Source organism: Amblyraja radiata, chromosome 11 (assembly GCF_010909765.2).
Source record: "Amblyraja radiata isolate CabotCenter1 chromosome 11, sAmbRad1.1.pri, whole genome shotgun sequence".
NCBI lineage: Eukaryota > Metazoa > Chordata > Chondrichthyes > Rajiformes > Rajidae > Amblyraja > Amblyraja radiata.
The window spans coordinates 49,727,690-49,869,588 of NC_045966.1; the positions used below are offsets into that span (position 1 = coordinate 49,727,690).

Here is a 141,899-nt window from a genome sequence, read left to right on the forward strand (position 1 = left end):
TGTTGGCTGTGGCCCAGATGGCAGCACTCAAAACTCTTGACTGCTGTACCATTCCAGCAGCAAAGGAGCACTACATTTGGATGAGAGGATAAACTGAAAAACAGTTCTCTGCTATGGATAGTCCTAAACAATCCAATGTCATTACTTCGAAGAAGTGCGGTAGAATTATCGAGACAAAAGTAACTGCAGATGCAGGAATCTTGAGCAAAGCACAAAGTGCTGGAGGAACTGAGCTGGCCGGGAATAGGAGCGGGCTCTGAATAGGCGATGGGTCAGGTTGGAACACTTCTTTAGACTGAAAGTAGTGGAGGGGGAAAGGCGGAAAAGAGAGGTGGGGCGCGGTGCAGGACAAAGGCAAGCTAACGATGAGTGGATGCAGGTGAGAGGAGCTTGAATGGGTGGAATAAGTTCAACGGGTGCAGATGGAAAGGAAACGAGGAAAAGGTGTCAGATAAGGACAGAAGTAAAATGTAAAGCCAGGGGGGATGATAAAAGGGAATTGAGGGACGCGGGGATGGGGATGGGACGACGGCACTGTGGCGCAGCATAGGGTAGCACAGTGGCGCAGCAATAGAGTTGCTGCCTTACAGCACCAGAGACCTGGGTTCAATCCTGACTACAGTTGTTGCATGTATGGAATTTGTACTGTACATTCTCCCTGTAAATCCATGGCTTTTCTCCGGGTGCTCCGTTTTCCTCCCACACTTCAAACACGTACAGGTTTGTCGGCTAATTGGCTTTGGTAAAACATTGTAAATTGTCCCCCTCTTTATCTCTAAAGTAAAGTAAGTGTACAAAGGTGGTGATAGGAGCAGAGTGGCTGGGGGGGGTAGGAGATAGTGGGAGAAATAAGTGACACAAGAAAGAGAAGGGAGCAGGAGGGTATTACTTGAACCTGGAGACCAATGTTCATCAGGTTGGGTTGTAAGCTACCCAGCAGACTATGTCATGTAGAATAGTCAACCATTTCGATGAACATTTGTGATCGGTTCGCCAAGGCCTGCTGGATATCCCGGTTGCTCACCATTTCAACTTCCCTTTCCATTCCAACCTTTCTATCCTGAGCCTCTTCCGCTGCCAGTGTGAGATCACATGCAAGCTGGAGGAACAGTACCTCATATTTTCCTTGAGTAGCTTACAATCCAACGGAATGAACCTTGAATTGTCCAATTTCATGTAATGTCCCCCAACCCTCTCTTTCTTTTCTGTGCTTAGCAGTAGAATTACCCTTGGTGTTGATTATTATCACCTTGGAAGTTGTTGTGCTCATATTGGCTGTCATCTTACCTACATTCCAGAGGTAACTACACTTCAAAAGCATCTCACTGACAAGCAATCCCTTTTCAGCTTTTTATTTTCATGGTTCTATGACAGATAAAGGCTTTTGAGAAACAGTGATGTTGATACTAACACTTGCATCATGGTGTACTGGGGTACAGCTGCTCCTCGACCTATGATGGGGTTGCGTTTCGATAAACACATCGTAAATCAAAAACATCGCAAGACGAAAATGCATTTAATACAATGCGATCACGTGACCAGACGTGAACTGCAGCTCGCTGCTGTTGCCGAGCGTAAAGTCGAAATATCGTAAGTCGAAACATCGTAAATCGGGGGGCATCTGTATATTCTTTAGACCTGAATGTAAGTGGAAGAGTTATGTAATGTAGGAAAACCTCCCACAGAGTCATAGAGTCATACAGCATGGAATTAGACCCTTCAACCCAACTTGCCTACATTGCCTAACATGCCCCATCTACACTAGTCCCACCTGCCCACGTTTGGTTCAAATCCCTCTAAACCTTTCCTACTCATGTAACTGGGCAAATGTCCTTTACGTGTTGTTATAGTACCTGTCTTAACTACTTCCTCTGGCAGCTAGTTTCAGAAAACCATCACTCTCTGTGTGAAAAGGTTGCCCTTCAGGTTGTTTTAAATCTTTCTCCTCTCATCTTAAACCTATGTCCTCTGCTTATTGATTCCCTGAACTCTGGGTACTCTACTCTGGGTAAAAGAATCTGCGCATTCACTCTATGTATTCCCGTCTTCATCTTATACACCTCTACACCGTCTTCATCTTATACACCTCCGTGGGCGGTGCGACTCTCGTCAGCAGCGGCCTCTGCAGTCCGTCTGTGTTTTATTATTTTTTGTCTCGTTTTTATGTAGTTTTTGTTTTTTGTTTTTGTTGGGGTATGTGTGTGGGGGGGGGGGGGGGGGGGGGGCGGGGGGGGGGGGGGGGGTAACTTTAAAATCTTTCCCCTGCACGGGAGACCCGACCTTTTCTTTGTCGGGTCTCCGTTGTCGTTGGGGCTGCAACGTGGAGCGGCCTCCGACAGGAACGACCTGGGGTTCCAGCTGCGGAGCGCACGCCGGGGGCTCTAACTACAAGACCCGGTGCGCAACCTTGCATCACCCAGCGTGGCTTTAATGGCCGCGGGACAATCGCCATCGCCAGCCGGGGGCTTTGACTTTGACTCTGACTCTGACATCGGGGGGGAGGGTGCAGTGGAGAGATAATTTTTTTTTGCCTTCCATCACAGCGATGTGATGGATGTTTGTGTAAAGTGTTTTGTGTCTCGGTTCTTTTTGTTTTGTAATGTATGGCTGCAGAAACGACATTTCGTTTGGACCTCAAGGGGTCCAAATGACAATAAATTGAATTGAATTGTATTGTATTGTATTGTACATGATCACCCCCTCATCCTCGTGCGCTCCAAGGAATAAAGACCTAGCCTGTCCAGCCTCTCCCTTGAGCTCAGGCCCTCAAGTCACGGCAACATTCTTGTAAATCTTCTCTGCACTCTTACCAGCTTCACAATGCCATTCCTAGAACATGGTGGCCACAACTGAACACAATACTTCGACTGCGGCCTCACCAATGTCTTGTAAAATTGTAACATAACATCCCAACTTCTATACTTTGTACCCTGACTGATGAAGGCCAATGTGCTGAAAACCTTCTTGACCACCCTATCTGCCTGTGATGTCGTTTTCAAAGAACAATGTACCTGCACTCGTAGATCCCTTTGGCTTCACAAAATAATACACCTTGCATTTATCTGCATTAAACTTAATTAAACATTCCACAGCCCACTGGCCCAACTTGTCAAGATACTGCTGTAATTTTTGATAACTATCTTTGCTATCTCCGATACCACCCACTTCAGTGTCAACTGCAAACTTACAAATCACGCCTTCAAAAACTACCTACGTGGGGTAGCTTTCACGATCACAAACTGCCATGTACCAAACATGAAAAACAATGTAAGTGATTACAAATAGCAGTGCCCATTTTGAATAGAGGTTAGAGCTAACATTGCATAATGATCAGAGATCTCACCACAACTGGAGCATTTTTTTTGTTTAGTCAGGCAGCATCTCTGGAGAACACAAATTTCAGGCATTGACCCAATAAAGGCACCTATCCCTGTTCTCCAGAGATGCTGTCTGACCAGTTGAGTTACTCCAGCTCTTTGTGTCCTTTTGCGTGTTAACCAGCATCTGCAGTTCCTCGTTTCTACTGATTTTTTATTTGTTAATAGGTCATCGGAAAATGACTATTTTGTGACTGATTTTAAGCGGCAAAAGACTTGCGTAAGGAGAAAGAAGATGCACGGAGGCGGGATGGTTTATAAAAAGAAACCATCGATCATCATGGGATGTGTAACAAGTTCGTTATGAGAACTTTATTTTCCATCAGCAGGTTCCCTTGCAACTTCTGATTAGAACAACACGATTTTATTAAAACATACATTTTCAAGAATTTTTTTTTCTTGGTTAAAAAAAATTAAATTACCTGATTTTTTCTTTTTGTAGAGATGGGTGGGGGTCAGATTATTATATTGTGGTGCAGACCCAGCAGCATGCCAGTTTTAATCTAAGTAAATGGCACTTCATTTGTTTGAGGGTGAGTGCAGGAGAAAGCATTGCAATTTTAGCCATAATTGAAAGACAACATTTCAGATTGTTCCCTCATTGTGGGAGAGTCTTGGACCAGAGGCCAGAGCCTCGGAGTAAAAGGACGTACTTTTAGAATGACTCTGTACTCAGAGGTTGGTAAATCTATGGAATTCATTGCCACAGATGGCGGTGGAGGCCATCATTGGGTATTTTTAAAGCAGACATTGATAAATTCTTGACTAGTAAGGGCACCAAAGGTTCTGGTGAGAAGGCAGGAGAATGGGGTTGAGAGGGAAAAATAGATTGGCTATGATAGAATGGTGGAGCAGACTTGATGGGCCGAATGACCTAATTCTGCTGCTATGTCATATGAACCTATATCGCACTGAAGTGTCAGTTTGGAGTTTACATTCCACTCCCAAGGATTGGGCATCAAGCAACCATTTTTTGACTCTGACAAAGAGACAGAAAGTAAAAGAATAATAATGGGAATAGAAAGAGAAACAGAGAAAAACAAAATGTTTCGAGTTTGAAGAAAGGTCCTGACCCAAAACGTCCCCTATTCATGTTCTTCCGAGATATTGCCTGACTTGCTGAGTTCCTCCAGCAATTTGTGAATTTTTGTAAAACCAGCATCTGCAGTTCCTTGTTTCTACCCTTTGCCCCAAGCTACGCTCCGGTTCATTCTCAGTTTTCCCAGTTTGGACACTGGAATCACATGTGCTGTGGGAGAAGTAAATGTTGCGCAGTAAACCACAGAGCATGGTGGAAGCAGGTCACTGGTTATAACTCAAGTAAAATAAAAACAAAAAGGTCTGGAAATACCCAGGAGAGCAGTCAGCATCTGTGGAGAGATAAACACACCTAACATTACAGGTCAATAATCTTGCTTAATAATTTGAAAATTAGTTTCCACGTGATGCAGGATTATTAACCTAAATGGTTAAATTATTAAATTCACCTAACTCTTTAAGGTGACAGAGGCAAAGTTTCAAAGAGATGTATGCGGCAAATTTTCTTTACACAATTAGGGGAAGGTGTCTGTGATGTGCTGCAAGGAGTGGTGGTGGAGGCATATACCATAGTGGTTTTTAAGAAGTTTTTAGATAGGCACGTTGCTATGATGGGGTTGGAGGGATATGGATCTTGTTCAGGCAAATGAGATTAGGTCACCTTGCATCACGTTCAGCACAGACATTGTGGGCAAAGGCCTACTTCTGTGTTGTATCTTTCCATGTTTTATGCTCTTTCTCCACAGATGCTACTTTGAATAATATAAATTGATTTCCGCATTGCTAATAAACAGAAAATACAGGACTGTTACATAATCTCTCATGACACTGTCTTCACAGTAAAGTGACACTGTTATCATAAATCATTTTATAATATGGTACATGAATATATAAAGGAAACCACTACATTTGGATTTACACTGTTTCTTTAATGACTTCATCCAAATATTAATGAATAAATGCATGTTTACAAGATACAGAGAATATAGTGTGCAGAATTTGTGGCATTAATCTGTCATTTTTCAGATTGGCTGTTTAAAGTACATGATTTCTGAAATAAAATGACTGATGAGCAATATTTTAAAATTCATATACGAGGTGAGTTTTTTAAATCTGAATCCTTAAAGTAAGCTCACATGAGTGTAATGATTGAAGATCTAGGAACAGTACAGTACTTATTTAACATACAGATAACGGTGTTTAAAGTCAGCCTGTGTTCTTCCAATCCATAATACAACATCCCAGGGATTGTTCTGAAGTTACCTGGATTTACAAATTAATTGTGTAGGAAGGAACAGATGCTGATTTAAACCGAAGATAGACACAAAAAGCTGGAGTAACACAGCAGCATCTCTTGAGAGAAGGAATTGGTGACGTTTCGGGTTGAGACCCTTTATCAAACTCAAAGTCTTCTCTCCAGAAATGTTGCTTGGCCCGCTGAGTTACTCCAGTTTTTTGTGTCTCTCTTTACAAATTAATTACTGTGAGTGTAAGCGATCTTATAGCGAGGTCAGTTACTTCACTACAGCTGAAAACTCAGAGAATTTGTCCTTAAATGTCAGTTATGGAATGTCTTTGTTACTGCCCAGTCCCTCAACATCAGTCTCTAGTGGCAACGTCCCCCATTCCACATCATTCCGTAGTTGAGAAGATATGCACTTGATTTGTTAATAAGCTGCATAATGTTGGAGGTGCCTGGTTTCTGCTCTGGTCTGCCAGGCTTAGTTGGGAAAGATTCAAATAATCCTTCTATGGTATGGTCGTGAGTGTAAAAAAGTAGTGATCCCAAACTTGCATCCACGATTCCAGTCTCCATGGAGCTGCTGTTAAATGCCTGTGTTAAGCATTACCCAGTTGGCCCAAGATTGGTTTGAGGCTGGAGCCTTTGAATGCTGATCACTACCAAGGCTCACACTCTGGGGTGGACAAGTCAGAAGGTGCATGCTGACCCTACAACCTCCATGGTTCTAGGGAAAGTCAGTGTTATCAGGAATAAAACATGGGCAGAAATTAGGGGGTAAATATTCTTCAGATCCCATTTTATTGCCAGTGGTGATCACTCTGAAGACGTTGACCAATGATTACCTAATCCAATCAGGCTCCTACTCCAGTCCTTTCAGAAACGCCTCTGTGTCGTGTTTTACTTTTAACCACTTATCACTTGCATGGGAAGAAACAGGATTGCTTTCTGTCTAGGCCCCGTTTTAGGTCCAGGCTTGGCATTCCCATTCTTCCGAAAGGCAACGTACCAGTTCCTTTCCACGTACTCCTTGGACTTGTAGGTATTATAATTGTTCTCCTCCAGGGTTTCCAGGAAGAAACATTCTTCAGTTGGAGATGGCTGTGTATAAAATAGAAGGAATAAAAACAATTGAAATGAAACACACTCCCCCTGGTGGCTTATAGGCAAAGTCTTGGAGAAGGAGGTTCCCAGCTTGAGACACAAGAGACTGCAGATGCTGGAATCTGGAGCAAAAGGAAAACTCTGCACTCAATCTTCAGATTTAAGGCTCCCAACCCAAAACGTTACCTATCCCTTTTCTCCAGAGATGCTGCCATTTCTCTTTGTATCCTACTGTAATAAAACTCATTTAATTTTGGGTTTGAATTCTCTATTGATGTGGGCAGTGAATTCAGATCTTCACCACCCTTTCAGTGAAGGAGAACATGCTTGTGGCCTGGGCCTAATTTTATGGCTCTTGTACTGCACCCCCCTGCACTAAAGTTAAAAGATTCCCTCTATCTACATCAACAATTCCTTCAATCATCCCTAACACCTCAATTAAATTGCTCCTTAATCTTCTATGTCTAAGGTAACATGAGCCCAGTCAAAGCAACGTGCCGTGTCTTAACCTTTCATGTTAATCGCCATCCTCAATGATTCCTTTATTCTTCTGCGGATGTGGGTGTTGCTGGCAAGTCCAGTAGTACCAGCCCATCCCTAATTGACCTTGTGAAAGGGCCTGATGCGCTTGCCTTCTTGAACCGCTGCAGTGTTGCAGTTCTGGTTCATCCGGGGTCAGCCGGTCTGGAGTCCACCCTCCCTCCCTCTCCAGCAGACTGTCAGGACTGGGGTTGGAGGTGCTGTTTGCCTGCTGGCTAAGGAAGGGTGAGGGAACCACCCAGGGGTTCGGCAGCTGAATGTCATCTGTTTGAGTCTGAGCCTGCGTGAATATTAGCTGAGGCCACTGACAGTCAGGTTGCATTGTCCCCACCCACCATAAAAGACCCAGCCAACAATCACTGCAAAGAGATAATAAGTAGGCTACGTGCAGCTGCAGAATGTGTGAATCAGCACCCTCAAGGCAAGGAAAGGAGAACATCAAATGTCAGCCAGGAATTGCTATGCCCTGGAATAAGTGAAGGACTTAGTGCAGGAAGTGGATTACTAGATTGATGTAGGAGTGATTGCTCTTGGGACCTTGGGTTTTAGCAATAACATCTCGTCTCCTCATGATCACAAGACCTTCCAATGCGTTTCATAGCAAGTGATTTACTTCTTCTGAAGCGCATCCCCAATGGACCATTTTGGCAGGCAATTCGCACAATGCAAGGCCCAATAAACAGGGAGTGTGGCATACAACTAGTTAATGCAAGGGGAGGAAGAATATTGGCCGTGGCTTCAGAGAAAAGTCCTTCGACTGGTCCCAAGAGGTCTTTTTCATCTTTATGAATAGGCAAACAAATCCTTGGTTTAAGGTTTCATCTGATGGCCGAGACCACTGATAATATAACTTCCTCAGGAAATGCCATTTTGGAGTCCACAACCTTATGATATAGAGACAAGAATATTATTCACTGATTAAAGCTGATCTTCATAATGTACTAATTCCACTGTGTGATATGAGTAAGAGAAAACTGCCCAGTGCCTTATATAATTAATGCAAGAGCTAGCTCATCTATTTTGGCTACTGATTATGGAATTTCATGTGTTGATTAATGCAATCATTAAGAATATATGAACACAGGATTAATTACATTGCTGGGGCAGAATAGTGCGTCTTCAAACTGCACTGCTCTATTCGCAACTAGTATACTCCATTCAGTCCCTTTCGTCTGTTCCTCTTTACACAGAAATCAGGGTCAAATTGCACTTTAATTCCAACTACCTGTCCCGTCTCTGTAACATGTCAATATGTCATCTTTATCCAGCAAAAATAATCTCTGGCAATGCTTATGGTCACACAGGGAAACAATCTATTTCACCAGCCCCGACATGCCTCAGTGCTGTGTATAGAGTATAAACAAAGAGAAACTTCCCAGATGTAAATCGCTCAGCATTTAAACAATGCGCAGAAGAACATTTGGAAGAGCAGTACCTCATCTTTTGCTTCGCCAGACTACATAGCCTCAACGGCAGGAACTTTGAATTCTCCAATTTCAGGTCATCACTCCCTCCCCCCCCACCCCCTTTTCGCATCCATTTTCTCCCCACCCCTCCCCATGCACAAAACTTACTCCCACTATCCCGTCACGGGGGAAAACGGGAACGGGGTTTGGATGATCAGCCATGATCATATTGAATAGCGGTTCTGGCTCGAGGGGGCAAATGGCCTACTCCTGCACCCGTTTTCTATGTTTCTATGTTCTATGTTTCTACTCTGTTCCATTCCCCGCCTCCTTCTGCTGACGTCTCACCCCGCCCTATTCCACATCCCCTATCTTTCTTTTAATCCCCTCTCTCCTTCCACTTTGTCCCCTTATCTACTTCCACCCAGTGTCCCTCTCTCCGGCATTACATTTCAGTCATCCTTCATCGAGCACCCTTTTGTCTCCATTTCGCCTGTTACAGTCTCCACCCATTGCCCAGTCACTTCTCAACTGCACACTCCCATCAACTCCCTCTTCCCTTCATCTCTCTTTACCAGCTTTCTCCCCTCTACGCCATCAGTCTGAATAAGGGTCCCGACCTGAAATGTCATCAGTCCATATCCCTCCTCAGATGTTGCCTGACCTGCTGTTCCTTCAGCAGAAGATAGACATTAAAAAGCTGGAGTCATTCAGTGGGTCAGACAGCACCTCTGGAGAAAAGGAATAGGTGATGTTTAAGGTTGGGTCAGGTCTGAAGAAGGGTCGGAATGTCACCTATTCCTTTTCTCCAGAGATGGTATCTGACCCGCTGAGTTACTCCAGCTTTTTGTGCCTGTCTTCGGTTTAAACCAGCATCTTCAGTTCCTTCCGACACATACAAGTCCCTTCAGCACTTTGTTGATTAAAACAGTGCTATTTAAAAGAAGTTTTAAAAATTGGAAACATTTGCTTAAAATGCTTTGGGAGGCTTTTCATTTTATAGTTTGGAAACTGGGCATTTCCGAAAAATGTTAATTCAATTTCTCAGCATAGCCACTCCACTTCATCCTCATCAGTCCGTTCCTTATTTCCCACTCCTAAATCAAGGCATTTGCTTTTTGCATTATTCAAAAATAATATCTTACTATTGTTTAATCATGTGATTAAAACTGCAATAAATTTACTATTTAATCACGAATCACATGATTATTTGTAGTCTGTAAATCACTTCATGTCCAAATTATGATAATACAATGATCAACTTCTTTAACATTGTATTTTACATTATATTCCAATGTAATGAAGGTATTTTTACAATTCCAACTTAAAAAAGTCTGCTGGTAATTGTAATTTTTTAATGAGGTGTTAAACTTGGATGAGAAAATATGGCTACCTCATCCTAAACTCTGCTCTCTCTGTCTCCCGCCCTTTTCCTCCTCCTCTCCTTGTACCACCCACACTCCTTCTTTGAGGTTTCTTTGCTTGTTTCCAGATTTTGGAAAATTGTCAAGCATAAGTTCCAAAGCTTGAAAGCACCTACCACCAGATTCAGCAACAGCTTTTACGCTGTTCTTATCAGACTGCTGAATGGCTGAATAAGCTAAGAATGTATTCCCGATCTCTCAACCAACCTCAATTGAGCCCTATTTGTCAATTATTGACATTGTTACCACAAGTCAGTAGATGCCCAATTTTCTGGGAACAGGTTCAGACTGGTCTCTGGAAAAATTGACTGAAGATAGCCTGCCACAAACGGTAGTGGAGGCCGAGTCATTGAGTGTTTTTTTAGCAGAGATAGATAGATTCTTGATTAGTAAGGGTGTCAAAGGTTATGGGAAGAAAGCAGGAGAATGATGTTGAGAGGGAAAGATAGATCAGCCATGATTGAATGATAGGCAATAGACAATAGACAATAGGTGCAGGAGTAGGCCATTCGGCCCTTCGAGCCATCACCACCATTCAATGTGATCATGGCTGATCAACCCCAATCAGTACCCCGTTGCTGCCTTCTCCCCATATCCCCTGACTCCGCTATCTTTAAGAACCCTATCTAGCTCTCTCTTGAAAGTATCCAGAGAACCGGTCTCCACCGCCCTCTGAGGCAGAGAATTCCACAGACTCACAACTCTTTGTGTGAAAAAGTGTTTCTTCATCTCCGTTCTAAATGGCTTACCCCTTATTCTTAAACTGTGGCCTCTAGTTCTGGACTCCCCCAACGTCGGGAACATGTAGTAGTAGTAGTAGTAGTAGTAGTAGTAGTAGTAGTAGTGTATCTTTATTGTCATTTTCCTGAGTACTCACATACCCAGAGGAAACAAAAAAACGTTGCTCAACCAGTGTCCATTCAGTGTGCAGTAAAAAATAAATAGAAATAAAAATACATACATCATGAACAAATTAAACACTCTACTCTCTACTAAACATCAACAGGCGTTCCGATCGGCAGCGGCACGACAGTGGCTCTGCTGCAGTGTGTCCAGGTTGGTGGTTGGTGCGCGATACTTTGGCAGGGGGGCAAAGTCCATTTATCAGTCTTATAGCCTGCGGGAAGAAGCTGAGGAGCATCCTGCTGGTTTTGCAGCTAATGCTCCTGTACCTCATCATGTTTCCTGCCTCTAGCGTGTCCAAACCCTTAATATGTTTCAATAAGATACCCTCTCATCCTTCTAAATTCCAGAGTATACAAGCCCAGCCGCTCCATTCTCTCAGCATATGACAGACCCGCCATCCCGGGAATTAACCTCGTGAACCTATGCTGCACTCCCTCAATAGCAAGAATGTCCTTCCTCAAACTAGGGGACCAAAACTGCACACAATACTCCAGGTGTGGTCTCACTAGGGCCCTGTACAACTGCAGAATGACCTCTTTGCTGCTATACTCAACTCCTCTTGTTATGAAGGCCAACATGCCATTCGCTTTCTTCACTGCCTGTTATACCTGTACTTTCATTGAATGATGAACAAGGATCCCCAGATCCCGTTGTACTTCCCCTTTTCCCAACTTGACACCATTTAGATAATAACCTGCCTTCCTGTTTTTGCTTCCAAAGTGGATAACCTCACATTTATCCACATTAAACTGCATCTGCCATGCATCTTCCCACTGACCTTACCTGTCCAAGTCACCCTGCATTCTCATAGCATCCTCCTCACAGTTCACACTGCCACCCAGCTTTGTGTCATCTGCAAATTTCCTGATGTTACTTTGAATCCCTTCATCTAAATCATTGATGTATATTGTAAATAGCTGCGGTCCCAGCATTGAGCCTTGCGATACCCCATGGAGTAGACTCGATGGGCCGAATGGCCTAATTCTGCTCCTCTTCCTTGTGAACTTATGAGCTTATGAAGTGAGTGCCAACCAAAAATGGCATGAGATTCTATGATCTCCTGTGGCAACTGGGCTCATTTGTATCTTCAATGGAATATCAAGGGTGGTGAGTTAAAGAATCAAAGAGTGATACAGCACGTAAACAGGCCCTTCCGGCCAATATGCCCACACTAACCAACATGTCCCATCTACAGTAGTCTCACCTGCCTGCATTTGGCCCATACCCCTTTAAACCTGTCTTATCCATGTATCTGTCTAATCGTTTCTTAAACGTTGCAATAGTACCTGCCTCAACTACCTCCTTCGGCAGCTTGTTCCATATACCCACCAGCCTTTGTGTGAAAACGTTACCCCTCAGGTTTGTATTAAATCTTTTCCCCCTCATCTTAAATGTATGTCCTCTGGTTCTCGATTCTCCTACTCTGGGCAAGAAATTCTGTGCGTCTACCTCAAATAATTTTGTAAGCCTCTAATAGATCAGCCCTCATCCTTCTGTGCCCCAAGGAATAGAGTCCTAGCCTGCTCAACCTCTCCCTATGGCACAGGCCCTCGGGTTCTGGCAACATCCTCGTAAATCCTCTCTGCACCCTTTCCAGTTCTTCAGGAACTTTAATAGTTCATACTCTCAAGAAGGACATTTTGGTGAATGGATTAGTGTCAAAGCCTTTATTTTAACATAAAAAATGAAGAAGCACACTCCAACTGAGAACAAACTTTGATATCAATTTAAAAATATATATTGTTAAAGTCAGCTTGTTTGCTGCCAAGCAGAATAATGACCTGATATTGCATGGCATTAACTTGAAGAATACCTTTTCTCGCAGTTGCTTTTCCAGTTTATTTTGCTTCGGGGAAGAGAAGCTGTCCTGAGCTCAGTGTGTGCAGGTGAGTGTTGTTTCCTTTGTCTTATAACAGTAATTTACTAAGATGTTACTTCCCCTATACTTATCTCTTCAAGCTGTGGGATGTGATTTATGGTTCGACAGGAAAGAGCATGAGAAAGAGTAGCAAGGAAGGAAGGCAGGAGAGGAGGGGGAGTGGGAAGGAAGTTGTTATGGATACACGAGTTATTATACAGAGCTCTTTGTGATCAAAGAATCCTTTTAGAGCACAGGACATGGCTCTATTTCTACTCTGCTAAAATAGAAAATACAAAGGAAGAATTACATTTCAAAATCTCAGGTAGTCAAGGTGCTTAATAGTTCTTTTTTAAATCTAGTCACTGCTTTAATGCAAAAGGCATGGTGGGCTGTTTGCTAAGTGCACAGTCTCAGAAACAACAGTGAAGTAAATAGACAAATGGCTCTTTGGTGCAGTAGGCCGAGCCAGTGATATGGGCCAGGGTAACTGAGTAAGCTCCCCAACTTCTTGTTAAAAAAGCGGCAGGAGATCATATATGTCAGCAGATGAAACTTTAATTCTTCCTCTGACGATCAGTACCTCTGATAGGGCAGTGCTCTGTCTGCATTAGAAGCACAAGCAGATGTAAAAACAAGTCGGAGCAGTCAGGAATGGGTACAGCTTAGAAAGCAGCCAATACAATCTGTACCAGGAGGTTAACCCGGCAATAATACGACTTTGAGTAAGAAATTTAATTTACTCTTAAACTGAACTTAGATTTTTAGTTCAAGGTCGCAGAGTGAGGCATGAAATCCTGAGCTCCTGATTAGCTTAATTTAGTTTAAAGATACGGCACCAAAACAGGTGCTTTGGCCCACCAAGTCCGCACCGACCAGCGATTCCTGCACACTAGCACTATCCTACACACTAGGGACAATTTACAATTTTTACCAAAACTAATTAACCTACCAACCTGTACGTCATTGGAGTGTGGAAGGAATCTGGAGCACCCGGGGAAAACCCATAAGGTCACGGTGTGAACGTACATAATCTGTACAGACAGCACCCGTAGTCAGTGTCGAACCCGGGTCGCTAGTGCTATAAGGCTGCAACTCTACCGCTGCACTACCGTGACGCACGATCCTGGTGCAGAGAATATTAGCCACTGGGCTAGGGGGTTTTAGGGGGTCTTTTCTTACAACCCTTCCCTTTCAAATTGATGACTCTTAGGAATCATCAGATGTGATCTGGAATAAAATCCAGGAAGTATTTGTGATGAAAATTATGTATCACTCGGCTTGCTTTCTTTGGAATAGAGGACGCTGAGGGGAGATTTATTTCTGGTTTATTAGATTATAAATAGAGGGCATAGATACAGTTAATAAAAAGGACCCACTTTCCCCCCTTAGCTGGGAAGGCAATAATGAGGGGCTAGGGTTCGAAGAATAGAGTTTTGTCTGTACTTCCGTTGTTAATATTGGAGCTGAATGTGTTGGGAAGAGGTTTCAGAATTGAATGTTTTGTACATGTCTCCTGCTGGCCTTTGGTGGTTAAATCTCTCTTATTGTTTATTTTAAAGAAAAGTCCATGCACAAAGCATTAACCTGCTGAACATTTTATCAATCTACCACAGATAATTATGATACTGCAAGAATGGCACGATCTCACAGAACAGAAAATGGTTATTTAACCCATTATCTCTACGTCAGCTCTCAAACCATTTCATGCTCCAGCAATTTCCCCTTAAAGAGTCAGAGAATCACACAGCACAGCACAGCATGTGGAGATAGGGTGGTCAAGAAAGCTTTTGGGAAATTGGCCTTCATCAGTCAGGGTATTGAGTATAGAAGTTGGGAAACTTAGAACATAAAATCATTTTCCCAGGGTGGAAATGTCCAACACTAGAGGGAGAAGGTGAGAGGGGGAAAGTTAAATGGAGATGTGTGGGCAAGTTTTTACAGAGAGTAGTGGTGGTGAAGGCAGATACGATAATGGCGTTTTAGAGGCTTTTAGATAGGCACGTGGAAGTACCGGGAATGGAGGGATATGGACCATGTACAGGCAGGTGAGATCAGTTTAACTAGGCACCAGGTATGGCATAAACATTGTGGGCTGAAGGGCCTCTTCCAGTGCTGTATTATTTTAAGTTCTAACAGGCCCTTCAGCCCACCAAGTCCACACTGTCTATGGAGCACCATCATATACAAATCCCATTTTTAACTCTCTTCACATTCCCCTCAGCTCCCCCAGATTCTACCACCTACCTACACATTAGTTCCAATCATCAAAGAGAAGTTTATCCAGAGTGACCCACAGCGAGATCCTGCAAACTCCACACATTCAGTCCTAGAGATCAGATCACTGGAGCTATGAGATAGAGACTCAACTGGAGAAGCCACTGTAAACCTGTAAATTAATCCCCTTTAAAAGTATCTTCAATTGTCTTTTGAAAGCTGCTGGAGAATCTGATTAAAAGCGCTGTCCCACTGTACCAGTTCATTCAAGAGCTCTCCAGAGTTTAAAAAAAATCAAACTCGTGGAAGCACGTAGAATGTACGTAGCGGGTACGTCGGAGCTCGGGGACGTCTCTTAGTGGCTCGTGACGCTAACGGCAGGTACTCGGGAAACGCGGTAAGCTCGGGAAGACTCGTGAAGATTTTTCAACATGTTGAAAAATGTCCAAGAGAGTCTACAAGCGGCCATTACCGTAAAATCTCCGAGTTCGAATCAGGGCAAACTCGGGAGAACTCTTGAATTAGCTCGTACAGTGGTACAGGGCTTTAAACCAGGGATGGTGGACCAGACACAATAGCGGTGTTTAAGATGCTTGTAGGTAGACACATGAAGATGCCAGAAATGGAGGGATATGGATCACATCCAGACAGAGCGGATTAGTTGAATTTGATATTCGACTCAGCACAGACATTCTGAGCTGAAGGGTCTGTTCCTGAGCTGTTCTGTGTTCCATGTTCTAATCTAAACCACCCGTTAATCAAGTGTTTTGCAAGTGAACATCACTAGACTGGTGAGGCATGCAGAGGCTTACGCTATTCATCTAGAGATGTGAGTTTGAATCCCATCATGACACAGCTGAGTCATTTAATACACTCAGTGAAATATTTTGTGCAGCTGATGGGGATAGTGATTCCAACTTAAATAAAATCTGACTTACGTAAGGGTTCACTGAACATATCCCTGATGGAAGTCGGGGAGTGCCTGTATCCCTGGATATAGATACAGTGTGCAATGTAAATACAACAATGATGTTTCGGTGAAATGCTCAGGTCTTTACTTACCGAACCATAAAGCTGTCCCTTTTCACTCATTGCTAGGTAGTGCCTGGCCTCAATCCCTTGAATAGTCACCACTCCTCGACTCACGGCTTGTAGCTGAAGCTGAACTGAAAAAGAAGGGAAGGATGAATTATATTTGCCACAACATGGCACAATGGCGTTGATATGGCCGAAAAGCTTCTGAAACGTGTTAATGGATTATTTGAGTACATTTTTGAGGCAGTGGTTCACTTGCACCTCCTCCAACCTCATCTACTGTATCCGCTGTCCCAAGTGTGGACTCCTATATATCGGCGAGTGCAAGCACAGGCTCGGCGATTGTTTTGCTAAACACCTCAGCACACTCTGCCTAAGCCTACCTGATCTCCTGGTTGCTAAACACTTTAACTCCCCCTCCCATTCTCATACTGACCTTCTCAACAGAGATTGGAGGAACAGCACCTCTATATTTCACGGACAACTTAAAACCCAGAATTATTGATTTCAAGTGCTTTACCTCTCTCTCCATCCCTCCCCCATCCTAGTTCCCCGTCAAATCTCACTGTCCACCTGATTAAATTTTACTGATTGTATGCCTCGTGGTCACCTTCCCCTCGACTAAAAATTAACTATTCTACATTTTCCTTGCTCATCCATCCCCTTTGATCTGTCATTTTCACACCTTACCCTTCCATATCTCTATGTCTCCCTCTCCCCTGACAGTCTAAAAAAGGATTTCGACCCAAAATGTCACCCATTCCTTTTCTCCAGAGATGCTGCTGGTCCCACTGAGTTAGTCCAGCATTATTTGAGTACATTAGTTTAGAGATATAGCATAGAAACAGTCCCTTCGGCCCACTGAATCCACGCTGACCATGGATCACTCATTCTCACTGGTTCGATGTTATCCCATTTTCTCATCCACTCTGTGCACATTAAGGGTTTTATTTTTGTTTACAGAGACCAACTACCCTACAAACGCGCATGTCTTTGGGACCGCACATCTGATGAAAGAAATGATGGAGGATCTCATGTAGAAAAGGTTCCCACAGCCGCCGATAGTTTGTTGTTCTCCGAAGCTCTGTTCGGGTAAAGGTAAAGCACCAAGTCACACAGCAAACATTTCTCAGCTAGTAGTCTTAGAGTTCAAGGCTGAAATACTTATCCGGATTAAATGATGAGGATTTGTCCTACAGCTTTAGGAGATCAGAGCACTTGATGTGGCTGCTTTGATCTTTTTTAGCTGCTTCCCGTCGTTGTTTCAGACGGATGGTGCCTTGACTGCACTGTCTCCATCAATTCTGTTTTCTTTCCTTCTCGTTTACCAGAAATTGAGAAAAGGATGCGAGAAAAGTACTGTGCAACGGAGTAAGAAAACAGAAGATATGACTTTGGGAAGATTACGCTCAAAATTATGTGACTTAGCAAAAGAAAAACACAGTGGGACTTGTGTGAAAAGCAAATTTCAGGGAGAGCGTGAGATCAGTGGTGAAGGTATGGGGATTTAATCGAAAATGTCAGGACTGGAGGATTTTAGTTATGAAGAAAGTTTAGCCAGCTGATTTGTTTATTTTGCAACAGAGGAAGCAGAGGGGTGAGTGAGTATGTGAAGTTATGAGAGGCCTGGTTAAGGTGGATAGAAATAAACTGTTTTCCTTAGCAGAGAGGTCAACAGCTCGGTTTAAAGTAATGGACTGAGGATTGCAGGGGACTTTGGGAAGTTTCCCTTCCTTCCAAGGGGCAGTGGGGATCTCAATTTGTCTCACAAAAATGATGCAGGTGGGAGCAATCCTCACCACATTGAAAAGGTACTTGGATTGAGGTCATTGTCTGTTGATAGCTACTGGGATTTGGAAAATGCATTTCGAGATGGGTTTAAATTGGACTTGATGGGCCAAAGGGCCTTCTTCATGCCATAGATTTTCTCTGCTTTTATGATTGCAGGGAAAGGGGGAAACTGCCTTTCAGGGTCCCTACCTGGTCGGAGAGGCAGCTTTTCTCCGGGCTGCAGCTTCGACCCGTCCTCGCGGCCTACCAGCGGGCCTGGAGCGGCGTTTCCTGTCGCGGACCGCCAGAACCTCGGCTTCGGCGGCGGCACAGCGCTGGAGCGCTATCGTGGAGCGGGCGATGCTTTGCCTGGGTCGCCGCGCTGGAGCTCCGGTGAGCTGAGACCGCCGGGAACAACATCGCGGAGCTGCGGGACTGTGGAGCAGTCAGTTGCGGGTGGCGGCGCCGAACTTTACACCGGGAGCCTGGGATCTCGCGACGAGATCGCCAGTTGTGGAGCTCCATCCGGCACGGCCTTGTCGGCTTCAGAAGCCACGGCCTCCAGTACGGAGGCGGCCGTTCCAGGTGTCCCAAGCCGCTGTGAGGACTCTCCCGACGCCGGAGCACCACCACCCGGCGAGAACGGCCAGGAACATCGGGCCTCCGTAGAGGCAACTGTGGAGGCCTCAATAGGCCCGACTATGGGTGAACTGGGGTTGGGGACTGGACTTTGTGCCTTCCCTCATGGTGGGAGCCATTGTGGGGGGATGTTCTTTGTGTTTAAGACTCTCATTGGTCTCTGTATTCTTTTGTGTACTGCAAAATGGCAAAAAGCATATCACTTCATTACACCTCGGTGTATGTGAATGTGACTAATAAAAACCTTTGAATACTTTGAAACAAAGAGGTTAATCTGAGCAGTGAAGGGCCAACAGCATGCCACGCCCACACCAGTTAGTCTAAATGTTAAAGGAGAGAAATAGAAGAAGAGGGAAGTTGGTGGCACAGTGGTGCAGCGATAGAGTTGCTGCCATACAGCTCCAGAGACCCAGGATCGATCCTCACTACAGGTGATGTCTGTACGGAGTTTATACATTCTCCGCGTGACCTGCGTGGGTTTTCGCTGGGTGCTCCAGTTTCCTCCCACGCTCCAAAGACATACAGGTTTATAGGTTAATAGGCTTTGGTAAAAATTGTAAATGGTAGGATAGTGCTCGTGCATGGGGTAATCGCTGGTCGGCGCGGACAAAGGACCTGTTTCCGCATTGTTTCTTTTAAGTGCTAAACTAAAAAGAATTGAGTAAAATACAGCAAACAATCAGGTAATCCACAGGCTGATTGTTCATAAACCCTAATGACAGGGCACCCTCTTTTTTATCGCACTTAGGCTCTATTCCCACACTCACTTTAAATTCACCTGGGTCTATTTCCTTTGCTCCCATGATATTTATCTGTTCATTCGAAAATTGTATGAACTTAATACAAATTAACTGGAATTAATCAGTATTAATTGGAAATAACATCCAATAGTCCAGACAGTCTGATACCATCAAATTCTTAAACTTGCTGGATTAATGGAGCTTTATTGGTTTTATTAATTTTCTTGGCTTGTGTTGCCAATATAGCAGGTTATGGCATACTGTAATTCTTAAGCATTCACAAACAAAATATTATTCAGTCTTTCAAGAGCACCTTTTCATGAATGTATCCAGTTTCCTTTATCCTCAATACAATACAATTCAATTTATTGTCATTTGGACCCCTTGAGGTCCAAACAAAATGCCGTTTCTGCAGCCATACATTACAAACAAATAGACCCAAGACACAACATAATTTACATAAACATCCATCACATTGCTGTGATGGAAGGCCAAAAAACTTCTCTCTCCACTGCACTCTCCCCCCCGATGTCAGAGTCAAAGTCAAAGCCCCCGGCGGGCGATGGCGATTGTCCCGTGGCCATTAATGCCACGCCGGGTGATGCAAGGTCGCACACTAGTTTAGGAACATAATGCAAAATAAAATGGTGGCACAGTGGCTCGGCAGTCGACTTGCTGCCTTACAACACCAGAGACCCGGGTTTGATCCTGACTAAGGGTGCTATCTGTACGGAATTTGCACATTCTTCCTGTAACTGCGTGGGTTATGTCTTTACAGAGTTTGTAAATGGTAGGATAGTGCTCGTGTTTGTACATTCTCCCCATGACCTGTGTGGGTTTTCTCCGAGATCTCCGGTTTTCTCCCCCACACTCCAATGATCTACAGATTTGTAGGTTAATTGCTTTAGTATGAATGTAAGTTATCCCTAGTGTGTGTCGGATAGCGTTAGTTCGAGAATCGCTGGTCGGTGGGCTAAAGGGCTTTTTTCCGTGTTGTATCACTGAACTAAATTAGACGCAACTAAAACTAAAAGAATGGTTACAGCATGGAAGAAGGCAATTCACCCTGCCAATTCTGTACTAGTCCAGTGTAAGAACAATTCAACTCACTCTACTCTCCTGTCATTTTCCCATCCCCTTTCACATTCTATCCATCCACTTCCCTTTTGAAACTACAATTCAATCCATTTCCATCACCAATCCTGCCAGTGAACACCAAACTCTAAACACTTGCAGGGCCAATAAATGTTTTCTTATTGCATCCTCTTGTATAAGACCTTGCCCCCCTTTCTCTCCTGATGGAAGTAGGCACTGTGATATCAACCCTTTAGATTGACTGATCTCAGTTTCCTGAAGAGATGAATTCCATGCTCAGTAGAAGAACACTAAAATCAGCCTCAGAACTATAAGACTGGGAAGAAGAGTTTCAACTGCACACTGGCCTTGTTATTGACTCAAAAATATCAGCACCACAATGTAAATGCAACAGTAACTTGAGTCAGGAGGTTCTGCGACGTTCCACTCAAGCCCCTGAAAGAAGCCCATGAACTTCAGCCCCTCCTTTTCCTCCACTGGGCTGACAGCATTTTGACCCCAATGCCTCCCCTATGCATCTTCCCACATCTCCCCAATAAATAGCAGGCCCATTACTACATACCAGACAGAGATGAACACGACTATGTAATAACTATGTGTAGGAAGGAACTGTAGATGCTGGTTTACACCAAAGATAGACACAAAATGCTGGAATGACTGCGGGACAGGCAGCATCTCTGGAGAGAAGGAATGGGTGACGTTTCGGGTTGAGACCCAATCTTAAGACTGCAGAAGGGTCTCGACTCGAAACGTTACCTATTTCTTCTATTCAGAGATGCTGCCTGTCCCACTGAGTCACTCCAGCATTCTGCGTCTATCTACTAGGTCATAAAACCTAATCTATACACAAATAGTTCACCTTTGAAGAGAGATAATCTGGGGACGGTGAGAGAGTGTGGTGAGTGAGAAAAAGAGTGAAAAAAACAGGGTTGATGAAAGTGGAAGCTTTAAAGGGCTTTCTCACTGTGCGACTTGAAGCAAGACTTAACAAGATTTAACATCGTGGGAACCTTCTGCGATAGCAGTACGGCATTCGTGGACCACCGAGGACCTCCGTGGCGCTAACGGCAGGTAGTCGTGTGACTTGGTAAGGTCGGGAGAAAATTCAAACATTTTTTAATTTCTCCAAGAGTGACTTGAGCAGCGTTGCAACATTGTATGAACGCAGATGCCAGTGCGATATCCGTGCGATATCCGTAATGACACTTGCGGGTACCGTGGGAACTCCTGCGAACGGTAAACCCGGAAGCTTGACAGAGGGGACATAAGGTGAGTAAAAAAGGTGGTCTCAATATCGCCAATGGACCATGTGTCCATCGAGGACGTCCCACCTAATTGTCATTGTTTGATCATCTTTTTCACAGTAAAAAGACTTGCAGAGATGCCTCTCAGAAAAGCACAAAGAAAGGGGTCAAAGAAAGTCAGAAAGTTTTTAGCCATGCAGGTAAATGAGGAGGAAACTCAGCAAGAGAGACAGGTGGAGAGGCAAGAGGAGATGCCAGAGATACCACTGCCTGTGGGCTCCTTGGAGCAGGGAGAGGGTGATCAAGGTGGATTTGAGATTGCCTCCCCAGTAGCTGTTGCCTCCCCAATAACCTCAGCAGACGATAACATAAAGGTTAGATGGCAGAAGGTAAAGGCCATATAACTTCAACAGGTAACAAGAGGGGGAACTGGTGGAGTGGTACCAATGCAATGAGATTCTCTATGACAAATCCAGAGAGGATTATAGAAATAGGGAGAGAAAGCGCAACCTGCTGGAGGCGAAGGCTGCTGAGTATCCCCGGTGCTCATGTGAGTAACTATAACAATATATTAGTTTATGTACAGGAGAACAATTTAATGTTATCCATGATTTAAAAACATACAATGCTACAGATGTAAAAGTGCTGTTTTTGCAGTCACCTTTAATTTATCTTATAAGTCTGTCTGTTCCCTGCAGCTGCAATGTAAAAGTAGTGGCGGACAGCTTTTACACCCTCTTCGTTTGAAGTAGACAGCCTGTAATTGAAGATCCTCTGTTACCTAGTTAGATTCCTCTGTGGATATGGCTTCATAATCCAGGGCCGTAGTGCAAAGGCTTCATCAGCAACCATCGCATATGGGATGTCCGGGCTGTCTTCTCCTGACAGAGGTTCTGGATCAGGCATGCCTGCTGTTCCACCTTCCATTTTATTTCCAAGCCAGGTTTCTTTCCAAATACGGCCATCACCAACACTTCCAGGTGTGCCCACATCCACATACAGGAAGTTGTAGTTATAATCAACCACCGCCATGAGTACAATTGAGTGGAATTTCTTGTAATTGAAATAATTTGAGCCACCTCCGGGTGGTTTACGGATTGCCACATGCTTGCCATCCAAAGCCCCACATGTGTGAGCAAAGTTCCACCTTTTTTCAAACCCCAGTGCAACTCTCTTCCACGCATCTGGTGTACTGGGGCATTCCATCACTTCAGCTGAATAAAATTGGATGATCGCCTCACAGGTTTCTCTGACAATACCACAGATGCTGTTGGTGGCGACAAGAAAGTTGTAAGATAGATAAGAATCGCCTGAGGACAAGTAGCGGAGGGTGATTGCTATGCGCAACCCTGGTTCCAGTGCCTTTCTCATTACAGTGTCAGTCTTCTTCAGCAGAGGTCCCAAATTATTCTTTAACTCATTAAAGAGCTCGGGTGAAATTCTGACAACGTTTTTGAATGCACTTTTATCCTCTTCGCACAGCACATTAAGCAGTTGCTCATATTGTCCTAATTGAGGTCTCCGTTGAAACATGGGCTTAACCCAGTGAGACTTCCTCTTAATTATCTTTTTAATTAATCTCACCCTTCTGCCTTCACGCAAGCGTTTTCGATGCACATGTTGCGCTAATGCATACAGCGCGTCAATGAAAATAACAACCAGCCTGTACTCGAACCAACTTTGTATAGGCATGTCTGCAAATGAGCCAATTCTACGAACGGAGGGTATTTGTATAGTGTGTGAAAAAAAGTAACATCATTTGTGCCACGTGATTAACTACACTACAGTCCACGATGTTCATTCACGATTAACGGGAAAGATCGGGAGACGGACAAGTCACTCGCACAAATGACAGAATTGCCGAGTACCGTGGGAACTCTTTATCTACCCCCCGTTATATCGTGCGGAACTCGTGCTGGACCGCGACCACTTTACTCGGGTGACATCTTGCTTCAGGTCGCACCGTGAGAACTGGCCATTAGTTCTTCAAGGCTTGTTTAACTCTCAAGGGGCCTGTCCCACTGTACGAGGTAATTCAAGAGCTCTCCCGAGTTTAAAAAGAGAAACAAACTCGTGGTAAGCACGTAGAATGTACGTAGCGGGTACCTTGGAGCTCGGGACGTCTCTTAGCGGCTCGTAACACTAACGGCAGGTAGAAAACGCGGTAAGCTCGTGAAGATTTTTCAACATGTTGAAAAATGTCCACGAGAGCCCCGAGTACCTACGAGCGGGTATTACCGTAATTCTCCGAGTTCGAATCAGGGGAAACTCGGGAGAACTCTTGAATTAGCTCGTACAGTGGGACAGCCCCTTCACTTTTGAACGACGAGGTGCGATTATACACAGTGACCCTCACTGCTCTGGAAGAACTTAAGTTTCAATTTGCAGCAAAGTTCACATCAAATTTGTTCTATGAAATAATGTTGCTTTAATTTAAACGTAAGATTTCTTTATCCCCTGCAGCTTTGCCTAAATCCTTGTTTTTCTAGCTGCTAAGGAGTTCTCAGTGAATTGAACTTAGGAACTTGCTAAGTTTCAAAGCAGTTGCCAAGCAACACAAGTCTAAACACACACACATATTTAAACAGTACAGAGCACACGCTGACTGAAAAGGATTCTCACTGTATAAGTCGTCGCGGTTGATTATCCCCTCCACTGTTCCATCAGGGAGAATGCGCATAAAGTACCCTCCATTTTCACAGTACAGGAGTTTTGGGTCTTTGTAACTCGCCGGGAAGTGAGTGAAGGAATCAGTCAAGTTTGATAAACTTGTCACTGTTCCAACATCCATTCTGCCTCCAGTTCGGTGCTCATACGGGTCTTCTCTCCTGGAATAAATCAACGGGCACATAACAAGCCATGCACTTCAATGAGTACCAGTTAAGGAACTAAAAATACCAGAGAAGTAATAACTCAAGTGATTAACAGTCTGTGTCATTGCTATATTTATATACATTTCAGGTTTTTTTTTTACATGCCAGGTTTTGTTTCCTCCTTTCCCTCATTCTGGTTTATTTTCTATTTGAGCCTCAAGTAACTAATGACAAACTATCCAGCGCAAAAAGGCGAGTACAGTCATGCATAGCAGAGCATGAAGCATGCACAAGGGCATGCGCATGCAGGAACATGGTGAGGGCATCAAAGATTACAGGGAGGATGGGGTTGAGAGGGAATAATAGGTGCAGACATCCATTTGCATGCACGCATACACAGACCTGTGGTCAAACATGCACGTATACGCATCTGCAGACATGTGCGTGGACACACATGTGCACACCCAGATGTGTGCACCGGCCCATTGACAAATACACGCATGTACACACCAGCGGACATGCACATGCGCACACAGGTGGACACACACACATGCACACACAGGTTGACGGACACACACACACTCTTTCTTGTGGAAATCAATGAAAGGAAATGCTGTCGATTTTCCACTGGCTAAAGTGTTCACTCCAGAGTACAGTAACTACAGTGTGTACCATCCACAGGGTGCACAGCATCAAATCCACTGCCGAGAGAATCAAGGAGAATAAGCACACAGGAAGATAATTATTTTCATGTTCACCAGGTTACAACTTATCATCTTGACTTTGAACCTTTCCTGCATCGTTGCTGGATTCATATTTGGTCCGATAAGTCCCCTGATGCCAAGGCCCAACAATGGTTCAAGTGATGGGCAGCTGGTGATGGGCAATAAAACTGGCGTTACCACCAATGCACATATCCCTGCAGATAGAGGATTTGAGTTTAAGTGCAAGGAGGTCCTACTGCAGTTGTACAGGGCCCTGGTGAGACCGCACCTGGAGCATTGTGTGCAATTTTGGTCTCCTAATTTGCGGAAGTACATTTTTGCTATTGAGGGAGTGCAGCATAGGTTCACCAGGTTAATTCCCGGGATGGCGGGACTGACATATGATGAAAGAATGGGTCAACTCGGCTTGTATTCACTGGAATTGAGAAGGATGAGAGGGGATCTTATAGAAACATATACAATTCTTTAAAGGATAGATGCAGGAAAAAATTTCCCGATGTTGGGGGATTCGAGAACCAGGGGTCACAGTTTAAGAATAAGGGGTAGCCCATTTAGGACAGAGACGAGGAAAAACATTTTCACCCAGAGAGATGTGAATCTGTGGATTTTTCTGCTACAGAATGTAGTGTAGGTCAATTCACTGGATGTTTTCAAGAGAGAGTTAGATTTAGCTCTTAGGGCTAAAGGAACTATATGGGAAAAAAGCAGGAACGGGATACTGATTTTAGATGATCAGCCGTGATCATATTGAATGGTGGTGTTGGCTTGAAGGCCAAATGGCCTACCCCTGCACCTATTTTACTATGTTTTCCATGTTTTCTATGTAAGTACCCATAAAAGTGTTCATTCAAGATCTTGTTTTGAGGAAGAATTGGCATTGTTTGTACATTTAGGTTGTGTGTTGCAAAGAGTTAAGAGTTTCAATCTTTTCCCATCCACCAGTATTCCTTTAACGTCCTAACCATACAATTAAGAAAATATGATTCTCTGATCAGATAAACCATTTGCAGTGAAAACCAAAGACGATAATTGATAACTGTCCCGACCCGAAACGTCACCTATTCCTTTTCTCCAGAGATGCTGCCTGACCTTCTGAGTTACTCCAGCATTTTGTGTCTACCTCCATCATAAGTACTTTGAATGATCTTGACTCCACAACCTCTGGAGTAGACAATTCCAGAGATTCAACACCTTATGAAAAAAATGCACCTACGTTTTAAGTTACCAGCCTATTTACTAGTAACTATATCCCCTTTTTGCAGACTCCCCCACTTATGAAATCTCATCACCTTAACATCTACCCTGTCTTCTCCCCTCAGGATCTTATGTCTAAACGACATCATTTCTTATTCTCTAAACTCCAAAGAATACAGACCCCAACCTGTTTATCCACTCGTGAAAGGACAATCCTCTAATCCTAGGATTTAGCACAGTGAATTTCCTTTCAAATGCCCCCAGTGCTATTATATGCTTTCTTTTCAGGTAGGAGAACCAAAACTGTGCATTGTACTCCACGTGTGGCCTCACCAACACACTGAGAAAAGGTAACAAAAACTGCAACAAAACAATTTAGATAATATGGTTATTTTCTTTTTTATAATATCTGATGTTATCATAGAGTTGTAGAATCATACAGTGCGGAAACAGGGACATTGGTCCAACTCGCCCATGCTAGCCAAGAATCCACATCTAAGCTCATTCCATTTGTAATATGATTTGCCTAGAGAGCATGCAAGAGTTGTTCACTATATATTGATACACATAGCAATAATAAACAAATACCAATATCTGCCTTGCCCTATTCACGACTCCTTAGATCTATTATCTTTCATTCCTAAATGTCTATACCACGATCTCTGAACGAGCCTTATCAATTGTTTGCAATTTATTCACTCCAGATCTTCATCCAATTACTCTCAATTCCTTGCATTTTCTGCAACCAAACCCCGTGTCCCCACCCTCCTGTACAACTCCACTCTCCCTACCTTAAAAATGCTTTATTTTTAATTCTTCCCAGCTCTGATGAAAAAGCCATAAACCTAAGATGCTAACTCTGTTTTTTTTACCCTCCAAAGGTGCTACCTGCCACGCTGAGTACTCCAGTGCTTTCAGTTCGGATTATGGCATCAAGCTGAAACTGGAGGATTGGGGAAGCCAATAGTCTGACCTATATCGCTAATCACCGAAACAGCAGTGCCGAAACGACCGTTGCATTTCTGACATTTGCTTGGTGCGGTGAGCAAGGTCAGTCAGTTTCGAAGAGTTTTGAGGGAAGCCTGCAGTTTGGTAAAAGTTGTCGGTCTCTGCTGTTTTCCCAGTGCTGGAGCAGGAAGGCTTGTTTGGTAGAATGGGAGTGAGAGCTTCCTATCGCTTTTATACACACACGCTGTGTATAAAAGCGTTACCTCTTTACCTTGCTTCATGTTTCGAGCAAGATACTGTTCTTTTTGGAGGTAACATATCAAAATGGCAAAAGATCGGCGCCTCCAAAACAGAGGCGCCGAAACAGTGGTGCCGAAACGGCGGCACCGAAACAGTGGCGCCAAATGGTACCATTCCGATCGTTAATTGCCAACATCTCCATTGTTACAAATTCCTGATCTCTTTTGAATTATTAGGCTGAGGAAGGAACCTTATCTCCACCATGACAAGTCATTTTATGATGCTGCCTTTTAATGGCTGAGAAAGATCTGGCTTTTGACTGGTACATTAATCACAACCTTCACTGAAATGGTGGGCTTGGAGGATCAGACTGCAATGCTTTCTTCCTGTGAAATGCATAATAAACTACTTTGTTTCCAATACAGCAATGGGAAGTAGCTGTGAACACACTGATAAACAATCAAAGCAAGTGCCTCAACATGGTGCTTCTAAAATGCTTCAGATGATGTGAAGGTAACATCCATATTTGGTCCGTATCTGGAACATGTCACTAACAATAGGCTGCTCTTGGACTTGGTGGCACCTGGAAGGAACACACAGTGCTCGAATGGGTTTTATTTCATTGAGTACAAGTACATACAGTCTCAGCAGTTATTGGTGTTTGGAGGAGCTCCTAAATCGTTCAAACAATTCCAACTTTTTTAAAAATATCTATTCATTTGGGGGATTTGCTACTTGCTGGCAAGACCAGCAATTATTGCCCATCGCTAATTGCCTTTGAGGTGATTTTGGTGAGCAAAATTCTTGAACCATTGATGATTTTCTGATAAAGGTAAAACCCAATGTCAACGTGTAGAGATTGAAACCTAGTGCCAATGAAGGGAGAGTGTGATATTTCCAAATCAAGTTGTTGTGTTACATGTTGATGGTGATGTTCCCACATGCCTGCTGCACATGCCCCTTTTGCTAGTAGTGATCACAAGTTTACATAGTTTGCTAGACCAACCAAAATCATTAACTGCACTATATTCTGTAGATGGCAGGTATTGCAAAGACAGAGGATCAGTCTGAAGAAGGGTCTCTACCCGAAACATCACCTGTCAATGTTTTCCAGAGATGCTGCCTGAACTGCTGAGTTACTCCAGCACTATGTACCCTTGAGCCAGGCACGTGCCGTGAGTAATTACTCAGGGTAGGCAGTCAGTCGGCTTTAAAAAAAATTTAAACCGCGCATGCGCAGATTGTTCTCTCCGTAAAAATAAAAAATAAAAACAAAAACAGTACCAATTCAATTTGCCGAAGGCTTCCTAGTCTCCTTTATTCTGAATTACTGAATGGGGGGGGGATGTGTGGGGGGGGGGGGGGGGGATGTGTGGGGGGGGGGGGGGTGAAGGGTGATGGCAGGTGGAGAGATGGTGGGAAAATCGGGAGCACAGGGAAAAGTTGAATCAGTTGTCATCTAATTGAATGACACCACTTGTTCAAGGGACCAATTGGGGGGAGTGTTCCTTTCACAGCGTGTGGGGAGTCTGTGCCAGGGGTAAAGTTGCGGGAAGGGCAGGAGTGTTGAGAAGGAGGGGGTCGGGGATAATGCCAGTAACTCACTTACTCACCACTGCTGCAGCTCTCCGGGCGCGAAGCCGCCGCATTGTAGCCGGGGATAGAAGCAGCTCGGGGAGCTGCAAGCGGCCGCTGGGACCCGACAGCAGAACTGGCTGCCACTTCAGCGCCTTCTACCGGCCCGCTCACCTCTGGCAGTGCTCTCCATCTGAACACATCTCACCTGCTGCTCGCTCATGTCAGCCGCTTCCTGCAAATCCTTAAATTCCCACAGCCGAGTAACCTCAATCGCGCTGTCGGAATTTAAGGATTTGCGGCAGGAGAGAGGTTTTTAGATGGAGAGCTATCAGAGGTGAGCGGAGGCCGGCAGTAGGCGCTGAGGTGGCGGCCGGCTCTGTTGTCCGGCCCAGCGGCCGCTCACAGCCACCCGAGCTACTTCTCACCCCCCCCCCCCCCGCCTCAATCGATGGCTCCGTGCAAGGAGCGTCGCAAGTGGGTTACTGGTATGATCCAGATCCCCTCCTTCACAACGCTCCTACCCTCCCCGCAACTTTACCCCGGGCCAGACTCCCCAAACGCTGTGAAAGGAGCTCTCCCCCCACCCCCACACCCTGGGAAATACGGTATTTAAAAACATCACCAAGAAATGTACTTACCACATCATTGGTACACGAGCTCCATTCTTCTCTCTCTGTTTCCTAAGATACACTTAAAATAATGCCGATCCATATTTGAAAACCCCGCCAAGAAACTAGCGCTGCACATGCGCAGTAGGCTGCTGTGCCTGTGCAGTACAGCAAAGGCAGAATTTCAGCTGTCTTCAGCCTCACTTGAAATTGACAGCTTCCAGCAGCGCTGACGGCACGTGGGCTGCTCAGACCCTCAAGGGTTACAAGTGCTGCGGATGAAAGGCACGGAGAATTATGCCTGCCTAAGAGATCGATCTATTAGATAGGCATAATTCTCCCATGCCTTTACTATTTATATTTAGTAATTACCATGTTATAATTTTATTCAGGGTAGGCAGTGCCTACCTTGCACACCCTGACGGCACGTGCCTGCCTTGAGCGAATGTGTTATTAAGCAGCACACTTTGTTCTGGATGGCATTGAGCTTCTTGAGCATTGTTTTGAAACCAGGTTAATCTGTTCATCAATATTACTTGGTTCCCTACCAAATGTCAACCATTCCTTTCCATCCCCTGATCGATGGGGAGATGTGAAATCTGTTGCTTTTCAGTTTGTACAAGTCACTTAACAAAGGTTGTAACTGCCCCCTTCTGGAAACTGGCCAAGGAACACCATGAGAGAAACGCAAATGTTGATCTTCCATAATGGGACGGACATGAAGAAGGAAAAGAAACAAAATCTGAAGGAAAAATTATAATACGGAAACTAGCAGTTAATTGGCATCCGAGCACGATTGCTCTCTCTGACAGATGTTGAAGAGAGTTAACGTACTATTTCAAGTTGAAAAGTGCTCGCAAAATATATTTAAACTAATGTGTATTTACTGGTGAGTTTTGAACTTTTTCAAGACTTCCTTGTAATCTCAAGACCAAAGTGTATTAATAGCAATGAAAATTTAAAAAAAAAACTGAGCTTACTGGAAATCTAAAATAAAAACAGAATATGTTGGGAATGTTTAGCAGATCAGGCCTCATCTATGGGAAGAGAAACAGAGTCAACACTTCAGCTCAAAGAAGGGTACTTCTTCAACTTTAAACATTAACTCTTCTTCCTTTCCCACCAATGCAGCCTGACTTGCTGAATATATGAAGCATTATCTGTGTGTTTTGTTTAGTTTGTAGGGACAATTGTCAATCTTTACCGAAGCCAATTAACCTACAAATCTGTACGTCTTTGGAATGTGGGAGGAAACCAGAGCACTCAGGGAAAACCCACGCGGTCACAGGGAGAACGTACAGGTAGCACCCGAGGTCAGGATCGAACCTGGGTCTCTGGCGCTATAAGGCAGCAACTCTACTGCTGCGCCATTGTGCCGCCCTTCATGTTTATCAGTAGATTAGTGATAATATTTGTTGCTAAATAATGTCTACCTCAAATCGACGTTAGATCTTGAGAAATTGTTGCCAGAATAAATACATTGGTGGCAACTTAATAGATAAATCAAAATGTCACAGCTTTAGAATTCAACTCACCAATTGTCTTGCCTCCGACCTGGCTTGACTGGTAGTGAAGATCAACTTGCTTGTCACTTTTGAAATGTACGTAAATCGTCAAAAGGCCTCTTTGTAAAAGCAAACCAGGGCTTTCAGTGAATAGTTCTTACTCCCCCGAGCACACTCTGCATTCCTCCTCCCTGTTACCGTGAAGTCCCATGTCACTGCAAAATTAACTCTCTCAGCACAGATTTCCTTTGGGGATCTCTTTCCAGTTAAAGTAACGCTTGTTGGAAAAAAAAAATCCTAATTTATGATGAATTTTGATGAAATCCTCAGGGTTCTTTTTTTTTTAACATCCTAGTAAAGCATGAAAATTTATCTTTCAAAAGAATAGTTCATCTGGCTTTCTCAAAGGAAATGCCTGGCCCATCAAAAATATCCAATGAGGAAATAAAATACGGATTCCGACACGTTTGCAGAAAGATGGAAAGCGTCACTGAGTAGGCAGGAGAGAGAATTGTTTAATACTATTGTCATGAAAAGGTTAAACAACAGACTTGAAGAATAAGTAACTTAATTAGAAATTGCCATTCGTTTATCTAAAGATAAGGAGCCTGACTCAGAGTTCAGAAATAGGAACATTATTTATCAGACACCACCAGAAGCCTGGAGCAAAGAGACCAGAACTCGTGGAATCATATCTACTGTGCCACATAAAGCAATCAAGGTTTAGATATCAAATGACAGGACAAAAATAGTGAAGAGGGTTCGAAATTGCTGGAGTTGCTCAGTGTGTATGATGTTCTCATTGGAGTCAGAGAAATACATAGAAACATAGAAAATAGGTGCAGGAGTAGGCCATTCGGCCCTTCGAGCCTGCAAGAGTTGGATGATCATGGCTGATCATCCAACTCAGTATCCTGAACCTGCCTTCTCTCCATACCCCCTGATACCTTTAGCCACAAGGGCCACATCTAACTCCCTCTTAACTATAGCCAATGGACTGGCCTCAACTACCTTCTGTGGCAGAGAATTCCAGAGATTCACCACTCTCTGTGTGAAAAATGTTTTCCTCATCTCGGTCCTAAAAGAATTCCCCCTTATCCTTAAACTGTGACCCCTTGTTCTGGACTTCCCCAACATCGGGAACAATCTTCCTGCATCTAGCCTGTCCAACCCCTTAAGAATTTTGTAAGTTAATTCTTAAGGGGTTGAACAGGCTAGATGCAGGAAGATACAGGACGGACTCCTGTTTTGCAGAACCCAACCCTGGAGATTTTTTTTTGTTTTTTTTTTTTGTTAGAAGTAAGTACAATATTGTGGTACCACAGTACATAATACTTGTTGACATATTACATTTCATATACAACTTCTTATTTTTAATTTAATAATAAAACAGGAATAAGGAAGAAAAGAATAGAAAAGGAGAGCTTGACAGAGTGGTGTGTGAAATAGATAGATAGCCCGAAAGAAGAAAGAAAAAAGAAGAAGTAGAAAAAGAAAGAGAAAGAGACGAAATAGAGAAGAAAAAAAAGAAAAAAAAGAAAAAAAGAAAAAGGAGATTAAAAGCGCTATACCTATTCGATGATCCTGGCCACCCGTCACCTGATTCTGAAACATTTTATAAACCCTGGAGATTTTAAACAGGCACCATCGTGTAACACAGCTTCAGTACTGCCATAGATAGACACAAAAAGCTTGAGTAACTCAGCGGGACAGGCAGCATCTCTGGAGAGAAGGAATGGGTGGCCTTTCGGGTCGAGACCCTTTTGTGTCCTTGGGCAAGACACTTCACCCACCTTTGCCTGTGTGTGAATGTGTATGAGTGATTGGTGGTGGTCGGAGGGGCCGTAGGCGCAGTTTGGCAGCCACGCTTCCGTCAGTCTGCCCCAGGGCAGCTGTGGCTACAGAAGTAGCTTACCACCACCGAGTGTGACTGAGGAGTGAATGAATAATGCGATGTAAAGCGCCTTGAGTATTAGAAAGGCGCTATATAAATCCCATCCATTATTATTATTATTAAAGACTGCCATAAGTCTGCATGGGTTTAATCTGGTCATTAAGTAAATTCAGGGACCAAATTTACTCGGGGTGTTTACAAAAAATGTCATTAGAACAGAAGGGATTGGAAGCCACAAGAGGTAGTGCAGTGGAAGAGCTGGCAGAGCTGCTGCCTCACAGTCTCTGTGATTTGCATTCAATCCTGACCTTGGATACTGTCTGTGTGGAGTTTGCACATTCACCCAGCAAAGATGTGTATTTCCTGCTGGTGCTCTGGTTTCTCAAAGACACACAGGATGGTTTAGTTTAGTTTAGTTTGGAGATACAGCGTGGAATCAGGCCCTTTGGCCCACTGAGTCTGCACCGACCAGCGATCCCCATATACTAGCCCTATCCTACACACTAGAGACAATTTATATTTTTTATCAAAGCCAATTAACTACAAACCTGTATGTCTTTGGATTGTGGGAGGGAACTGGAGCCTCCGGAGAAAATGCATGCAGTTACGGGAAGAATGTACAAACTCCGTTCAGATAGCATCCGTAATCAGGATTGAACCTGGGCACCAGGCACTGCAAGGCAGCAACTCTACTGCTGCATCACCATATTGGTTTACTATTGATATTGGTTGGTGGGTGAATTGGCCACTGTGAATTGTAGTGACTAGGTGAGCATTAGAAGAGAAGAGGCAATTGATGAGAATATGGGTGAATATAATGTGGGATGAATGCAGGTATAGTCTAAATGAATGGTTTATGGATGGAGGTACAACAAGTCTATTTTAGTGCTGGATCTCACGCAGACCCTATGACTTAAATAGCCAATGTAATTACCCAGCACAAGCAAAATAAATAAGTTTTAGCAGCGATACATGGTTGGAATCAAAATATCTCTAATTCAATTTATTTATTAGCAGATAGAGATACAGAGTCGAAGACTCCTACTGTGTGGAAACAGGTCTTTTGGCCCAACTTGCCCACGCCGACCAACACTCTCTACACTAGTCCCACCTGACTGTGTTTGGCCCATTTCCCTCTAAACCTGTCCAATCCAAGCACCTGTCCAAATGGTTCATAAACATTGCGATACTACCTGCCTCAACTACCTCCTCCGGCAGCTCGTTCCATATATGCACTACCCACTGTGCAATAAAGATGCCATGAGAAATGGTAAAGCCTTGTTGTAGTTTTCATCAATACTGCTGTGGCATTAGATTCCGCAGACAATAAATTTACGATTGAAAGACACAAAATGCTGGAGTAACTCAGTGGGTCAGACAGCATCCCTGGAGAACAAGGATAGATGACATTTTGGGTCGGGACCCTTCTTCAGACTGATTACTTACTATTTAAGAAGATTATTACTGGAATACTAGTACCTTACCATTAAGATTCTTGGTTGCATGGGCATAAACATACATTTTATTGATCACATTGTTGACCTATATTTTATCCAAACACCACGATTGAAGACAATAAAGCAAATATTGGGCTCATCCTATTAAAGAGAGGAATAAAGAAAAAGTGACCTGCTATCTCCAGTTTTGTTCAATATCATAATTTTGTTTAACATGATGTTTGGTAGATGAGGAAGACAGTGATTTTTATTTGGATGGTACAAAACTAATTGATTGAAAGAAACAGCATGGAAACAGGCCTTTAGCCCACAGAGACCACGCCGAACATTGGTCACTTGCTCACACTATTTCCATGTTAGCTCAACTTTCACATCCACTCCCTACGCACTCGACAAAATTTACAGAGGCTAATTAAGTTACAAGCCTGCATGTCTTTGGGATGTGGAATGAAACTGGTGCAGATCCTGAGGTCGCCGATGGGCGCTGAGAGTGGTCGGTCGGGCTGTCGGTGGGTGCTATGAGTGGTCGGTCGACGAGTGGTCAGTCGGGCGGGCTGTCGGTCAGCCGGTGTTGTAGTGAGCGAGCGGGCGGACTGATGGAGCCGGCACTCTGGGGGTGCTTAAGGCGACCCGGGCTGCGTGCTGCTCCCCATCATCATCACCAAGATGATCCAGAAGGGCATGCTGGCCGAGGTGGACGCGCTGCTGGGCCACACGTATGGAGCCCGCAGCCGGTCCCAAAGCGGCTCCAGCTCCAGCCGTGGGCTGCTCTGGAAGGGGGGGGGGGGGGGGTGAGTTAGGGTTAGGGTTAGGCATTTTCCTGTCAGTGGAAGAAGCGTTAGCCTTACCCCAGCCTGGCACTGCCCTAGTCCCACTATGGCCGTGACCCCCACTCTGTACACTGGCAGTCAGTGGGGTTCAGTAAATGGGGGAACACAGTGGAACTGCCCTCACCCATTAATTAGGCTGGTTCAGGAGCCGGACCTCTGTGGCAGTCTCATTCAAAATACACACTCACAATTAAATTCATTATATTATTTTTATATAATATAATTATATATAATTACAGTCATATTCACGTCATATATATATATATATATATTTATATATATATATATGGTATAATAATATATGGTTTCAATAGACCGCAGCATGGAATTAGGCTCCCCGTGGAGTAATATGAGCATTGAACACTAGATGGCGCTTACTTTTTCGATCTAATTTTACTTTTTCGATCTCAATTAGTGTGCAACGTTTGGCACTGACGAATTATGACTTCTTTCTGAATTAAATTTGATCTAAATCTGTGCAAAATGTCAAGTAGTTCCCAGACATGGGTCACGAAAGTTAAATTCTAGACACATTTTCGATGCTCGGCCCACAGCCAAATTGTCTGCCTCAAAATAATTTTGCTCAGGTTCATGGGTGATTTTCTCCCAGTTTGGTTTGTGGGTTCTAAGGCAACTGTTGAGACAATGTTGAAACCTAGACTCTTCCACTGGCACCTGGGCAGGTAACCTTTAGGATAGTGCACTCTTTCAAGATTTATGCTGGAATTCGTTGTGCTTCTAAAGCATTGACAGGATATGTTCTCAGTGTCATCCCACATGCTCCTTCTCCACCGGGAGTGATCACAATGATATCTAGGAGTCAATGGGGATGTTGTATGTTTTCAAGCACATCCTCAAATCATTTCTTCTGTCCACCTGGTAATATCTCCCTGTGACTAGGCCTGGAATTGAGTTTCTGCTTCAGCAGTCCTTGGTTCCTGCCGTGACTTTGGGAACGCAGAAAGCAATCACGCACAGCCCAAAAGAAAGAGCAACATGATCTTGACTTTATGATGTTGATTGAGTGTAAACCAAGACAGCAATCGTGATATGGATTATTCTACGGTCATCTTCGAAAGCGAAGATGTCCGATTAACGCCCCATTTAAAAGTCGGCATTTTTATAAGTGTAGCATTCCGCTAATATCAAACCATCAAGGCATTTCAGAGAGCTTTGATAGGATGCACATCACTGCTCTCTGGAACCTGCCACTCAGTTTGAAGGACAATAATTGCAGGACGGTGGGGGAGACAAGCAGAGTCGTGTTACTGAAATGGTCGGAATAGATTAAACAGGTTTGTTCAGTGCAGAACATTTCTATAACCGTATACTTGCAGTTTGCTTCAAGATCTGCAGTTTTGGGGTAATAATTAAATTCAATTGTAGGCAAAGCCTGTCAATTCCTATGTTGTGCATCCTATGATAGAAGAGATATGGCGTGTGAAATAATCTGAATGTTACCTCATTTTAAATACAGGATAGGGTGTAATATTTTTGTTTTAATGTTGGCATTATTAGAACAGTTTTTTGTTGTAGTTTACTCCTGCTCTCCCTCTCTCTACCTCCCCTGAAGTTGTTGGCATCCCCTGGATATAAATTCCACAAATAGTAATCGTTCATTTATGCCTTACACATGGTCATTTCATAAACCTTGGCTGATACTTGAATGTAGGAGGGATCACAATGGAGCCTTGTTCCCTCCGAATGTGACACCCATTCAAATGCACACGATTACCAATGTGTAGCAATCTGGAGTAATTCTGTTCCACGCACACATGTACATATCCTGGGATGAATTCTTCTAATCATAATCTTTAAAATGTCACAGCCAATTTTAATGCCTCAGAGCTGACACCCACTGAATAAACTTGTTGAGGCTTTTGCAGACAGATTTGGTATTGAGCGGCACGGTGGTGCAGCGGTAGAGTTGCAGCCTTACAGTGCCAGAGACACGGGTTCGATCCTGACTATGGGTGCTGCCTGTACGGAGTTGGTACGTTCTCCCCGTGACCGCGTAGGTTTTCCCCAGAGACTCCAATTCCCTCCCACATTCCTTGACATACAGATTTGTAGGTTAATGGTCTTCGGTAAAAGTTGTAAATTGTCCCCAGTGTGTAGGATAGGGCTAGTATATGGGGATCGCTGGTCGGTGCGAACTCGATGGGCCGAAGGGCCTGCTTCCATGCAGTATCTCTAAACTAAACAGATTTCAAACAAACTTCAACTTAGCTTCTCCTTCTTCCTCGGGTGGTGTTCCATTTCACATCATTCCAAGTTTTCAATGAATTGCTATTCATTTGCCTGGACTTGTTAGACATTTTATATAGTTCCCAGTAGTTTCACTTAAAAGATATTTGGACCAAAGTCACAAAGCACTCGTTCCTCAACATTCCTCAATAAGTTCATTAAAAAGGGAGGTGACGCCGAGTTTTCAGTCAGAGAGTCATGTGGACTGTTACCATTTAGACCAGAAAGGTTCACTCAGTAACACAAAAAGATTCCTGGATTTAAAGTCAGTTTTCATGCAGACTGCACCAACAACCAAATTGGAGTAGGAAATAAGAACAGTGTTTCGATAAATGGACCACTCCAATCATACTACTGGATATAACCCAAAAGCAAAACATCAAGATCACAGCTTTAAATTAAGATTTACACGTCCCCATATGTGCTTGTGCCAAAGAAACTTACTTCATCCTACAAACTGTCCACCCTTTCGCCTACTCTCGCTGTGGTCCCATTAGGACCCGGCTAATCCCTCCTTTCATCTGCAGCTGCAATTAATTCAGTTCCACAGTCCACATAGAACAGGAATGAATAGAAAGTGTGCACATAGGAAATGGTTTGATCTTTACCATTTGTTTGTTGTTGCATAGCGAGGAGAAGAAACTCACACCTGTTCAAAACCGACTGCCTCCTAAGTTTCGAGCACCTTGTAACGACTCCCTGCACTGAACATTTCAACCACTTAATAACCACTAACAGTTAACGTGAAAGATCAGATAGAGCTTCCAGTTAAAAGCATGATGACAAGAGAACAGCTTTGAACCGTGTACTTGCCTTCTTTGCCGGTCTGGAAACAGCGGCAAACAGGAAGTAATCAAGACAGATTGCAAGGGAGGGACACGGGAGTGAAACACATTGCGAGTAAATTTAGCTTGAAGCACAGTGCTGTTAAAAGCACCATTTCCATGTTAAATTTTGCATTGAATTTGACGGTGCGTAAGAAGGTCGTTTGCCCCACTGCAATTGTTTTCATCTCTGGTTCACGGAGTTAGACTTTGCCATCAGCCAGGCTTGTGCTGGAGCTGTGCCAGGCAATTTCAATAGCCTGGGGCAGCAGATTTGGGAGCTTTAACAGGTGTGGTGCATGTGAGGCACACTTCATCCTTGGCACCCAACGCATTAAGGGAGAGGGGCATTGTGAACAATCTGTGCATCTGCCCCTCATCATGCCACCCACCCACCACCCCTGTTCTTTTGATAAAATATCGGACAGACGCCATAATGAACACAGTTTAGACATAGTCTTCAATTATTCTGTGGTCAGATATCCTTTGATGACGCAATGGTTATTTACTCCAGTGCAATTCCATTTACAATTTAATTAAAGTCAGTTTTATTTAATTTTCCTTTCTAAAATTATTTTCCGAATCCAGGAATCCTGAATACACAATTGATTAACACTGACAGGGTTTGTTCATTTCTTTTAAAGTTGATCTCCCAGTTTCCTCCTGGGGTCTGCCTCAGCCCCATGCCTTGCTTGGTTCATCTCAATAAACACAGACTTTGATTACCCTGTTCTGATTGATTGTCAAGCAGACCCATGCAAATGTTGACCCATTTACATTGGAGAGAACGTCATCAATGTCTTTGTCACCTCCAGATTTCAATAGTGTTTGGTGGTTTTCCATTTTCCTCGTTCTACGAACTTCAGCTCAACCAAAGCACCCGTACCCACATCTCAACCCATGTTACGTCTAGTTCACCCTGCAGTTCGATTCTGTGCAGACTGTTTAAATCCCTGTCTGCCCACATTGCCATTACCACTGTAATCTCCCCAATCCTCTATTCCTCTCATCTTGACCTTCTGTGTATCAAAATTAAAAGCTTTGCCTTTAACTGCCTAGATCCTACTCTTTGGAAGTCCTGTCCCACCACCTGCTTCTCCCCTTTCATTATTCCCCCCTCTCAAACCTCACATCCTATCTACTTCCTTCTTCTTCAGCTAACGACTTAACTTTGGTCTTTCCAGTGCTTAGTTTTGGTTTAGAGATACAGAGCGGAAACAGGCCCTTCGGCCCACCGAGTCCGCACCGACCAGCGATCCCTGTACTATCCTACACATAATTTACACGTATACCAAGCCAATTAACCTACAAAGCCGTACGTCTTTGGAATGTGGGAGATGACGTCCACAGAGTAGCGAGATCTCGGCGAAAACTCACGTGGTCACGGGGAGAACGTACAAACGCCGTACAGACAGCATCCATATTCATGACCGAACCTGGGTCAAGCGCTGTAAGGCAGCAACATCCTGGTACACAAAACAGTGCTTTGTTCCTGCAGCAGTTATCTTTTAAATCATGCCCCTGAACAGCTCAGGAAGATGTTTTATTTCCTTGTTAAAGAAGTTACCCAAGTAGATGATTATACTCAAAAGAACACACAGTGCTCGAGTAACTTAACAGGTCAGGCAGCATATCTGGAGAACATGGATAGGTGATGTTTTGGGTCAAGACCCTTCTTCAGATATTATAATATTGATCATACTATTTACAATCTTCAGGAATATACTATTGTTTTCTGGCCAATGCCATTGATCAGTGAGATGTGATAAGGTTATTAGACTGAGGGTAACAAAGAATTATAGATAATAACTAGACTAAGTGGGACCCGTTGGGTCCCATGTTCATATGGGTGGGCTGATCCCCCAACGTAATATTCCACCTCTCTTTATTTTTCATTGATGGGATGAATAATCTGCACCTGATGAGCGGAGGGGGACAGAGTAAGATGGCCAAAAATCACAGCCGTAGGTGGTAGCGTTTTATATAAAATCAATATACCGTGCAAACAGGAAGTTGTCAAGTTTGGGCTTTTAAGTCTAAGTTAAGTCTGAAGAAGGGGTTTGGCCGGAAATGTTGCCTATTTCCTTCGCTCCATAGATGCTGCTGCACCCGCTGAGTTTCTCCAGCTTTTTTGTGTACCTAGGCTTTTAATCATTTGCCATTTCAAACATTTGCTGTGCTTTATTTCAAATTCAAGCATCTGGGTATTCAAATTACGAGAAGACACAAATCATTATTTAGTGCCAATTTTATACCACTATTAAATAAACTGAATGATATGATTAAATTTTGGAAAACGCTTCCGCTCTCATTGATAGGTAGAATTAATGCTATAAAAATGACTTTCTTACCACAATTAATATATTTGTTTCAAGCGATCCCAATATATATTCCAAAATATTTTTTCAAAAAACTAGATTCCACTATCACTAATTTTATATGGGATTACAGAACACATAGAATTCAACGAAAGCATTTGTGCAAATCTAAAGAAGTTGGGGGTTTATCATTACCTAACTTTATGTATTACTACTGGGCAGTGCATATTAAGAACATAATGTACTGGCTGGATAGTTCCACTCAGCAGTTGGAGTGGATAAGAATGGAGAAAGAGGAGTGCTATCCGCACGATATAGGAACGATCCTGCTCTCACCGATAAAATTGAATAGTATAATATATAAGAAGAACCCAATTATTCACAATATAATAAGAATTTGGAAACAAATAATAGTATCCTTGAAATTAAATAATTTATCAGTACTAACCCCACTATTGAACAACCCCGCATTCAAACCTTCTCTCATCGACAACACATATCAACAATGGGATAGACTGGGGATTAGGAAAGTAGGGGATATGTATGAATTGGGCAAACTGTTATCATTTCAACAATTAAAATTAAAATTTAAATTGAAGGATAATCAATATTTTAAATATATACAGGTATGTGACTTTATGAAGAAATATACACATAGATTTCAAACTATATTTTTAGACCCTTTAGAAGAAGCAATGAATATTAAGGCTGATTCACAAAAATGAATATCATACTTTTATAATAATATATTATATAGAGAATCACCCTCAACAGAAGCACTAAGGGAAGATTGGGAACATGAGCTAATGATAAAGATCTCGAAGGATAGATGGGAAAAGTATTTGATGAATACACATAACTGTTCTATTAATGCAAGACATAATTTAATTCAATTCAAATTATTACATAGACTATATTATTCAAAAACGAGGTTGAATAAATTTTATCCAAACGTCTCTCCCAGATGCGATAAATGTTTGTTTCAAAACGCTAACTTAACACATTCATTTGTAGGATGTACAAAGTTGAATAAATTTTGGAGTGATATATTTGATATATTTACAAAGCTCTTCAAGTCAAGAATAGAACCCAAAATGGAATGGATTATATTTGGAATAATAGGAGAAGATACCAATTTAAATAAAGACCAAAATGTTTTTTTTAATTATGGGTTAATAATTGGAAAGAAATTGATACTTAAACTTTGGAAAAATACAACCATACCAACTGTTAAAATGTAGATTAGGAATATGATGGACATAGCACGCCTTGAAGAAATGAGACTCCGACTAATAGATAAATATGACCAATTCTTAAGGAGTTGGTCTCCTTTCATCGACTTTTTGGAATCATGTGATGCAGCGGTACCATAAGGATTGCTGATTTCAGTTCATGACGTGGATAGATTTACATCTCCGGATATAGATTTGAAAAATTCTCTTTTAAGGGGCCTTCTCTTCTATTTCTACTTTCCACTTTTTCTTTTTTCTTTTCTTTTTTTATTTTTTATATACACACTTCATGTTTTTCTACTCTCTACCATCTATTTTTCCACTTTTTCCCCTTTCTATTGTTTTCTTTTTCTTGTCTTGCTTACTTCCTTCTCATAACATAAAACTAGAGGTTGTACATAGAATGGATTACGGTATGACATAGTTGGCACCTAAAATTAGGTGCCACTGTATTGTTTTGTACTGTATTAACTTCTAATAAAATAAACAAAAAAAAACCACAAAAAAAAGACCCTTCTTCAGATATTATAATATTGATCATACTATTTACAATCTTCAGGAATAAACTATTGTTTTCTGGCCAATGCCATTGATCAGTGAGATGTGATAAGGTTATTAGACTGAGCATAACAAAGAATTATAGATAATAACTAGACTAAGTGGGACCCGTTGGGTCCCATGTTCATATGGGTGGGCTGGTCCCCCAACGTAATATTCCACCTCTCCACCAATTCCAATATTGGTGGCCATTGGGGTGGGGGGGGGGGGGGGGGAAGGTTGCTGTCTTGAATGTTAGTATGGGTGTTGTGGGTTGATGGGACTGGTTTCCAGAGGGCTATATTGGACATTGTGGGCGAAATGGATTCTTCAGGTGGCAGTTCAGTCACTCAAGCCTGATGTGCTGGCAGCTCACTCATGGCTGCTGGGCTGGCAGTTGACTCGCGGCTATTCCTTGACATTCCATTACAAGCAGGGTGCAAGGCCACCAAATTCAAATGCAGTTTCCTACCACTTCAAGCAGGGTGCAAGGCCACCAAATTCAGGTGCAGTTCCCTACCACTTCAAGCAGGGTGCAAAGACACCGAATTCAAGTGCAGTTTCCTTCCACATCAAGCAGGGTGCAAGGCCACAACATTCAAGTGCAGTTTCACACCACTTCAAGCAGGTTGCAAGGCCAACAAATTCAAGTGCAGTTTCATACCACTTCCAGCAGGGTGCAAGGCCACCAAATTCAAGTGCAGTTTCATACCACTTCAAGCAGGGTGCAAGGCCACTAAATTCAAGTGCAGTTTCATACCACTTCATGCAGGGTGCAAGTCCACCAAATTCAAATGCAGTTTCATACCATTTCGTGCAGGGTGCAAGGCCTCCAAATTTAAATGCAGTTTCATACTATTTCATGCAGAGTGCAAGGCCACCACATTCAATTGCAGTTTCATACCATTTCAAGCAGAGTGAAACCACCATAAACCCCACACAAAGCACCACAAAACCACACTCACAGTTCAGTAGACATTCAGTGTGCTCAGTTGATTCACAGCTCAGACAGATTCGTGATCTCTCCCTCCCCATCTTGCAGAGACTGAGCCACACCCAAACTTCTGGGTTTTATAATCCCTCCCACCGGAAGGGGCGTGGCCTTCATTGCGTGATTGACAGGAGAGAGATTCTCAACATTTTTTAAACAGTAATAACACTTTTATTTTTCATTGATGGAATGAATAATCTGCACCTGATGAGCGGAGGGGGACAGAGTAAGATGGCCAAAAATCACAGCCGTAAGTGGTAGCGTTTTATCTAAAATCAATATACCGTGCAAACAGGAAGTTGTCAAGTTTGGGCTTTTAAGTCTAAGTTAAGTCTGAAGAAGGGTTTTGGCCGGAAATGTTGCCTATTTCCTTCGCTCCATAGTTGCTGCTGCACCCGCTGAGTTTCTCCAGCTTTTTTGTGTACCTAGGCTTTTAATCATTTGCCATTTCAAACATTTGCTGTGCTTTATTTCAAACCGACCACCACCAACCATTTGCTGTGCTTTATTTCGAACCAACCACATTTTCATTTTTGAACCACATTAAGGGCGCTCAAGGTCAGTAAAACCACACTCACAGTTTAGTAGACATGTGTTCAATGTTATTCACAGCTCAGACTGAGAGACGTGACCCTCTCGCTTCCCCCATCTTGCAGAGACTGACTGAGGCACTCTACACTTCCGGGTTTTATAGTCCCTCCGGAAGGGGCGTGGCCTTCAGGAGAGAGAATCTCAACATTTTTAAAACACTAATAACTTTTTTTTTCATCGATGGAAAAAATCCTCTTGCCCTGCACAGTGGAGGGGGACTCTGAATAAGAAGGCCAAAAATCACAGCCGTAAGTGGCAGTTTCTTTTCTAAAATCAATATACAGAACAACAGGAAGTGGTCAAGTTCAGACTTTTAGTAATATAGATATTGACTAACAAACAACTGAAATTGGTCTTTGTTTACAAACTTAATAAATATAAAGGGCACAGTGATGCCTTATTAGATTACTAAGCCAAGCCTTTACTCTTATTGTGAAGTGTGAATATAAATCTCAAAATGGAAGCCGTCAAAATTGCGTTCAGCTTACTCACTAATGGAAATTGTGTTTAATGCTGATAAGGGTGAGGTGCTACATCTTGGCGGGTCAAATCAAAATAGGACATATATGGTAAATGGTAGTTAATTGAGGAATGCAGTTGAACAGAGGGATCTAGGAATAACTGTGCATAGTTCCCTGAAGGTGGAATCTCATGTAGATAGGGTGGTAAAGAAAGCTTTTGGTGTGCTGGCCTTTATAAATCAGAGCATTGAGTATAGAAGTTGGGATGTAATGTTAAAATTGTACAAGGCATTGGTGTCTCCAATTCTGGAGTATGGTGTACAATTTTGGTCGCCTAATTATAGGAAGGATGTCAACAAAATAGAGAGAGTACAGAGGAGTTTTACTGGAATGTTGCCTGGGTTTCAGCAACTAAGTTACAGAGAAAGGTTGAACAAGTTAGGTCTTTATTCTTTGGAGGGGATATTCTAAGGGGGGACTTGATAGAGGTCTTTAAAATGATGAGAGGGATAGACAGAGTTGACGTGGATAAGCTTTTCCCATTGACAGTAGGGAAGATTCAAACAAGAGGACATGACTTGAGAATTAAGGGACAGAAGTTTAGGGGTAACATGAGGGGGATCTTCTTTACTCAGAGAGTGGTAGCTGTGTGGAATGAGCTTCCAGTGGAAGTGGTGGAGGCAGGTTCGATTTTATCATTTAAAAATAAATTGGATAGGTATATGGAGGGAGTTAGATGTGGCTCTTGTGGCTAAAGGGATCAGGGGGTGTGGAGAGAAGGCAGGTACAGGATACTGAGTTGAATGATCAGCCATGATCATATTGAATGGCGGTGCAGGCTCGAAGGGCCGAATGGCCTACTTTTGCACCTATTTTCTATGTTTCTATGTTTCTATGAAAGGAATGGAGGGTTATGGTCTGAATGTAGGTAGATGGGACTAGGTAAGAGTAAGTGTTCGGCACGGACTAGAAGCGCCGAGATGGCCTGTTTCCGTGCTGTAATTGTTATATGGTTATATTGTACCAATAGTGACAATTATTATTTATCCAGTTACAACCATTCTTCTTTTGGAAAGGAAATTGACTGTTTTTTATCTGCTCTGGCCTAATTGGGGAATTAGATCTACCAAAGTAGTTGACTGGGAACTACCTTAAGTACAAAAAATGGGACAAGGTCAACTTTGAAGATATTAGACAGGATCGTGCAGAAGTTGACTGGGAGATGCTTGGAAAGTGCAAGGTTTTCAAAGGTGAGATTGGGAGAGCATATTCTTGTTTGAGTGAAGGGAAAGGCTGGCAGGTTTGGTTGATGAGGATATTGAGACTTTTTTCAGAAATAAGAAGGCATATGTTAGGTACAGCCAGCTGGTACCTCAAGCAGGAATTTAACAAATGTAAGAATATACTTCAGAGGAAATCAGGAAGGCACAAAGAAGATATGAGATAGCTCTGGTACACAAGATAAAGGAAAGATTTAAGAGATTCAACAGGTATGGTAAGAGCAAAAGGGTTACAAGTAATAGAATAAATCTCCTTAAGGATCAACATGGAATAATCTATGTGTCATGACACAGGAGATGGGCCAGGTCTTAATTGTTTTTCTGACTGGATGCCTGTGACCAGTGGTGAGCCATGAGGATCTGTGCTGGGTCCACTGTTGTTTGTCATCTATATTAATGATTTGGATGCCAATGTTGTTCACGAAGTTTAGTAAACTTGAGGATGCACCAAAATTGGTGGTATAATGGACAGTGAGAAAGACTTTTGACGTTTACATAAGGATCTGGGTCAACTAGGGAAATGGACCAAGGAATGACATCAGGAATTTTACTTTGATAAGAGTGAGGAGATGTATTTTTGATGTCAAGCAAGGGTAGAGCTTAAACAGTAAATGGGAGGGCACTGGAGAGTGTTAGAGAGCAGAGTGACCGAGGGGTAAAGACCTTTACTGAAAGTGGTGCCACAGGTGGAAAGGGAGGTGAAGAAGTCATTTGACTTGCTTGCATTCAGCTGTGCAAGATGATGCAGCGAGACCTGGGTGTCATGGTACACCAGTCATTGAAAGTGGGCATGCAGGTGCAGCAGGCAGTGAAGAAAGCGAATGGTATGTTAGCTTTCATAGCAAAAGGATTTGAGTATAGGAGCAGGGAGGTTCTACTGCAGTTGTACAGGGTCTTGGTGAGACCACACCTGGAGTATTGCGTACAGTTTTGGTCTCCAAATCTGAGGAAGGACATTATTGCCATAGAGGGAGTGCAGAGAAGGTTCACCAGACTGATTCCTGGGATGTCAGGACTGTCTTATGAAGAAAGACTGGATAGACTTGGTTTATACTCTCTAGAATTTAGGAGATTGAGAGGGGATCTTATAGAAACTTACAAAATTCTTAAGGGGTTGGACAGGCTAGATGCAGGAAGATTGCTCCCGATGTTGGGGAAGTCCAGGACAAGGGGTCACAGCTTAAGGATAAGGGGGAAATCCTTTAAAACCGAGATGAGAAGAACTTTTTTCACACAGAGAGTGGTGAATCTCTGGAACTCTCTGCCACAGAGGGTAGTCGAGGCCAGTTCATTGGCTATATTTAAGAGGGAGTTAGATGTGGCCCTTGTGGCTAAGGGGATCAGAGGGTATGGAGAGAAGGCAGGTACGGGATACTGAGTTGGATGATCAGCCATGATCATATTGAATGGCGGTGCAGGCTCGAAGGGCCGAATGGCCTACTCCTGCACCTAATTTCTATGTTTCTATGTTTCTATGGTGAGACCATATTTGGAGTATTGTGTGCAGTTCTGGTCACGATGCTGTAGGAAGATATTATTCAGCTTGAAAAGGTGTTGAACAAGAGGTCACCAGAACTCAAGTGCTTGAGTTATATGCAGATGCTGGATAGGCTAGGACAGCAGAGGAGCAATTTTTACAGAGGCCAATTAACCTACAAACCTGCATGTTCTTGGGATGTGGGTAGGGTTGCCAACTGTCCCGTAGTAGCCGGGACATCCCGTGTATTGAGCTAAATTGGTTTGTCCCATACGGGACCGCCCTTGTCCCGTATTTGACTGCTATTACTCGGGTCGAGGCCCCGCGTCCGGCCCCGCCTCCCCCGCCGTGACGTAGTGCAGCCCATGGAGTGCAGCTGCAGCGCCTCGCCCGTGGCCCTGTCAGTCGTCAGCCCGGCCAGCTGTCCGACCTTCGGACCTTTGCTTACCGCCGACACCACCACCCCTCCTTCTCATGGCCGATCATCGGCTCATTAGATGGATGGGCGCCGGACTTTGCGCGCGATGTTGCGTGGCCCGAGCCAAAACTCCTCAGCTGGCCCACCGGCTGGGCTTTGTGTGCAGTCCAGCACCCAGGTCTACTCATCATTCACCCAGTCACGGCCGAGTCAGTCAACGAATTGCCGCCGGAAATCTGTCCCGCATTTTGTCCTTTTGTTCCTTATGTTTGGAATGAGAAAGTTGGCAACCCTAGATATGGGGGAACCCAGATCACCCAGAGGAACCCATGGGATCACAGGGACTCCACACAGACAGCACCCAAGGTCCGGGTTGAACTCAGGTTCCCCAGCTCTTCCAGCTGTGCCAAGGTGAATAGTCTTTTTTCAGAGTAGAGGAATCCAGAACTAAAGGGCACAGGCTTAAGGTAAGAGGGATAAGACTCAAAAGAGACCTGAGGGGCAAACCTTAATGTAGATGTTGGTGCAAATATGGACTGAGCCGCCTGAGAAAGCTATAGTTATAAGGAGAGATTAAATAGGCTGGCTTTGTTCTCATTGGAGCATGAGAGGCTGAGCTGTGATTGTATTGAGGGTTATAAGATCATGTGGTGGATAATCAGATTATTTTTCCCAGGGTAGATGAGTCAAAAACTAGAGGGCTGAAGCTGAGAGGGGTGAAATTGAAAGGAGTTCGGAGGGGTACGTTTTTCACACAGGAAGCAGTGGGTGTCTGAAATAAGCTGCTAGAGGAGGTGGTAGATTGAGGCTGATACAATCACACCATTTAAAAGGCATTTGGACAGGTACTTGGATAGGAGGAGAGTAGAGGGATACAAGTTTAATGCAGGCAAATGAAGTTAGAGATGGGCATCATAGTTGATGTGCAGACCTGTTGGGCTAAATGGACTGTTACTGTGCACATAATAATAATAATAATAAATTTTATTTATGGGCGCCTTTCAAGAGTCTCAAGGACACCTTACAAAAATTTAGCAGGTAGAGGAAAAACATGTAAGGGGAATGAAATGAATAGTAGAGACATGACTAGTACACAAAGTAAAGACAGAATTCAATACAAAACACAATATGAGGTAATTAATGCACAGATGAAAAGGGAGGGGGACGTGGGGCTAAGGATAGGCAGAGGTGAAGAGATGGGTCTTGAGGCGGGACTGGAAGATGGTGAGGGACACGGAATTGCGGATCAGTTGGGGGAGAGAGTTCCAGAGCCTGGGAGCTGCCCTGGAGAAGGCTCTGTCCCCAAAACTGCGGAGGTTGGACTAGTGGATGGAGAGGAGACCGGCTGATGTGGATCTGAGGGACCGTGAGGGTTGGTAGGGGGAGAGGAGGTCAGTGAGATATGGGGGGGCCAGATGGTGGAGGGCTTTGTAGGTGAGGATCAGGATTTTGTAGGTGATCCGGTGGGAGATGGGAAGCCAGTGAAGTTGTTTGAGGACTGGAGTGATGTGATGCCAGGATTTGGTGTGGGTGATGAGTCGGGCGGCTGCGTTCTGGACCAGTGGGAGTCGGTTGATGTAGGTGGAGCTGATGCCAAGGAGAAGTGAGTTGCAGTAGTCCAGTCGGGAGATCAATGACTGTTGTTATAGTGGAAGGTTGTTATCAGTGCTGACAACAGTTTGTTGGGAAAGAGAGATTAATTTAACAACAAGATTCAGAACGTAATACTGCAAAATTACCTTTCAATGTTACAACATGCAGGTTTTGATGAGAGAATTCCTTTCTTTCCAGATGTTAACCTTTGACAGTTGTAGTGCAGTACTTTCGACCACTAGGGGGTGCTTTAGACCATGAGGGGATACTGTTTCCACAGTAAACCTGCTTTAATTCTAGTGAATGCAATGATTTGAATTGAATTGAAAGATAAGAGCATGGAAACAGGCCCTTCGGCCCACCAGGTCCACACTGACCACCTGTTCACATTAGTTCAATGTCATCTAAATTTCTTATGCACTCGGGGCAATTTACAGAGGGCACTTAACCTCCAAACCTGCACGTCTTTACGGAATAAATGGAGGAAACCCACGTTGTCGCAGGGAGAACATGCAAACTCCATTCTAGAAAAGGCTAACAAGGTTACGGCCACAAATGGGGATTCTTCTGCAATTGTCTTCCTCTCTTGTGACCCCCAAAGGATTTGTTGGTTTGGATACGAGGTAGAGAAGGCCAGCTATTGAGATCATGCCCACTGTGTCTTTGGATGCTTGGGATCCACACTGTGATTCAGGGAGCTGCTCTTTAGCCACTGAGCGGAGGCAGTTGAAGAGGAGCTTGGAGACGACCTTCACTATACTCCTGTAGGATGAGCTTTTTGTAGTTATCACAGCCAGATTGTCTCCTTTCTTGAAGACGATTAACGTTTACAGCATCTTTGAGGTCCCTTCTTACATACTCCTCTTCTCACATGTGGGTGTTGAGGTTTTTAACTGAAGGTGTTCACTGCTGAACTTCAGGATTCAGTGGAGATAGCAGCGGTTCCCTTGGGCTTGTTATTTTAACTTGGGACTATTTCAAACAAGTTGGGAGCTACCTCTTATCGCCGACAAGCATCAATGACGAGATTCACCATCACCTTCGATAGACCAATGGAAAAGGGTGCTTGGAAATCAGACCCCCCCCCCCCCCCCCCCCCCTCCCGACCTGGCATAAAATTAATAGTTTCCTGACCACAATGATCCCTTCTGACAGACGAGGACTACCTACAGAAGACATAGAAAAATTGCCACTAAAGCTGACTTTGCAAAGTCCTCTTGGAAGGATAAGCAACCAGTGTCCCCTCTTGGGTCAACATCTTCACCATTGAGCTCCTTGTTAACTCCTTTGGGAAAGTCACTTTGTTTGTGTAAAAAAATGACACAAAGTGCTGGAGCAACTCAGAAGGTCAGGCAGCGTTTCTGGGTAACATGGATAGGTGACGTTACAGGTCGGGATTCCTTTTCAGACTTACTTTTGTACGCATACCCAGCACCAGACTTGTGAAACAGGCACCTTATTCCAAGCTCTTTCACGAGAAGAGATTTTGAGGAAGAGATTCAAGAAGACGCTCAAATCTTCCTTCAAGAAATGTGATATGAACACCGATTCCTGAGAATCTCTGACTCGTGATCACTCAAAGTGAAGAGGGAGCACTGGGGTAGCTATTGAGAGCCCGGACATAAGCATTGGACCTGTGTAAATGGCAGAAGGAATGGGTCACCTTACAATGTGCTCATTCATCCTGTGGGCCATCACTTGCCCCATCTATGAAAACGTCTGGCCTCTCATGGACCCCCTGACAACCCAGAGAACCAGAGTGGGAGTAAGTCATCCTCAATCCTGAAGAACTCCCTTAGGAAGAGAAAAATATTCCACAAGCATAGCTGTCTTCTGGTTCCTGATTCTGATCCATGTGAATGAGCTTGGACAGTGTGGGATCTGCATGATTGAGGGATGCAACACTACCTTGGCCATGCATCCATCAACAGAAATCACCAGATAATGGCAGGCAAAGTTATTTACCTTTTCTAGGGCGCTGAGGTGAATATTTGTACTCATGTAACCTCTTTCAACCCAGTACCCACAAAACCATAGTGGACCTGCATCACCCGATCACAAGTGGCATATTTTATGGGCTGCAGTGTGGCCTTTCATGCTCCAAGTTTGGATGGCTCTATGCTTGTGTGGTTACTGAAGGGAAGCTTCACATGCGGAGGTGCCTTTTTTCTTCGTAAACAAGTTGAACCAAGGTCTTGTCTGCTCCCTCATGATTTCCTGGCACTAGTTCAGAGAATAGAGGAGCTACCTTCAACATTATAGGCAACATTTATCCTTCAATGACCTGGGCATCGTTTATACCTCAACCATCTTCACAAGTTAGCATGGTCACAATGTTAAATATGCTGGGTTGCTCTCCCAGGCTGCAGCAGCTGTTTCTTGCATCATAACACATCAAAAGTATTCAATCAGGAACTGCAAAGCAGGATTCTGAGGTTATGGATGTTGCTTCTTAAAAGCAGATCTTTCTTCCTCCTCAGCACAGCCAGTTTCATTTCACCTAGAATTTGGTACTTAGCTCCACCAGGCCACCATTTTCTTAATAGACCCAGAATCCATGACCACCACCTATCACTGGAACAACAGGGAACTACAATATCGGGTGGAACAAAATGGTAAAAAGGGTAAAAAAGTATTGTGTAAGAAGGAACTGCAGATGCTGGTTTAAACCGAAGATAGACACAAAATGTTGGAGTAACTCAATGGGACAGGCAGCATCTCTGGAGAGAAGGAATGGGTGACGTTTCGGGTAGAGACCTGGAGAGCGAAAATCTTCCTGTATTAATCTTGGATACGAGAGAGAATTTTAACAACGTCCCTTTCAGCTTCTAAAAAATACATCCACATTTTATCATACGTGGATCAAAATATTTCAAGTGAATTGTGGTTAGTCAAACTCCAGCCGGACTTGCCAAAACTGACTTCAACTCTGAATTTTGTACTACATTTATTCTTTACTTTTTACCAGAGTCATGATCTGTTTTACTGTGGAAAACGTAAGTGGCTGGGTGTCACGGTTGTGCAACTGGTAGAGACGCTGCCTTACAGCACCAGAGACCCAGGTTCAATCCTGACCTTGGGTGCTGACTGTGTGGAGTTTGCACATTCTCCCTGTGACTGTGTGGGTTTTCTCCGGGTGATCCGGTTTCCTCCCACATCTCAAAGTCGTGTGGGTCTGTAGGTTATTTGGCATCTATAAATTATCCTTAGTGTGTAGGGAGTGGGTGAGTTAACATAGAACTAGTGTGAACAGGTGATCGGTGGTCAACATGGACTCAGTAAGGCCACAAGGCCTGTTTCCATTTTGAATCTCTAAAATAAAGGTTTTCAAAAGGAAGCTCAGTGTTGTCAAAATAATTAGGGAGGCAGTTTAAAATTCAAGGTTCCAAAGCAATGCAACAGTTAAATTATAGATCAGTGGCATCGAGAGCAAATGTACATATTGGAATAGAGCTAAATCGCTTTCAGAGAAAAATCAGTCTCTCTTTATATGCATTTTTTCATCCTTAAATAAACCATTTTAAACACTCAGGAGCAGGTTTATTCCACTGATGGCTGAAATCTAATCTGCGTCAGTCTGCAAAATTGCATGTCATCCTGACACCATTAAATTTGCAGTTCAGTGTCATCCTAGCACAGCCGAAAATATTTATTGAAGTATTTCCTTACCTTTCAAGGAATCCGGGTACCTTAGCAATGTGGTGGAACAACCAGTCGGCAGCATACACACGATCAGCATGAAAGGCCTCAGAGTGCGGGGTCTGCCTGTCGTTGAGCTCCACTAACTCCACTGCCTGAGCTGGTAACCAGTCAGATTTCTAATCCTTCAGCTGACTGTCCCGGCGAGACTGTGAGGTTAGGGCTGGACGACAGTGCAACAAACAACAGACACGTCAATAGCTGGCAAATGCTTTTTAACCTCTGAGTCCGTCGCGTTCTGGTTAGGCTTTCTTGATATAACAGTAAAATGTTGGTGCTGGAATCAAATAAGGTTCACATTATGGCAACAATAGTAAAAAAAAAACATGGAGCTGGCGTGCTCGATTTGAACTGTTATTCCCAGTAAAAACATTCAGGTTTTACACTGTCTCCCTCTTTATTCTCTGAGACGTGGGGATTTGGTGCCTGAGTGCAGGCTCCTGGATCAATATTCACAGTTTAAGTAACTTTATTTGTGTGAACCTACAGACAGAATTTCCGAAATTCTCTGGTTCGCTTGTCGATCCTTCTGCTGGAAGAAGGTAACCTGCCCTCGCTGGTTTCTCAGACTTGTGTATGGGTTTGAGAAATTGTATTCGCCCAGAACTCCCCCAAATGTTTTCTGTAGCCAGCCACTGTTGCTGAACTTCAGAGTCTTGGGAAAGAAACTTTAAATGAAACAAAGTGGAGGCACTAGAGACTGCAGATGCAGGAATCGTGAGCAAAAAACTAATTGTTGGAGCAACTGTGCAGGCGAGGCAGCATCTCATGGAAGGAATTGGACTTCTGAAGAAGGATCCTGACCCTGAAACATCGTCTGTCCATTTCCTTCCAAAGATGCTGCAAGATCCAGCACTTTGCCTTTTGCTTTAGATGAAACGAAACAATTACCACATACCATGTAACCACATAACCATATAACAATTACAGCACGGAAACAGGCCATCTCGGCACTTCTAGTCCATGCCGAACACTTATTCTCCCCTAGTCCCATCTACCTGCACTCAGACCATAACCCTCCATTCCTTTCCTGTCCATATACCTATCCAATTTATTTTTAAATGATAAAATCGAACCTGCCTCCACCACTTCCACTGGAAGCTCATTCCACACAGCTACCACTCTCTGAGTAAAGAAGTTCCCCCTCATGTTACCCCTAAACTTCTGTCCCTTAATTCTCAAGTCATGCCCTCTTGTTTGAATCTTCCCTACTCTCAATGGGAAAGGCTTATCCACGTCAACTCTCTCTATCCCTCTCATCATTTTAAAGACTATCAAGTCCCCCCTTAACCTTCTGCGCTCCAAAGAATAAAGACCTAACTTGTTCAACCTTTCTCTGTAACTTAGTTGCTGAAACCCAGGCAACATTCTAGTAAATCTCCTCTGTACTCTCTCTATTTTGTTGACATCCTTCCTATAATTAGGTGACCAAAATTGTACACCATACTACAAAGCCAATAATGAATCCTGAGCTTTAACCTACCCAGTCACATCCAAACAGAGACAGTAAGATATACTAACTCATGAGCAAATTTCAAATTGAATTTGAAGTGTTTGTCAAAGCAAAAAATGATCTGCATGTCACCTCCAAGTGTCTAGCATACGGTTTTATAGCTGATGAGTGATATTTCTTTCAAATAAATATGTTATTTATAACATAATTAATAAATGCAGAAAGGACATGTCTTTGTCCATTTAGCCATCAACTACAATGCATCAAAGCTACTCACGTTTCATGCATAAACAACGCTTGTATGAAGCATTGGAGAGGCTGGTGCACAGGGTTCACTTTTGGATCTAATTCCCAGGATTCAACCGTGAAGGACATTGCAGACCAAGTCATGTACATTGGATTTTTAAGACAGTGTGCACAATAAAATCTATATCTCGAGCATTGCATTGAATATATCCTGCAGTATCATTTAGAATTCAATTATTTCACAAGAGCCACAGACTAATGGGTTGGCTATGTAGTAATGCTCCTCTAAGGAAGCACTAAATCAGAAATTACAGATGCCAATAATCTTAAAATAGCACCAAATCAGATAACAATAATCTTTAAAAAATCACAGTTTTCAAACTGAACATTTTTCGAACTGAAAATATTTAGAATAGTAGAGGATTTGGGATAACAATAAGACAGCAATCCAATTATTTAGTTTTATTTTGTTTATTTTTAAGTTCTGCTAGACCAAGTGGGACCCGTTGGATCTAGTCTCCTCAACGAGTGATTGCGGGGGGGGGGGGGGCGGCCTGTGGCATCATACACATACTAACCACACCTCCCACCCCCCCCCCCCCCACCCGCCACACACAACACCCTACACACACACTAACCACCCCCCTTGATTTTATATTAATACGACCAAGTGCAGACCCGTTGGGTCTGTTCCCCCAACGTGCGGTTGTGGGGGGGGAGGCGGCATGCAGCGTCACACACACTAACTATCCCCCCCCCCCCCCACACTCACCCTAATTACCCCCCTTGATATTATATTAATATTATTAATTTGCTCCTTTTACTCCATAACCACCCTATCTACTGACGCATAGCCCCCAACTTGCAGTCACATCTAGAGAGGGGGGGAGGGGTGGGGTAGAGAGTGAGGGCAGAGAGAGAAGGGGCAGAGACACAGAGAGAGGGGCAAGAGGGAGAGGGGGTGGCGAGGAGAAGAAGAGGGAGGGTGGGTGAGAGGGGAAAGGTGGGGGTGGAGGGGATGAGAGAGAGAGGGTGAGAGTGAGGGGGAGAGAGGGGGAAGAGGTGAGGGGAGGGGGGGAGAAGGAAGGGGGAGAGGTGAGGGGTGGGGGAGAGGTGAGGGGAGGGGAGAGGTGAGGGGAGGGGGAGAGGTGGGGAGCAGGGAGGGTGGAGGGAAGGGGGTAGGGGTGTGTGGAGGGAAGGGGGGTTTAGGGGAGGGACGGTGGGGGAGGGGATGGAGGGGAGGAGTGGGAGAAAAAGAGGGGAGAAAGAGAGGGTGGGAGTGGAGAGGAGAGGAGGGGGGGAGAGGAGAGGGGGGAGAGGAGGGGGGGAGAGGAGGGGGGGGAGGAGGGGGGAGAGGAGAGGGGGGGAGAGGAGAGGGGGGGGAGAGGAGAGGGGGGGGGGGGAGGAGAGGGAGAGGAGAGGGGGGTGGGGTGGGAGGAGAGAGAGTGCCTTTTTATTTCAACCCAAACCCCCCAAACAACCATTTGCAGGCAGTGCTTTTTTACTTTAACCATATTTTCATTTTCAAACCACATTAAGGGTACTTACTCACAGTTGTGTGGACATGTTCAGTGTTATTCACAGCTCAGAGAAACGTGACCCTCTGCCTTCCTCCAGCTTGCAGACTATTTTGAGGCACACCACTTCCTGGTTTTATAGTCCATCCCCCCTGCCGCCAGCGGGGGCAGCAGAGAGAATGGGGAATTTTGTAAAATCATTAATATCTCTGTCATTTTTCATCGACTGGAAAAATCCTCAGCACACATGCGGTGGAGGGGGGCTCTGAGCGAGGTGGCCAAAAATAACGGCCGTAGGTGGCGGCGTTCTCGGGGAAATCGCAGCACAGATGGCCAAAACCGGTCAAGAACAGACTTTTAGTAATATAGATTATTAGTTCGCTCCTTTTACCCCATCCCCCGCCCTATCCACTCATGCATAGCCCCTAACTCGCAGGCGTGGCTAGAGAGGGAGAGGGAGAGAGGGCAGAGGCAGAGAGAGGGCAGGGGCAGGGGCAGGGGCAGAGAGAGGGCAGGGGCAGAGGGAAGACAGGGGCAGAGGGAGGGCAGGGGCAGAGGGAAGACAGGGGCAGAGGGAGGGCAGGGGCAGAGGGAGGGCAGGGGCAGAGGGTGGGCAGGGGCAGAGGGCAGAGACAGAAGGCAGAGACAGAGGGCAGAGGGCAGAGGCAGAGGGGACGGGGGGAGGCAGAGTGGGAACGGGGGGGGGGAAGAGAGGGAGCGGGGGGTGGGCAGAGAAGGAGGGGATTGAGTTTGAAGGGTGTGGGGGCACGGCATCACAGGGGAGGGCTGGTTTCTGAATGCAATGCTCCAGGCTCCAGCAACCTCCCCACCATGTGCTGACCCGGGGCAAGTACAGGGCCTGACTTGCTCATTCTTTCTGCATTTTAAATAACCGGGGGGGTGACATCACTCGCAGCATGAGGAAGACCTATTGTGACATCATCAGCAAAAGACAGTCGTTTTTGAATTCAAAATTTGGCCGATTTTTGAACATTTTCAATAATAACTCGAGAAATAAAGCATGAAATTTTCAGAGAAGTAGATTTTGGACTCCACGGGAAAAATGTCTACCGGAATATGTAAAAATGTCACCGTTACAGCATCTTTTTTTTCGTGAAGATGTGATTATACACAAACAAACACACGTATGCAAGATCAGACTTTTAATAGTTAATAGATAGATAGAGATTAACATGATTCATGAATCCAACCACATGAGCCTGCTATAATCCCATTGTACTTGAAATCTATCATTTTGACCAAGCTTTTGGGCTCCTACTCTAATATCTCCATGAATTCAGTGTCAAATTCAGCCCAATAATGCCCCATGTGGCAAGTTTTGGTTGTTTTAGCCAAGTTAATTAGACACTGGCACTTGCCCCTAATGTAAGTGGGGGGTAGAATTTGGGGAGAACTGATGAGAATATAGGGAGAACAGGAAATAAATGAGCGAGGGGATAGGATTGTACTACTGTACGGCACAGATTCAATGAGCCATTATGACCTCCTTCTAGTCATAATATGAATATAAATTAATGCAAATTATTGTTGGAAGTTGACCTTCCATATAAAAAGCCAGTAACAGAACAAAAGACTGAAGATAGCTAATGTCTACAAAATGTATCCCCATAGATGGTCACAATATGCCTCAGTTTCCCACTGATTTATCACTGTTTATGCATTTGCTCAGTTGAATTTGAACACTTCCATTATATTTTGTTGCCATCTAGTGATTTCATCCTCTCATTACAATTGGTTATTTATAAAATCCAACCACATGGCTTTTATTCATTCATCATTTCTGGCAATTAATGATAAAGCCAAGATTTGTTGCCCATCTCTAATTGCCATTGAAACGTGTGGCTTGTGTGGCATTTTCAGGGGATAACTGTGGTCTGGGTTACAATATAGAATAACAATGTTATTTCTTTACATGGAGGCACAAGAGACTGCAGATGCTGGAATCTGTAGCAAGTAAGGAGAGACCCTGTATTAACTTGGTGGGTCAGGCAAGCATATGTGGAAGGAAATGAACGGTCGATGTTTAGGATCCAGTTTCCTCCATAGATGCTACCTGACCAGACGAGTTCCTTCAGCTGCTCTCATTGTTTTGTTTCCATCCATATCAAATAACTAAATGGATTTTGCAACAATTTAGTAGCATAAAAGTACTTGAATTTACCATCATGCCTGAGCAGGATTTGAACTCATATATTCTGTTATTAGCTTAAGAGTCTGGATGACTACAATACTTCTGCACCCACACTTGAAGGAGTCTTCCCAACTCACAACTGGTCTGGCCAGATCCACACACATTCAGTTTGGACAAGAATACAAAGTGCTGGAGTAACTCAGTGGGTTATGCAGTCAGAAGAAGGGGGCGCAACAAAAAATGTCGCCTATCCATATCCATCAGAGATGCTGCCTTAACCAATGGGTTACTTTAAGTTCTATGCCAGGTTCCAGCATTTGCAGTACCTTGGGACTCTCAAATTTGACAATTACTCTATACTCTTGCATGTTTTACACGTTTCTTTCTCTTTTCCATCTTAAATAATCTTGCATTATCCTCGCTGTCACTTCTTGTCATCGATCAATTTGTAGCAGCCATTTGACGAGCACTGCAATATTCAGACATCTCCACTAACGTTCAGACATTAGACATTCAACATCCAACATCCAAATGCAACCGCAGGTTTCTTTATTGAATTTACGTGCATTTTTTAAATAAACAACAGGCAACTGAGCACCTCAATGTATCATCACCAAGGGATGGAATACCAAACTGCACTTTCTAATTCCTCCTGCTTGCAGCTGTCCCCTACTCTGACTTGCTATATCCAGGACTTTAATTTGATTAATAGCAGGCAGCAGGAAGCCACACAATCAGTGCAGTGCAGTTTCATTAGACTGATTGAGGCACAGAGGAGGCGAGACGATTGCTGACTGTAGACCAAGTTTAGTCTCGTTTAGGGAAACAGCATGAAAACAGGCCCTTCAGCCCACCGAGTCCATGCTGACCATCGATCACCCATACATTAATTCTATGTTATCCCACATTTGCATCCTGCAATCCTGGGGACATTTGAAGTTAATGAATGAGAAGTTACTTCATAGAACATAGAAGATTACAGCACAGCAAAGGAACCGGCCCTTCGGCCCACAATGTCTGTGCCGGCTATGATACCATATAATCCAAATCCCTGCATTTTTATATGCCTGTTCAAAAGCCTCTTTAATGCCACTATCGCATCTGCCTCAACCACCATTCCCAGCAGCATGCTTCAGGCACTCACCACCCTCTGTGTAAAAAAACTTGCTCCGCACATCTGTAAATTGCCCCTGGAGGGTAGGGAGTGATGCGCAAGTGGGATAACATAGATTGATGGTTGGTGTGGACTCAGTGGGCTGAAGGGCCTGGTTCCACGCTGTATCTTTCAATCAATGCAATCAATCAACCAAGAGGTGCTGGGGTGATGTAGATTAGACTGAAGGAGATTATCCATTCCAGATAAAATTTAGAGGTTATTCTGCCCACTTATAGAGCCAGCTACCAATGAATAATACTTGCAATGGATAATACGTGCGAGGGGATTTACATTCATAAGAGACGGATGCTGGTGAGACTGCTGCATATCTGTCTGAAGAAGGGTCGCGACCCAAATCATCCTTCTCTCCAGAGATACTGCCTATCTTGCTGAGTTACTCCAGCATTTTGTGTCTATCTGCTGCTTATCAAATGGTTTCTGGCGTGGTTTTACTCTGAAAGTGCAGCCTGTAGTGGTGTCGGAACTGATGAAGGAAGAGATGGTCCATGTGAACGTGAACATATCAGTTTTTCATTTGTACTGTGTTGGTGAATGGTCCCATGACCCCATTAATTTTCCATGTAATCTCTTGTCCCTACATTCCCAACAACTCCCCTTAGATTCTACAATTCGCCTACAAACTAGAAATAATTTGGGGTCACCAATTAACCTACTAACGTGTACATCTCTAGGGTGTGGGTGAAAACTGGAGGAAACAAGGTTAATTTCAGTATTGCTTGGAATGGGAAACGTGACGCCCCCCTTTTCTGAACCTTCAAAAAAGTGTGAATGCACTTTTCATACTTCAAATGTATATAATTAGCTCAAAAGAATTTATTCTATTCCATGCCATAGGGAAGCTCAGTAGCGCAGCTGGGAGAGCTGCTGCCTTACAGTGCCAGTGATCCATGTTTGATTCTGACTTTGGGTGCTGTCTGTGTAGAAATGGTACATTCTCCTGTGACTGTGTGTGTTTCCTCTGGGTGCTCTGCTTTCCTCCCACATCACAAACTTGGTCCTGACCACCCATCTACCTTGTTGGAGATCTTTGAACTATTTTTTACCGGACTTTGTTGGACTTTACCTTGCACTAAACATTATACCCATTATCCCGTATCTGTACACTATGGACAGCTTGATATACAATACAATACAATACAATACAATACAATACAATACAATTCATTTGTCATTTGAACCCCATTGAGGTTCAAACGAAATGTTGTTTCTGCAGTCATACACACAAGAAAGAACCAAGACACAACACAATCCACACAAACATCCATCACATGGCATCTCCTCCTCGCTGTGATGGAAGGCAAAGACTTATCTCTCCCCTGCACTCCCCATTCCCCTCCCGATGTCAGAGTCAAAGTCAATGCCCCCGGCGGGCGATGGCAATTGTCCCGCGGCCATTAACGCCGCGCCGGGTGATGCAAGGCCACGCTCCGGGTCTTGTTGTTGGAGCTCCCTGGCGGGCGCTAGCAAAGTCCCGCAGGCCATTCCAAGTCCGCGTGGGCAGATGATGTAAGGCCCCGCTACAGGTACTCTTCAACCCCACAACTCGGGCGGGTGAAGTCGCCGTTGCGGAAGCCCCAAAAAGCGGTCTCCCAGCAGGGACCCGCGGGCTCCCGGTGTTCCTGTCTGCCAGACCTGCGGTTGGAGCCTCCGAATCCCCAGGGTCGGGTCGCAACAGCGCGCCACCACCGCCCCTCCCGCTCCGGACTCGGCCAGCTCCGCGATGGTGAGTAGGTCCGCAGGCTCCGCGACTGGAGCCCCAGGTCGTTCCTGCTGGAGGCCGCTCCACGTTGCAGCCCCAATGACAACGGAGACCCGACAGAGAAAAGGTCGGGTTCTCCATGCAGGGGATAGATTTTTAAAGTTTCCCCCGCCCCCCACACACATACCCACACACATACACAAAAAAAAATAATAAAAACTACATTCAAACGAGACAAAAAATAATAAAAAGACAGACGGACTGCAGAGGCCGCTGCGACGTGAGTCGCGCCGCCCACCGATATAGTCTTTTCGATGACTGGATAGCGTGCAAAACAAAGCTTTTCACTGTACCGTTGTACACGCGACAATAATAAAGCAAATTAATAAACTAATCTAAATTTAGACATGCAGGTTTGTAGATTAATTAGGCTCTGTAAATTGCCCCAAGTGTGGAGGGTGTGTGTAGAACTAATGTGTGAACGGGTGATCGATGGTCAAGGTGGGCTCGGTGGGCAGAAGGGCCTGTTTTCTCTAAACTAAAACGCCCTGAGATTGTGAATGATGCTATAAAAATGGCAAGCATGAAATGCAAGTCTTAATTCTTTCTACAACATCCTTCTGCAGGATATTTCAACAGAAGCACTTACCCATCTGTTTTGTGTGGATCAAAGTCTCAGATAAACTGCTGAGCATATGGAAAATCATTCAACTAAAGCACATGTTAATAGTCCAATATCGCAATCAGTAATTTTGAGACAAATAATTGACTACATTGTTCCAACCTGTTACACACCTTAATTCCCACTAATGCTGGATTATTAAACTTGCATTTTTAGTTATTTACCTAAGAACAATGCAGTGCATTCTGAAAGGATTATGCTTTTAAATCAGATTTTCATTTTTTGCGTGCAAAGCAGTTCTTTAATTTGGAATTATTTACAGAGTACAGAGTTACAATAAATATTATAACCAATGTTTCATTGTGTGCTCGCAAAATTGATCAACAACATATGCAAATTCCATTGGTGGGATGCCTTGGGCTTTCGATGTGTTTTGATATTTTATTCAATGTAACTGAACAATGGACCAGAGATTTTTTATCACCTTGGAACTGCGACTTTACTTGGATGAAGGGACCATACAAAATACACAGCAGTAAACAAAACCAAAAGAAGGAAGTAAAAATGTTTCAAATTAAAATGGGTTTTAGAATTCGGCGTATTAATGCCTAACATGTTTTTGCAAGCTTTGAGAGATGTATTCATTGCTGGTTCTCTGACGAAACCAATTTGTGTTTCCTCTGTCGGTGGTTCCATGTCAGAAACTTTCATTACAGTGATTTAAGTTTGCTTTGTTATGTCATTTTGTGGACATCAGTTTAATCTGTACTTTAGTCATGATGGTGCAGACTCCATTACACTTATTTTCACAACTATATCTCACTGTCTTCTTCTCAAACTCATTCTCACTGTAATCATTACGTTGAGAATTTTAAATATATATACTCATTACCTGCTTCTCATTTTAATCTTAGTTTGGATGTGGCGACTCGATTTAATAAAAGCTGCACAATGAATATTATGCATTGTATATTTCTCAACCCATTTAAAATGAGCTATAAATAATATTTATCCCTTGCATTTGTAATATTCTCACTTCGGTAGAAACAGTAGCAATTTAGTTGATGGAATGTGATGGCTTTTGTTATCAGCTATAACACATACCCTGAGTGTTCAAATTAGTCTCAGCTGCCTTGAAATTCCAATGAGAATAGATTTTTCTTGTTGTGGAGAGTGATTATCATTGTTTCTGTGTTGGTTTGCACTGGTTAGCCCACTTGATACACTACTCCATGTCAAGAAACATGCGTTAATCAGCTGTTGTCCATACCGACCACACTCCCTCATGCAAGTATTGCCGGGAATTCAATAGTTCACGTGGTTTCAAAGAGCATCTACGACTCGACCATGCTCAGCTCAACTGAGGTTTAACAACTGTGCTTCCTCTACAGTGACAAGATTTGAGGGGGGTCTTCCCCCAAAAGATCCTGGACCTGTGTTGAGAACCAAACTCGGGTAAGTCCCTTTTAATTCATTGACTTACTTGTGCCCAATACCACCCACTACTCCCATCCAAACACATCAAGAGTCAAGAGTGTTTATTAATGGTCAAAGGCACCAAAATGGAACAATGACATATTTACATGCAGCAGCACAACAGGTTTGTAAACACAATACTCAATAGATAATATAATAAACAGAACAAAAAAAACAGTTCAATTAAATAAACAAATATAGTGCAAAACAAAACAAAGTTCAAAGTCCATAATGAAACCAAGGCATTTCATAGTTTGAAGTTTAGTTGGAGGTTATAATGTTCAATAGCCTGATGGTTGTTGGGAAGAAGCTCATCCTGACAATGCCACCTGATTCACTGACCCTAACTGTCCAAACAGAAGATCCTGGTCTACTGAAGCAAATTTGCACTAATTCACCAAACCTTCCCTGGTCACTGAGTACAACCGCCCAACCACCGCCCGCACTTCACTGCCGCTGAGCAGCATCACTTCACACACTCACCCTAGATCTCAATCCCAAACCACCATTGCATCTCCCCGACCACAGATCACAAGCTCTGAACACCATTGCCTCTCTCCGACCATGGATCACAATCTTGGAAAAGGATCATCGCTCACGGACTGCTGATCACAATCGGTGACCACCATCGCCTCTCCCTGACCATGGATCACAAACTCTAACTACCATCACCTGTCCCAGACCATGTATAACAATCCCTGACCACCATCGCCTCACCTTGACCGACCACCACCCACAACCTACCGACCACTATCAGTCATCACTACCTAACCCCTGACCCTGCTCACTGACATTGAACTCTCAGCTGACCCAGCCATCCAATACTCCACCCTCCCCTCCACCACAGGCTTCTTTTGCAGATTTCCACATCCAGACCCTACAAAGGACACATCTATTTTCCTGTTTATGTTCTGCATTGAAGAGCACACAAAAGAAGGCCTACTCCTTGTGCCAGGCACTGCCTGACATCTTGGGCTTCAGACGCAAACGTTTTCAAGCAGAAAGATCACTCCACGTGCATCTGCAGGTGTCAATGAAGTTCTAGACAAACGTTGTAGATGAATTCCTGATCTTCAAATCAACCTCGTTGTATCCCTTGCATTTTTAAAAATCTGCACTTTCACTATAGCTGTAGCAGTCTATTCTGTACTCTGTTAATTTTCTCTTTTGTACTGCCTGGTGTACTCACATATGTGACGATTTTCTTGAAACAAAGAGAACAAAGTTTTCACTGTATCTTATTATCCATGCCAGTAATAAACAAATACTAAGATCAATACAAAGTTAGCTGTCTGCCATTTGGTTCATTTGCCATCAGTCTGAAGAAGGGTTTTGACCTGAAACGTTGCCTATTTCCTTCACTCCATAGATGCTGCCGCACCCGCTGAGTTTCTCCAGCACTTTTGTCTACCTTCGATTTTCCAGCATCTGCAGTTCCTTCTTGAACATGGTTAATTAAGAAGTTTAATTTAGTTTAGTTTAAACTAGGGCAGCCACAGTGGCGCAAGTAGAGTTGCTGCCTTACAGCGCTTGCAGCGCCAGAGGCCCGGCTTCGATCCCGACTACGGGTGCTGTCTGTACGGAGTTTGTACATTCTCCCCGTGACCTGTGGGTTTTCTCCGAGATCTTTGGTTTCCTCCCACACTCCAAAGACCTACAGGTTTGTTGGTTAATTGGCTTGGTATAAATGTAAAATTTATGATAGTGCTTTTGAAGGATAATCACTTGCAATGGTAAAATGTAGGATAGAAACATAGAAACATAGAAATTAGGTGCAGGAGTAGGCCATTCGGCCCTTCGAGCCTGCACCGCCATTCAATATGATCATGGCTGATCATCCAACTCAGTATCCTGTACCTGCCTTCTCTCCATATCCCCTGTTCCATTTAGCCACAAGGGGCACATCTAACTCCCTCTTAAATATAGCCAATGAATTGACCTCAACTATCTTCTGTGGCAGAGAATTCCAGAGTTCGCCACTCTCTGTGTGAAAAATGGTTTTCTCATCTCGGTCCTAAAAGATTTCCCCCTTATCCTTAAACTGTGACCCCCTTGTTCTGGACTTCCCCAACATCGGGAACAATCTTCCTGCATCTAGCCTGTCCAACCTCTTAAGAATTTTGTAAGTTTCTATAAGATCCCCCCTTAGTGTAATATAGGATAGTGGTAATATGCGGGGATCGCTGGTCAGCGTGGACCCAGTGGGCTAAATGGCCTGTGTCCGTGCTGTATATCTAAACTAAACTAAGTTATAGCTAGGAAAATCTCAGTCGAAAGCCATAAGGCATGACAATGGGGTCTACGTGATATCAATTCAGCGGTGAAAGTCCACCTACTGAAGACAATGATTGGATGTGTGCCGAATTGACTGAAATCATTTTATTTATTTAGTTTAAACATTTTATATTTATTAGAAGAAATTGTACAAGGATAAGACGATTGGCATAACAATTATACAATTATTGCACAGCTTCATTTTTAACCTTATAACCTAAATTTTTATTTAAAGATTAAAAAAAGGAAAAGAAGAATGAAGAGATAAAATAGAAAAGAGCAGGAAAAAGACCCCTAAGCTACCAAAGCAGTGCAGAAGAAAGAAAAGGAAATAAGAAAAGAAAAGATGGAGATATACCTTCCCCCCCACCCATCATAGCATCGGATTTAAATTTAAATTTGTGTTTTACCATTCTGTTGTTGTAAAAATTCAGTAAAGGGTATCCATGTCTTAAGAAAGTGATCTGGTTTTATCCGCCAAGACAAGCCCAAGTGTAGTGTCCTCGGACATATCTGTAATTCACATCTTCACTGTAGGGGACTGTTGTCTGTTTCCAAAATTTAAGTATAATTTTTTCGCCATTATTAGGCCGTAATTGAGGAAACATCTTTGAAATATTGTTAGCTTAGAGCAGGCAGTGAATTCCAAAATATGCAACCCTCTAAATAAAGAAATAAACCCTCAACTCAATGGGAAGACAATTGTGCTGAGGCATGACCCCAACAATAGCCTGGATCCTAAGCTTTGAGGAAAGGAAAGCTCAGAGATTCAGTGCCTCCATACCCTTCTGAAGTACTTCCTATCTTCCAACTATTAGTTGGAGTTAGCATAAAAGATCTAGTGACTGGATTGACTCACTCACTCACTCCATTCTTAATTCAGACTTGGTAGGTAAAAATCCACAGTTTACGCGACTTTGAGCTATATATAAACACGCGGAAGGGAAAGTGAAGATCATTGTAATGGCTAAAACATCTAAATCAGACATTTTGGCCTTCAACTCCCAATCGTGTCCTCACAGTACATGTCAATCTTTGTTCCCCACCAGAACATGTAGAAAAACAAAGACCAATGATAAATCCCTAACCAAAACAGGAATAAATACTCACAAGAGTGCTCTCCAGATACTTTGTCAATCCATGGAATTACATTAGGCTTGTGCAGCTCTAAAGGCACGTACCTTCATCAGGGTGAGTTCTATGTCCCAGCCCAGTTCTCTTCTGATCAGGGAGAGAGAGAGAGAGAGAGTCAGAATTCCTCTGTTTCTTTACAAACAGTGCAAATCAAATTTTATTGGTTGGCCAGCTGGTGACCCTTTAATTCATAGGATAACAAAGGACAAGAATCTGAATTATGAATGCAATAAACAGTAGGAGATAATGATTAACATCGTTTAACAAACAATGAAAGCTCTGTCAGCTTAGCTAAAGATGAAATATATTGCAACATTGCAAAATGTGAAATGCACTAAGAGCCAAAATCAAATAAGGCCAAGAAATTGATCAGACCTAGTGGGAAATGAGTCGGGAGATTTTGGATTCATGTGAAATGTTGTTGGACTGTGAAGGGCTCTAGAGCAAAACATGGTGTGTCATGAGTGAATTCACCCCACTCAAAATAAGAGTTATGACATTGAACTGACTTCATTAGGCAAGAGAAGGCAATACTTATCCAATTTTTGATTGCTGGCTGGTGGCTCCAGGCAGAAAGAATACATGTTTGATCCCAACAAAAGTTTGTCATGTGAAACTTTTGCCTGGGACAGGTGACTGCTTGTTATTTGAGAGGAAGTCACATGGGACCTGACATCCATGGCACACAGTTGGCACTTGCACAAGAGGGGGTGGGAAGGACCAAAGGTTCCAATCTTTCCACATTCTTTCACCATCTTTGTGGACACTGATCCAGTAAAGAACGCGTGTGTCAGTGTAGCAGCGGTCCCATGACTGAGTGGGAAGGTTTTGTATTTTAACCCCATATTGGAGACAAAAATATAATTTAGAATTCCACCCCTGTGTGGTACTAAATGGCATTGATATCTTTCAGTTCACATGAGATCTCATTTGTTGTCTTCAGCAGAAGTAAAATACCTGAATAATAAAAATTTGAAGAAAAACAGGTCACCAACCTGTGACCTGCGAGCTCCCGACGATGCCGTCCACTGGGCCCTACGGCCGAGACCCCGAGGCTCCGAAGTCGGGTCGTCGCCGCCGCCGCAACGCTGGCACAGCCCCGAAGTCGGCCAGCCTCGCGCTGGTAAGTCCTGGCTGGTTCTGCCTCCGGAGCCTCGAGGTCGGTCCCAGTTGGAGGCCGCCAGCTCCGCCGTTAGGCCTCAGCGCAGACGGAGACGGGGGATACGACAAGAAAAGGTCGCATCCCCCCCGAAGGAAGAGACTAGAACAAGTTTCTCCCACCCCCCACACATACACACTAAAATAAACCAAAATAAACTGTGACAACAGGACAAAAAAAGAAAAGACGAACAGACTGCAGGCGAGCCGCAGCTGCTAGGGCAGCGCCGCCACTTCCGGTCCGCCCCTTCCTGTGCCATTGCGTCTTTTCTGGAGCTGAGGTATGCTGTTGGTGGCCGGCAGAGGTCTCCATCCGGACACAATTTTCGGAGGGACCGGAAGTGGCTCGGTGCGGACCAACCATGGAGCCGGATGTCGCAAAATGGAAAGTGGACAATCTGATCCCGGCGGAGGAGAGCATTCAGCGTTCGCTGTGAGTCCCAAATGCACTGCCAATGCAACGCCCCGCAGCTCCAGCCCCTTCCCCTCTGGTGCCCCTCGCTGGCTCCTGCCCCCCTCCCCTGTGATACCCCCCTCTCCCCCATGGCTCTTCCCCCAACATTTCCCCGAGCTCTCCCCCCACACTCCACTCCCGCCCACATGCCAGCACAGCCGTAGCTGCTGGTGCTTCCGGGCCGATCCGAGGCCTGGCTCTCATGGCGCCGACGGCTGATGCTCCTCCGGGGCACGCAAGATGGGAGAGGAGCGGCAACCTCGAGATTCTGGGGAGGGAGAGTGGGGGGGAAAGGGGATAGAGGGAGAGGAGGGGAGGGGAGTTATGGAAGGAGGGACAGGGTAATAATAATAATGGATGGGATTTATATAGCGCCTTTCTAATACTCAAGGCGCTTTACATCGCATTATTCATTCACTCCTCAGTCACACTCGGTGGTGGTAAGCTACTTCTGTAGCCACAGCTGCCCCGGGGCAGACTGACGGAAGCGTGGCTGCCAAACTACGCCTACGGCCCCTCCGACCACCACCAATCACTCACACACATTCATACACAGGCAAAGGTGGGTGAAGTGTCTTGCCCAAGGACACAACGACAGGATGCACTCCAAGCGGGATTCGAACCGGCTACCTTCCGGTTGCCAGCCGAACACTTAGCCCATTGTGCCATCTGTCGTCCCAGGGTAGGGGAAAGGAGAGTCGAGGGAGGGATTGGGGGAGGGTAGGAGGAGAGGGAAAAGAAGAGGGAGGAGGTGAGGAGGGAGAGTGGGGGAGGAAGGTGAATAGAGGGAGAGGAGGGGGGAGTGAGGGAGGTAGGGAGTGGGGAGTAGAGGGAGAGGAGGGTAGTGAGGCGGTGAGGAGGGATAGTGGGGGGGGATAGGGTGAGGTGAGGAGTGGGGGAGGTTGGGGAGAGGGGGATAGGAAGGGGGTAGGGAGGAGAGAGGAATTATGGGGGGAGGGAGGGAGTGACTGAGGGTAGGGGAAAGGAGAGGGAGGGAGAGGTGAGGGAGGGATTGGGGGAGGGGGGGAGGAGAGGGGAAAGAAGAGGGAAGGTGGAGGAGGGGGAGAGGGTGCTAGGGATGAGGGTAAATGAGTTGTGCCTGGGTAGTTGGGGGCTATGGGTGAGTGGTGGAATATTAAGTTGGGGGACCAAGCCTCCTGTGTGACTTTATTCTAGTTATTGTACAGATTTACCCCTCACAAATGTTTCCCAAGCTCCATTGCGAAATTGGCATAGTATCTGCTTCTTGATCTGTGGAAGGCGTCATCTCTTGGCTCAATCCAGTAGAATCTCGTGCTGTTTCTTTAACAGCTTCTACAAGATGAACTCGGAGTCATTGTGTCATACAATGTGGAAACAGGCCCTTCGGCCCAACTTGCCCACACCGGCCAACATGACCCAGCTACACTTGTCCCACCTGCCTGCCCTTGGTCCATATCCCTCCTAACCTGTCCTATCCATGTACCTGTCTAACTGCTTCTTAAACATTGGGATAATCCCAGCCTCAACTACCTCCTCTGGCAGCTTGTTCCATACACCCACCACCCTTTGTGTGAAAAAGTTCCTTCTCAGATTCCTATTAAATCTTTTCCCCTTCACCTTAAACCTATGTCCTCTGGTCCTCGATTCTCCTACTCTGGGCACGAGACTGGGCAACTTGCAGAATGTACCTGTGATATACAGTTCTCTTTGCTTGCACATGTCACGAGAATCCAGTCTCCTATTTTCACACAACGTCACTTTGCACTGCTACTTTCAATCCAATGTCCAATTTCTGGACGTTAACTTCGCCAGGTGGGTGACAACAAACAGACTCTATCATTTTGTTATAGGTTTCTCTTCCACGCTCTTTTCAAGACTTGGCTGAAGAAGTAAATCATGTTTGAGTTTTTTACCCAATAGCAGCTCACCAGGGAATAATGTTATGAAATATGGCATCATTATGCAGCTTAGGTACAAAGTTAGGTACAAGTGAAAAGATAGAATGTAAGAAGTGGAAGCAGCTGAGGCCATTCAGCTCTTATGCCTGTCCCAACGTTCAGGTTAGCTGCCTAGTAGTGTATGCTGGTAGCATAGGTGGTGAGAGCAGGTAGCGAGGCGTTGTGGGCCTAACTCAAGGAAACACCTGTGAAGGGAGGTGTTCACAATCCCAATGATACACTGGCTTAGTTTTTGTTGTCCCATGGTTTAGCCGTGTAAAGGAATTTTAGATTCTTATGTGGCATCGGGATTGGGTTTCTTGGTTAAACATTTAGCTTGTGTGTTTATTAACATAGATAGCTTATTACTGAATATAAAGTTAGTTATTGTCCTATAGCATAAGTGTGTATAGGTAGTTTAGATACTACTTTGGTTTTGGGCTTGGCTTTCTTGGTTGAGTGTTTATCATGGTGTCATAGCACAAGTAATTTGTGTTTTAACAACAAATTGACCAGAGAGTTACGGAGGGAGCGGTCTCTGCGGAAAGCCAAAAGGGGAGGAGATGGGAAGATGTGTCCGGTGGTGGGATCCCGTTGGAGGTGGCGAAAATGTCCGAGGATTATCTGTTGAATCTGATGGCTGGTGGGGTGGAAGGTGAGGACAAGGAGGAGTGAGAGAGGAGCTACGGGATATAGAGGAGACCCTGGTGAGAGCCTCATCTATAGTTGAAGAGGGGAACCCCCGTTCCCTAAAGAATGAGGACATCTCTGATACCCTGGTTTGAAACACCTCATCCTGGGTGCAGATGCGGCGTAGACGGAGGAATTGGTAGTAGTCTTTACAGGAAGCAGGTTGGGAAGAAGTGTAGTCCAGATAGCCATGGGAGTCAGTGGGTTTGTAGTAGGTCGGTTTCACCAGAGTTCATATGTTCATAAGTTCGCTAGGAGCAGAATTGGGCCATTTGGCTCATCAAGTCTACTTCGCCATTCAATCATGGCTGATCTATATTTCCCTCTTAACCCCATTCTCCTGCCTTCTCCCCATAACCCCTGACAACCTTACTAATCGAGAATCTATCAATCTCTGCCTTAAATATATATAATACTAGACAAAGTGGGACCCGTTGGGTCCCAGCATCACACAGGAGGGCTGGTCATCCAACGCAATATTCCACCTCTCCACCAATTCTAATATTGGTGGCCAGTTGGGGGGGGGGGGGGGGGGGCTTTCTGGAGCGCTAGTATGGGTGTTGTGGGCTGAAGGGACTGGTTTCCAGAGGGCTAGTATGCAAATTGTGCGCCAAATGGATTCTTGGGCTGGCGTCAGTCAATCAAGCCTGTTGTGCTGGCAACTCACTCACTCACGGCTGGTGGGCTGGTAGTTGACTCACGGCTAATCCTTGAAATTCTATTTCAAGCAGGGTATAAGGCCATCAAATTCAAGTGCAGTTTCTTACCACTTCTAGCAGGGTGCAAGGCCACCAGATTCAAGTGCAGTTTCATACCATTTGAAGTAGGGTGCAAAGCCACTAAAGACAGCGAGTCGTGACCTCTCCCTCCTCCATCTTACAGAGACTGAGCCACACCCACATTTCCGGGTTTTATAACCCCCCCCCCCCCCCCCCCCACCGGAAAAGGTGTGGCTTTCATGGAGTGATTGACAGGAGAGAGATTCTCAACATTTTTGAAAGAACTAATAACACTTTTATTTTTCATTGATGGGAAGAATTCTCTGCACCTGCTCAGTGGAGGGGGACTGAGTAAGATGGCCAAAAATCACAGCCGTAAGTGGTAGCGTTTTATCTAAAATCAATATACAGTGCAAACAGGAAGTGCATTTACAGTAGTGCCTTTTAACTTCAAGCCAAAGCACCCAAGCCACCATTTGCAGTAAGTAGTGCATTTCAACTTCATGCCACCATTTGCAGTAAGTAGTGCATTTCAACTTCATGCCACCATTTGCAGTAAGTGGTGCCTTTCAACTTCAAGCCAATGCATCCAAGCTACCATTTGCAGTAAGTAGTGGCATTCAACTTCAAAACACACCCAAGCCACACCCAAGCCACACCCAAGCCACCATTAGCAGTAAGACGTGCCTTTCAACTTCAAGTCAAAGCTCCCAAGCCACAATTTGCAGTAAGTAGTGCCTTTCAACTTCAAGCCAAAGCAACCAAGCCACCATTTGCAGTAATAGTGCCTTTCAACTTCATGCTACCATTAGCAGTAAATAGTGCATTTCAACTTCAAGCCAATGCACCCAAGCCACCATTTGCAGTAAGTAGTGCCTGTCAACCTCATGCCACCATTTGCAGTAAGTAATGCTTCAACTTCAAGCCAATGCTCCCAAGCCACCATTTACAGTAAGTAGTGCCTTTCAACTTAATGCCAAAGCACCCAAGCTACAATTTGCAGTAAGTAGTGCCTTTCAACTTCATGCCACCATTTGCAGTAAGTAGTGCCTTTCAACTTAATGCCAAAGCACCCAAGCTACAATTTGCAGTAAGTAATGCCTTTCAATTTCATGCCACCATTTGCAGTAAGTACTGCCTTTCAACTTAAAGCCAAAGCACCCAAGCCACCATTTGCAGTAAGTAGTGCCTTTCAACTTCAAGCCACAATTTGCAGTAAGTAGTGCCTTTCAACTTCAAGCCAATGCACCCACGCCCCCATTTGCAGTAAGTTATGCATTTTAACTTCAAGCCATTGCACCCAAGCCACCATCTGCAGTAATAGTGCCTTTCAACTTCAAGCCAAAGCTCCCAAGCCTCCATTTGCAGAAAGTAGTGCCTTTCAACTTCATGCCACCTGTCAAGTCAAACTGAAATGAAAGAACAGGTGCAGAGAAATGCTACAATTGAAATCACAAGACAGTGATTAAAGTGGGCGGAACCCCAGCCTGCCGAGTTCTGCCCGGGGGTCAAAAGGGCACAGAGCACCAGAAGCCAGTGACGGAGAGACAAGAGCCTTACGAGCAGAGAACTTGAACAGTAAATCAAAAGGACTGTCCGAAAAGACTGCCGCGAGAGCCAGAAAAGGCAAGCAGGACTGATTTTCTACAGACCCGATTGGCAGCCGGTTTTTCAACTGTTAAAGACCAAAACTGTTAAAGACCAAAACTGATAAAGACCAAAAATGGTAAAGACTAAAACTGCTAAGGACTAATCTGCCAAAATAAAAGAAGGAGAAAATAAAAAAGGTGGAAAGAAGTGTTTGGTCTGAGTGAATCCAGTTCATCATTTCGGGGTAGATAAATCAAATCCCTTTCAAGCGGGGAAACTGCAAAAACATTAGAAGACTTGACAGTGAAAAACCGCTGTGACCAGGAGACTCCAGTGAAAAACCGGGCGGGGCCAGGAGATCTGGAAACCTGGAAAAGAGACAGTTAAGTCAAGATAAAACATGGCTGATGAAGTTGCTGGAAAGTCAGCTGAGCAGCTCAAGCTGAAGAGGACAACAGCAAAACGGGCATTCTCTCGTCTTGTTAACAGCATCATTAGAAACCATGAAGAAATGTCTGAAGAGGAGCTCAGGAACAATTTCAACAAACTCATGCAGGAGGCCGAAAAAGTCATGGAAGCCAATGACGATGTGGAGGCTGGACTCATTGCAGAGCTGGAGGCGGAGCTGGACGCAGATGAAGAAACTGTGTTAACTGAACAGCAAAATGCCGACCTGGCAAAGACTGCAAATGAGTGTGAGTCAAAACTAAAAGAGGTCAAAGGGCTCATCCAGGACACTCTATGGGCAAACTTTGGAAATCTTGAATTATCCACCTCACTACAGACAGCAGATGGTGCATGTGAACTTGCTGCTGCCACCGCACCATCAAATAGCAACCAAGAAGCATATGAATTCATGCTTAACCACCTGCAGAAACTGGTAGAGACTGCAAAGGAGACGTACAGTCGGTGGAAACGTTGGGTCCCTCTGGATGAGCAAGAGAGCTTCCAGAAACACCAAAGAACACTCGAGCTTCTCGTCCCCAAGCAGGTTTCCAGGAAGGCTGACTTCATACAAGTAAGAATAAAGAAGAACGCTGAAGGATTAGCACAAGCGGCGAATGCTTTCAATTATCCTTCACCAGCCATCAGACTGAGACCCACGGCCCTTCCTAAGTTTACTGGAAACAAGCGTGACTTTTATAGATGGAGGAAGGATTGGGAAGCACTGCAAAAGCAAGGTGAACCCACTGGATCAAATGAGGTGAAGAAGGTTCAATTGCTGGACAGTCTGGAGGACAAAATTACAAGAGACCTCCGCCTCACAAGTTATAACACTGCAGATGATATCTTTCGTGTCCTAGAGAACCGGTTTGGAAATCAAACAGCTATTGCTATTGAGATAGTGGAGGAGCTTCAGGGAATCCCACCTGTCAGAGGACATCAGCCACGTAAAATAGTGGAATTAATTCAAGCTGTGGAAAAGGCGCTTAATGACTTGAGCGATCTCGGAGACACAGGCGCTATTAAAAATCCACTGATGACAAAATCAATTGAAACCAAGCTTCCAGAAACCCTTAAGAAGGAATGGCTGGTTTATGTAGCTGACAAGAGGAATGCTGTGGCACCAGAGAAACGGTTTGACAGTCTCTTGTCATTTCTCAAAGAGCAGGAGAGCATATACGAACAGCTCGAGCAACTGAGGGACGAGGAGCCGAGTAGAAAGGAAACTCGGACTGAACCAAGACATGCCAGAACCAAGTCTACCAAGTCAGAAAATGACCACACAAGTTGTGTAGTCTGTGGTGACATAAAGCATAAAAGGAAGCTGTACTTCTGCAAGCAGTTTCGAGGGCTAAAGCTGACAGAGAAAAGAGCTGCAGTAAAGAAATTGGGAGCATGCAAAAAGTGTCTTGAAGTTCATGATGATGGTTCATACTGCAAACCTGCATATCTGTGTAAAAATCAAATCTGCAAGGATGAACAAACTCCTGAGCATCATTTTTATCTGTGCCCCAATTATGAGATGAGGAAAAGCAGTGTGGATCAGAGAAGGAGTAAATTTGGTCCAGAGGAAGATAAAGGCAAGAAGAAATATACAGTGGACCAAGAGGAGTTTTTCAGCAAACTTCCACCAGAGTTGGCAAAACAATGCCGAGATGTGTTCTCCAACACTGCATCAAGAGCCTTCAACACTGCAAAGCATCAGCCAAGCCTCCTAAAGGAAGGTGGACTGCAAGAGCATCCAGTGATTTTGATGCTTCTGGAGGTCGTAGCAAATGCTGGACAAAAGGTTGGGACATTAATTGACTTGGCTTCAGATACCAACTACATAACTCACAAGGCTGCGAGTAGACTGAACCTTAGGAGTGAAGACATCACGCTTATCGTCCATGGAGTTGGAGGGATGAAGGTCCACGTAGAGACGAGGCGCTACCTTCTAAAGATCCGAGTGAAGACTCCCAAGGGCACACTCAAGTCGCACCAGTTAGTTTGTTATGGATTGGACAGCATTGCAGATGTTCACAAACATGTGACACCACAGCAGCTGCAAAAGTTCTTTCCAGACGTCCCACTTGAGGAACTTGTGAGACCAAAAGAGATACATTTGCTCATAAGCCATAGAGAAGGTCAGCTAGCGCCTCAGAGGATTAGAACTGTTGGAGATCTCATTCTGTGGGATGGACCACTGGGAAAGACTGTTGGAGGTTGTCATCCTGAGCTATTTGAGAAGCTTACTAGGTCAGCCCACATGTCCAAAACACACTTCGCAAGATCAATGAGAGCAGCTGCTTTAAGGTATGAGGAGCTCACTGCCCCGGTCCCTGAGGAACTTTCACCAAACGGACAGGTCGCCGTCAAAGTCCAGAAGTCACGTACATCAACCGCCAATCGGGACTTCTTGGATTGGTGGAAGTGGGATAGCATTGGAGCAGCATGTGAGCCAAAGTGCGGGGGTTGCCGCTGTGGAAACTGCCAGCCAGGCGGAAAAGAAATGACTCTTGCTGAAGAGAGAGAGCTCGAAGTGGTAAGGGAAGGCCTCACCTACGTAACAGGAGACCGTCACAGTAAAGACCCACATTGGCATGCTAGCTATCCTTGGTTGGAAGACCCAGCTTCTCTACCAAATAATAAAAGTACAGTGGAAGCCACATTTCTCAGGACGGAGAGGCAGCTATCCAGAGAACCTGAATGGAAAAGTGCCTACACAGCTCAGGTGCACGACATGGTGGACCGAAAGGCTGCAATCAAATTGTCCGAAGACATGATTGCAAACTGGAAGGGACCAGTGTGGTATGTGAGTCACCTTATTGCTCCAAACCCCCACTCTGTCACAACCCCAGTGAGACTAGTGTGGAACAGCAGCCAAAAGTGCAATGGTGTCAGCTTAAATGATTTGCTGATGAAAGGTCCAGACGTCCTCAACCAAATTCGCGCCGTCCTCCTCAGATTCAGAGGCGGAATCTATGCTGCTCTGGGAGATATAAAGAAGATGTATAACTCAGTCTGGTTGGAGGACCGTGAAGTACACTTACACAGATTCCTCTGGCGAGATTCCGAGGACGAGGAGCTGGGAGAGTATGCTATCACAAGAGTGAACATCGGAGACAAACCTGCGGGGTGCATTGCACAGTTGGCAATGCGTGAGACTGCTAATCTTCCTTCTTTTACCCACCTCAAGGATGAGCAGCAAGTACTCCAGAAAGACAGCTATGTTGACGACATCCTCACATCTCACAACAGCCTCGACCAGTTGAGAATCATCACAGCAAATGTGGAACAAATCCTAAAAGCTGGTGGGTTTGAGCTCAAGCCTTGGGTTCTGTCTGGTCAAAGTGGGAGGAAGGAGGACAATGATGCTTTAAAGAAAAGCAAAACAAAAAGCATGATCCTACCAAACCAAATGCATGATGATGATAACAAGGCACTTGGTCTGGGCTACATTGTTGAAGAGGACATGCTCCACGTTATGGTGGGAATCAATTTCTCCAAGAGAAAGAAAAAGATGCGGCTTGGTCAAAGCCTTCTACAAGAGCAAATCAAAACTCAGACGCCAAATCCCCTAACAAGAAGAGAGCTTCTCAGCCAGGTAGCAGGGCTATATGACCCCATCGGCATAGTGGCTCCTGTTAAGCAAAAGGGAGCAATTCTGGTACGCAGAGCTTTCCAAGAAGCAAAAGAGGGAAGCTGTTCGGTCAGAGACACATGGGACATGGCACTCTCAGATGGACTCAGGGAGGATGCAATTAAGCTCTTTGAAGAGTACGTACAACTTGGAAAAGTCAAGTTCGTCAGGGCACTGACTCCCTCTTGCTCCGCAACTGAACCCTTGGGAATCACCTTTTCTGACGGAAGTGAGCACACCTACGGGGCAGTGATGTACCTGAGATGGGATTCAGACCATGGCCCAATTGTCAGACTTGTGGAATCCAAGGCCAAGTTAACTCCCTTGGACCACAGAGGAGACGCTGTTAAAGCAGAGATGTGCGGAGCAGTGTTCGCCTCACGCTTAAAGAAGTATTTTGAGCTACACAGTCAAATTCAAGTGGAGAAGTGGTATCATCTTGTGGATAGCCAAACAATCCTTGGTGCAATACAGCGAGAAAGCTACGGATTTCAGACATTCTTCGCCAATCGGATTGGAGAGATTCAAACAAGCACCAACATTCAGGACTGGCGGTGGATTCCTGGCCCACAAAACACCGCTGATGTAATCACCAGAGGTGCCAGCCCTCAAGACCTTGATCAGTATTCGGAGTGGCAAAATGGACCGAAGTTCCTGGTATTGCCTGTGAATGAGTGGCCAATAAAATCAGCTAAAGAACTGGCTGCCACTGCCAGAGAGAACATCAACAAGTTACAGAAGAAAGCTTTTGTTGCAGCACTATCAAGAGCCAAAGTAGAGAACCAAGAACCGGAACCAACAAACCCAAAGAGACCACCTGCAGGGTCAGCTATTCAGAACCTTGTTGATGTCAAGCGGTTCAGCATTCTAACTCGACTGATCAAGACAGTTGCATGGATTTGGAGAGCAGCGAAGAGGTTTCTTGGCAAGAACAAAGCTCTAAACAATCCAAAGTGGGAGGCCATCTCTTTGACAGGAGTCATTACAATAAGAAAACAAGAAAATGCTCTAAAATACATTTTTTGTGCTGCGCAATGGGGCACAACTTTCCCAAGCACCAAGCAGATCGACTGGTAGCCTATAAAGACCAAGTTCAAACCTAGACTTCAAAGTTTGACTTTAAAGCGTCGATCTCCCAAGTGGTTCCATTGGAAGATCGAGTGGGAGGTGTCAAGTCAAACTGAAATGAAAGAACAGGTGCAGAGAAATGCTACAATTGAAATCACAAGACAGTGATTAAAATGGGCGGAACCCCAGCCTGCCGAGTTCTGCCCGGGGGTCAAAAGGGCACAGAGCACCAGAAGCCAGTGAAAGAGAGACAAGAGATTTGCGAGCAGAGAACTTGAACAGTAAATCAAAAGGACTGTCCGAAAAGACTGCCGCGAGAGCCAGAAAAGGCAAGCAGGACTGATTTTCTACAGACCCGATTGGCAGCCGGTTTTTCAACTGTTAAAGACCAAAACTGTTAAAGACCAAAACTGATAAAGACCAAAAATGGTAAAGACTAAAACTCCTAAAAACTGCTAAGGACTAATCTGCCACAATAAAAGAAGGAGAAAATAAAAAAGGTGGAAAGAAGTGTTTGGTCTGAGTGAATCCAGTTCATCATTTCGGGGTAGATAAATCAAATCCCTTTCAAGCGGGGAAACTGCAAAAACATTAGAAGACTTGACACCACCATTTGCAGTAAGTGGTGTCTTTCAACTTCAAGCCACACCCAAGCCATCATTTGCAGTAAGTGGTGTCTTTCAACTTCAAGCCACACCCATGCCACCATTTGCAGTAAGTAGTGCCTTTCAACTTCAAGCCAAAGCAACCAAGCCACCATTTGCAGTAAGTGGTGTCTTTCAACTTCAAGCCACACCCATGCCACACCCAAGCCACCATTTGCAGTAAGTAGTGCCTTTCAACTTCAAGCCAAAGCAACCAAGCCACCATTTGCAGTAATAATGCCTTTCAACTTCAAGTCAAAGCTCCCAAGCCACCATTTGCAGTAAGTAGTGCCTTTCAACTTCATGCCACCATTTGCAGTAAGTAATGCCTTTCAACTTCATGCCACCATTTGCAGTAAGTAGTGCCTTTCAACTTCAAGCCACAATTTGCAGTAAGTAGTGCCTTTCAACTTCAAGCCAATGCACCCACGGCCCCCATTTGCAGTAAGCAGTGCCTTTCAACTTCAAGCCACACCCATGCCACACCCAAGCCACCATTTGCAGTAAGTAGTGCCTTTCAACTTCAAGCCAAAGCAACCAAGCCACCATTTGCAGTAATAGTGCCTTTCAACTTCAAGCCAAAGCAACCAATCCACCATTTGCAGTAAGTAGTGCCTTTCAACGTCATGCCACCATTTGCAGTAAGTGGTGTCTTTCAACTTCAAGCCACACCCAAGCCACCATTTGCAGTAAGTAGTGCCTTTCAACTTCAAGCCAAAGCAACCAAGCCCCCATTTGCAGTAAGCAGTGCCTTTCAACTTCAAGCCACACCCATGCCACACCCAAGCCACCATTTGCAGTAAGTAGTGCCTTTCAACTTCAAGCCAAAGCAACCAAGCCCCCATTTGCAGTAAGTAGTGCCTTTCAACTTCATGCCACCATTTGCAGCAAGTGGTGTCTTTCAACTTCAAGCCACACCCAAGCCACCATTTGCAGTAAGTAGTGCCTTTCAACTTCATGCCACCATTTGCAGTCAGTAGTGCCTTTCAATTTCAAGACACACCCAAGCCAAGCCAAGCCAACCAGGGGGAGGGGGGAGAGGTGGGAGAGAGGGGGGGCTTTCTGGAGCGCTAGTATGAACCATTTTAGAACCAATAAACATTTTTCTTGCAAGCTTTAGAACCAATAGACATATTTTGCAAGCTTTAGAATCAATAGTCTTTTTTTTTGCAAGCTTTAGAATCAATAGACATTTTTTGCAAGCTTTAGAACCAATAGACATTTTTTGCAAGCATTTTAGTACTAATAGACATTTTTCTGCAAGCTTTAGAACCAATAGACATTTTTGCAAGCTTTAGAACCAATAGACTTTTTTTTGCAAGCTTTAGAACCAATAGACTTTTTTTTGCAAGCTTTAGAACCAATAGACTTTTTTTTGCAAGCTTTAGAACCAATAGACATTTTTTTGCCAGCTTTAGAACCAATAGACATTTTTTTGCCAGCTTTAGAACCAATAGACATTTTTTTGCCAGCTTTAGAACCAATAGACATTTTTTTGCCAGCTTTAGAACCAATAGACATTTTTTTGCCAGCTTTAGAACCAATAGACATTTTTTTTGCCAGCTTTAGAACCAATAGACATTTTTTGCCAGCTTTAGAACCAATAGACATTTTTTTGCCAGCTTTAGAACCAATAGACATTTTTTTACCAGCTTTAGAATCAATAGACATTTTTTTGCCAGCTTTAGAACCAATAGACATGTTTTTGCCAGCTTTAGAACCAATATACATGTTTTTGCCAGCTTTAGAACCAATAGACATTTTTTTGCCAGCTTTAGAACCAATAGACATTTTTTTGCCAGCTTTAGAACCAATAGACATTTTTTTGCCAGCCTTAGAACCAATAGACATTTTTTTGCCAGCTTTAGAACCAATAGACATTTTTTTGCCAGCTTTAGAACCAATAGACATTTTTTTGCCAGCTTTAGAACCAATAGACATTTTTATGCCAGCTTTAGAACCAATAGACATTTTTTTGCCAGCTTTAGAACCGATGGACATTTTTTTGACAGCTTTAGAACCAATAGACATTTTTTTGCCAGCTTTAGAACCAATAGACATTTTTTTGCCAGCTTTAGAACCAATAGACATGTTTTTGCCAGCTTTAGAACCAATAGACATTTTTTTGCCAGCTTTAGAACCAATAGACATTTTTTTGCCAGCTTTAGAACCAATAGACATTTTTTTGCCAGCTTTAGAACCAATAGACATTTTTTTTGCCAGCTTTAGATCCAATAGACATTTTTTTGCCAGCTTTAGAACCAATAGACATTTTTTTGCCAGCTTTAGAACCAATAGACATTCTTTTGCCAGCTTTAGAACCAATAGACATTTTTTTGCCAGCTTTAGAACCAATAGACATTTTTTTACCAGCTTTAGAACCAATAGACATTTTTTTGCCAGCTTTAGAATCAATAGACATTTTTTTGCCAGCTTTAGAACCAATATACTTTTTTGCCAGCTTTAGAACCAATAGACATGTTTTTGCCAGCTTTAGAACCAATATACATGTTTTTGCCAGCTTTAGAACCAATAGACATTTTTTTGCCAGCTTTAGAACCAATAGACATTTTTTTGCCAGCTTTAGAACCAATAGACATTTTTTTGCCAGCCTTAGAACCAATAGACATTTTTTTGCCAGCTTTAGAACCAATAGACATATTTTTGCAAGCTTTAGAACCAATAGACATATTTTTGCAAGCTTTAGAACCTATAGACATATTTTTTGCTAGCTTAGAACCAATAGAGACATATTTGTTGCCAGCTTTAGAACCAATAGACATATTTTTGTAAGCTTTAGAACCAATAGACATATTTTTGCAAGCTTAGAAACAATAGAGACATTTTTTTGCGAGCATTAGAACCAATAGAGACATTTTTTGCAAGCTTTAGAACCAATAGACATATTTTTGCAAGCTTAGAACCAATAGAGACATTTTTTGCCAGCTTTAGAACCAATAGAGACATTTTTGCAAGCTTTAGAACCAATAGACACTTTTTTTGCAAGCTTTAGAACCAATAGACATTTTTTGCAAGCTTTAGAACCAATAGACACTTTTTTGCAAGCTTTAGAACCAATAGACATTTTTTGCAAGCTTTAGAACCAATAGAGACACTTTTTGCAAGCTTTAGAACCAATAGAGACACGTTTTGCTAGCTTTAGAACCAATAGACATATTTTTGCAAGCTTTAGAAACAATAGACATTTTTTTGCAAGCCTTAGAACCAATAGACATTTTTTTGCAAGCTTTAGAACTACTAAGGGCACTTACATTTGAGTAGACATGTGTTCAGTGTTATTCACAGCTCAGAGAAACGTGACCCTCTGCCTTCCTCCATCTTGAAGAGACTGTGTGGCACACCACTTCCTGGTTTTATAGTCCCTCCCCCCTGCCGCCAGCAGGGGCAGCAGAGTGAATGGGGAATTTTGTAAAAACATTAATATATCTGTCATTTTTAATCGACGCGAAAAATCCTCGGCACACATGCGGCGGAGGGGGGTTCTGAGCAAGGTGGCCAAAATTGACGGCCGTAGGTGGTGGCGTTGTCTCGGAAATCGCCGAACAGATGGCCAAAACCGGTCAAGAACAGACTTTTAGTAATATAGAAGATAGATGTGGAGGCCATTGACTTGGACTTCTCAGCCTTTGGTGGCAATGAAATCCACACATTTACCACTCTCTGACTAAAGAAATTCCTCATCTCCTTTCTAACATTCAACAGTGGTAAATGGCATTGATAACTAACTAACTTACCCTACACTGAAATAACAACTTCTTATGACATGCTTCATTGGTTGAAATAGTCACACTAATGTTTATCACAAATATTCCTTCAGGTTCTTTGATAGTTTTGTAGGCTTATCCAGTGAGTGACTGAGCTGAGTAATTTGAATGTTATCAGAATCAAATCACCATTTGGTCGTGATACAAGGACTCTGGACCTTTGGATTTAGATAAAGAAAATTAGATGGGATTCCTGCTTCCAATTGTTAGCCAGAGTACTTCAAAACAAGAGCGGAACTCGCTATCAAAAAATGGAGGGGATGGTGGACACAATTTTTTGGCGGCCACGCACGCATGTGCACACTCACATACACGCGAGCGAGGCTTCGGAGGCTCAATCCAGCGCTTAATGCAGCTCAACTCTGCCTATCTTGCCGGGTTAACTACAGCCCTGTCTGGTCTGACGGGACACCAGCGCTGCTTCTCCACGCTGACCATATTTCCCGCAAGTCCAGGAAGGGTTGTAAGCTCACCTGGCGGGACAGGCAGAGTTAGCTGGGTTTAGCGCTGTTTCTCTGCGCTGGCCCGTCTGACTGCCGACCAAAATCCTAGGTCCTATAGCGGAGGATCTTTGCTGCCGACCTCTCTGGCCACCAGCGGGGGCCTCCCAGGTGCACTTACTCCCATCATCACTAAGTGTTTCTAGAGGCTGGGCCTGGCACACCTCAAAGGCTGCCTACCTCCCACACTGGACCTCTATCGGTTTGCCTACTGCAAGAACAGGAGTACGGAGGATGCCATCACAACGGCACTTCACTCCGCCCTCTCCCACCTCGACAACAGAGACACCTACGTGAGAATGCTGTTCATCAATTACAGCTCAGCATTCAACACCATTATACCATCTAAACTGATCACCAAACACAGCGACCTGGGCATCGACCCCTCCCTCTGCAACTGGATACTGGACTTTCTAACTAACAGACCCCAGTCTGTTAGGTCAGACAACCACACCTCTTCAACCCTCACCCTGAACACCGGCGTTCCACAGGGCTGTGTGCTGAGTCCCCTCCTCTACTCCCTCTCCACCTACGACTGCACACCTGTCCATGATACTAACACCATCATTAAGTATGCAGATGATACAACGGTGATTGGCCTCATCAGCAACAACAATGAGTCGGCCTATAGGGAGGAGGTCCAGCTTCTAGCAGCATGGTGTGCTGACAACAACCTGGCCCTTAACTCCAAGAAGACCAAGGAGGTCATTGTGGACTACAGAAGATCTAGGGGCGGCACGCACATCCCCATCCATATTAATGGGACGGAGGTGGAACGTGTTTCCAGCTTCAGGTTTCTGGGGGTCAACATCTCTGATGACCTCTCTTGGACCCAACACTGGTCAAGAAGGCTCACCAGTATCTCTTCTTCCTGAGGAGACTAAAGAAGGTCCATCTGTCTCCTCAGATTCTGGTGAACTTCTACCGCTGCACCATCGAGAGCATCCTTACCAACTGTATCACAGTATGGTATGTCAACTGCTCTGTCTCCGACCGGAAAGCACTGCAGAGGGTGGTGAAAACTGCCCAACGCATCACCGGTTCCTCACTCCCTTCCATTGAGTCTGTCCAAAGCAAGCAATGTCTGCGAAGGGCGCTCAGCATCGTCAAGGACTGCTCGCACCCCAACCACAGACTGTTTACCCTCCTACCATCCAGGAGGCGCTACAGGTCTCTCCGTTGCCAGACCAGCAGGTTCAGGAACAGCTTCTTCCCTGCGGCTGTTACACAACTGATTGCCAGTCACCCCCCTCCCCCCCCCCCCCACCCCCCAGACACTCCTTCCCCCAGAAAAATTGCACTACTGCTACTGTATGCACATATATATATTTTACTGTTCCGTTATTCTATGTTCGCTCTTCTGGGTGAGATGCTAACTGCATTTCATTGTCTCTGTACTGTACACTGCACAATGACAATAAAGATTGAATCTGATTCTGAATCTGAATGTGTTATTATGTAATCTGTGATTAATAAACAAATGGCAAACTGAAAGGTCTGAAACCCATAATGGGCTGTAGAGCCTTTTCCTATTCTTGGAGCTGATTTTACCGTTAAAGGTGTTCTGAAGATGCTTGGTGTTGAACTCAAAGCAAATTGTTTACTAAGGCACGACAACCTCTCTGACATGGAGTTCCTCTTTTCTTGTATAATTTTAACATTGATTGGGAGTGTAAAATGGAAGGCATCAAACCAGCTACCCATTGTTTTTCTCCGGCTAAGACTGAAAATTCTGGTTAACAACTCAACACAATGACCATTCAGACAGGGAGTGTCTAGTATCCAACAGTAGACGAGGCCTGACGGAAGTATATAAAATACTGGACTAAGTGGGGCCCGTTCGGGTGGTGGCAAATGGCTCACGGCTATTCCTTGAAATTCCATTTCAAGCAGGGTGCAAGGCCACCAAATTCAAATGCAGTTTCTTACCACTTCAAGCAGGGTGCAAGGCCACCAAATTCAAGTGCAGTTTCTTCCCACTTCAAGCAGGGTGCAAGGCCACCAAATTCAAGTGCAGTTTCAGACCACTTCAAGCAGGGTGCAAGGCCAGTGAATTCAGGTGCAGTTTCCAACCACTTCAAGCAGGGTGCAAGGCCAGTGAATTCAGGTGCAGTTTCCAACCACTTCAAGCAGGGTGCAAGGCCACCAAATTCAAGTGCAGTTTCCTACCACTTCAAGCAGGCTGCAAGGCCACCGAATTCAAATGCAGTTTCATACCACTTCAAGCAGGGTGCAAGACAACTAAATTCAAGTGCAGTTTCCAACCACTTCAAGCAGGGTGCAAGGCCACAAAATTCAAGTGCAGTTTCCGACCACTTCAAGCAGGATGCAAGGCCACCGAATTCAAGTGCAGTTTCATACCACTTCAAGCAGGGTGCAAGGCCACCAAATTCAAGTGCAGTTTCATACCACTTCAAGCAGGATGCAAGGCCACCAAATTCAAGTGCAGTTTCATATAACTTTTTAATGCAGTTTACTAGGTGCCAGGAATGTCCTGCACGGGATGGGTGGTGGAAGCAGTTATGATAGTGGCATTGAAGCGGCTTTAAAATAGCCACATGAATATTTAGGGAATGGATGAAAAAGGGTCACATGCACACAGAGGAAATTAGGTTACCTTGGCATCATGGTCGGCATGCACATTATGGGCCCAAGGGCCTGTTCCAGCACTCTCCTGTTCTATGTTCTATGTCTATAACGTGGTTTTATAAAACACAATGAAATGCAATCGAGTAGGATGTCAAGGAATGTCCAAACCAAACGTCCTCTTTATGATATTTCCAAAAGTAAAAATTGCCACCAATTAAAAAAATCTAAAGAAAAAAATGCTTCTGTTTCAGGTCTCATTCTCCACGGCAGGTGCATCACGTGCCTGGAGTGTTACATTTGATGAACTGAGTGGCAAACGTATTGAGAGTTTTCTTGGCAACCAAGTCAGAATGAACGCACCAAGGTTGGCTGAATATCCAGACTTCTTTGCTGCATGCTTGATAATGTTACTGGCAGGTAAGATGATTTTTTATAGAAAAAAACAATTTAAGAAATAGCCTCAAATTTCTAGAAAAGAATAGAAGTTCAAAATCCAGAAACATGCCATGTTGAGCCAAACAGTTTATGTCAGAGTTTGGACCAGTCTGTAATCGACTAAAATATTCCAGTTTGATTATTGTTTATGTCTAAAAAGTTCAATTGCAAATAAACTTTCCTTGTGCAACATCTCAAGAGAGACAATTATTCATGTCAGAGTTTACAAAGCAAATATTTTAAGTTGTTAGCCGATTCCCTTGTTCTTTTGATTTTTGCTTCTGCTTTAATTTATCACCCTGTTTGTTACTTGAGCAACCTCATCTAAGTAAAGAAACTTATTTTTCAAGTTGTTCCAAATTTTCTTCATCCAATTTGTAATGTTTCAGCGTTTGATGACGCTGGGCCTGTACTCACTGGAGTTTAGAAGAATGAGGGGAGACCTCATTGAAACATACCGAAATGTGAAAGGCTTGGATAGAATGGATGTGAAGAAGATGTTTCCACTAGTGGGAGAGTCTAGGACTAGAGGTCATAGCTTCAGAATTAAAGGACGTTCCTTTAGGATGGAGATGAGGAGGAATTTCTTTAGTCGGAGGGTGGTGAATCTGTGGAATTCTTTGCCACAGAAGGCTGTGGAGGCCAATAGATATTTTTAAGGCAGGGATAGCTAGATTCGTGATTAGTACGGGATTATGGGGAGAAGGCAAGAGAATGGGGTTAGGAGGGAGAGATTGAATGGCCGAATGGCCTAATTCTGAACCTATCACATGACCTTATGACCTTATGATCCCTTGATAACTGATGGCAGCCAGCTTCTGATTTTCCTTCATCTCCTCTAATCGGACCCATTGTGATCCCCCATCAAAAGTTCTCCTGATGTCAGCGAAGACTCCAGTTTCCCTGTCAACCATATCCATTAACTGCTCAAGCAATGTTAACAGGTTTGCCAAGTACAATTGTCTCATTTGAAATTCATTCTGGCTACTATTTTTTCTTTATCTGGATACATAATGATGGTAACATAACTCTTTATTAAATCCAAAATATTTTATTGGCATGGAGGTTAGTCAAACTAACCTGTTAGTAGAAACAAAGAACGCAGATGCTGGTTTATACCAAAGATAGATACACAACGTGCTGGAGTAACTCAATGGGTCAGGCAGCATTTCTGGAGAAAAAGGATAGATGACGTTCTGGGTCAGGACCCTTCTTCAGACTGTTCATATTTCAACCTGGTTGTAGGTTAGTTGTGTAAATATACAATGGCTTCAAAAAGTACCTCATTGATTGTGTAGGAATCATTAATTTCTTTTACATCACTAACTTTATAAGTTAGATTGGAGTTTGTGGATCTACACCTGTTTTGCCAGAATACATAAGTACATAGACATCACAAAAAAACCCTTTATTTAACCTCTGGCACACAGATTAAACAAGGACAACACTCAATACTCCTAAGATAGACAATATTCCTAAGATAGACACAGAATGCTGGAGTGATGCTGTCAGTCCCCCTGAGTTACTCCGGCATTTTGTGTCTATCTTTGGTTTAAATGAGCACCTGTAGTTCCTTCAAACACACTCAGCTACACGTGGAGTCTTCAGTGACTGTCTGAATCGTTGAATATCTTCTTCTGTGTCAAACATTACAGGGAGAAGGCAGGAGAATGGGATTGAGTGGGAAACAGATCAGTCGTGATGGAATGGCAGAGTAGATCCGATGGGCCGAAAGGACTAATTTTGTTCCTATCATGTCTTATGAACATGAACTAATGTAATCCTATTTACCTGCAGTGAACTGCCATCTATTATCCTTGATGTTCTTACTCACATTTGCTTTCCCTTTGTAACATGAAAGGTTAATTCATTCAGGAATGCTCAGACTCCAGGTTGCGCATAATTGATTCTAAGTTTAGTGGGTTGATTTTATGATGCACCTCATTTGCTGAACTTTGAGCAAAACACAAAGTGCTGGAGGAACTCACCAGGTCAGGCAACATCTAGGGAGGAAATGGACAGATCAGAATGAAGAAGGGTCCCGACCCGAAACGTCAACTGCCCATTCCCTGACCCACTGCGTTCCTTTAAGCTGTATTTTGCTCAATATTCCAACATCTACAGTTTCTTGTGTCACCACTTGCTGGAGAACAGTGGGAATGTGGTTTCGAGATGGCAGCATTCTCTTTGGTTTACAAGATAACAGAGAAAGTTGTAATACAATGCAAAATACTGCAGGTACTGTAAATCTGAATAATATTGCATGCAATAAATAAAGCATCATTGAACCATGGATTTAGCCGGATGTTCCAGAATCAGTGAAAACCTTCCACAGCACAGGTCACAACGGAGAAGGGAAATTCCAAATCTAAATGCGCTTTGTAATTTGAATGTTCTTTCATGTTTTTCAGGAACCTGTCCTCAGCTGCAAATATAACCAGTGATTATGGATCAGGAGGGTTTCTGCCCTACGGGTTCAGAGGCACTCTGACCGGTGCCGCCACTTGCATTTGTGGGGTTTGATTGCATTGCAACCGCAAGTAAGTTTAGTTTAGTTTTAGTTCATCTATTGTGAACCAAGGAAAAGTGAAAAGGTTTAGCTGCGTGCTAACCAGTCAGTAGAAAGACAATATATGATTAATATGATAAGTGGAATAATGCGAATAACGTTTAGTGCAAGATAAAGCCAGTAAAGTACAATCAAAGATAGTCCGAGGGTCTCCAATGAGGTAGATAGTCGTTCAGGACTGCTCTCTAGGTGGTAGGATGGATCAGTTGCCTGATAACAGTAATGGGCCTGTCCCACTTAGGCGACATTTTAGGTGACTGCAGGAGACTATGCAGTCGCCACATGGTCGCCGCATGTTCGCGGGTGGTTGCCGGGAGGTCGCCTTCATGGTCGTCAGGAGTTCCCGCATTCTGGGAATGTGGGAACTCTCGAGCTGTAGGTGGGTTGCCAGGAGGTCCTTATGGGTTGCCAGGAGGTCGAAGGTTCTCGGAGGTTCTCGAAGGTTGTAGCCGGTGCTGACCGGTGAATTTCATTGGCTCATTGGGAAAAAAAGGTAAGCAGTAGTTTTCAGAACCAAGGATAACTGACCGGTAATGTTAATGTCCGCTGAGCTTCACAGCCGTGTATCTCAGGCTTCTTAAAGGTTGCTCCACTCCTTCTCCCCTCTTCTCCTCCCTCTCCCCCCCCCCTCTTTTAAAGGACTTTAGCCATCTGTGCTTTAGCCATCTTAATTACAGCGCCAACCTTCCTGTTCATCGCGGTGTGTGTCTGTTTCACCTTGGCTTTGTACCATGTGAATTTTTTAGACAGCGCTCTCCCCGCTTGCCCTGTCCCCCGCCTGCATAACGGGCTGGTGAAGGAAGCGATGTGTTTGTGTTTGTGTGTGTGTATTCCACTCTGACAGTCGCCGTTCCAGTTGCCGGTTTATCAGGCAACTGCCGGCAACCTGAGTCGCTGCCAGTCCGCTGAAATATCGCCTAAGTGCGACAGGCCCATAAATGTCGCAGGGAACGGAGAAAGGAGGAATTTATTTCAAAAGGAGATGAGGAGGAATTTCTTTAGTAGGAAGTTTGTGAATCTGTGGAATTCATTGCCACAGAAGTCTGTGGTGGCCAAGTCAATGGGTATATTTAAGGTAGAGGTTGACAGATTCTTGATTAGTAGGGGTGTCACGGGTTATGGGGAGAAGACTGGAGAATGGGATTGAGAGGGAAAGATAGATCAGCCATGATTGAATGGCGGAGTAGACTCAATTGGTTGAATGTCCTTCTTCTGGTCCTATAACTTATGAACATAAAGTTATTGAAGAAACGGGAAAACTGTACATGTTATCTAGATTTCTGGATCTGGATTTCAAGGTGGATTTAAATCTGAATTTGAAGTTGGTGCATGGGAATCGAAAAAAGACTGGAAACAGACAAAATGTGTAGGAAGGAATTGCAGATGCTGGTTTACACCAAAGATAGACACAAAAAGCTGGAGTAACCCAGCGGGTCAGGCAGTATCCCTGAAGAAAAGGAATAGGTGACGATTCGGGTTGAGACCCTTCTTCAGACTGAGAGTCAGGGGAAAGGGAAACGAGAGATATAGAAGATACATAGAACAAATGAATGAAAGATGTGCACAATGCAAATGTGGAGCCCACAATGGTCCATTGTTGGCTGTGGGGTAGGTGATAACAAGTTATACAGACAGTGAAAGTCAACAGGACGACTTTGAAACTAGTACGGGGAGGGTGGGGGAGGGACAGAGAGAGAGGGGATTCGAGGGTTACTTGAAGTTAGAGAAATCAATATTCATACCACTAGGTTGTAAGCTGCCCAAGCAAAATATGAGGTGCTGTTCTTCCAATTTGCGTTTGGCCTCACTCGGATTGGAAACAATTGCATGCATTTTAAGTGTGAAGGCCAGACAAAGTATTCCTTGAATATTACTTTGCTGTTACAGTTACTATCCATTTAGAAAAGTTTCCATATGTCATCTATATTACTAAAACTCTGTTCTTGACCGCTTTTCCCGATCTGTGCTGCGAATTCCGAGAGAACGCCGCCACCTACGGCCGTCATTTTTGGCCACCTCCCTCAGAGCCCCCCTCTGCCGCATGTGTGCCGAGGATTTTTCCCATCGATGAAATATGACCGAGATATTAATGTTTTTACATCATTCCCCATTCTCTCTGCTGCCCCCGCTGGCGGCAGGGGAGGGAGGGACTATAAAACCCGGAAGCGTCCCGCTTCAATCACTTTCTTCCCGACCACGAAGTGAGAGGGTCACGGCTCTCTGAGCTGCTGCTCTACTCCCAGGTGAGTCCCCTGCATGTGCTTTTTCAGTGTATGGTGTTTCTTGGCATTTTGTTGGAAAGAGTTTGTATATTTGTCTATCTATATTGTCTTTTGAAATGTGTATCGAACATGAAATGCATTTGTATATTTGTCTATCTATATTGTGTTTGAACTGTGAATTGAAAATAAAAACCATTTGCAAATTTGTCTATCTATATTGTGTTTGAACTGAAAATAAAAACCATTTGCAAATTTGTCTATCTATATTGTGTTTGAACTGTGAATTGAAAATAAAAAGCATTTGTATATTTTATCTACATTGTCTTTTGAACTGTGAATTGAAAATAAAAACCATTTGCAAATTTGTCTATCTATATTGTCTTTTGAAATGTGAATTGAAAATAAAAACCATTTGTATATTTGTCTATCTACATTGTATTTGAAATGTGTATTGAAAATAAAAACCATTTGTTATTGTTATAAAGCGTTTGCAAATTTGCTTCTCTTGGGTTTTAAAATGGTTGCACCCGTTTTCAGGTAACTAAATCATGATGTCTATTGTGTTTGAAATGTTGATGTAAATTGAAATGCATTTGTTGCAACGTTTTCAGGTGAGTAATGCACGAATGAAGCTTTTTATTTTGACCAGAACTGTGTTTAATTTTAAAATTGGCGCGCATTTTGTGACTTTGGCGGTTGCAAGATGGCGGCGATGACGTAATTTCCGGCGATCGGTAAGCCGGCGGCGATGACGTCGTTTCCGGTCGGAGGCAAGGCGGCGGCGATGACGTCATTTCCGGTCGGAGGCAAGATGGCGGCTGCCTGCTGAAGACGAAGTGCACGAGGTGTTGAATAAATCTACAGAACTGGTAAATGTTTGTGTGTTTGTTGCAGCCACAGCGACAATTGTGTTTCAGCAAAAGCTGCAATTGTGTTGCAGCATTGTGTTTCAGCTACAGACTACAACAGGATTTGAAGATTCGTTCAAATATTCGGCTGCTTTCTTTATGGTAAGTCTGTGTTTGTTGGACGTTATTTAAAAGCAGCATTTTGTTTCAGCAAAAGACTCTACAGCAGGATTTGAATATTCGTTTTGCACAGTGTAATTTAGTGTTGTGTGTGTGAATGTGTGTGTGTGAATATATATATGTGTGTGTGTGTGAATATATATATATGTGTGTGTGAATATATATATGTGTGTGTGAATATATATACGTGTGTGTGTGTGTGTGTGTGAATTTATATATATATGTGTGTGTGTGTGTGAATATATATATATGTGTGTGAATATATATATGTGTGTGTGTGAATGTGTGTGTGTGTGAATATATATATGTGTGTGTGAATGTATATATGTGTCAGTGTGTGTGAATGTGTGTGTGTGTGTGAATATATATGTGTGTGTGAATATATATATGTGTGTGAATATATATGTGTGTGAATATATATGTGTGTGTGTGAAGATATATGTGTGTGTGTGTATATGTGTGTGTGTGTGAGTAAATATGTGTGTGTGCATATGTGTGTGTGTGCATATGTGTGTGAGTGCGTGTGAATATATATGTGTGTGTGAAATAATATAGTATTTCGTAGTTCAGAGCTTATTTGTTAAGTTTAATAGCGTGGTGGCTGTCAGGAAGAAGCTGTTCCTCAATGTAGATGTTACCGTTTTCAGTTTACAAAAGTTGGACGTGACTCCAGAAGTCGGGCATCAGTCAGTCCACAAGCCGTGAGAGTCAGTCAGTCTAAAGGGCATGAGTTAATCCCAAGGCAGTGAGTGAATCCACAGGTCATGAGTAAATTGCTCACTGCCCCCTCTCCTCCACTGACATGCCACACCTCCGCCTGGCTATAGGATGCACCCCCTACTGAAGCCGCCCTCATCCCCTGCATGAGCCCCCGCCCCCCATTTCTCATCAGCTCACGAGAACCCCCACCTGAAGCTGTGCCCCTCCCTTGGCTGCACAATGTTTACCACCCCCACCCCACCCTGACAGCCCCCACCTCAAAAAAATGTTTTGCACAAAACCTTCTGTGTTCATTAACAACTGAAATTGTCTTTAGGCTGCTTTTTCAACATCATGTCAGGAAATGTTAGAGGTGAAGATGATGTGGCTATTGCTGTAGTATCCTCTAGGATAGCAGCTACATTTCTGCCTGGTGGAAGAACTACACATTCGGCGGCGATTACGTCGTTTCCGGTCGGAGGCAAGGCGGCGGCGATGACGTCATTTCCGGTCGGAGGCAAGATGGCGGCTGCCTGCTGAAGACGAAGTGCACGAGGTGTTGAATAAAACTACAGAACTGGTAAATGTTTGTGTGTTTGTTGCAGCCACAGCGGCAATTGTGTTTCAGCAAAAGCTGCAATTGTGTTGCAGCATTGTGTTTCAGCTACAGACTACAACAGGATTTGTAGATTCGTTCAAATATTCGGCTGCTTTCTTTATGGTGAGTCTGTGTTTGTTGGACGTTATTTAAAAGCAGCATTTTGTTTCAGCAAAAGACTCTACAGCAGGATTTGAATATTCGTTTTGCACAGTGTATTTTAGTGTTGTGTGTGTGAATGTGTGTGTGTGAATATATATATGTGTGTGTGTGTGAATATATGTATGTGTGTGTGTGTGTGTGTGTGTGTGAATATATATATGTGTGTGTGTGTGTGTGTGTGTGTGTGTGAATATATATATATGTGTGTGTGTGTGAATATATATATGTGTGTGTGAATATATATATGTGTGTGTGTGAATGTGTGTGTGTGAATATATATATGTGTGTGTGAATGTATATATGTGTCAGTGTGTGTGAATATGTGTGTGAATATATATGTGTGTGTGTGAATATATATATGTGTGTGAATATATATGTGTGTGTGTGTGTGAATATATATGTGTGTGAATATATATGTGTGTGAATATATATGTGTGTGTGTGAAGATATATGTGTGTATGTGTATATGTGTGTGTGTATGTTTGTTGGGCGTTATTTAAAAGCAGCATTGTGTTTCAGCCACAGACTACAGCAGGCTCTACTGCAGGATTTGAAGATTCGTTTTATACACTGTATATTAGTAGTGTGTGTGTGTGTGTGTGTGTGTGTGTGTGTGTGTGTGTGTGTGTGTGAATATATGTGTGTGTGTGTGTGTGGGTGTGTGTGTGAATATATGTGTGTGTGTGTGTGTGTGTGTGTGTGTGTGTGTGTGTGTGTGTGTGTGTGTGAATATATGTGTGTGTGTGTGTGTGTGTGTGTGTGTGAATATGTGTGTGTGTGTGAATATATGTGTGTGTGTGTGTGTGTGAATATATGTGTGTGTGTGAATATATGTGTGTGTGAATATATGTGTGTGTGTGTGTGAATATATATGTGTGTGTGCGTGGATATATGTGTGTGAATATATATGTGTGTGTGTGTGTGTGTGTGAATATATATGAATGTGTGTGTGAATATATATTTATGTGTGCGTGAATGTGTGAATAGGGGGTTGCACGTAAGGTCACAAGGTCATAGGACTTGACGCACGGAGCCGCTCAATCCATCTGGAAGACATCCATCACTTCCAGTATATGTTATTAATGCAAGAAACGCGTACTTTCCTATCTGTTAAAAACCGCCAAATTGTTGAAATTGTGCTCTGAAAAAAATTGTGGAAGTTGGGGTAAGTGTGAGAGACATGTACCCAACATTAGAATTCCAAATGTGAAATGAAATGAAGGTAAAGAGAAGCGACAATTGAAGGGACAACAGCAGCTAAAGTGCTTGGTAAACATTGGCTGTGCAGATATCGTAATTGAAAATATTGGAATTAACGTGCTTGCTCACTGCATTTCATCAACAGTAAGGCATTACTCGTATTTTTTCTTGATTCCTTTGGTATCTAAAAATTCCCAGAAGTGATAAATCCGGCTGTAAATTTTTCTTCAGATGCGTTTTCATTTTGTACGTAAAAACCTACTTGAGAACCATGGGCAATTTAAAAAAACAAAAAACAAAATACAGCCAGATTTATTACTTCTGAAACTTTTTAGTTGCCAAAGGAATCAAGAAAAAACACAAATAATGCTTTAGTGTTGATGAAATGCAGTGAGCAAATGGCCAATGTTCGCTAAGCATCTCCCTGGAAGATGGAGTTGGAAACAATGGTAAGTGCCTACCAGCAGTACATCGCGTGTAATCCATTTGGTGTAGCGCGACCCGACTGCCGTGAAACCTCCCTATATGTGTGTGTGTGTGTGTGTGTGTGTGTGTGTGAATATATGTGTGTGTGTGTATGTGTGAATATATGTGTGTGAATATATGTATGTGTGTGTGAATATGTATGTGTGTGAATATGTATGTGTGTGTAAATATGTGTATGTGTGTATGAATATGTGTGTGTGTGTGTGTGTATGTGTGTGTGAATATGTGTGTGTGTACATGTGTGTCTGAATATGTGTGTGAGTGAATATGTGTGTGTGTGAATATGTGCGTGTTTGTATATGTATGTGTGTGTGAGTAAATATGTGTGTGTGAATATGTGTGTGTGTGCATATGTGTGTGAGTTCGTGTGAATATATATGTGTGTGTGAAATAATATAGTATTTCGTAGTTCAGAGCTTATTTGTTAAGTTTAATAGCGTGGTGGCTGTCAGCAAGAAGCTGTTCCTCAATGTAGATGTTACCGTTTTCAGTTTACAAAAGTCGGACGTGACTCCAGAAGTCGGGCATCAGTCAGTCCACAAGCCGTGAAAGTCAGTCAGTCTAAAGGGCATGAGTTAATCCCAAGGCAGTGAGTGAGTCCACAGGTCATGAGTAAATCGCTCACTGCCCCCTCTCCTCCACTGACATGCCACACCTCCGCCTGGCTATAGGATGCACCCCCTACTGAAGCCGCCCTCATCCCCTGCATGAGCCCCCGCCCCCCATTTCTCATCAGCTCACGAGAACCCCCACCTGAAGCTGTGCCCCTCCCTTGGCTGCACAATGTTTACCACCCCCACCCCACCCTGACAGCCCCCACCTCAAAAAAATGTTTTGCACAAAAATCTTCTGTGTTCATTAACAACTGAAATTGTCTTTAGGCTGCTTTTTCAACATCATGTCAGGAAATGTTAGAGGTGAAGGTGATGTGGCTATTGCTGTAGTATCCTCTAGGATAGCAGCTACATTTCTGCCTGGTGGAAGAACTACACATTCTCGATTCAAGATACCCATTCAAGTGGCTGAGGATACATTGTGCAACATCGAGAAGAACTCTAAGACGGCACATTTCACGAGGCAAGTGAAAGTCATTGTTTGGGATAAATGTCCAATGATTAGGAGAGAATGCCTTGAAGTTGTGGACAGAACTCTTCCAGATGTCTTCAGCAACACTAAGCATTTTGGTGCCCCCCTGCCAGTACAGGCCTCAGTGACTGAGCTGCCAGCCCTCAGTGACTGAGCTGCCAGCCCAAAAATCCATTCCGCCCACAAACTCCTTACTAGCCCTCTGGAAACCAGTACCTTTGGCCCAACATACTAGCTCAACAGAAATATGAAGGGAAATGTCAAAGGTTTCTTGAAGGATGGAACATCGCCCAAGAATGTTGTCATTTATAGCGTGCTTCGTTGAATGATGACTTCTGAGATATTCTCAGATTTTCCTTCTTAAAATTTGACCGCTGGCTTTCTCTATATTAAAATGGTCTCTTTTTATCAACAGGAAATAGTCATCAAGAGGCAGCGAGCAGCAACACAACAAGACTCAACAAGACACAACAAGTAAAAACTTAATAAATCTCATCTTTAAAATTTAAATTGTTCTTATATTTTAAGAGTCATTCACATTTTAAACTTTAATAAAACCTTTTTGCACTTTTAATGCCGTGTGTTCTTCAACACAATAGAACTTAATAGGCTGCTCTGTTGGAGAACCACTTAGAGTGCATGGGGGGGAGGTTGTTTGGAGATGCACTGAATGTGTGGGTGGGAGGGGAATGGGAAGGAGCAGAGTGGGGGGGGGGGTGTGTGAACTGTCAGCGTACAAGGCGTGAGTGACTGCACTGCCAGCCCACGAGCCGTAAGTTAGTGAACTGCCAGCCCACCAGCTGTAAGTGACTGAACTGCCAGCCCAATAATCCATTCAGTCCACCCTCTTCCCCCTTCTCTCTTACCTGTTTTGGGCAGAATTTCTGGCAGTTTCTCAGCCGCCAGCCAGCCAGGTCCGAGTGATTGTACTGCCAGGCCTCAGTGACTGAGCTGCCAGCCCTCAGTGACTGTGCTGCCAGCCCAACAATCCATTTGGCCCACAAATTCCATACTAGCCCTCTGGAAATCAGTACCTTCGGCCCCCAACACTCATACTAGCGCAACAGAAAGCCCCCCCCCCCCACTGGCCCGCAATATTGGAATTGGTGGAGAGGTGGAATATTGTGTTGGGTGTCCAGCCCTCCCGTGTGGTGCTGGGACCCAACGGGTCCCACTTAGTCTAGTAAGATCATACAGCTTGGAAACGGGTCCCTTGGCCCACTGAGTCCATATCAATATCAATCACCCACTTACACTAATTTATTAAAAATAAATCTCCTCTCATTCCCTTTGATTTCCCGCAGATTCCACCACTCAGTTATACACTAAGGAATATTCCGCAGCCAATTAATCTAACAGACTGTCTTGGGGATGTGGGTGGAAACTAGAGTGTTTGGGGAATGCATACTGTACATGGTTATAGAAAGTACGTGCAAACTCCACGCTGACAGTAACCTAGCTCGGGATTGAACCCAGGTCACCATGAGGTGGCAGCTCCACCATACTGCCCAGTGTCAGCATCAGTCAGGGTGCCTCTCTAATAATATTTGACTGTGTTGTGCCTTCTTTAAGGTAGGAGCATGTACTATTAACCATGTTGCCTTATCTAGTTTTCTCTCCACTCACTACTGGCCTTTAGCAAGAGGGAGTCATGGATCCAATCTGATATTTGGATTTTGGTTGTACTCTTCTCAAACTCTCTCATGAACTGTGATAATAAGTGAGAAATAAATGCACTGAGTCATTTTAAATTCTAAATCATTTTGCAATAAAATTATCCCAATAGATATACACTGACCAGATCATCTTTCACCGATTAATGGCAAATTAAGTTTATTTCACGTTATTTCCCTGCAGTACTGGTCTATAAACGACTGGATATCTATACGTGTAGGAAGGAACTGCAGATGCTGGTTAAGACCAAAGATAAACACAAAATACTGGAGTAACTCAGCGGGTCAGGCAGCATCTCTGGAGAGAAGGAATGGGTGACATTTCGTCACCTATTCCTTCTCTCCGGAGATGCTGCCTGTCCCGCTGAGTTACTCCAGCATTTTGTGTCTATCTCCGGATATCTAAACTGCTGGTCATGTCATAATTCACAATAAATCTTGTTTGCCATCCCCCGTGTGCTTGTTGGCTGACACTGACCCAAGCAACGCCTCGATTTTGCAATGCTCACTCATGTTCTCAAGCTACACCCAGGGCCTATCTGTCCCATCTCTGTTCCATTTCTGAGGTCATAGTTTTTAAGTCCGGTAATCATTCCAAGTTTAATGTTTCCACTACTGAGGACAAATACCTCAAGTTGCCAACACCCTAAGCCGTATTCCCTAAAAAAACTACATTAAATCTCCTAAAAGCTCTGACCAAACATTTGATCATCTGTCCCTGTGTCACATGATACGAAGTCTTATTTGAAAGATGATCCCAAGAGTTTTACTGTAGTTCCGTGTCATACAATATCAATAGAAGTTATTCTCGACCCGAAACGTCACCCATTCCTTCTCTTCATGCTGCCTACTCCACTGAGTTACTCCAGCATTTTGTGTCTATCTTCAAGTTATTATTGTTTAGTTGTCATTTTAGTTCAGTGATACACCGCGGAAACAGACCTTTGGCACACCGAGTCCGCACCGACCAACAATCCTGATGCACTAGCACTATTCTACACACCAGGGACAATTTACAATTTTTACCGAAGCCAAATAAACCTACAAACCTGTATGTCCTGGGAGAGTGAGAGGAAACTGGAGGACCTGGGGAAAACCCATGTGGTCACATAGAAAACGTACAAACTCCATATAGACTGCACCCATAGTCAGAATCAAACCCGGGTCTCTGGCGCTGTAAGGCAGCATCTCTACCGCTGTGCCACCGTGCCGCTCTAACTTGGTGTACATATTTTTTTCCTTTTTCTATAACTGTTCATTACCAAAAAAATGAGGGTTCCTATGGTAACATTGATGTGAACACAAGAGTTGTGATCTCTCTCTCTCAATCTGTCTTTCTGCCTGGTTACACTGAGGACCACAGTGTAGTGGGTCTGAAGAAGGGTCTTGACCCGAATCGTCACCCATTCATCTCTCCAGAGATGCTGCCTGTCCAGCTGAGTTACTTTTTGTGTCTACCTTCTATAGTCTTTGTTGTTAGTATTAAATGAGATCTCCAAAAGAAAGAACTTTAATAGAATTGGAAAATATTTGAAGCTATTTTTATTTTGTTATATTTCACTTTGATTCTTTTTGTGACTATCTCCACAGGTGAGGAGGTGAAGAATCCCCAGAAATCTATCCCGATTGAGATCATATCGTTTCTTCTCATTTGTTTCTTGGCCTCTTTTGGGGTTTCTGCAGTCCTTACACTTATGATGCCCTGCTATCTTCTTAATACGAAAAGCCCACTCCCCTTGAACATGGTGCCAAATACTCTGTGGCTGTGGGCTCCTTGTGTGCCCTTTCAACAAGGTAGTCTATGAAGAAAATGAGTTTTCTGTCTCAGTCAAATAGAACTGCTAATTTCAACCTACATTTAAAAGGCAAAAATATTCAAATTACATCAGCGCAGTTAATCTTTGCCTGCTGGATGCGATCAAGAAATATATTCTTTATGAGCCTGTTCCACTTAAGCGACTTTTTAGGCGACTGCGGGACACTTTGCTGTCGCCAGATGGTCGCCAAATGTTGCCGGGTGGTTGCAGGGGAGTCTCCTTCATGGTTGTGAGGAGTTCCCACATTTTGGGAACTAGTCGCGGCCTCATTATGGTCGCCGAGAATTTTTCAACATGTTGAAAAATTAGCGGCGACTAGAATGAAGTCGCCATGGAGATTAGCGAGAATTCTTGAGCCGTAGGTGGGTCGCAAGGAGGTCCTAGTGGGTTGCCAGGAGGTTGAAGGTTCTCGGAGGTTCTCGTAGGTTGGAGTCGGTGCTGACCAGTGAATTTCATTGGGTCATTGGGTGATAAAAAAGGTAAGCAGTAGTTTTCAGAACCAAGGAACCGACCAGTGATGTTAAATGTCTGCCGAACTTCACAGTCAGGCTTCTTAAAGGTTGTCTTCACTCCTTCTCCCTCACCCGTTCTTTCCCCTCTCCCCCCCTCTTTTAAAGGACTTACCGTACACTGTGCTTTAGCTGTCTTAATTGCAGCGCCAACATTCCTGTTCATCGCGGTGTGTGTCTATATCACCTTGGCTTTGCGCCGTGGAAATAATTTAGACAGAGCTCCCCCGCTTGTCCTGGCCCCCGCGTTTGCGATGTGTTTGTGTGTGTGTGTGTTCCACTCTGACAGTCGCCGTTCCAGTTCCCAGTTTTTCAGGCGACTACCGGCAACATGACAGTCATCGGCAGTCCGCTGAAAAATCGCCTAAGTGGGATAGGCCCATTAGATTTATAGTCAAAACCCTGACTACGGGTGCTGTCTGCACGGAGTTTATACGTCTCCCTGTGACTGAGTGGGTTTTCTCCGGGTGCTCTGGTTTTCTCCCACACTCCAAAGTTTGTAGGTTAATGGTGGAGTAGCAAGATGGATTCAACAGTGGCTGAATGGGAGATACTAGAGAGTAATGGTGGATGGCTGGAGGCCGGTGACTAGTGGGGTGCCTCAGGGATCTGTGTTGGGTTCACTGTTGTTTGTCATATACATCAATGATCTGGATGATGGTGTGGTAAATTGGATTAGTAAGTATGCAGATGATACTAAGTTAGCTCCTGTGGTGGATAATGAAGTAGATTTTCAAAGGCTACAGAGAGATTTAGGCCATTTGGAAGAGTGGGCTGAAATATGGCAGTTTAATGCTGATAAGTGTGAGGTGATTTGGCAGGACAAATCAAGATAGGACGTACATGGTAAATGGTAGCGAATTGAGGAATGCAGTTGAACAGTGGGATCTAGGAATAAATGTGCATAGTTCCCTGAAGGTGGAATCTCATGTAGATAGGGTGGTAAAGAAAGCTTTTGTCGTGCTGGCCTTTATAAATCAGAGCATTGAGTATAGAAGTTGGGATGTAATGTTAAAATTGTACAAGGCATTGGTGAGGCCAATTCTGGAGTATGGTGTACAATTTTGGTCGCCAAATTATAGGAAAGATGTCAACAAAATAGAGAGAGTACAGAGGAGATTTACTAGAATGTTGCCTGGGTTTCAGCACCTAAGTTACAGAGAAAGGTTGAACAAGTTAGGTATTTATTCTTTGGAGCCCAGAAGGTTAAGGGGGGACTTGATAGAGGTCTTTAAAATTAAGAGAGGGACAGAGTTGACGTGGATAAGCTTTTTCCATTGATAGTAGGGAAGAATCAAACAAGAGGACATGATTTGAGAATTAAAGGACAGAAGTTTAGGGATAACATGAGGGGGAACTTCTTTACTCAGAAAGTGGTAGCTGTGTGGAATGAGCTTCCAGTGGAAGTGGTGGAGGCAGGTTCGATTTTATCATTTAAAAATAAATTGGATAGGTATATGGACGGGAAAGGAATGGAGGGTTATGGTCTGAGTGCAGGTAGATGGGACTAGGTGAGAGTAAGTGTTCGGCACGGACAAGAAGGGCCGAGATGGCCTGTTTCCGTGCTGTAATTGTTATATGGTTATATTATAATTGGCTTTGGTTAAAATTGTAAATTGTTACTTATGTGTGGAATAGTGCTAGTGTATGGGGTGATCACTAGACTCGGTCAGCCAAAGGGCCTGTTTCCATGCTGTATCTCTAAACAAAAAAGAAATAAACTTTAGACAAGAGATGCAGTGTGGAAACACACTCATTTGCCCATCAAATCAGCACAGACCAGCAATCTATCACTAACACTATCCTACACTCTTGGGACAATTTACAATTTTTTACCAAAGCCAATTAATCTACAAACCTGTATGTCTTTGGAGTGTGAGAGGAAACCGGAGCACCTGGCGAAAACCCACGGGGTCACAGGGAGAATATACAAACTCTGTACAAACAGCACTCATAGTCAGGATCGAACCTGGGTCTCTGGCGCTGTAATGCAGCAGCTATCCCAATTCATTATTAAGTATTGTATTTCATCTATTTGGCATAACAGAGTGCATGTTGACCTATATTATCTGGCAGTGTTAACGATTGCTTCCCCATCTTCTCCTTGTTTTGACTCCATTGGAACAGAGGAACTATCTGTCATCCCAAAATGATTTAGTCATCAGGCGGGCAATATGCACAACAGTAAATTAATTGATTGATATCTATTTTTTTTCCAATAGATAAATCCAACAATGCTGCTAATAAATATATTATAACATTAAAACAACCACACAGTTCAGTTAAACAGTTTTTTGACATGATGTTTTATCTTTGCAACTCCAAATTAGGTCACAACTCCATGGCTTGGGATTGGGTATGTAAACCATTCAGAAAGTTTGGTGGTCTATTTTGTTCAACAAAAACTTGCATTTACAACTAACCCAACATGTTTGCAAATTGTTGACATGCAATGTTGTATCAGAACCCAACAAATAGGACTATGGGAAACTATTGTGAGCCAGCTCTCCATGTCAGTCAACCTTGACTAGTCTTCTACCCCAATTCAACTTTCCCAACTTCACAATGTGTCCCTTGAATCCCTGGCATCCAAGGTCTTGAATATACACAATAATCCAACTCCGGGATGAAGAATGCTGAGGATTTACAACCCTCTGTACAGTGACATTTCACTTCATATCAAATCCAGAGAAAAATCCTGAAATAAAACAGAAAATGATGGCAATATGCAAATGGTCAGGCGGCATTCATGATGAGAGAAGCAAAGACAATGACAGAAAACACGCAGAATACCATGTAGCATCAGGGGAAAGACCAAGATCATCGACTAGAAACATTAACACTAGCAGTTAAGGAAGCAAAGTGCTGGAGTAACCCAGTGGGTCAGGCAGCTTAACTGCAGAACATGGATAGGTAACGTTTTGGGTCAGGACTGAAGAAGGCTTCCGACCTGAAACATCACATAGCCATATTCTCCAGAGATTGCGCCTGATCTGCTGGATGTGTAAACCAACATCTGCCGTCTGAAGAAGGGTTTCGGCCCGAAACGTCGCCTATTTCCTTCGCTCCATAGATGCTGCTTCACCCGCTGAGTTTCTCCAGCATTTTTGTCTACCTGCAGTTCTCTGTTTCTACATTCTATATCTTGAGGTTAAAAGTCTGTTTCCGACTGCTATGGTTCTGGCAACAGATTTCAACTTTAAAAGGTCAGAATGTGAATAGACAAGTATTCATCTGTACGCAGCCTGCAAAATGCCACCTCGCTCTGACACCATCATTTTTTTAAATTGCTGAGTATTTTCTGTTTTATTATTAGAGAATATAATAGTATGTTTAATATGTTTGGAAACATAGAAGCAATCGATGTTTTCTCTCTGCACTTTATGATTCAAAAAGAATGAATATCTTTTTCTGTTGCTCACTAAAAGATGAAGCCAATGAAAATGATATATTTCCCTCTCTACATAAAGACCTGTTTGATCATCAGATTGCACTTACAAGTGAGTGTGAAATTATATATTTGGACAAGCTTTATACATTAGAGATACAGTGCCGAAACAGTCCCTTCGGCCCACCCTGTCTGCGCTGACCAACAATCACCCCTTACACTAGCACTATCCTACACACTAGGGACAATTTGTAATTTTTTTACTGAAGCCAATTAACCCAGTATGTCTTTGGAGTGTGGGAGGAAACCAGAGCATCCAGAGAAAACCTACGTGGTCATGAGAGAACATAGAAACTCAGTACAGACAGCACCCATAGCCAAGACCAAAACCGGGTCTCTAGCGCTGTAAGGCAGCAACTCTACTGCTGCACCACTTAACACAAAGACACATGGGATTCATATATAAATCTCCCCACTGCCCTGTATTCTGGAGATTTACAGTTCTTGGGTTTTGAACCAGCATTTTGCACATGTCCTCAGCATTATGTAATGAAACATGTGCACACACATACGCAAATGAAATTTATACACATACATAACGATAGATGATATAGGACTCAAGGGGGTGCAGTATGCTGCAACTTGTCTCTTCCAGCCTCCACACACCACTGCTAGCAGCCAATGTGTTCTATGATTTGTTAATAGTCTGCATGTATTCTGCATTAACCCCCCAGTGAACCTAGTTATGTTGTGTGTTATTAGTAACTTGACCAACAAGAGGTTCAGTGAGCATTGTTCATCTGCTTCTCTGTTTGCTTTTCATTCAGATTTTGGGTTTAATTGCTCTTTATTCCCTCACAGCCCTTTGGGTACCATGTTTTCCACCATTGATGTTATGTGAAAATCAGGATTCTAGATTGGTGTTACTCACATATGAAATTACGCAAATAGTGTCAATAGACAATAGACAATAGACAATAGGTGTAGGAGTAGGCCATTCGGCCCTTCGAGCCAGCACCGCCATTCAATGTGATCATGGCTGATCATCCCCAATCAGTACCCCGTTCCTGCCTTCTCCCCATATCCCCTGACTCCGCTCTCTTTAAGATCCCTATCCAGCTTTCTCTTGAAATTTTCCAGAGAACAGGCCTCCACTGAGGCAGAGAATTCCACAGACTCACAACTCTCTGGGTGAAAACGTTTTTCCTCATCTCCGTTCTAAATGGCTTACCCCTTATTCTTAAATAGACTACTTGAGAGTAAATGAGGATAAAATTCCATTCTTGCATATTAAGCTAATATGATCTTCATCATGCAAGACTGGAATTTTTTTTGCAAGAATGATTGCAAGATAAATATCAAATGGTGAGAGGAGTGGATCTCAGAGTTGGCGTAGTTAACCTAACAACTTTAATACTGCATGAATGTTTGTGCAAATGCCCTGCTTGATAACTTAGTGACATAGGTAATAGTCAAGAGAAGTATTTGAACAGGTGCATGGGAACATCAATAATATACGTTTTTATCCAATTAACATCAATAAAATATGTTTTTTTATATACAATATGCACCAACCAGATTTTTGTTTTAAAGCAGAGATTGAAATGAGCAAACGCCTACAGATCACAGAGGCTCCTCAGCAAGGGTTAAGTTTCAAACTTGATACTTCCTCTTCAATTCCCCACACAACAATCATCAAATATTGTTACATTCTATGTGGGGCTAATAGGTGAGTATTCAAAACAAATCTGCAAGAGTTAGAGCACCTCATATTTCGCTTGGGCAGCTTACAACCCAGCAGTATGAATATTGACTTCTCTAACTTCAAATAACCTCTTGCTTTCCTTCTCTCTCCATCCCTCACCCACATCCTAGTTCTCCAACCAGTCTGACTGTCCTCCTGATTCAATTTTATCTTTGTATGCTTCATTGTCAACTTCCCCAGCTAATAATGATCTATTCTACATTTTCATTGAACTTCGCCCCCTTTGATGTCTCGTTTTCACACCTTACCCTTCCATATCTCTATGTCTCAATCTCCCGACTTTCAGTCCGATGCAGAGTCACGACCCGAAACGTCGCCCATTCCTTCATTCCAGAGATGCTGCCTGGCCCGCTGAGTTACTTCAGCATTTTGTGTCCGTCAAGTCTAACTTGGTCGTGGTGTACATTTCTATAATGTTTTATTTAAAGGATTGCTGGCAAGATCGTGAGGATTGCCATAATGCCTATATTATTTTTTCAAAGGTTCCCTGCATTCCATTTCTGCCAATATTCAGTATTTTGATAAGCATTTACTTATGGCACAGCTGAGTGTGGGCACTTGGATTCGACCATCTGTATGGATGGCAATAGGTAAGATTCTTTATTATAGTTTATGTCGCAAAAATTGTGTCAGACCCTTCTACACAGTCTGTAGAAGGGTCTCAACCGAAAATGTTACCAATTCCTTTTCTCCAGAGATGCTGACCTGCTGAGTTACTCCAGTATTTTGTGTCTATCTTCAGTGTACACCGGCATCTGTAGTTACTTCCCACACACTTTACTACACCAGTCTTCTTTCTGTTCTTGCTGCAGGAAACAAATATTTGTCTGGTCTACTGAATTTTAAATCATGCACAAAGGAGCTTGCAGATTATATGATGGTGCAGATTCACTAAAGTGCAATTTTTGCGACATAAACTATAATAAAGAATCTTACCTATTGCCATCCATACAGATGGTCGAATCCAAGTGCCCACACTCAGCTGTGCCATGAAGTAAATGCTTATCAAAATACTGAATATTGGCAGAAATGGAATGCAGGGAACCTTTGAAAAAATAATATAGGCATTATGGCAATCCTCACGATCTTGCCAGCAATCCTTTAAATAAAACATTATAGAAATGTACACCACGACCAAGTTAGACTTGACGGACACAAAATGCTGAAGTAACTCAGCGGGCCAGGCAGCATCTCTGGATTGAAGGAATGGGCGACGTTTCGGGTCGTGACTCTGCATCGGACTGAAAGTCGGGAGATTGAGACATAGAGATATGGAAGGGTAAGGTGTGAAAACGAGACATCAAAGGGGGCGAAGTTCAATGAAAATGTAGAATAGATCATTATTAGCTGGGGAAGTTGACAATGAAGCATACAAAGATAAAATTGAATCAGGAGGACAGTCAGACTGGTTGGAGAACTAGGATGTGGGTGAGGGATGGAGAGAGAAGGAAAGCAAGAGGTTACTTGAAGTTAGAGAAGTCAATATTCATACTGCTGGGTTGTAAGCTGCCCAAGCGAAATATGAGGTGCTCTAACTCTTGCAGATTTGTTTTGAATACTCACCTATTAGCCCCACACAGAATGTAACAATATTTGATGATTGTTGTGTGGGGAATTGAAGAGGAAGTATCAAGTTTGAAACTTAACCCTTGCTGAGGAGCCTCTGTGATCTGTAGGCGTTTGCTCATTTCAATCTCTGCTTTAAAACAAAAATCTGGTTGGTGCATATTGTATATAAAAAAAACATATTTTATTGATGTTAATTGGATAAAAACGTATATTATTGATGTTCCCATGCACCTGTTCAAATACTTTCTTCTCTTGACTATTACCTATGTCACTAAGTTATCAAGCAGGACATTTGCACAAACATTCATGCAGTATTAAAGTTGTTAGGTTAACTACGACAACTCTGAGATCCACTCCTCTCACCATTTGATATTTATCTTGCAATCATTCTTGCAAAAAAATTCCAGTCTTGCATGGTGAAGATCATATTAGCTTAATATGATCTTCACCATGCAAGAATGGAATTTTATCCTCATTTACTCTCAAGTAGTCTATTTAAGAATAAGGGGTAAGCCATTTAGAACGGAGATGAGGAAAAACGTTTTCACCCAGAGAGTTGTGAGTCTGTGGAATTCTCTGCCTCAGTGGAGGCCTGTTCTCTGGAAAATTTCAAGAGAAAGCTGGATAGGGATCTTAAAGAGAGCGGAGTCAGGGGATATGGGGAGAAGGCAGGAACGGGGTACTGATTGGGGATGATCAGCCATGATCACATTGAATGGCGGTGCTGGCTCGAAGGGCCGAATGGCCTACTCCTACACCTATTGTCTATTGTCTATTGTCTATTGACACTATTTGCGTAATTTCATATGTGAGTAACACCAATCTAGAATCCTGATTTTCACATAACATCAATGGTGGAAAACATGGTACCCAAAGGGCTGTGAGGGAATAAAGAGCAATTAAACCCAAAATCTGAATGAAAAGCAAACAGAGAAGCAGATGAACAATGCTCACTGAACCTCTTGTTGGTCAAGTTACTAATAACACACAACATAACTAGGTTCACTGGGGGGGTTAATGCAGAATACATGCAGATTATTAACAAATCATAGAACACATTGGCTGCTAGCAGTGGTGTGTGGAGGCTGGAAGAGACAAGTTGCAGCATACTGCACCCCCTTGAGTCCTATATCATCTATCGTTATGTATGTGTATAAATTTCATTTGCGTATGTGTGTGCACATGTTTCATTACATAATGCTGAGGACATGTGCAAAATGCTGGTTCAAAACCCAAGAACTGTAAATCTCCAGAATACAGGGCAGTGGGGAGATTTATATATGAATCCCATGTGTCTTTGTGTTAAGTGGTGCAGCAGTAGAGTTGCTGCCTTACAGCGCTAGAGACCCGGTTTTGGTCTTGGCTATGGGTGCTGTCTGTACTGAGTTTCTATGTTCTCTCATGACCACGTAGGTTTTCTCTGGATGCTCTGGTTTCCTCCCACACTCCAAAGACATACTGGGTTAATTGGCTTCAGTAAAAAAATTACAAATTGTCCCTAGTGTGTAGGATAGTGTTAGTATAAGGGGTGATTGTTGGTCAGCGCAGACACGGTGGGCCGAAGGGACTGTTTCGGCACTGTATCTCTAATGTATAAAGCTTGTCCAAATATATAATTTCACACTCACTTGTAAGTGCAATCTGATGATTAAACAGGTCTTTATGTAGAGAGGGAAATATATCATTTTCATTGGCTTCACCTCCATCTTTTAGTGAGCAACAGGAAAAGATATTCATTCTTTTTGAATCATAAAGTGCAGAGAGAAAACATCGATTGCTTCTATGTTTCCAAACATATTAAACATACTATTATATTCTCTAATAATAAAACAGAAAATACTCAGCAATTTAAAAAAATGATGGTGTCAGAGCGAGGTGGCATTTTGCAGGCTGCGTACAGATGAATACTTGTCTATTCACATTCTGACCTTTTAAAGTTGAAATCTGTTGCCAGAACCATAGCAGTCGGAAACAGCCTTTTAACCTCAAGATATAGAATGTAGAAACAGAGAACTGCAGGTAGACAAAAATGCTGGAGAAACTCAGCGGGTGAAGCAGCATCTATGGAGCGAAGGAAATAGGCAACGTTTCGGGCCGAAACCCTTCTTCAGACTGCAGATGTTGGTTTACACATCCAGCAGATCAGGCGCAATCTCTGGAGAATATGGATATGTGATGTTTCAGGTCGGAAGCCTTCTTCAGTCCTGACCCAAAACGTTGCCTATCCATGTTCTGCAGTTAAGCTGCCTGACCCACTGGGTTACTCCAGCACTTTGCTTCCTTAACTGCTAGTGTTAATGTTTCTAGTCGATGATCTTGGTCTTTCCCCTGATGCTACATGGTATTCTGCGTGTTTTCTGTCATTGTCTTTGCTTCTCTCATCATGAATGCCGCCTGACCATTTGCATATTGCCATCATTTTCTGTTTTATTTCAGGATTTTTCTCTGGATTTGATATGAAGTGAAATGTCACTGTACAGAGGGTTGTAAATCCTCAGCATTCTTCATCCCGGAGTTGGATTATTGTGTATATTCAAGACCTTGGATGCCAGGGATTCAAGGGACACAGATATTTGTTTCCTGCAGCAAGAACAGAAAGAAGACTGGTGTAGTAAAGTGTGTGGGAAGTAACTACAGATGCCGGTGTACACTGAAGATAGACACAAAATACTGGAGTAACTCAGCAGGTCAGCATCTCTGGAGAAAAGGAATTGGTAACATTTTCGGTTGAGACCCTTCTACAGACTTAAGTCTGAAGTGGTCAGGTTTGATGCAAACTGGAGAAATAGCACCTCATGTTCCGCTTGGATAGATTACAACCCAATAGAATTTTTCAATTTTAAGTAACTAACCCACGATAGCCGTTTACAATGGACACACAATTTGCAACTTTTCTATTGCAAGCTGAACAATTTGCAACACTTTATCCAAAAAAAGCTGCCACTGAACTGCAAGGACGTGCAAAGTTGCAGAAACGTGATATTTACTTATCAAATTAACAAAAGTCATGTCATAAGTAAAGGGCCTGTCCCACTTAGGCGATTTTTTCCGGCAACTACAGGCGACTAGGCTGTTGCCACATGGCCGCGGGTGACGCCTGTATGGTCGTGAGTTGTCTCCTCAAGTCGCCTGAAGAGACGTAATTTTTTTATTTTCGCCGCTGGATTTTGAAATGTTCAAAACCTTTCGGCGACTGTGGGGGTGACGTAGCTTGTCTTCTCCTGTCGTAGGTGCTGTCGTAGGTTGTCGTCAGGGTGAGGCAGATTGTCACCAGGTGATGACTTCGGTGAATTCCATTGGCGACTACCTACGTCAACCTACGTCAAACGTTGGTTTCAGCTCCACTTTGATGGGTTGCTTCCTTTAACCTAGTCCAAGGACCTGTTCATTCCATCATCCATAGCTCTTTCAGGAAGAGTATTCCAAAGATTCACAATTCTCTGTGAGGAGCAATTCCTCAATTTTAGCTTTAGGGTGGCACAGTGGGACAGCAGTAGAGTTACTGCCTTACAGTGCCAGAGACCCGGATTCGATCCTGACTTCGGGTGCTGTCTGTGTGGAGTTTGCACGTTCTCCCTGTGACCGCGTCGGCTTCCTCCCGCATCCCAAAGACGCACAGATTTGTAGGTTAATTGGTTTCTGTAAGTTGTCCCTAGTGTGTAGGATGGAACTAGTTATAGAGTCACAGAATGATACAGTGTGGAAACAGACCCTTCAGCCCAACTTTCCCACGCCGGCCAACATGTCCCAGCTACACTAGTCCTACCTGCCTGCGTTTGGTCCATAGTGTAGGGGTGATCAATGGTCGGTATGGACTCAGTGGGTTGAAGGGCCTGTTTCCACACTGTATCTCTAAACTGAACTAAATGGTGTTCACATATCCTGAAATTACTCTCCAAGTTTGAGAATTCTCCATGAAGGAAAATATGTTCTCAGCAATTACTCAGAACCAGGGGCCACAGTTTAAGAATAAGCGGTAAGCCATTTAGAATGGCGACGAGGAAACACTTTTTCTCACAGAGAGTTGTGAGTCTGTGGAATTCTAGGCCTCAGAGGGCGGTGGAGGCCGGTTCTCTGGATACTTTCAAGAGAGAGCTAGATAGAGCTATTAAAGATAGCGGAGTCAGGAGATATGGGGAGAAGGCAGGAACGGGCTACTGATTGGGGATGATCAGCCATGATCACATTGAATGGCGGTGCTGTCTCGAAGGGCCGAATGGCCTACTCCTGTACCTATTGTCTATTGTCAGTCAATTAGGTGGTAGTGTCTCTCACAGTGGATGAGGAGACCGTCTCTCATTGCTCCCCCTCTATGATTCCTGCTGCTCTCCTGCCCTTCGACCATGTTCTGACCCAGAATCTGAAGAAGGGTTCTGACCCAAAACATCGCCTATCCATGTCCTCCAGAGATGCTGCCTGACCCTCTCAGTTACTCCAGTACTTTGGGTTCTACTCAAGGTTCCAGTACCTGCAGTTCCTTCTGTACCTTACATGTTTCGATAAGATCCTCTCTCATTGACCCAAACAGAGATTTGAACCCCAATCTACTCAGTCTTTTCTCCAATCCAGAGCTTAATCTGAAAAGCCTCACCATCTTTATGTCAATTCCATTCGTCCATAAGGTAATGAAAACAACTGTAAAGTATTTTACACGTGGTCTCATTATTCTTGTGCAGTTTTGAATTGCACATTCATTTTCCATAATTCAAATTTTGTAAGAAAGGATCCGCAATGGGTGGATCATAAACAACATTCAGAAAGAGCTACAGCTCAACTACCCTCATTGAAAAAGAAAAAGCATCTATATATTGGCTCTCATTATCACAGGGCATCTTAAAGTGCTTTATGGCATTTAAATTATGATAAATATTCAGCAGGACTGGCAGAATCTGTGATGAGATAAAAAAGTAAACATTTCAGGTTGATGGCTTTTGAATTATGTTCACCTTTATATAGAAAATAAAATAAGCAACACCCTCTGATGCCCAAGCCATCTGCATCTATGATTCTGGCTGAGTGAAAAATAGTGTCCAAAATGCCAAGATGAACTCTCTTATATTGATTGGATAGGAAAGGTTTAGAGGGATATGGGCCAAACATGAGCAAATGGGACTAGCTTAGATGGGGCATCTTGGTCGGCATGGATGAGTTGGGCCGAAGGGCCTGTTTCCACGCTGTATTTGATTCTATTATTAAAATAGTGCCATTGCAGCCCTTAATTCAACCTGAAAGGACAATCTGAAGAAGGGTCACGACCCATTCCTTCTCTCCAGAGATGCTGCCTGTCCCACTGAGTTACTCCAACATTTTGTGTCTATCTAGGGCAAATAAAGTCTTGGTTTAAGCAGAGAGATGGAGTCTCAGACTCTTTTAAAACTATACCGGATTATCAACCCATATTTTGTTCTTAAAGTAGGTCTTGGTCTTACAGACCACTAATGCCCCTGTCCCACTTAGGAAACCTGAACGGAAGCCTCTGGAGACTTTGTGCCCCACCCAAGGTTTCCGTGTGGTTCCCGGAGGTTTTTTTCAGACTCCCTACCTGCTTCCACTACCTGCAACCTCCGGCAACCACCTGCAACCTCCGGGAACCGCACGGAACCCTTGGGTGGGGCACAAAGTCTCCAGAGGTTTCTGTTCAGGTTTCTTAAGTGGGACAGGGGCATAACTGACCATGGAGTGACGTGGCTGCTTGGAGCAGGTTGCTGTATTTTGATATTTCTTTGTTATGCATCGATTTGAAAATCTTATTTGGTTAGTGGATTTGGTTACATTTAAAGAAAGCCACAAAATACAGATTTACACACCACATACTTCTTCACAGTCTCAACAGAGCTACAAAGGAGAAGCACCAGGTTTCAGTCATGGCTACAATGTCCCAGTCGCTTGTACCTATCCATACCCTATCTGCCTTACCCGTCAGGCCCATTTCATTAAAATACGTGCAGTTTCAACCAACCCTCCTTCCTTGCTCTCCGCACTTCACCTGCCTATTCTGTCCGCTAACCTTTCCCACACCACCCTCCATACCGACTTATAGCCTCTCATGTGCCTCTGTCCTCACGAAATCCCACCCCCCCCCCCCCCCCCCCTGCCATTCTAGTTTAAACCCTCCTGTGTAGCATTAGCAAACCTTCCCACTTCGTGCCTATTGCTTTTGACTCCACTATGCTGAGGAAAAAACTGTGGCTACGCACATTATTTTTTGCCCCTCTTGACTTTATAAACCTCTATATGGTCAATCTCATAGCACCAGAGACACAAGTTCAAGCCTGACCTCTGGTGTTGTCTGTGCAGAGTTTGCACATTCTCACTATGATTGCGTGGGTTTCCTTCGCATGCTCCGGTTTCCTCCCACATTCCAAAGATGTGCGGGTTTGTAGGTTAATTGGCCTCGGTTAAGTGGACTCGGAAGGCCAAAGGCCTGTTTTCATGCTGTGTCTCTAAACTAAACTAACCCTCAGCCTCTTGCACTGCAGGGAAAGAAGCCTATCTAGCTTCTCCTTATAACGCTGTTGATTCTGGATCTAATACTACCCCCCTAGTCTGGTTCAGTCAATCACTGAGACGAACACTGAAATCCAAACCCTTCTTTATTTGTATACAACTCCGCTGGGCCAGACTCGAATCTACTCACTCGAGCCCCCAGCAGCCTCATGTAAACAGAACAGTAGGAAAGATAATCGACACGCCCAAACGAATTACATACACTTTTATACCCCTAAACGGAGGCGGGGATACTAAAGGCGCAAAGATGCAATGGGGTGGCCATCCTTATATGCCAATCACTTCTTACAGATAAGGGATCACATTAAGAGGCATTCACTTTGTTTACTTACAAACCATGTATACAAAAGAACATTTTAACACGTATACTATGTATAAATAAAATCCTCTACCCAATCACAGACCTGGGTTTAGCGTTCATTTAACAGAAACCTAGATTTAACTGCACCTAGGGTTTCACAGGAACAGAAACTGTTGGGAGCTTCTTCAGAAACCCAGACTTGATGGCACCATTTGGATCACATGGGCCTCCTGCACCTGGTATCCCTTTGTCACCTCAACAAAACTTGACCTTTTTCACAGAAGCCTTCCATTTCCAAAGTACCCAAACCCCTGCATATCTATAACGCAAGGCCACATTTGGTGCACAGTACACCAAATGTGGCCTTACCAACATCTTGTACAGCTGTTACATGATGCCTTATCTTCTCTATGCAATACCCTTCACAATGAAGGCGAGAAGACCACACACCTTCTTCATCACCCTGTCTACCTGTGTGATCATTTTGGTGGAACTATGTACCTGCATTCCTTGATCTCTTTGTTTCACCACACTCTCCAGGGTTCTACCATTTACTTTGTAAGTCCTCCCATGGTTTGTCTTTCCAAAATGCAACACCTCATATTTATCTGAATCAAACTCCATCTGCCATTGATCGGCCCATGGGTCCAGTTGATCAGGATCCCGTCATAATCTTACTCTCCGGAAGGTAACCCCGAATTAAACGTGTTTCAAAAGAACTTACTTAATTACGGGCTAATAATGGGAAAAAAGCTTATACTCAAATTTTGGAAAAATGCTCCAATACCAACAATAAAAATGTGGATTTCAAACATGTTCGAAACACTACACTTGGAAGAGATGAGACTCCTCCTAGCAGGCAAAGCAGACCACTTCCAAAAGACGTGGTCTGCATTTATGGAACTATTACAAGCATAAGGTGCAATAGTAATTTAAAATATAAATGGTACCAGGATCTGGTAACGGGGGGTATAAAATAAATTAAAAAAAAATATATATATACGGTTGGTAAATCCTTTTTTGCGGAGTTTTGTGTTACAATAGAGCGATTGTTTTTCCTTTTTTTTCTTTTCTTTCTAGGGTCTTATTTCCTTTCTTTACTTCCTTCTCTAACTTCTTCCCTAAGGGGCTTTCTTTTCCCAACACTTTCCTGCACCTTCACGATTCTTGCTCACTTTCCTTACTTCTTTTATTTCTATCTTTTTTAAAGCTCGAAAAACGAAGTGGTACAACAAATGTAATAAGATATATCTGATGTGTATTATTGTAATTTACTGTACTTCTAATAAAAAATAAAAACATTTAAAAAAAAATCTTACTCTCTACTACAACGCCAATTTTAATGTCATCAACAAACTTACTAAATATGTCACTTTCATTCCCTTCCATATCATAAATATAAATAATGATCGACAATGGACCCAGCATTAATTCCTGTGCATACCACTTGCTACAAGCCTCCAGTCTTAAAATAAAATAACGCTTTACTACCACCCACTGTGTCCTGCCTTCAAGACTATGTTTTATCCAGTTTGCTAGCTCTCTCATCATCACTAAATCCACAGTTGTCAACTGGATTCATGGGCCGAGTAATGTCAGATGGAGTTTGATTCGGATGAATCCAATCTTCCTTCACCAGTCTATCCTGCAGTACCTTGTCAAAAACATTGCCAAAAGTCTTGTCAAAGATTCAGGAAACACAATGAATCGGAGAATGCTTCTTTTACTGCGATGTATTAGTGGTGTAATATTTATTTTCCAGAAAAACATTGTTACTCACCGATTAAGATGCAGAAGGAGACTATTTGCTCGATTGGGTCCAAGCCAACTTCCAACGGAGCATTCCCATCAGTACTGTTTTTCTTATTATTTCCCTGAAACCTATTCTTTCTCACTTCCTCTCAAATTCTCCTCCTACACACCTACACTAGGGATAATTTACAGTAACCAATTGACCTACCAGCTGGTCTTTGGAGCGTGGGAGGAAAACTGGCCCACTCAGGGGAATGGTGTGCATTTAAACTCTACACAGACAAAATGCAAAATCACTTTTAACTTTCTTGTCACTTTTTAAATTACAAAGCATTGCATGGGCTACACAGAACAGGAACAGACCATGCAGTCTTCCTTTGTTAATCTAAAGAGAACTAAATCTAAATCTAAATCTACATCTTACAGCGCCAGAGATCCGGGTTCGATGCTGGCTATGGGTGCTATCTGTACAGAGTTTGTACATTTTCCCCATGACCTGTGTAGGTTTTCTCTGGGATCTCCGGTTTCCTCCCACTCTCCAAAGACGTACAGGTTTGTAGGTTAATTGGCTTGGTATTAATGTAAATTGTCCCTAGTGTGTGTAGGGTAGTGTTAATGTGCAGGGATCGCAGGTAGGCGCGAACCCGGTGGGCCAAAGAGCCTGATTCCGTGCTGTATCTCAAAACTAAACTAAACTAAGAGCCTTGAGCACAAAACATAGAACATAAAGCAGAGGAACAGACCCTTCAGCCCACAATGTCTGTGCTGAAAATTAAGCCAAGATAAATTAATCTCATCTACCTCCACATGATCAAGAGCCTATCTAAAAGCCTCTCAAAACCACTATAATATCTGTTACCCTAGTTAGATTATTATAGTATTAGTTAGATTATTCATGACATGTGCTATAGTCAACTAGGCAGAGGTGATTTTCTACCAAGTCTTTGTTAATGATGCCTCCTGTTTAGTAATTTAACTGGCAGTGACCAAACCAGAGCAATTCAGTCCTTTACTAAACTATCCTGCTGAAAATTTGCTAGTGGCTGTTTTTTTTGCCCATTGGTGACCGATGGAATTGTCAGTCAAAGAGCCACAGAGTCTTATAGCAGGGAAGCAGGCCCTTCTGCCCAACTTGTCCTCGCAGCTCAACATGTCCATTTACACTTGTCCAACCTGCTTGCGTTTGGCCCATATCCCTCTAAATATATCCTACCCATGTATGTCTAAATGCTTTTAAATGTTGCGATAGTGCCTGCCTAAACTACGGCATCTCATTCCATACACCCACCACCCTTTGTGAGAAAAAGTTACCTCTCAGGATCCTATTAACTGGGTGGCATGCAGGCATAGTGGTAGAGTTGCTGCTTAGCAGTGCAAGGAATTTGATTCTGACTATGGGTGCTGTCTGTATGGAGTTTGTAGATTCTCCCTGTCACTATGTGCGGTTTCCCCGGGTACTCTGGTTTCTTCCCACACTCTAAGGTTGTACAGGTTTGTAGGTTAATTGGCTTCAGCAAAAATTGTATATTGTCCTTAGTGTGTAGGATAGTGATAGTGTAAGGGGATTACTGGTAGGCACAGGCTCAGTGGGCCAAAGGGCCAGTTTTCATGCTGTGTCTCTCAACTACACAAAAACTAAGCTATAACTTTCCCCTCTCACGTTAATCTATGCCCTCTGGTTCTTGATTCTCTGAGCACAAGACTGTGTGTTTACTGTAGCATAAGGGTTAAACTGACAATTTCAGTTAAAATGTGAAATGGAGTTATCAGCTAGGTTAGCAGCCCTTACGTTCCATAACCTTTCAAAAACTATTTTATCTCCTCGTACCTGCGACCAGTGCCTGGGAACGCAGTCCTTCCCTTGCCATTCCCTGGGAAAGGCTGCATTGACGAACAAAACACAGCGATGTTTGAGTAGATGTAAAATGGGGGAAGAAGCAATAGGTAACAAGGTGAAAAGTAAAAGTGGCAGGCAGACAAATCCAGGGCAAAAATCAAAAAGGGCCACTTTTCACCATAATTGTATAAGGGGTAAGAGCGTTGTAAAAACAAGCCTGAAGGCTTTGTGTCACAATGCAAGGAGCATTCCTAATAAGGTGGATGAGTTGAGTGTGCAGATAGCTATTAATGATTATGATATAGTTGGGATCACGGAGACATGGCTCCAGGGTGACCAAGGCTGGGAGCTGAACATCCAGGGATATTCAATATTCAGGAGGGATAGACAGAAAGGAAAAAGAGGTGGGGTAGCGTTGCTGGTTAGAGAGGAGATTAACGCAATGGAAAGGAAGGACATTAGCTTGGAGGATGTGGAATCGATATGGGTAGAGCTGCGAAACACTAAGGGGCAGAAAACGCTAGTGGGTGTTGTGTACAGGCCACCTAACAGTAATAGTGGAGTTGGGGATGGTATCAAACAGGAAATTAGAAATGCGTGCAACAAAGGTAAAACAGTTATAATGGGTGACTTCAATCTACATATAGATTGGGTGAATCAAATTGGCAGGGGTGCTGAGGAAGAGGATTTCTTGGAATGTATGCGGGATAGTTTTCTAAACCAACGTAGAGGAACCAACGAGAGAGCAGGCTATTCTAGACTGGGTATTGAGTAATGAGGAAGGGTTAGTTAGCAGTCTTGTTGTGCGTGTCCCCTTGGGCAAGAGTGACCATAATATGGTTGAGTTCTTCATTAGGATGGAGAGTGACATTGTTAATTCAGAAACAATGGTTCTGAACTTAAAGAAAGGTAACTTTGAGAGTATGAGACATGAATTGGCCAAGATTGACTGGCAATTAATTCTTAAAGGGTTGACGGTGGATATGCAATGGAAGGCATTTAAAGACTGCATGGATGAACTACAAAAATTGTTCATCCCAGTTTGGCAAAAGAATAAATCAGGGAAGGTAGTGCATCCGTGGGTAACAAGGGAAATCAGGGATAGTATCAAAGCAAAAGATGAAGCGTACAAATTAGCCAGAAAAAGCAGCCTACCAGAGGACTGGGAGAAATTTAGAGACCAGCAGAGGAGGACAAAGGGTTTAATTAGGAAAGGGAAAATAGATTATGAAAGAAAACTGGCAGGGAACATAAAAACTGACTGCAAAAGCTTTTATAGATATGCGAAAAGAAAGAGATTAGTTAAAACAAATGTAGGTCCCTTGCAGTCAGAAACAGGTGAATTGATCATGGGGAACAAGGATATGGCGGACCAATTGAATGATTACTTTGGTTCCGTCTTCACTAAGGAAGACATAAATAATCTGCCGGAAATAGCAGGGGACCGCGGGTCAAAGGAGATGGAGGAACTGAGTGAAATCCAGGTTAGTCGGGAAGTGGTGTTGGGTAAATTGAATGGATTAAAGGCCGATAAATCCCCAGGGCCAGATAGGCTGCATCCCAGAGTACTTAAGGAAGTAGCTCCAGAAATAGTGAATGCATTAGTGATAATTTTTCAAAACTCTTTAGATTCTGGAGTAGTTCTTGAGGATTGGAGGGTAGCTAATGAACCCCACTTTTTAAAAAGGGAGGGAGAGAGAAAACGAGGAATTACAGACCAGTTAGTCTAACATCGGTAGTGGGGAAACTGCTAGAGTCAGTTATTAAAGATGGGATAGCAGCACATTTGGAAAGTGGTGAAATCATTGGACAAAATCAGCATGGATTTACGAAAGGTAAATCATGTCTGATGAATCTTATAGAATTTTTCGAGGATGTAACTAGTAGAGTGGATAGGGGAGAACCAGTGGATGTGTTATATCTGGACTTTCAGAAGGCTTTCGACAAGGTCCCACAGAAGAGATTAGTATTCAAACTTAAAGCACATGGTATTGGGGGTTCAGTATTGATGTGGATAGAGAACTGGCTGGCAAACAGGAAGCAAAGAGTAGGAGTAAACGGGTCCTTTTCACAATGGCAGGCAGTGACTAGTGGGGTACCACAAGGCTCAGTGCTGGGACCACAGCTATTTACAATATATATTAATGATTTGGACGAGGGAATTGAATGCAACATCTCCAAGTTTGCGGATGACACTAAGCTGGGGGGCAGTGCTAGCTGTGAGGAGGATGCTAGGAGGCTGCAAGGTGACTTGGATAGGCTGGGTGAGTGGGCAAATGTATGGCAGATGCAGTATAATACCCTGTGGCGTGCTCTGCTGTGTACTCGGGGTTTGTGAGTGCGTTCGGGATATTTGAGAAGACGTGAGTGCATGTGCCTTATTTAGTAGTGTAATAAATTACTGGGTGAATTAAAACTGTTATCTGAATCCAGTGACTTATCAAACACAACAGTTTACCCAATCTATTCCTTCATGATTTTGTACACCTCTACAAAATCATCCCTCATCCTCTGGCGTTCCAAGGAATAAAGACCTAGCTAGCTCAACCTCTCCGTATAACTCAGGCCCTCGAGCCCCGACAACATCCTTGTAAATCTTTGCTGCATCCTTTCCAGAGCCTCTTGCAGAGGACATTAACCCCATAGTTTATGTGTAATGTCTTTGAAAGAGATACTCAGGTTTTCCATCAGTCTGAAGAAGGGTCTCAACCCAAAACTTCATTTAATCATGTACTCCAGAGATGCTGCCTGACCCGCTGAATTACTCCAGCCATTAGTCTCATTATTTCCAAACCAGCATCTGCAGTTCCTCGCTTTAACTTCCAAGTTGTTACTGTTCCTTGGAGACACAGGCACTGCAGGTGCTGGTTAATGAGAAAGACTACAGTGCGGATCATGTGTGGGAGTAATGCTGCTGATTGTATTCTCCTTCACACAATGATTCATTGAAACTTTATTGTCACATGTACCAGTAGGTACAGTACAATTCTTTGTTTTGCAAAAAATCCAGTAAAATCATACTGCAGACCATGACTAGGTAGTACACACACACAGAGTCACCATTTTTCTGGCACTGACAAGGTTACAAAAGTTAATCGAACAGTCTTATCTCCTCGCAGCGACAAACCAGGCCTGCCGTCACTCGAGGCCACAGGTGCCCCCCCCCCCCACTCGCCTTGTCCCCCATTCGTGCTTACGCGGACCCCCCGCCTAGTTTCCCCTTCATTCTCAGCGGACCTCCGCCAGGTTGTTCTCGACAGCCCTGCTAGTTCTTTACGACAGTGATATTGAATGTATTGAGATAGTTCTAACAATGGCCAATGTATATTGCCACCAAATGAAAGCAGATTTCCCCTCTTAAAAGGTAATTTCTACAGCGACTAAAAAATTCGAAGGAGGACTTTCATTCCTGTAAGCTAGGCTGATCGTTAAACTGCAGCCCTGTCAGCTACCAGAGGTGGATGTGAAGAAGAATAGGGAGGTATTCGGGGTACATTGTCCAGTAGTTATCCTGCAACCAAGCGTGGCTCTGTGGCGCAGCTGGTGGAGCCGCTGCCTCAGGTCGTCAGAAATCCATGACCTTGGATTCTGACTGTATGGAGTTTGCACGTTCTCCCTGTGAGCGCGTGGGTTTTCTCTAGGTGCTTCGGCTTCTTCACACATTCCAAAGATGTGTGCGCGTTGTAGGTTTATTGGCCGCTGTGAATTGTCCCTAGTGTGCAAAAGTGGGAGATCATAGAAATTGTGTGAATGGGTGAATGATGGTCAGCATGGAGTCAGTGGCCCAAAGGGCCTGCTTCTATGCTGCATCTTTCAATCAAGAAACCACTATCACAAAAATAGATTGTCTGGGTGTAACTAGATAACTGTTTATGAAATTCACGTTTGTGCCATATCTGCTACATTGTGCCATATCTGCTACATTGTATCAATGATTGGCATAGAAAGAATGAATGCACTGAGCTCTTTTTCCAGGGTATGGAAATCAAGAATTGGAGGGCATGGGTTTAAGGTGAGAGGAGAAAGATTTAATAGGAACCTGAGGGGCAACAGGTTCACTCAGAAGGTAGTCGGTATATGGAACAAACTGCCAGCGGAAGTAGTTGAGGCAGGTACAATAGTTATTTGGACTAGTACATGGATAGGAAAGGTTTAGAGGGATAAGGGCCAAAAGCAGGTAAATGAGGCTTGCTTACAAAGGGGTTCTTGGTCGGCATGGACGAGTGGGCTGAAGGGCCTGTTTTTGTGCTGATAAAGAGTAAGGCAAGGCAAGGCAAGGCAAGGCAAGGCAACTTTATTTATATAGCACATTTCATACACGAGGCAGACTCAAAGTGCTTCACATAAAAACATGTCATACAATAAATGAAATAATAAAATGAAATAAAATAGAAGAACTAAAAGAAAAGAAAAGCAAAATTAAAAATGCATTATAAAAAGTGCAAAAGTTAAAAGTGCAATGTAGTTAAGATTTAGCTGAAAGCTAAAGTAAACAATAGTTTTCAGTCTTGTTTTAAAAGTGGTCAAAGTTGAGGCAAGTCTTAAATCTTCAGGAAGTTTATTCCAGCTATTTGTTGCATAGTAACTAAATCCTGCTTTCCCATGTTTTGTATTTACTCTGGGAATCACTAGCAGATTGGTTTCAGAAGATCTTAGCGGTCTAGAAGGCTTATATAGTGGAAGCATGTCAGTGATATACTTTGGCCCTAAACCATGTAGTGATTTATAGGTGAGCAGCAGGATTTTAAAATCAATTCTCTGACATACAGGGAGCCAATGTAAGGATTTAAGAATTGGTGTAATGTGTTCAAATTTTTTGGTCTTTGTTAGAACTCTAGCAACAGCGTTCTGAACAAGCTGTGGCTGCCTGACAGTTTTTTTTGGAAGACCTGCAAGGAGACCGTTACAATAATCTAGCCTACTATTAATAAAGGCATGTACAAGTTTTTCTAAGTCTTGAGCTGACATGAGTCCTCTTAATCTTGCTATGTTTTTGAGGTGATAGTAGGCCGATTTTGTTACTGATTTGATGTGACTGTCGAAATTTAAATCTGAATCCATAATGACCCCAAGAGTACATCAACAAGTGTAAAAGAACCTTGCACGGTGAAAGATGCCATTTAAATAAAGGTCTCTTTCAGTGATCTTAAGTATGATTCTGGTTTAAAGGATGAAATTCGACAGGCTCGGTGTTAAACCATAAGAGGTCAAATTTATTTTTGACCCCTGTGGCTTCAAGGAAGGAAAATAATTATGCCTACTTAAAACGTGGATTCATGCTGGATTTTCGAAGTATTAAAATAGATTTCAGTAGGTACTGGCGGAGAGGGAAGTATGACAGGAATGTGGATGTTTATTGAGAGCTGAATGCCTTTGAATGGATTCTATTGAGTTTGTCTTTTAAACTGCCAGCTCCATCAGGTTTCATCTCAGTCGTTTGTGAGGGCACTTTGTTAGATGAGAAATAGTTGACTCCTTGATTCCGTTTGGGGAAACGCAAGTTCCTTGGCACCGCCAGTTCTCTGCTGCGAGATTTCCTGAAAGAAAATCGAGTTGGTGTGAAACTCGCTCCAGTTTGCTTCCACATTTGTTTCGCTGGCTGCAGAGTGCAAACGCTTCCTCGTTTGTTTTACTTTTAAACGAAACTTTCCGCAATGAGGCCGGGGCTGGTTTTCGCGCTGGTTTGTCTGAGTGTGTTTCTGCTGGAATTCGGTGAGTAAAAACGTAAGGGGTTAGAAATTGAGAAAAATTGAGAAAAATTGAAACATTTGTCAACTTCATACAGCCACCCAATGGTATTTTCAAATCACATCCTGTAACCTAAAGGTCAATGAATTGGAGATTAAAATCAAGCTTATTGGCAGGCTAATGAATATAATTGTTGCACTCAATAAGAAAGTAATTGATGTGGGAGATTTAGTAGTGATCTGACCACTAGTTAGTTCCTCAGGTCCTGGAGTTCAGAAGGGAGACACTTCCACTCACACACTGGTTGTTGTAACCTGTGGGGTGAATATACCTCAGACTGACAGGCGGCAGAAAGAAGCCAATCGGTCCTTCGAGTCTCCAACGTCACCTTCGAAATGTAATCCAGCTGTTCTCACACCCCACACCTTTCTCATATCCAACTGCTTTTCTTCCTCGTTTTTCAAGAATTTTTCCGTTCATCATCGAAAGCACCAAATGAATCTGAACTCCATTCAGCCAGTGCATTCCAAACCATAAGCATGCTTGGGGCATAGAAACGGTCTCTCCCCAGGGTCATTATCAAATATTTTGCATATCCCCTTAGATGTGTTCCTTCTCATTAGCAGTAAAACTGCGAGAAAATATGTTCGGTTTATGGCAAGAAAGATTTTGCAGTTATGTGATGTCTTTGGCTTACAATATCCCCTATAAAACAAGGGGGGGGGGGGATGTAAGATCAATTTGCATTTATATAGCTTTACCTGTGACCTGTGGGATGGTGCAAAACACTTTACAGTCAATTTGGTCATTTTCATGTGATCTTTAACATTCTTGTAATTTAAGAAACACTGCAGCCGATTTGTACACAGCAAACTGCACAAACAGCCAAATAGAAATGAGCTGATGTGCAGGTTTTATTTTTCGTATGTCTTTGTGGCGTGGCAGGAAACCAGAGCAGCCAGAGAAAACCCATGTGGTCTCAGGGAGAACGTACAAACTCCGTATAAACAGCACCTGCAGTTAGGATCGAACCTGGGCCTCTGGTGCTGTAAGGCCGCAACTCCACTTCTATGCCATTGTGCCACCCTAAAGTCTATTGTGTACAGTTATGATTACCGTACTATAGAAATATGTGATAGCAGTAGAGAGAGTGCAGAAAATGTATTGGGATGTTGCCTGGAATGGAGGGCTAAGGAGAGATTGAGAATAGCCAAAGATAGACACAAAAAGCTGGAGTAACTCAGCGGGACAGGCAGCATCTCTTGAGGGAAGGAATGGGTGATGTTTTGGGTCGAGACCGCTTTCTCTCCAGAGATGCTGCCTGTCCTGCTGAGTTACTCCAGCTTTATGTGTCTATCTTCGGTTTAAACCAGCATTTGCAGTTCCTTCCTACACATTGAGTATAGCCAGTCTCTCCATATAAATATGGCCATCTCTAAGAACATAGCAACTGAGGAGTGATTTCATAGAGGTTAATAAAATTCTAACAGACATAGATAGAATAGATAATGCAAATCTTTTTCCAACGGCGGTGGAGCCTAGAACTAGAGGACATGGGTTTCAGATGAGAGGGGAGAAATTAATGGAATTCTGAGATGTAAGGTTTTCACACAGGGGGAGATGAATATCTGAAATGAGTTGGCAGAGGTGGCAGTTAAGGTAGACATTATTACAATGCATTGAAGGCATTTACTCAGGTACTTAGATAGGAAAGGATTAGAGGGTTATGGACCGAATGCAAACACATGGGATTAGTGCAGAATGGGCTTGGTTCGGCAACTTGAGCGCCCTGGAGAGGAAAAGACTACAAAAAGTAGTAAACACTGCCCAGTCCATCATCGGCTCTGACCTTCCTTCCATCAAGGGGATTTATCGCAGTCGCTGCCTTAAAAAGGCTGGCAGTATCATCAAAGACCCACACCATCCTGGCCACACACTCATCTCCCTGCTACCTTCAGGTGGAAGGTACAGGAGCCTGAAGACTGCAACAACCAGGTTCAGGAGTAGTTACTTCCCCACAGCCATCAGGCTATTAAACCTGGCTCGGACAAAACTCTGATCATTAATAATCCCTTATCTGCTATTTGCACTTTATCAGTCTATTTATTCATGTGTGTATATATTTATACAATGGTATATGGACATACTGATCTGTTTTGTAGTAAATGCCTACTATGTTCTGTGTGGTGAAGCAAAGCAAGAAGTTCATTGTCCTATCAGGGACACATGACAATAAACTCACTTGAACTTGAACTTGAACTTGAACTTGATAAGAATCAATGTCCGCATGGACCAGATGGGCTGAAAGGGTTCACATCTATGCTTTAATGTTTTTATGGTTCTGTGATTTAAGTGTGGTATGTTTGAAGGATAATGGATGGAATATAGGATAATGGAACATGGCAACATGGAACACATGAAATTAAGATTCCTGTTATTCGTGGGTCTGGGAGACTTTGTATTCATCAAATGGATGACCCACCGTGCTTTCCTCCCACCTCTGCCATAAATCTGCAGAAAGGGACCAGGAGAGGGTCCTGACCAGATTGCCTATCCACATTGTCCAGAGTTATTCCAGCATTTTGTGTCTTTCCTCAGTCAACCAGCATCAGCAGTTCCTTGTTTCTCCATCAGATGGCCAGGTTTGGCCAATAACTACTTCTATCCTATCATTTTCACCTCATTTGATGTAAGTAGATTGCGAAATAATAATGAAAGCCATTGAGTCAGCAAAACAAGACATTTTCATTCACACGTTCAATGGAATATTTATGATTATAAAGCAAAATAATTTGCTTCATAATAAAATTAATATTGTTGATCTAATAAAGTTGTTTCTTTTTTTAGCGGAATGCCAGAAGGATGCAAATACCAAAAGTAAAAAGCAAAATGCTGGCGGGAAAGTGAAACTGACCAACAAAAAGCCAAAGAACAAACCAAAAGTAAAGAAGGTGGCGGCTAGGAAGCTTGCAAGAATCAGCATCATGACCCAGTTACTGCAGCAAGGCAGGTTTCTGAAGCCATCCGATACTTTGGTCATTGCTGCTGGAGAGAATCTCCTGCTGCGCTGTAAGGGGAAGCACATCAGCTGGGCCTACCCCTCTTATCTAGATGAAGAAAATGACGGCAGATTCAGGTATTTATCTGTTCACTGTAAATGGAAATAATAGAAGGAGGCCTCATGTGTCCCCACACATAACTGGACTCGATATAATGTGATAAAAATGAACTGCAGATGCTGGTTTATACCAAAGATAGACAACAAATACTGGAGTGGCTCAACAGGTCAGGTAGCAGCTCTGGAGAAAATGGATAGGTGACGTTTTGGGCCGGGACCTTTCTTCACACTGATTGTGGTGGTGAGAGGGTTGGGTGAGAAAGCTGTAAGGGAGGAAGGGCAGGATAAAGCCAGACCCATCCTGCATCTTGCAAATCAACCATCATCAACCTCTCGGACCCCAAAAAGAGGCCCCCCACTCTAGGACATCCAAGATGTCCCCCCTCCACATCAAACATGGTCCCCCTCCTTTCTGCTATTGATAGATCTCCCACCCGTATCTCCCCTGTGCCCCATAGTTCTGCTCTTACTCCCACTCTCCCCATAGGCAGATCAATGATTGAGTTCCTCCCGTCCTCATCCCCTGACCCCACCAGCCTCTGCATCCAACACGTCACTTCCAGGCTCCTCCGTCACCTCCAACGTGATCGAGAACTGGACTCACCAGTTGCACTCAAACACACTGGAAAATGCCCAATAGTTAATTTCCAAGTAAGTAAGTAAACTTTATTTATATAGCACATTTTTAGTCAACTTGAATTGACCCCAAAGTGCTTCACATAATTTAAATAATAAGTTCCATTGCATACCATAGAAAAAGGTTTAAAAAAAAGAGAAAAAAAATGGACACAACATATTATAGAGTTCAACACAAACGTCCCCCCACAGCAGAATCAAAACATTTCCACTGTGGGGAAAGGCACCAGAAAGTTAAGTCCTCTTCCTCTGTGAAACACCCGAGGTTGGGGCCCATCTGTGGCCGTGCAGCCAGTCCGTTGATTTTCAGGGCCCTCTTGCCGTAAAGATGGAACATCGGCGTCGGGTGGAACATTCCTCAGCGGCTTGGAAAAGTCTGGAGCGGCCGTCCCCTTCCCGGAGACCGGAGACCGCGGCACTCGTAGTCCTCCGGCCGCGCCGGCTGGAGCTCTGTCCCCGGCGAACTCGATCCCTGGCTCTGCGGCGCTCCAAATCCAGCGCCGCCCGCAAGTGATGTGCTAACAAGCATTTCCTAGAGTGCATTCAAGAGCCAAGAGCTAATCACAACACAACACCAACACAGACAAAATAGGGGAAGGAACTTTGAACCATAAATAAACATCCACCACTCTGGAGAAAAATACAATTTAATATTTAATATAGGCTTTAAATTACATTGAAATCTTCTTAAAACCGCGTCCCAGGTGTAACAGATTCACAAAGCCAGTTAAGGGCCTGTCCCACTTAGGCGACTTTTTAGGCGAGTGCAGAAGACTCTGCGCTCGCCTCATGATCGCCGCATGGTCGCCACATGTTCGCTGGTGGTCTCTGGCGAGTCTCCGTCATGTTCGAGAGGAGTTCCCACATCTGGGAACTAGTCGCGGCCTCAGTAGGGTCGCAGCAAATTTTTCAACGTGTTGAAAATTTTTCTGCAACCAAAAATTGGTCACCATGGAGAAAATCGATACTTTTGTGGTAGTGGGGTCGCCATATCGTTGTAGGTAGTCGAGGTGGCCGTAGGTAGTTTTAGTTAATCTCCTTAGCTGACTAGCAAAGATACGACCTTGGTAAGGCCATCAAAAAGGCCAAAAGGGACTTCTGCTCCAAGCTGGAGGGTGAGACGGATGTTCGGCAACTGTGACAGGGCTTAAATGCCATCAAAAGGCAAAATCAGGAGGCAGCTCAATTGTCATCGAAGCATCACTCCCTGATGAGCTCAATGCGTTATACGCACGCTTTAATAGGGAGAACACTGATGTGCCTTCCCGAGCCCCCATTCAGTCACAGTGACAGAGGCCGACTTCAGAAGATCCTTCAGGGGGGTGAACCCTCCGAAAGCGCCTGGACCTGATGGTATACCCGGCCGTGTTCTAAAAACCTGTTCGGACCAACTGGCTGGAGTTTTTACGAACATTTTCAACCTCTCATTTCTGAGGTCTGAGGTTCCCATCTGCTTTAAAAGGGCATCAATAATACCGGTGCCCAAGAAGAGCAAGGTGACGTGCCTCAATGACTATCGACCAGTGGCACTAACGTCTGTGGTGATGAACTGGTTTGAGAGGTTGATTATGGCGCAAATCAACTCCTACCTCGACAAGAACCTCGACCCACTGCAGTTCGTTTACCGCAATAACAGATCAACGGTGGATGCAATCTCACTGACTCTCCTCTCCAATCCGCTCTGGACCACTTGGACAACAAAATCTCATATGCCAGGTTGTTATTCATTGACTACAGCTCGACATTTAATACCATCATGCCCACCAAGCTGGCTACCAAGCTCTCAGATCTGGGTCTCTGCGCATCCCTCTGCAGTTGAATCCTAGACTTCCTCATCCACAGACGACAGTCTGTCCATATTGGTGGAAATGTGTCATCCTCGATAACAGTCAGCATGGGAGCACCTCAAGGTTGCGTGCTCAGCCTCCTGCTGTACTCACTCTATACTCATGACTGCATAGCCTGACATAGTGCAAACTCCATCATCAAGTTCGCCGACGACACCACTGTTGTGGGAGGAATCAATGATGGGGACAAGTCAGAGTATAGAAGTCAGATCGACCGATTGACCAAATGGTGCCAACACAATAACCTGGCTCTCAACACCAGCAAAACCAAGGAACTGATTGTGGACATTGGAAAGGGTAGGATAGGGGCCCACAATCCCGTTTATATCAACGGGACGATGGTGGAAAGGGTCAAGAACTTCAAATTCCTGGGCGTGCACATTTCCGAAGATCTTTCCTGGTCCCAGCACACTGATGCAATTATAAAGAAAGCACATCAGCGCCTCTACTTCCTGAGAAGATTACGGAGAGTCGGTATGTCAAAGAGGAATCTCTCGAACTTCTACAGGTGCACAGTAGAGAGCATGCTGACTGGTTGCATCGTGGCTTGGTTCGGCAACCTGAGCATCCAGTAGCGGAAAAGGATGCAGAAAGTTGTAATCACCGCCCAGTCCATCATCGGCTCTGACCTCCCCACCATCGAAGGGATCTATCGCAGTCGCTGCTTCAAAAAGGCAGCCAACATCATCAAGTACCCGCACCATCCTGGCCACGCACTCATCTCTCCACTACCATCGGCAGAAGGTACAGGAGCCTGATATCTGTTATATCCAGGTTCAGGAACAGCTTCTTCCCCCCAGACATCAGGCTATTAAACTCACCAACAAACAGACTCTGAACTGTAACAGCCTATTGCACTTTATCTGCTTAATTATGTGTATATTGAACTGAACTGTTCTGTATTTTTGCTTACAATATTCTGTTGTGCTGCAGCAAGCAATAATTTCATTGTCCTATCAAACTCTCTTGACTTAACTTGTCCGGGCATTTTCATTGGCTCATTGGGGAAAATAAACCTAAGCACGAGTTTTCAGAACCAAGGAAAACTGACCGGTAATGTTAAATGCCCGTTAAACTTCACAGCTGTGTATCTCTGGCTTATTAAAAGTTGTCTGGCTTCTTAAAAGTGTCTCCACACCTCTTCCCCCCCTTCACCCCCCTTCTTCCCCCCTTCCCCCCCCCTCCCCAAGCTCTTTTAAAGGACTTACTGTACACTGTGCTAGCTGTCTTTAACCTTCCTGTTCATCGCGGTGTGTGTCTGTATCACTTTGGCTTTTCACCGTGTGAATTTCAGACAGCGTCCCCTGCTATCCTTGGCCCCCGCCTTTGCTGTGTGTGTGTGTGTGTGTGTGTGTGTGTGTGTGTGTGTGTGTGTGTGTGTGTGTGTGTGCGGGTGCGTGTGCGTGTGCGTGTGTGTATGTGTGTGTGCGCGTGTGCGCGTGTGTGCGTGTGTGCGTGTGTGTTCCGCTCTGACAGAAACCGTTCCAGTTCGTGGTTTTTCAGGCGAGTGCCGCGAGCTTGAAGGTTGCAGGCAGGCCGCTGAAAAGTCGTCTAAGTGGGACAGGCCCTTAAAAAATGCTTTGTAATGATTGTTTAATGAGATCTCTTCTGCCCATGTTAGTTACTTTTTATGTAAAGTTAGAGGCGAGAATTTCTATGGAGAAACAAGGAACGCGGATATGAGTTAATACACAAATGGACAAATACACAAAAGTGCTGGAGTAACTCAGGCAGCATTTCTGGAGAACATGTATAGGTGACGTTTCGGGTCGGGACCCTTCAGCACTTTGCATCCTTTTGTGAGAATTTCTATTTACTATTTTAGGTTTTCATGATTTTACAATTATTTTGACAGGTGTTTTCTTTTCATTTCCAATCACTTTGCATATTGCTAAAAACAAAAATCTGCCATGAATCAATACAAACATGTTTGGTGTGTATGTTTGTGTGTGCGCATGTGTATGTATGCATGTGTGAGCGTGTGTGTGTGTATGCGTGTGTGAGCGTGTGTGTATGCATGTGTGAGCGTGTGTGTGTGTGTGTTGTTAAAATACAATTGATGAAGTAGCTTATAGAAGTATTCATTGTGATATTTAAGTATCGACACAATCTCATTTGATCAATACACCTGAAGATAGGTTTGATACAAAAGTAGTTTTAATCATATTTTAAATCAATTACATGTGGAGCAATCCAGATGTAAATGATCAAAAATTACAGTAAAAAAATGTGTAATTTCATGGTGGGTTAAAAATCATTTAAAGCCGTGCGTATTGGAGTCTCTATAAACAAGCGCATTTGGCACAAACTACCAATGAAGAACTTTGTTTTTGTTGTGTTTTTTTAAAAGGGTTATGAAAAGATTGATTTTTGTGGGTTCGAGACTTGTATACACAAGACACCATTTAATAAAATTAGATTTGGTAGAGTTCAATGTTTATTATTCATGTTTGTTCACTTTTTACTAAATGTTACTTAAGTAATCAAATTGGGAAACATAGCACGCCATAATTAATAGAATAAATAGGGTTTCAAAGTTTGTCTTTCAGTATTGACGTAATATTTGCAGCAGTAAAGATATATATTTAAATTCTACAATGCTATTTTCCTGGAATTACAAGGACTAGGGTCCTGAAACACTAATTTTAGCTAATTTGATCTCAGAACAACCAATGTTTTGGCAGAGTCAGCTTCCAAGAAATTGTTTCGTTTTTTCTTCATTTAGTTTAGAGATACAGCGTGGAAACAGGCCCTCTGGTCCCAGCATTGGCCAGGACTCTCCTGATCTTCTCTAAGATTGCATTGAGGAAACTTTATCATTCATTGGAAAAGTCAATCAGAAGAAGGGCCCTGACCTGAAAAGTTACCAATCCATGTCTACCATGACCACCATGTATTTTAGACGTTTCCTGGCCTGCCGAGTTACTCCAGCACTTTGTGTATATTTTTGTAAACCAGCATCAGTTGTTCCTTGTGTCTACTGAGACCTCAGCTTAACATCAATTCGAAAAGAATGGACACTTGACACTTTAGTATAAAGTGGAGGTTAAAATGGGAGTATGTGTATCTTCATATGATTCAATTTGGCTTCATGGGAGCAGAGCAAGAGTTTACAAATTTTCAACAATATCTGCAAATGCAGGGAAGTTTTAGATTTAGTTTAGTTTAGGGCTAAAGCACAGAAACAGGCCCTTCAGCCCACCGAGTCCACACCGACTGGCAATCCCCGTATACTAGCACTATCTTACACACTGGGGACAATTTAAATTCTTACCAAAGCAAATATGTCTTGTGGGAGGAAACTGGAGCACCCGGAGAAAACCCATGAGGTCACGGGGAGAACGTACAAACTCTGCACAGACAGCACCCGTAGTCAGGATTTAACCTGGGTCTCTGGAACTGTAAGGCAGCAACTCTACCACTGTGCCACTGTACAACTCCATTCACAGATTAATTTAAGATTTGGTGATCTGATACTTTTTTGAATTATATTTTAAAGCTTTATTTTTTATTTTGCAGCATTGACCATCGGGAAAGATTTAGTCAACTGACAGTGGCAAACAGCACAGGAGCTGACACCGGTGAATACAGCTGTTGGGCGCTGGACTGTGATGCTGAGACTTGCAGGAGGGATGACTCCAAAACGGGCAGCACTTATGTCTTCTTCACTGGTGGGGACCACATTCAGGTGTTAGTCTGAAAGTAGGCACAGAAACAGAACTAGCCCCTGGAATTTGACTGTAAAGACTCAGGTTTCAGAATGGCTTAAATGTAACTGAAAGCAATGGCAGGATGGCAACATCATTATGATAGAGACACAAGGAACTGCAGACGCGGGAACCTTGGGCAAATCACAAAGTGCTGGAGGAACTCAATGCATCTCAGGCAGCATCTGTGGAGGGAATAAACAGGCGATGTTTTGGGTCGCGATCCTTCTTCAGACTGCATGCTGTAACTGCAGAAGATGCTGTGGATCCACATCTTGATGAATGAATGGAGATGTTTTCATTAACATATTTCTATAAGACTTTAGAGATACAGATACAGGTCCTTCGGCCCACTGAGTCTGTGCCTATCAGTGATCAACCCGTACACTAACATTGTCCTATGCACTAGGGACAATTTTACAACTTACCAAAGCGAACTACCCTACAAACTTGTATGTCTTTGGAGTGTGGAGGGAAACCGGCGCACCTGGAGAAAGCCCACGTGGTCACAGGGAGAATGTGCAAACTCTGTACAGACATCAAACATAGTCGGGATTGAGCCTGGGTCTCTGGCGCTGTAAGGCAGCAACTCTGTCACCATGCTGCCTTCATTCCATTCTGATAGGGAATCTGATAATCTTGAGCTGTGGTCATGTTCTTCCTCCGTTGTACAAAATATCTGTGGTATTAATAGAGTCTCCTAGTAGCCTGGTGTCATGGGTGATTTCCTCAAAACGGTCACATATTGGAGGTGCCTTATAATTAAATAAGTAATAACACGGAACTGCAGATGCGAATTTACCATAGAAAGACACAAATGCTGGAGTAACTCAACAGGTCAGGCAGCAGAATGTGGATAGGTGATGTTTCAGGTTGGGACCCTTCTTCCGACTAATTGCAGGTGGGGCCGAGAGAGGCGGCTGGAAGAGGTGGGCAGGCCAAAGCATGGGTGGTGATAATGAACACAGGTGAGGGAGGGGATCTTTTGATAGGTAGGTTGTTGTACACATTATAGAAGTACCCCTTGTGCTCACCTTAGAGTTCCGTGATAATTTTTTTTAACCTGGCAGTATTCCAAAGTCATCACCAGGCCAGCATGGTGGTGCAGCGGTAGAGTTGCTGCCTTAGCGCCAGAGGCCCGGGTTTGATCTTGACTACGGGTGCTGTCTGAACTTTGTTTGTACGTTCTCCCTGTGACCTGCGTGGGTTTTCTCCGGGAACTCCAGTTTCCCCTCACGCTCCAAAGAAGTACGTTTGTAGGCTAATTGGCTTGGCAATATTGTGAATTGTCCCTGGTGTGTGTAGGATAGTGCAGGGGTGCTCGCTGGTTGGCGCGGAATCAGTGGGCTGAAGGGCCTTTTCACGCTGTATCTATAAAATAAAATAAACTAATCCGAAGGTTGGGTCTTAGTGTTCAGCAAATAGCTCACACCACATCATTAAGGGGCTGACAACACCAGGCACAGCACGTGAGGTCTTGTTCTCTTTCCTGCGTTTCCTTTAATTCACCAAAATATTTTTTCTCATGCTCCTAGATTCTTTGGGGTCCTGTTTCCAGGCTCACTTTAAACTCACCAGGGCCCAGTTTATCCACATTCCCTTTGAACTCACCAGGACCCTGCTTCCTACCTTACAAGTGATCTGTTTTCCATGCCACCATTAAACTCATTAGCTTCTCTTTCCCACGCTCCCTTTAAACTCACTGGGGTCTTGTTTTCTGCACCCTCTTTAAAGTCACTGAGACCATGTTTCCAGTGCTCCCTTTAAATACAGCAAATCTGTTTTCCACATTCCCTTTAAACTTAACGGGACCCCTTATTCCTGGACTCCAGTGGATTGGAAAGTTTATTGGACTACTGTGGAATATCCAAAAATAAAACATTTGTGTCTATCTTCGGTTTAAAAAATCATGGAGGTGTTTTAATAAGAGAAAGGGTGCAATAGTCTTGAAAATCTGCTCGTCTGGTGCCACCAAAGTCCCTGGATCATCAGTGGTTTACAGTAAGAATCGGATAATATTCTGGCTGCAGTATGGAAGACCTGCTCTCAAGAACAAACTATTTCTACTCCTTTTCTCCACTCATTCATAACTTAAAGCCAGTGTTCTCTTGATAGTACCAGTTACATACCAATTTGTAAAGCTGAGCAGATGTGATGGGTTGGGTTGGACTCAATCCACCTCATATTCGCTAAAGATGGACATAAAATACTGGAGTAACTCAGCGGGTCAGACAACATCTCTGGAGAAAAGGAATAGGTGAAGAAACCATGGTCCTTTCCCACGTGGAAATCACAAGGACGTGCAGAAATGACTGAGAAACATCAAACAATTTAAAAAAAAGTAACATTCAAAACCAATTAATTTTTGTAAATTAACCATGTAACAATAGTAATTAGAAGTAAACAGCTACTCTCAATGAATGTTTCATGACAGTCTATTCCTTTCTAATGATTGCAATATGGAAAGAGGTACAGTATGGAGACAGGCCATTCAGCCCATTGTCCATGCCGACCATCAATCACATATTCACACTAGTTTTTTGTTAACCCATTTTCACTTCCTCCCCCCGACACACTTAGGGAGATTTACAGAGGCCAATTAACCTACAAACCCGCCTGCCTTTGGGATGTGAGAGAAAACAGAGCACGTCCAGGAAACCCACGCGGTCACAGGGAAAACGTGCAAACTCCACACAAACAGCACCCCACACGGACAGGATTAAACATGGGTCTCTGGCGCTGCGAGGCAACAGCTCTACCAGCTTGATGCCCCTCAGCAACACACAAGCTGCAATTGGCTAATGTGAAATTAAATTGGATTGCTTTCATAGAACATAGAAGAGTGAAGCACAGGAACAGACCCTTCAGCCCACAATGTCTGTGTTGAACATGATTTCAAGATCAACTCATCTCATCTACCTGCATCTGATCTGTATCCTTCAATTCTCTGCATATCCATGCGCTTATGTAAGGATGTCTTAAACACCACTATCTAATCTGCCTCCAGTGTTTCATGCACCCACTACCCTCTGCATAAAATTGGGTTGAGTGCCTGAATTGGATCTAAATTATTGAATGAGTCTAAACATTATGAAGTTGCAAGACTTTATTTTAGTTTAGTTTAGTTTAGTTTAGAGATTCAGCACCACTCGAGTTCGAGTTTGGTTTATTGCCATGTGGGTACAGTGAAAAGCTTTTTGTTTTGTGCTAAAAATTATTTAAGTTACTGATGTTTCTGTTCCCTACAGATCCTCGTGAGCTGTTTGTACCAGCAAACGATTACTACATGGCCATTCAGCTTCGCACTGACAGACCCACAAGGTTGCCGTGCCAGGTGACCAATCCTCTTGCCAAAGTGTCTCTGCATCGGGAGTATCCACCGGAGTTGATTCCAGAGGATGGGAAATTAATCACGTTTGACGTGAAGAAAGGATTTGTTATCCATAAAGCCCTTCCATTGTTTGGCGGCACACTATACTGCGTGGCAAGCTATCAGGGGCTAAGGCAGAGTTCCACCAAGTACCTCCTCATTTTTACCTATTGTAAGTACGTTATTGAGTCATAAGTCATACAGCATAGAAACTGGCCCTTCAGCCCACCATATCTATGCTAACCATCATGTCTACTACACTAACACCACTTGCTTGCATTTATACCATATCCCTCTATTCCTTATAGAAACAAAGAACTGCAGATACTGATAGACACAAAGTGCTGGAGTAACTCAGCGGGTCAGGCAGCATCTCTGGAGAAGAAGGAAGGTGATGTTTCGGGTCAGGACCCTTCTTCAGACAGAAACTAGTAGATGGTGGGGTGGGGGGTTGGGGGGGGGTGAAGAGCTGGAGGCATGAAAAGACCAGGGCCAATAAGGGCAGGCAACAAATGTATTCAGATAGATAGTCTGACGACGGTTCCTGACCCGAAACGTCACCCATCCATTTTCTCTAGAGATGCTGCCTGACCGCTGAGTTACTCCAGCACTTTGTGACTACCTTCGTTATATACCAGCATCTGCAGTTCCTTTCTACACTACAAATGTTCTCAGGCAGAGGTGGAGTGCTGATTGTTGGCAAGGGAAGGTGTAATCTCAAGAAGGATGCAATGTAGTGAACTGTGGAACTGATTCAGTGACTAGGGTGGAGGATGTGGGCAAGAGGGGAGGGGAGTGTTAGTAGAAGTTACCTACAATTAGAGAATTCAATGTTCATACCGCTAGTTTGCAAGCTACTCAAGCAAAATATGAGGTGCTGTTCCTCCAATTTGTGTCCTTTTCCTCCAGAGATGCTGCCTGACCCACTGAATTACTCCAGCACTTTGTGTCTATCGCCCTGTGCTTTGCTCATTCAAGTACATATCCAGAGCCATAGCCACAAGGCACAGAAACCCATCAAATGGGATTGGTATTGATATAACTTGATGGTTAATGTTGACCATTAAATGGCACCGATACCAATCCCCTTGACCAGCACTAGATCCGTAGTCTATATTATTCGACACAATTCCAGTGCTCACTCAGCTGTTTATACAGTCAATTCTCATTAATCCAACACTCAATATTCCAGAATATTTGCTATCAGATACTAATTTGTGCCTTAACACAGCAGAAACATACATGACAATTCATATTCCGAATCGATATGCTTTTTCCAACAACTGGCATTAATTTAACACTATAATTACATTATTTAACTGACAGTCAACGCTTCTAATTTGTAAGCGCCATTATTGCCGATTCTCCGCAATAACTGAGTGGGGGTGGATAATGTTTAACCCGAGGCGAGGAGGGAAGAAACACATAATTGGGGGGTTTAAACAAGCAGGAATTCACAGGCCGGGGTGCCACAGAGCCCCTCAGTCCCACGCACGTTATGCCCGGGTTAGGCCCGGTACCCACGACGCCTCCATGCCGCCCACGCAACCAGAATCATGTCACGTGGCGCCAGCTCATCAGGTAACGTTACAGCAGATGTGGGGAGGCGCAGTGCAACGGCAGCCTCGGTCCGCTGTAACCGAAAGCCACTATAGAGAGGTCGGTTATTGCAAGGGTTTACTGTATATGACTACATCTATGAACTAAATAGTTGATTTTCTCTCAGATCCATCTGCACGTCCAGCTGCTACAATCAAAGCCTCATCCAGCTCTGTGCATGCAGGTGTAAACTTCAACTTAACCTGTACAGTTCTTGGGGAAACTAACATAGAGGTGCACTTCACTTGGGAATTCCCTGGCCAGCAGGTACGTTTAAGACCCCCGAGACCTCTAGAAACGTTTGACTTAGAACTTCTCATGTGGACCTCTGCTACGCTTGAAGTTCAGCCTTGGACCTCATCAAAATGGGCATGGGGTGTGTATCTCTTGGTGGCATGCTGTGCCATGGCCTTGATGGCATTGGTTCATAAGGTCATAATTCATAGGAGCAGAATTAGGCCATTCGGCTGATCAAGTCTACTCCACCATTCAATCAAAGCAGATTTAACTTTCTCTCTCAACCTCATTCTCCTGCCTTCACCATATAACCACTGACACCCTTACCAATCACGAATCTGTCAATCTCCATCTTAAAAATACTCAATCACTTGGCCTCCACAGCCATCTGTGGCAATGGATTCCACAGATTCTCTACCCTGTGACTAAAGAAATTCCTCCTCATCTTCTTTCTAAAAGTGCATCTTTTTATTCTGAGGCTGTGCCCTCTGATCCCAGATCTCGCACTAGTGGAAACATCCTCTCCACCCACTCTATCCAGGCCTTTCACTATTCGGGTAAGCTTCAATGAGGTCCTTCCCCATCCCTCTATATGACACTTTGGGTCGGGACCCATTTTCTCAGGAGGCTCCATGTCCTTCGGTGATGCTGCATGAGCCATTGAGTAAAGGGCCTGTCCCACTTGGCCGTCATTTGGGCGTAATTTACTCGACATCATTGACGTGTCACGACGCACACCGTGCGCATCATGACATGCACGTGATGCGCGCATGGTACGCATTACACGCGCATGGTGCGTGATGACATAGGCAGTGACGCTCGGTCGCAGGATTTTGTGATGTACGAAATCTTCGCGCGCCACCTGCGTGACGGGCAAATGACGGCCAAGTGGGACAGGCCAATTAGTCCAGCACTTTGTGTTAGAGTAATAACTCATTTTCTCATTATTCTTATTTATGGACTTCCCATTGAAATGGAGATGAAATGTGTATTTACAAAGCTGTAACCAACTATGTTGCATTTAAAATGGAATTATCATCTTTTTTATTCTATCTATTGTTTCTTTTTATTCCCCTCTTTGTGTAATCAGCTGGGGAGACCCACCTACACCATGGAGAGCCAGCAGTCAGTATATGCTGGTGGCCAGGCACTCCAGTCATCGCAAAGTGTGCTGCTGGTAGATGAGGCCCGGCCTATTGATGAGGGACTCTACACCTGTACCGCTCAGAACCAGCAGGGGGCGACCTCAGTCTCCACTCGTGTCAACGTACTCCCACGGACTGGTCCAGGTCGACAATGAGCAGAGGAGCAGGATTAAGACTTTCTCCTCAGTTTACTGACAACTACACTGCAAAATGGAGAAACCAACTGCAGTTATTTTTAAACTCCTGCAGAGTATTTAGTTGTACATTTGCATATTTCAGTCTCAGAAAAGAGGTGTTTTGCTGTTAAAAATATCTTGATATTTTAATCATTCAGCACAAATGTGTATGTGAGTGCTTGTGCAATGATTGCCTTCAAGAGAAGTAGACAATGCTTCTCCTCTGAAGGGGAAAGATCCCTGTTTGGTAATATAATGTTGTCACTTGTACCGGTAACAACAATTCTAAATCTTAATGAAAATGTAAAATAAAGCCAGCAATGGTGATCAATGTGACATCAGGGGCAGTGAGTTTTTGTAGCCAGTTATTATTATTTCATATGGACACTGATTCTACAACTACAATTCCTAATGAAGAAGTAACATCCCTTTATGACATTTATGTGAAGACAAACATGTTTTGGCAACATCACTGCCCATACAGCAAGAAATTGCAGAGTAACTCCCAGTCTATCACGCAGACCAGACTATCCAGCATAGACTTCATCTACACTTCACATTGCCTCAAGAAAGCAGCCAATATTATTATAGACCTTTCCCTCCTCATTCTTTCTTCTCCCCACTCCCATCGGACAGAAGATACAGAAGTTTGAAAGCGTGCACTGTAGTGGCCATTTGGCCTGTTTTGCATGTCATTGTGGATGGCATGTTCCTTTAAATTTTAGACTGCCCGTTATAATGTGGGTGGGATTTATGACGTGTCTTTGGGCGTGTTTATGCAGCTTAACTGCTTGCGTGGTAGTTTAGTTGGTTAGATTCGTTTTGGAGTGAAGAGGGAGAAGGTTAATCCTTCGATCATGTCAAGCCACATGTCGAGCATGTCAAGCCACATGTCGAGCATGTCAAGCCACATGTCAAGATCATGTGAAGCATGGAGACACGAGGAGTTTTCTAGTATCTGAAGTAATGAGCTGGAGTTCGAAGAAGATTGCCGGAACAAGTCGGAAAAACCTTGGATGTATCTTACTGTTTTATATCTACAATAAAGAAAATATTCATTAAAAGACTGTGTGCTGAAGCTTTATGAAAGGAAAAGCTCTGAAGGTCTCTGAGGCAGCTTGCATGCGTACCGAAGATATTCCCCTTATCCCGTCTCACCCAATTAGTGGCTAGGGAGTTAATTTCCTGAAAGATTTTAAAAATCTGCCGCTACATGCACTACCAGACTCAGGAACAGCTTCTTCCCTTCAGTTTTCAGGCTTCTGAACGGTCCTTCTATCTGCTAGGGTCCTGTCGGATACACTCCAGTTCATTGCGGACATTGGACTTTGTGGAGCTGATGCACCACAATGCTGAGAACTATATTCTGCACTATATCTTTCTCTTTGCTCTGCCATTTGCACTTGTTTGGCTTGATTGTAATAATGCACAGTATTAAATGATTTGATTGAATGGCATGCAAAACAGAGCAAAACAAGTGACAATAATAAACCAAAATCTAAATCTAAAGAAGGAACTGCAGATGCTGGTTTTGAAAAAAAAAACACAAACTGTCGGAGTAACCCAGTGGGTCAGGCAGCACGTCTAGAGGACATGTACATGCTCGTTCAAATCTATGCTCCTTAGTTTACTTGAGAGATACAGCTTGGAAACAGGCCCTTCTGCCCACCGAGTCTGAACTGACCAATGAGCACCTGTATACAAGTTCTATCCTACATACCAAGGACAATTTACAGAAGCCATTAGCCAACAAACCTGCACGTCTTTGGAATGGGGGAAAAAACCGGAGCACCGGGAGAAAACACATATAGTCACAAGGAGAACGTACAAACATCGTACAGACAACAACTCTACCGCTGCGCCACGGTGTCTTCTAGGTCACACAAGATTTGGCGGGTGGAGACAGCATTACTGTGCTGACACAAATGATGGGAGTGGGAATCAAAGTCTGAGGGATGAATAAAATGAGCAATTGCAGAGGGAGGTAATGCCCAGCAGAGGGCGCTCCATCTACTGAGAACGCTGCTGCACAGAGCAAGTTGCAGACTACACCAGTGGGACTGCAGGGGGAGATGTTTTAATAGGTGACATTTCAGGTCGAGACCCTTCTTCAAACTTCTTCAGTCTGAAGAAGGGTCTCAACCCGAAATGTCATCCATTCCTTCTCTCCAGAGATGCTGCCTGTCCCGCTGAGTTACCCCAGCATTTTGTGTCAATCTTCGATGTAAACCAACATCTGCAGTTCCTCCCTACTTTAATTGTGCATGGAGAAACAAGGAGCTACAGATGCTGGAATCTTGAGTAAAAGACAAAGTGCAACAAAAGAGTAACTCAATGCATGGTCCCTGGGTGGTGGATAGGTGCTGCGGTTGCAGGAGAAATGGGTGAGATGGAATGGGAAGAGCAGGAGATATAGAGTGATTTCTGCTGAAGGAGAAAGTAGGGGATGCGGTCAGGCCCTCTCATAGATGAACTGAGGCCTGGACTATATTAATTTTAGACAGCCTCAAACCAAGATCAAGCAGAGGCCCCGCTATTTTAGAGGCCCCCAAATCAAGATCCCTTTGAAGCAGACAGGCATGAGGCCCATGCCAAATGGCACTCATTGCCCCCCATCTGATAGGGCCTGGGTGGGGTGGCCAAATGTGACTCGTGGTGGGATCCATGGTGGATCAGCTGGAAATAGTCAATGGTGGCATGTTAGATGCAGAGGCCAGTGGAGTGAAAGGAGAGGAGCGAAGGGAACTC

General features: G+C 43.7%; 2 protein-coding genes across 7 annotated transcripts; one reads left to right on the forward strand and one right to left on the reverse strand.

Annotated features, from left to right (window-relative positions):
* Nucleotides 1–5,323: 5,323 nt before the first annotated feature.
* fgf1 (fibroblast growth factor 1) lies at nt 5,324–115,928 on the reverse strand. 6 transcript variants are annotated; one of them, XM_033029900.1, is made up of 4 exons: nt 115,820–115,928; nt 24,256–24,461; nt 16,173–16,276; nt 5,324–6,756 (listed from the first exon to the last, which is right to left on the reverse strand). In XM_033029900.1, exons 2-4 carry the CDS (start codon nt 24,422–24,424, stop codon nt 6,562–6,564), a joined length of 468 nt encoding a protein of 155 aa, XP_032885791.1. In that variant the 5' UTR covers nt 24,425–24,461; nt 115,820–115,928; the 3' UTR covers nt 5,324–6,561. The 6 variants fall into 6 exon arrangements, with proteins under 6 accessions (XP_032885791.1, XP_032885792.1, XP_032885790.1 ...); XM_033029901.1 differs by lacking the exon at nt 115,820–115,928 and adding an exon at nt 66,820–66,883; XM_033029899.1 differs by lacking the exon at nt 115,820–115,928 and adding an exon at nt 53,064–53,215.
* A 7,131-nt stretch (nt 115,929–123,059) lies between these two features.
* On the forward strand, nt 123,060–139,487 carry LOC116978620 (platelet-derived growth factor receptor-like protein). Its single transcript, XM_033029904.1, has 6 exons — nt 123,060–123,340; nt 126,164–126,452; nt 132,437–132,588; nt 135,873–136,166; nt 137,721–137,860; nt 138,921–139,487. Exons 1-6 carry the CDS (start codon nt 123,283–123,285, stop codon nt 139,128–139,130), a joined length of 1,143 nt encoding a protein of 380 aa, XP_032885795.1. The 5' UTR covers nt 123,060–123,282; the 3' UTR covers nt 139,131–139,487.
* The last annotated feature ends 2,412 nt before the right edge of the window (nt 139,488–141,899 follow it).

Excerpts from the sequence above, each read along its gene's own strand:
- fgf1 (XM_033029897.1), bottom strand. Across the intron at positions 16,277-24,255 it reads CAACCGCGACGACTTATACA|TTCAGCTTCAGCTACAAGCC; the intron begins GTGAGAATCCTT and ends CTTCTTTTTCAG. Across the intron at positions 6,757-16,172 it reads AGGGACAGCTTTATGGTTCG|CCATCTCCAACTGAAGAATG; the intron begins GTAAGTAAAGAC and ends TTTTATACACAG.
- LOC116978620 (XM_033029904.1), top strand. The coding sequence starts at position 123,283 with ATGAGGCCGGGGCTGGTTTTCGCGCTGGTTTGTCTGAGTGTGTTTCTG. Across the intron at positions 123,341-126,163 it reads TGTGTTTCTGCTGGAATTCG|CGGAATGCCAGAAGGATGCA; the intron begins GTGAGTAAAAAC and ends TTCTTTTTTTAG. Across the intron at positions 126,453-132,436 it reads GAAAATGACGGCAGATTCAG|CATTGACCATCGGGAAAGAT; the intron begins GTATTTATCTGT and ends TTTATTTTGCAG.